The 139,575-nt window shown below is 41.1% G+C and overlaps 16 protein-coding genes and 2 pseudogenes across 23 annotated transcripts; 7 read left to right on the top strand and 11 right to left on the bottom strand.

Annotated features, from left to right (window-relative positions):
• Positions 1-4,505: 4,505 nt before the first annotated feature.
• Positions 4,506-10,033, bottom strand: LOC102711545 (pre-rRNA-processing protein ESF1). 2 transcript variants are annotated; one of them, XM_006657726.3, is made up of 8 exons: positions 9,360-10,033; positions 8,689-8,805; positions 7,654-7,925; positions 7,210-7,372; positions 6,793-6,921; positions 5,477-6,195; positions 5,138-5,358; positions 4,506-4,954 (listed from the first exon to the last, which is right to left on the bottom strand). In XM_006657726.3, the coding sequence occupies exons 1-7, from the start codon at positions 10,005-10,007 to the stop codon at positions 5,148-5,150; spliced, it is 2,259 nt and encodes a 752-aa protein (XP_006657789.2). In that variant the 5' UTR covers positions 10,008-10,033; the 3' UTR covers positions 4,506-4,954; positions 5,138-5,147. The 2 variants fall into 2 exon arrangements, with proteins under 2 accessions (XP_006657789.2, XP_006657788.2); XM_006657725.3 differs by having other exon boundaries at positions 4,516-5,358.
• Positions 10,034-10,235: 202 nt separating this feature from the next.
• On the top strand, positions 10,236-14,484 carry LOC102711991 (glycerol-3-phosphate acyltransferase 9). The gene is made up of 12 exons (XM_006657727.3): positions 10,236-10,460; positions 10,570-10,627; positions 11,381-11,499; positions 11,934-12,030; positions 12,162-12,257; positions 12,603-12,699; positions 12,793-12,880; positions 12,955-13,051; positions 13,571-13,656; positions 13,743-13,862; positions 13,939-14,037; positions 14,111-14,484. The coding sequence occupies exons 1-12, from the start codon at positions 10,354-10,356 to the stop codon at positions 14,157-14,159; spliced, it is 1,113 nt and encodes a 370-aa protein (XP_006657790.2). The 5' UTR covers positions 10,236-10,353; the 3' UTR covers positions 14,160-14,484.
• A 620-nt stretch (positions 14,485-15,104) lies between these two features.
• Positions 15,105-16,030, bottom strand: LOC102711275 (NDR1/HIN1-like protein 2). Its single transcript, XM_006657724.3, has one exon. It carries the CDS (start codon positions 15,955-15,957, stop codon positions 15,361-15,363), a length of 597 nt encoding a protein of 198 aa, XP_006657787.1. The 5' UTR covers positions 15,958-16,030; the 3' UTR covers positions 15,105-15,360.
• Positions 16,031-20,140: 4,110 nt separating this feature from the next.
• Positions 20,141-21,765, bottom strand: LOC102721182 (peroxidase 1-like). The gene is made up of 4 exons (XM_015839171.2): positions 21,535-21,765; positions 21,224-21,415; positions 20,941-21,121; positions 20,141-20,553 (listed from the first exon to the last, which is right to left on the bottom strand). Exons 1-4 carry the CDS (start codon positions 21,763-21,765, stop codon positions 20,141-20,143), a joined length of 1,017 nt encoding a protein of 338 aa, XP_015694657.2.
• Positions 21,766-34,029: 12,264 nt separating this feature from the next.
• On the top strand, positions 34,030-34,546 carry LOC102710998. The gene has a single exon (XM_006657723.2). It carries the CDS (start codon positions 34,030-34,032, stop codon positions 34,411-34,413), a length of 384 nt encoding a protein of 127 aa, XP_006657786.1. The 3' UTR covers positions 34,414-34,546.
• Positions 34,547-45,293: 10,747 nt separating this feature from the next.
• LOC102710713 lies at positions 45,294-49,278 on the top strand. The gene is made up of 5 exons (XM_006657722.3): positions 45,294-45,580; positions 45,719-45,919; positions 46,021-46,093; positions 46,334-46,517; positions 48,794-49,278. Exons 1-5 carry the CDS (start codon positions 45,554-45,556, stop codon positions 48,885-48,887), a joined length of 579 nt encoding a protein of 192 aa, XP_006657785.1. The 5' UTR covers positions 45,294-45,553; the 3' UTR covers positions 48,888-49,278.
• LOC102710420 (probable pyruvate, phosphate dikinase regulatory protein, chloroplastic) lies at positions 49,270-54,895 on the bottom strand. The gene is made up of 4 exons (XM_006657721.2): positions 54,171-54,895; positions 51,178-51,814; positions 50,992-51,088; positions 49,270-49,598 (listed from the first exon to the last, which is right to left on the bottom strand). The coding sequence occupies exons 1-4, from the start codon at positions 54,756-54,758 to the stop codon at positions 49,511-49,513; spliced, it is 1,410 nt and encodes a 469-aa protein (XP_006657784.2). The 5' UTR covers positions 54,759-54,895; the 3' UTR covers positions 49,270-49,510.
• A 4,582-nt stretch (positions 54,896-59,477) lies between these two features.
• LOC102720895 lies at positions 59,478-61,393 on the top strand. Its single transcript, XM_006658571.3, has 2 exons — positions 59,478-59,564; positions 60,005-61,393. Exons 1-2 carry the CDS (start codon positions 59,560-59,562, stop codon positions 61,242-61,244), a joined length of 1,245 nt encoding a protein of 414 aa, XP_006658634.2. The 5' UTR covers positions 59,478-59,559; the 3' UTR covers positions 61,245-61,393.
• A 512-nt stretch (positions 61,394-61,905) lies between these two features.
• LOC107304590 (protein LTO1 homolog) lies at positions 61,906-62,583 on the bottom strand. The gene has a single exon (XM_015839420.1). It carries the CDS (start codon positions 62,528-62,530, stop codon positions 62,096-62,098), a length of 435 nt encoding a protein of 144 aa, XP_015694906.1. The 5' UTR covers positions 62,531-62,583; the 3' UTR covers positions 61,906-62,095.
• Positions 62,584-64,686: 2,103 nt separating this feature from the next.
• LOC102720620 lies at positions 64,687-68,769 on the bottom strand. 2 transcript variants are annotated; one of them, XR_001550666.1, is made up of 5 exons: positions 68,572-68,759; positions 68,428-68,486; positions 65,504-67,076; positions 65,293-65,424; positions 64,687-65,226 (listed from the first exon to the last, which is right to left on the bottom strand). XR_001550666.1 is itself a non-coding variant. In XM_015839421.1 (3 exons), exons 1-3 carry the CDS (start codon positions 68,746-68,748, stop codon positions 67,374-67,376), a joined length of 1,176 nt encoding a protein of 391 aa, XP_015694907.1. In that variant the 5' UTR covers positions 68,749-68,769; the 3' UTR covers positions 67,201-67,373. The 2 variants fall into 2 exon arrangements, 1 of the variants encoding a protein (XP_015694907.1); XM_015839421.1 differs by lacking the exons at positions 64,687-65,226; positions 65,293-65,424; positions 65,504-67,076 and adding an exon at positions 67,201-68,313 and having other exon boundaries at positions 68,572-68,769.
• A 293-nt stretch (positions 68,770-69,062) lies between these two features.
• Positions 69,063-78,169, top strand: LOC102709945 (tyrosyl-DNA phosphodiesterase 1). Of its 5 annotated transcripts, none has more exons than XM_015839940.2 (17): positions 69,063-69,080; positions 69,185-69,274; positions 69,499-69,690; positions 69,778-70,050; positions 70,756-70,962; positions 71,397-71,457; positions 72,328-72,404; positions 72,472-72,729; positions 73,395-73,484; positions 74,677-74,811; positions 75,546-75,695; positions 75,979-76,082; positions 77,046-77,099; positions 77,176-77,266; positions 77,397-77,474; positions 77,569-77,701; positions 77,777-78,169. In XM_015839940.2, exons 2-17 carry the CDS (start codon positions 69,257-69,259, stop codon positions 77,848-77,850), a joined length of 1,995 nt encoding a protein of 664 aa, XP_015695426.1. In that variant the 5' UTR covers positions 69,063-69,080; positions 69,185-69,256; the 3' UTR covers positions 77,851-78,169. The 5 variants fall into 5 exon arrangements, with proteins under 5 accessions (XP_015695426.1, XP_040382313.1, XP_015695427.1 ...); XM_040526379.1 differs by having other exon boundaries at positions 69,066-69,080; positions 69,182-69,274; XM_006657720.3 differs by lacking the exon at positions 69,063-69,080 and having other exon boundaries at positions 69,119-69,274.
• Positions 78,170-81,368: 3,199 nt separating this feature from the next.
• Positions 81,369-83,659, top strand: LOC102709663 (protein translation factor SUI1 homolog). Its single transcript, XM_006657719.3, has 5 exons — positions 81,369-81,573; positions 82,773-82,850; positions 82,936-83,147; positions 83,246-83,299; positions 83,397-83,659. The coding sequence occupies exons 2-5, from the start codon at positions 82,814-82,816 to the stop codon at positions 83,439-83,441; spliced, it is 348 nt and encodes a 115-aa protein (XP_006657782.1). The 5' UTR covers positions 81,369-81,573; positions 82,773-82,813; the 3' UTR covers positions 83,442-83,659.
• Positions 83,660-88,193: 4,534 nt separating this feature from the next.
• Positions 88,194-90,390, bottom strand: LOC102720346 (probable xyloglucan endotransglucosylase/hydrolase protein 8). Its single transcript, XM_015839488.2, has 4 exons — positions 89,909-90,390; positions 89,660-89,760; positions 89,382-89,584; positions 88,194-89,029 (listed from the first exon to the last, which is right to left on the bottom strand). Exons 1-4 carry the CDS (start codon positions 90,093-90,095, stop codon positions 88,606-88,608), a joined length of 915 nt encoding a protein of 304 aa, XP_015694974.2. The 5' UTR covers positions 90,096-90,390; the 3' UTR covers positions 88,194-88,605.
• A 5,215-nt stretch (positions 90,391-95,605) lies between these two features.
• Positions 95,606-97,162, bottom strand: LOC102709384 (thiamine thiazole synthase 2, chloroplastic). Its single transcript, XM_006657718.3, has 2 exons — positions 96,205-97,162; positions 95,606-96,113 (listed from the first exon to the last, which is right to left on the bottom strand). The coding sequence occupies exons 1-2, from the start codon at positions 97,087-97,089 to the stop codon at positions 95,943-95,945; spliced, it is 1,056 nt and encodes a 351-aa protein (XP_006657781.1). The 5' UTR covers positions 97,090-97,162; the 3' UTR covers positions 95,606-95,942.
• A 7,531-nt stretch (positions 97,163-104,693) lies between these two features.
• LOC102720066 (probable pectinesterase/pectinesterase inhibitor 17) lies at positions 104,694-106,127 on the bottom strand. Its single transcript, XM_006658569.2, has 2 exons — positions 105,652-106,127; positions 104,694-105,516 (listed from the first exon to the last, which is right to left on the bottom strand). The coding sequence occupies exons 1-2, from the start codon at positions 106,079-106,081 to the stop codon at positions 104,804-104,806; spliced, it is 1,143 nt and encodes a 380-aa protein (XP_006658632.1). The 5' UTR covers positions 106,082-106,127; the 3' UTR covers positions 104,694-104,803.
• A 6,145-nt stretch (positions 106,128-112,272) lies between these two features.
• On the top strand, positions 112,273-121,095 carry LOC102719786 (annotated as a pseudogene).
• Positions 121,096-126,151: 5,056 nt separating this feature from the next.
• On the bottom strand, positions 126,152-131,075 carry LOC121053229. 2 transcript variants are annotated; one of them, XR_005812222.1, is made up of 6 exons: positions 129,985-131,075; positions 129,787-129,847; positions 129,248-129,473; positions 128,401-129,150; positions 126,606-126,640; positions 126,152-126,485 (listed from the first exon to the last, which is right to left on the bottom strand). XR_005812222.1 is itself a non-coding variant. In XM_040526126.1 (3 exons), the coding sequence occupies exons 1-3, from the start codon at positions 128,716-128,718 to the stop codon at positions 126,458-126,460; spliced, it is 381 nt and encodes a 126-aa protein (XP_040382060.1). In that variant the 5' UTR covers positions 128,719-128,990; the 3' UTR covers positions 126,153-126,457. The 2 variants fall into 2 exon arrangements, 1 of the variants encoding a protein (XP_040382060.1); XM_040526126.1 differs by lacking the exons at positions 129,248-129,473; positions 129,787-129,847; positions 129,985-131,075 and having other exon boundaries at positions 126,153-126,485; positions 128,401-128,990.
• LOC121053225 lies at positions 126,730-127,795 on the bottom strand (annotated as a pseudogene).
• Positions 131,076-139,575: the final 8,500 nt, after the last annotated feature.

Below are 139,575 nucleotides of genomic sequence, written 5' to 3'. Positions count from 1 at the left end.
CATTCTGGAAATAATATGGAATTCTTGCAAGATCCTTTAATAATTGGTAACAATATGCATGACGTGGCCTACTTGTATATGAGCGGGTAATAATTGTTATCATGCGATGTTTATATGTTGAGCTTTCTGTGTGGTTATGATTAATTGTGCTAGTTTCAAATTTAAAGATACCCTTGTGAGATTTTTTATTAGAATCAAAGTAAGCACGATTAGTTAATTGTAAATGACATGACTGTGGGTTCCAGCTAAGCACAAGGAATAAAGAAAAGCACGACAAAATTGTTGACTTGCTGAGAGATAAGACTGGATAAATAAATTTACCAGGAAATAGAACGACCGGCCGCGAGGCAATGCACGACGAGCAAGATCCGCAGCCGTTAGACCGTCCTTATTGATAATGTCTATTTTCACAGTCGCCGACTGCAACAATGAGCTGAGAAGCCCTGGGTGTGCGTATTTGACAGCCAAATGGAGCGGCGTATTTCCGTCGGAGTCCGTTGCATTCAGCAGCATCGCAAAGCGGATATCCTGGCAGATGTAACGAACCACGTTGTCCTGACCATGTTCGACAGCACAGTGAAGAAAATTTCTTCCTCTATTGTCAACCAGTTCGTGGAAGTCCGTGCATTTCCCCACGATTTCATCGATGATCACTCTCTCCCCCGCGATAGCAGCACGATGCAGAGGAAATAAACCTTCACCGTCACAAACGCGAGCTACAGAAGCTTCGGTTTTTAGGAAAAGCCGGATGACACCAAGTTTCCCGTGTTGGATCGCAAAATGAAGGGGAATCCTCCCAGCCGAATCAACTCTTGTTAGCAGACTTGGTTCCCAGGTCAGTATTTCTGCAGCGAGCTCTGGAGGGACATTTTTAGTTAGAAAACAAAAACAATTCTAAATGTGGAGCAAGCAACCAATTGGTAAAAGGTCTCAATAATATAGGTTTGAAAACAGCAATCCACGTATAAGAATGGAATATAAGACATGGACAAGGACTCAAAAAAGGGCTTAATTAATCTCCTCATGTGGACTGGGAATATGGTATCATAGAAATTATTGTGTCGTTACGTTAATGGTGTCAATCCTAGTGTTATATATCTACTTCCGGTCATTATTATTTAACGCTTAGGACAGGAAAAATGTACTATATGTAAGTCAATTTGGTTGTACTAAACGCCGCATATTAGTTCAAAACTTGAGGCAGTATATATGTCTGTCATCCAAACTGTGGCCAATGAGTGTGGTGGTTGGTGCATGGCTTAAGCCTCTAAGCTAAGATCATCTCCAAGAGAATATCAAATAACTCTCTATACCAAATTTAGCAATTATATTGTAAAAATAACCACCAAGAGATTACTAATATGACTTGTCATGCCATTTAAATGACTTAAACTTTTCTCTCAATAATCAAATCTAGCATGTCTCTATTCCCACAAGCTGGATAGCTATCTGTAGGTCCTACGTGGATGAACCACACTTTCTAAAGAAACGTAGAAAGTAAATATGGAGAGCTTGTTGATGATGTTAAAGTTTTTAAAATTTGGGTAGTGATAACTAGTCGTTAGAATGTAGAGAGTTAGAATGGAGAGTATGTTCTAGTGCACATCAATTTAGAGATAAAACCGTTTTATATGAATGACTAAATTGAGAATTGATGAGCTAAATTTTAGTCATCCTTTTTGGAGATGCTTTGACTTATATGTGTTTAGTGTGAGGGGGCTCTCCCTTGCTGTTTTTTCTCCTTAACTAAAATGATAAGCAAGAAAAAAAATATTGTATGACTTGTTCTGGTTTGACAATGCTAAATTGTATGGTACTCCTGATCTTTAATGTTTAATGGTTGACAGTATTAATTTTGACAAATTATTATTGAAATATATGTAAATATAAAAAACATAAAGTAATCCTTAAAGTATTTGCGATAATAAAACAATGCACAAAGATAAATAATATCACTATATAATTTTTTTAAATAAGATGAATAGTCAAACATATATTAAAGTCAATATCATGAAATATTAAAAATAAAGGGAATATTCTTCCATATTAATCTCTCTGTAAAAAAAACTTTATTTTTAACATACATACATATATATACATATATAGATACACAAAAAGCTAGTGGCACGTGTTCAAATCATTGGAGAGATGAAGATTAAACATATCATTAGGAACACACCTAAATAAGCGGCACACATCTCAAAAAGTCTACTTTTTAAATCTTAATATGCTTTATTTTTTTTACTTTACTAAATTTAAGCAATAATTGCTGAAAAAAATATTTTTTTAGACAAACAAGAGAAACTAAAAATAATCTTTTTTGACTGATGGAGTATTTACCTGCGCTTTTAGTTGCCGCAACATGCAAAGCCGTACGCCCCTCTCGTCCAGCGAACGACGCCGGTGATCGTGTCCCATCACCCGACGGACGTAGCAGTGCCTGTACCATAGGAACTGAGCCAGTCGTCGCCGCCAGGTACAACGGCGAGACGCCGTCGTCGGATGTTACCGAGGCTAGCTGAGCATCCCTTGTCATGAGGTGAGTAACCACCTCGGTATGGCCATGCCGGACGGCTTCGTGTAGGACGGTGGCGCCCAGGCAGTTCCTCACCCTCAGTGCCGCCTCCGCCGCCGCCGCCAACTCCGCCGCCGCGCTCTCGTCGGTGGGAACATTTAGGAGGCGGGTCACCACCTCCAGGTGCCCGGCCCTGGCCGCGCAGTGCAGCGGTGTGTCAAGGGACTCGTTGGGCGCGGCGACGAGCGACGGCGCCTGCTTGCAGATGATCTCCGCGAGGTCGGCGTGGCCGCGGCTGGCGACGAGATGCAGCGCCGTGTTGCCGTTGCTCGTCACGCCGAGAATGCAGCTCCTGCAGTACCGCGCCGGCGCGGCCACCGTGACCCGCACCGGCGCGGCCACCGTGACCCGCACCGGCGGCGGAACCACCTCCCGAGCTGGGCGGGGGGCTGCTCGTGCTCGGGCGTGACACCAGCGCGCCATGGAGCTCAAGCAGGCAGCAATGCACCGCCTCGGGTAGCCGGCAAGAGCTGCCTCCACGACGACCGGTGCCGCATCGCCATCGGCTAAGTTGATTGCAAGCTCCAGGCCCAGGCCGTCCGCTTGAGGAATCTTCCGATGGGGTGGGGATCCATTTCCATTGCCATCCCCAGGGTGGTCACCGCCGCCACCATGGCCTGCTTTGCCCAAAAGCTCCTCCAAGCGGACCATGTCGCCGGTGGTGAGCGCTCGCAACAGATCCCCATCGAGCCTCACCGTATCGTGAGCCCCGAATTCCATGGCTGCTGCAGGAGTTTCTTCTATGGTCGTAGTCGTGGGTTGATTAGGGAGTCCACTTTGCAATGCTACTTGTACAGATTTAACTTCTCCGTAGCCCGTAGGCCCTCTTTGTTTATGTCTAGGCTTGGTTAAGTTTTTAAGGGAGTTTTTTTTATAAACTAGTGGCTTAAAAGATTCAAATTTAATGTAGGGTATTACGTCTATTTCAAATAAGCCAAAAAGTTTAACAGTTCAAGCCTAACTTCTGACTTAAAAAAAATGCCCAATAAAAAATTACTTATTTGTTTATGTTTTTTGGCTTGTACCCCAAGACTGACTTCTGTCCTTAAAAAATGTCCAATAAACATTACTTAGATCATGTTTAGTTCCCAAAATTATTTTCCAAAAACATCACATCGAATCTTTGGACACCTAATTGGAGTGTTAAATATTTATAAAAATTAAATCGTGAGACGAATCTTTTAAGTCTAATTAGTGCGTGATTAGCTATAAGTGCTACATTATCCATCATATGCTAATGACGGATTAATTAGACTCAAAAGATTCGTCTCGCAGTATAGGAGAAATCTGAAATTTATTTTGTAATTAGACTACGTTTAATACTTCAAATGTATGATTGTACGCGTCGAATATGACCTCTCCCCTAAAAGATTTTGGGAACTAAACTTGTACCCCCAAGACTGACTTGTTTTTTGGCTTGTACCCCCAAGACTGACTTACAGTACTTGCTTGTTTATGTTTTTTGGCTTGTACCCAAGACTGACTTCTGTCTTTAAAATGCTTAATAAAAATTACTTATTTGTTTATATTTGTTGGCTTGTAACTGGCTTATAAAGCTAAACAAAAAGGGGTTGTTTAACCGCTTTTGTAGTATGGATCTTTGATATTATTAGCCTAATCAAGAGAAAGTCTTTCTATACCCAAAAATTAGGGGTGCAACTCTAATCTCCTGCACGACACTTTTCTACACCTCACATGTGAGGTGATGAACTTCATCACTTTTATATTGTCTCCCCCTAATCTTTCAACGTTGGACTATTCCCAACAAACATGTAGGCCCTAGACCGGCCAGGGCGTTTCTATTTATATTGCCTCTATGCATGCTAACCGCCATGGCCTGTGTTCGTTTGGTCGAGTTGCTGAGTTCAGATTGAAATACAAGAGTATTATGATCAGTCTTCCATTCTCTGAAGAAATTCCCGCAGGCTGCACATGCAACCGAATGATTATCAGTTTCTTATTTGTCGTAGAAAGTTATGTGGTCTCTTGCTTAATGGCCATCTAGAACCTCTTTACCCACTCAGGTGCTAGAACACCTTACGAATTTCTTAACTGCAATCCCATTCAGTGGCCAGAATTTTATCCCATTGTCATAAAAGAAGAGTTCAAAAAAGACACGATAGCAACCAATGCCAAGATCGCTATTCTCTTCATACTTCAGTTTCATATTTGACACCAGGCTTGCCTGTCACGTTCTTAACACGTAACTCAAAACTATAGACAGTAGTTTTTCTCGCTGGGTTGGCTTGAGAATCCGCTGAGCACACAGCATCAAGCCTTTCAACACATGCAATTGATCATAGGAACACACATTTCAACATTCCATAAGATGCAAAAACCGTGTGCCCTGATTCCTGCCTACTTGTTTGATGCTGAAACCTGAAAATGGTTTCGAAGATTAGTTTGCCACGGTCAACATGTAATAGAAAACCAAAAAAATCAAGCAAGAACTTCTCAACACATCGAGAATTCAAGGATACAAAATCGTCACTCGTGCTAGTGTTTTGCAATTACATGCTGTAATTCCAAAGGAAGCAACTCGTGCATCAGTGTAAAGCAAACCTCATCTCTATCAGTCACTCGTGCTAGTGTTTTTGAATGCAGTAAGCTTCCTTTTTAGTGACGTGACTGCAGATATCGTATCCAGCTTCTCCGTGGATGTGCCATCAGGTCTCTGGTCAGTATCGGTAGGCACATCATCAGGTGGCAATGCATCTCTACCTCTCGGAGATGGTTCCTGTGTTCCCTTCCTCCCAGCTTGCTTGCACATAAAGGCCGCACTCCTGTAAATAGCCATCAACAATGTTTAGCATGTGTTAATCTGAACCAAAAAGATGCAGGTCAGGTAGACTACACAGTAGTCTGAAGTAGTTTGATAGGGGAGATGCACATAATACATACCTTTTGTACTGGGGATCAGTTGGATCCAACGCGAACAAATGAGAAGTGAACATGGCTGAGAACCTCTCATCTTTGCTAAGATCTATTTCAGGGAGTTCATCCTCAACAGATTGCTCTTTACCCTTCTTGCCCTTTTTACCCTTCTTGCGTTTCAAATTATAGCCCTTTGCACTCTTGGCTGCATCCTTGTCAGTAGCGACCAAGAGCTCCAACTCTTCTCTGGTGGCTTCATCCTCCAAATGTTTCTCTGGGAGCTTGTCCTTTCCTTTCCGTTTTGCTTTATGTTTGGCCTTTGCCTTCTGTTTCTTCTCTGTCCTAATTTCATCATCAGACATTTCCTCATCAAAGAAATCATCATGTTCATCAGAGCCACCTTCACTGCTATAGCCATCATCATCCTTTGACATTTTCTTCCTAGCTTTCCTTTTCTCCTTCATTTTCTCTTGGTGCTTCTCCCAGACAGTCTTCTCATTGCTGATCTTTCTATCAAGTATACGCTTACCTAGGCCGTCAAGCTCTGTGTTGAATGTTATCTCCATATCCTCCCCCTCAGTTTGTTCCTCCTCAGACTTGTCTCCTCCTAGCAAAAGAGCTAGCCTCTCCTCCCTTGTTAACTTTCTTTTGCTTCCATTTTGTAGAGATTCATCACCATGATTGTCTGCACCTTCATCATCTGATGCACTGTAATCACTTGCTAAATACATATCAAGATCATCTAACTGCAATGAAAAAAATTGAATAAAGTTACCGATACTTCAGATCAAAAGAAAATAGAATGACAGGAACACAGTAACGAAGGTACTCCATTCAAATTATAAGGCATAAAAATTTCAAGATTCAAACTTCTTTAGTTTTGACCAACAATTAGACTATCTAAATATCTATTTAGTGATATATAGGTGGTACCTGCTACATTTGTTCTTATATATGTACATGATTTTTCTAAATAGCAACAATATATAGAATGAGAAATTTATGGTCATATTTCAGTTTAAAGGATTGTGGCAGTCAATTTGCACCTTATAAAATGAAATGGGTTGTGAAAATGCACAATTTTGTCACTACATTATGTTAGCTAATAAGGAAAATATTATAACATGAGAGATAGACATCAAGACAAGCCACTGTATAACTCATAGCTGTTCACATGGAGAAAACTTTCACATGTAAAAAGAGATGAATCACAAAATATTATTGACCCTAATGCCAGACGCGTAACTTGACATTTGATACCGTACTTCCTACGTTCTTGTTTATCATGTTACTATAAAAGTTAATGTTTTTAACACAAGCAAAATAATTTATAAATAAACAACCTGATCATCATTGAATTTTCGCCTCAAGACCTTCTTGCGTTCTGGTTCATCATCATCCCAAGTAAGCTTAACTCTGCTATGTTGCAAAGCACGAGTTTCAAAATTAGGCTCCTTGTAATTTGGAGGTGCCTGCATAATATCACACATATCACTGGCAAACTGAAAGTATTTCTTTTAGCACAACTGAAAAGCAAATTATACATAAGTTAAAAGATTATATAACTTGAACAACTTAAAAGATTATATAACTTGAACAGCAGAAAAAAAATGAAACAAGAAGTCACTTTTGAAGAAGGAAAAGGTGGGGGAGCGGATAAGTTAACATGATTTTTATTTCAACATTTTTTATGCTACAATGGTTAAGTCTTACTTTAGTACAGAAAATGGCTGAGGATACAGTGTAGGAAAGTAAGATACCTCTGTAGCAACATCACGGGCAGGATGTTTAAATTCCATAGAGTCAGGAATAAACTGCAAATCAAATACATTTGATGTTTTCAATAATTCTGTACCATCAAGATTCATGTACAGGTGATTTGCAGTTGCACTGGAATCACACACGACAACCGCATAGTAATACCTACACCAAGATAAGCATATGCATAAGAGACTTGGCAATTAACATTGCTGTATAAAAAAATTGAACATATAAAATGTCTCGACATACAGACAGTTATAAATATATCAAGCACAAGCAAAAACAGGTAGTTACACATAGGATTTGAACATGTTGATTTTTTTTTAATTAGCAACATGAAGAATAGCAAGTATGGTCAACAAATTCATGCCATACTCTTCTCAGTTAGTCCCAGGAAAACAGATAAAACAGGATAAAAGGTCCTTTTCTATTTTGTTACTAACCTCAGTCTGTTTAGCTCATAACTACGTAGCTTGTTATTTTCAGCCTCAGAATCATGTTCAGTATCACTACTATCTTCTTCTTCTTCTTCATTGTCGTCATTATCGTCGCTGTTTTCACCATCATTACCATTGGCATCAACAAGGGCAGCTGGGCCCTTGGTTGACTCAATTTTCATGCATTTAAGTCCAAATTCTGATGGATAGATTGACACTGATGAGACTCGCCCACCTTTTGGGAGGCAAGATGTCATCACCATATACAGGTCAACTGCCTATTGAGAGGGGGAAAACAAATGTAGTATCATTGCACATTGAAGGATGAACAAAAACAATCAATTACAGGTTGCTAGGAGAGACAAAAATACAATGTATTCATTTTGACAAATTAGTAATTTGATAGGTCGACTTTTCCCTCCAAAGGTCCAAAGTCCAAACGTTTTTGGAGTCTGGATTGTGTGCTCACCATAGCCTCAGTCAACACTGCTCTATTGACAACATATTTTTCCATTACAAATAATTGTCACCTCATTTGGCCAATGCCCTGAAAGCTGTAGTTCTACTGCTGCAATAGCTTAGAAGCAAGTATTCTTGTTTGCCAGAACTAGCTTCCTAAATAACTATCTTTGATAAAATAAGCGGTTATGGTGCACTATTAAGCTCTAACTAAAAGAAAAGAGAGTATTGCACATCTAACAGGTAATTTCACCTGGTGCAAAAGTAAACATAAAAAAATTAACATCTTCAGCCATAATATATTCCATATATATGCTTTCCCGCCCACATAACAGGTAATTTTTTTTCCAAACATCCCACCAATGGCACACAATAGTTTGTCTAGAAGCTCACAATGCACTCATAAAAGTAAAAGACATAAAACAAATGTAAACTCGAATTAATAAGTTATTTTCAGTAAAAAGGTGGAACAAGTTGACTTTTAAGCATCCAAGAACAAAACTTTTTTAAACATGGCTGCAAATTGTTTATGCCAAGAGGTTTACTTCACAAAGTAGTAATTATTTTTCAATCATCACACACCTTAATATGATCCCAGTCCATATTAACGACAGCAAGCCTATGGGTTTCCTTGTCAATCATAGGTGTATCATCATGCCTGCCCATCAAATAATGCGCCACATCACTGCCAACAGAGTACTGTGAGAAACAAAGACTACAAATTAGATATAATGCACGAATAATGTTGCATAACAACATTTTTTTTAAAGATGGGTACACTGCAAAAAATATTACAAGCATTAATCAATACTTACAAAATACAAAAAATACAAGCCTACAGTGCTAAGCTGAAAAATGGGAGATTGACAGGCAGGCTAGCAGATAGAAATACTAATGGCACCATGTGCATGCATCTTCAGCTGACTACACATGTAATTTGTTTGGAGAGGTGGGTTTTATGTCCAATCCCTTCGGTTGGCAAAAAAAAGAAAAAATGAAATAAGCTCCATACCAAGTCATATATTGATCAAAAAATGTGAGCTTAATGCCCTTAAAGCTAAATTTGACATAATGTAGTCCATAAAAAATCAAACTGCAAACAGATATGCGCAACGAATTGAGTTCTTGGATAAGCTAATCATGTCGTAGAACAGAAGTTGTATGGAAATAAAGTATTTCCCTAGCACAAGAGAGAGAACTGAAGCGGAATATAAGCTAAAGCATCGAAATAAAAATTGTAAGCAAAGCACCACCTCGTCGTCATCTTCTTCCTCGTCCTCCTCGTCATCGTCGCTACTAGAGCTCTCTTCTTTGTCTTGCAGCTCTTCTTCCGCCTCCTCTTCTTCATCTTCTTCAATCAGCTTCGCCTTCGCCTTCTCCTTTTCCACCTCCTCTTCCTCCTGGTTGAGATAGTACTGCACCATGGGGTTCTCGCCCTTCTTGCGCCGCCTGCCGTGCTTGTCCACCGGCGCCGCGGAGGATGAGAACCGCGGGTCCGTCAGCATGCTGGTGAACCTCGAGTCGAGCTCCACCTTCGCCTCCTTCCGCCGCATCGGCCGGAACCTCGGGTCGGTCCGCGCCGCCGCGAACCGCTCGTCCTCCATCGCCCGCCGCACCTTGTCGTCCCCTCGCCTCGTCTCCTCGCCGCCCGCCTCGACCACCACAGCCTCACCGTCGCCCTTCCTCTCCTTGGGCCTCCTCTTACCGTGCTCCCCCTCCTCCTCCTCCACCTTCCCGTCCTTCTCCTTCTCCTTCCGCTTCTTGCCCTTCCCCTCCCGCGCATCGCCGGTTGCGGCAGGACGCTCATGCTTACCCTTCTTGCGCTCCCTCTCCTCCCTGTACCTAGACTTCTCCGCCTTCCTAGAGCGCGCGAGCTCGTCGGAGTTCGCCGGCGGCGCCATGGTGGCGGCGGCGGCTGCGATGGTGAAGGACGCGCAAGGGTAGAGGGGGTCGAGTCCACCTCGGCTTTATGGACCTTAGATGGGCCGCAACACAGCCCATCACTAGTCCGCATGGGCCGGGCCCATGAAGGCGCCGCGAGATGGGCCCACCAGTCAGCAGGTGGGACCCGCAGGTTTATGTGAGCTGTCTGTTGGTCCACCGATCCAACTCCACGCACGCATCAATTCTCGCCGGACGTACGCCACATCCACCTCCCCACCGCTCTCTTTCTCGCTCGCCGATTCGACGAAGCTTTTGCTCGGCGGCGGCGGGAGGCTCGCCGGCGGGCCGTAGGGTGGGGGGGAGATGGCGTCCTCATCGGTGGCGGGGGACATCGAGCTGGACCGGCCGAACCTGGAGGATTACCTCCCGCCCGACTCGCTGCCGCAGGAATCCCCCGGGAATCTCCATCTGTGATTAACCTAGCCCCTGTTCCCCTCCTCGGTTCTCTTCGTCTGTGGGTCGAATTTTGCGGGGATTTTTTTTAATGTGATTTGTATACCCTTCTCTGCCCTTTTGCAGGCGCGATCTGCTTGACATCTCGCCGGTGCTCACTGAAGCGGCGGGCGCCATCGTCGATGTGAGTGGCTTGCCGGGACTTGAATCCCCCCCCCCCTCCTTTCGTGCGTTCTCTAGGGCTAATTGATGATGTTCTAGTGAGATGGCAAGAACAAACATGACGTTTATAGGCTTTGATCTGTGAGGTTTAGCGAAAGGAGTAGAGCAATTGTTTTTGGAAACAAAGTTTTCGCTTTACTTGGCTGAATTGTTCGAATTTCTGTGGCTATCTTCAAATAATTAGATCTGTTACTGCGTCCTGATTTCATCAATAAAATAGCCTCCTCCCTGAGGGAAAATTATGGATTGTTTGGTGCTTATTCAGGCTTACTTTTGATAGAACATTCTGTATGTGCTCAGTAATAAACTTTATATAAAAATCAAGTATAGTTAATGTTGTAGTGTTAATGAACCCTAAGTATTTTACAATGTTGTCATCTAAGCCCTGCATATAAATATTAGTTAAAGGTGGACCTTCAAGCTAAAGAGCATTTGATCTCCCTTATTTAAGGTATAAAACAAGAATATGACAACAATTTCTTTATAATGTTGTTCGTGTTAATATTTGTATGCATATACAGTATGCTCATAGCCCGTAAATGATATATTGTGGAAAGATAATGACTTGACATGTCATGTTTCTTTGTTCCATATCCTTTTACCACTGTTGCATATGTAACATCCGTTGCAATGAGGGATAAAGAATACTCGTTCTTTTCTTATTGTAATTGATGTTGTCTAGCTTTCTTATTGCTTGTTTTTTACATTGATACAGGATTCATTCACACGTTGCTTTAAGTCCAATTCTCCAGAGCCATGGAATTGGAACATTTATTTATTCCCACTATGGTGCTTGGGAGTAGTGATAAGATATGGAATACTCTTCCCACTAAGGTACTGGAGCCTTATAATCTATTTAAGTTAACACTGTGGTATTGCAATTTTTTTTGGTAAGTTTTTGTATTTATTTGACTCTGTTGACTGGATATTTTGTAGTGTAACGGTACCATACCTCATTTCATATGTAAAACCTTTGTCCACACTGAAAATGAAGTAGATATTTTCTCACCCTGTTGTGAGTTTTTTCGGTCAATTACAATCAATTTTCACATTATGGTAGCAAACAGAATATTTGAAGAACAACTTTTTACAGGAAACTCATTTGGATATTCTGTCAATTGTTGCAGAGAATATTTTCTTTCCATATTTGTGTGTATGCATTACCATTGGAAATTATTTTTTGGCACTGGATCTCCAGCTTCTATTCTTTTCTTTTGTCAAATATTGAGTCACTATCATCTGATAACTGTAGCTGTGTTATGTTTCAGGGGCTTAACTCTTCTAGTTGGATGGATAGCTTTCTTCGCTGCCTTTTTCTCTGTGCATTTCTTATTTAAAGGGCAAAAGATGAGAAGTAAAATAGAGGTGACTTATTTCACCTTCCATCTATGTCAATTTCTGGCTGTAGATGTGTGCATATTTGAATGCAACTACATGTCATAATACTTTGTAACTTAGGTTCTTTACTGATGTAAAAGTTTTGTAATTTTTGGCAGAGAAAACTGGTTGAAATGATGTGCAGTGTTTTTGTTGCTTCTTGGACTGGAGTGATCAAGTATCATGGACCTCGCCCAAGCACACGGCCTCATCAGGTTACATTTTCTTTCTATTGCTTACCATGTTTGAGTAGTTTGTGCCCTATTAGGAACATGTGGGTCTGGTGCAACACTGCTTTGAGTTGCCAAACATCAAATTTATTAACTTAGCCTGTTCCCCTGAAACTTCACCTGGGTAATTCAGGAAAAGTTATCCTTTGTTTCACAAATTTTCCTCATGTTTCACAAGGTCTATAATTCCGGTTTAAATACAAACATTTGCAGAAACCAATCTTTAGGTAGACATAGTGTCATTCCTTCATTATGTCTTGCTTATTTAAGAGTCCATCCATTTATGAAAGATGTCCTTTGAAACTTTCTTCTAAATTTTAATTACCACAGGTATTTGTTGCAAACCACACATCGATGATAGACTTCATTATTCTGGAGCAGATGACAGCATTTGCTGTCATTATGCAAAAGCATCCTGGATGGGTTGGTCAGTTCTCATTCTTCAGGACACCTCTCTTCTGTCTTTATCTTTTTTTCATTGCTAGATTGTTGATTAAAATTACTTTCCTACCTTTTACAGGATTTATTCAGAAGACTATATTGGAAAGTGTGGGTTGCATCTGGTTCAATCGTAACGATCTCAAGGATCGTGAAGTAGTAGCAAAAAAGTAAAGTTTTTTGTTCCATTGTTTTACTACTAACCATATATAGTTCATTTTATTAAAGAGTATTCTGTCATCAGGTTACGAGATCATGTTCAACATCCAGACAACAATCCTCTCCTAATTTTCCCTGAAGGAACTTGTGTTAACAACCAGTACACTGTCATGTTCAAGAAGGTAAAGTTATAAACTTGATATGTTCTTTTGAAGTGACTAAACGTATAACCAAATTCGTCCTTGTGTAATTTGACTTTCAAGAGGATTCAACTTTTGATCCATTTTTAACAAGCTTTAAGCAGAAAACCTGCCTTTACCATACATACTGCATTAATACGTCATCTTTTTAGACTGTAAATTAGATAATAACAGAGTATGTGTGTTTTGTGAATTAAGTTTGTGACTGGTTGTATACTGCAAGTTCAAAGTTTAAAATGGGTAGAATTAATTGTCCTTATAAATTTAAAAATTGCATGCAAAAGGAAAAGAGGTACAACAGATAGCAAAAATAATTTGGAAGATGGAGTAGTCGAGTATTTCCAGTAGTAGTAAGAACAAATATAAACATATCCATTGTCAATCATACCTAACATGGTTTAACAATTGCAAATGCTGGAAAGATGTCATTTTTAAATAGCATGTATTTATTTTCTGGTATCAACCATGATCAGTCTGATGACGTGTTATGTTTTTATCCAGGGTGCTTTTGAGCTTGGCTGTGCTGTATGCCCAATAGCTATCAAATACAATAAAATATTTGTTGATGCCTTCTGGAATAGTAAGAAGTGAGGAATCCAATCAACTACACAAATTTGCTTTTTCACTTTTATCTTCTGTATTTCACTTAATAACTTCACATAATATTTGCCAGGCAATCTTTTACAATGCACTTGGTTCGGCTTATGACATCATGGGCAGTTGTGTGTGATGTATGGTACTTGGAGCCGCAATATCTAAAGGAGGGAGAAACAGCAATTCAATTTGCTGAAAGGTAGCATAAAATTGGATTCTAGTTCTTTGTAAGAAAAATGCCATCTTTTTAGTACTTCATGGAGTGCTTTTCACAGAGTAAGAGACATGATAGCTGCTAGAGCTGGTCTTAAGAAGGTTCCATGGGACGGATATCTGAAACACAACCGCCCTAGCCCCAAACACACTGAAGAGAAGTGCGTGATTCCTCCCTGCCCCCTCTATCATACACTAAGTTTTGGAATTTCTAACGAGGTTTTCAATTTTCAGGCAGCGCATCTTTGCTGATTCTGTGTTGCAGAGACTGGAGGAAAGCTAAACAGATATCAATGAACTCCGGTGTGCATGGTGAGTACAGGTGATTAATGTCTTCAAGTGATTCTAGGCCTCTGGAGTATGTGGAAACTACCACCGCAGTTTTGTTGTAAATTGCTTGCAGCTTGACAGAATCAACATTTAATAGCATGTATTAGCCAAGATTTTATGATTGGTTAGGGTTAACACATAAACACCATACCATCTCAAATGAGGTTGTATTCATACTTGCCCTCTGTCTGATGCCCTGAATCCTCATCATCGCATGGGCATACATTGTGAATAATCTTTCCTGAATGCATGTTATTAATGAATAATGACTACTGAAATATGTGTTAGTCATCGGTAGAACAAGAAGACATCTCCCAACAAACGGTGGTACAAAAGGTGGGGTAAACATCCTCTATTTGTACAACTCACAGCATGTGTGCACAAATCCATTATACTGGACATTAAATTATTATTTGACGCCTTCTTTTAATTTTCTCCAATCCCAGCTAAACCTTGGTAAAAATCAATTGTCTTCCAATCAATAGTTTACCTGTTTCTATGCATACACTAGCATTACAACATTTAGGCCCCATTTGATTCAAAGGAATTTCATAGGATTTTATTCCTATAGGAATTTTTCTTACAAAGCTTTTTGAATCAAAAAAATGAACCTTATGAAATTCCTATAGAATGCATTTTCCTATACAAGTTTTAGAGGAAATTTAACAAAAGATTAAACCTCATGGAAAAAATTTTTGAGTCTATATCTCTCCTCAAATTCCTATGTTTTTCTTGTGGTCTAATCAAACGGTCGTTCCTGTTTTACACCTATATTTCTGTCAGAATTCTATGTTTTTCTTATTCATTCATTTTTTACATTCGTGTGATTAAAGGGGCCCTAGACAGTTCACAAAAATTAATATTTAGACAGTTTACTAAAAGTAATTTACACTTACAAACAAATACATACTTCAAAGAAATGGGGGAAGGAATAATCAACAGTTCAACACCACTCCCAAAATCCAAACAATGAAAATATACCACTACCAATTTTCCACCACAAAGAAAAAAATTGAAAATATACCACCACCACCAATCTTCATAAATTGAAAATATACCACCACCGCCAATCTTCATTCATCACAAAGAAAAATAATGAGAAAAGAAAAAAAAAAAGAAAAGAGAGGCGGCGTTTGGTGACGGCACGGTACGCTTTAGAAGTAGAGCGTACACTGCTTGTTCTTGCCCTCCTGCTGGAGCGTGCCGTCGCCGCGCAGCCTGAACTCGCAGTCCACCTTCATGTGGTGCTCCTTGGTGTCCCACACCTTCACCTGGAACCTCACCGTCGAGTTGAGCAGCAGCCGGAGCGCGACGCTCCCGGCCGCCGCGTCGGCGGCGAACCGCTGCCACGCCGGGTCGCCGGGCGTCGGCCCGGTCGCCGTGAGCTGCCCGCGCAGCGGCGTGTCGCCCTTGGGCGGCTCGTAGAACGGCCGGTAGACGGTGCCCGACGCGACGACGAGGTCGTTGTAGTACACCGTCCCGAAGATCTCGTCGTAGTGGATGCCGACCTTCTGGTTGGGGTTGTGCTCGCCGACGGTGAAGCTCACCGGCAGATTCACGGCGCCGGACTGCCGGTTGAGGTTCGGGATGGCGAAGTCGTCGAGGAAGAACTTGGGCCGGTGCGGCCGGAGGCTGAGCCACAGCACGAACATGATGATGCCGGCGACGAGCACCAGCGTGAGCAGCACGGCGCAGAGGAAGTTGATGCACCGCACCTCCGGCCTCTCCCGGCGGCTCAGGTACGACGGCATGGCCGGCGAGCGAACAGCTAGACGGAGATCAGCCTCAGTGTGCTGTACGTGTTCGAGCTAGCTATTCCGCTGCTGCTGCTCTTGGCTTTGGACATGGTCAGATTTCATGGCGTTACGAGTGTTTTATAGCTGCATTTGCATGGGGTCGTGCATGTAATTAAGGGTTTGGAAGGCAAGTAATATTCTTGCCTTGCTGCCCAAAGGCGAACGAGATGCCAACACGCAACATCCATAGCAGCACCAGCAAAAAACTGCCAGCCCCGTCCTTTCCGCATATGTTATATATCAAAATTTGAATTTTCAATCTTGTTTTAAGTAAATTTTAGATTTTTCACCGATTTTTTAATTTTCACTTTTAAATTGCTAAGAATATGTATATAGATTTTTTTATATAAATTATTTTTTTATTTTTTCTAGCCAAACAACCATTCACACGAAATTCTGGCTAGTTCAGCCGTTATCGATCAGAGCGTTGGACTGTGCTGGAAAGTGAAGCGGAAACTGAAAACGTGCAAAATTCTCTTCAGGCCGATGGCTCGGTGAACGTGTACGTATGTTGTATAAAGCATCAGGTGTAAAGGGAAGTGATATTCTCTAAGGATAGCTCTAGTATATATTTTTTTTCTTTTTGGTCATTTTTATTCTTGGGTTCTTTGCTTAAGGTTCTTGCTGGTATCGGGAGAACAATGGCGAAACTTCGCCCTTGGGTAAACGCAAAGGCGAATGCTGCAAAACCATCACTCGAGTTCGTTATAAACCATGGGACACCTTAAAGGGCGCTGGTTGCTAGACAATGATTGTGATTCTAGAGCTAGTTCTAGTGACACAGGACAAAGTAAATGTGAAAGATTATACTACTGCCCAAAGTACGTGGAATGAAGTGTCATTTTAGTGGTTGTGGAGTTAGGGCCCCTCTGAATCATAGGAATGAAAAAACGAAGGAAGAGGAAAAACACAGGATTCTGACAGGAATACAAGTGTAAAACAGAAGATTGCAAAACACAGAAAACATATAAGAATAACCATTTGATTGGACCACAGGAATAACACATGAATTTGAGAGGGGCTTAGAGTTATGGGAAGAAGGAACATGAGGTAGGACCTCATGTTTATTTTCCTTCAAAATCTCTATAGAATTGTCCAATCCATAGGAATTTCGAAGGAAAGTGTAGGACGCAATCCTTTGATTTAAAAGCTCTCATAGGAATTTTTTCCATAGGATTAAAATCCTCTAAACTTTCTATGTTTTTCCTATAAATTAAAGGGGGCCAAAAATGTGGTGTTTGGGACAAGGGACTTATTTTTGTCCCTTGTCCCATCGAATATTTAGACGCTTATTATAAATAATAAACGTAGACTATTAATAAAACTTATCTATAATATTAGACTAATTCGCGAGACGAATCTATTGAACCTAATTAATCCATGATTAGCCTATGTGATGCTACAGTAAACATTCTCTAATTATGAATTAATTAGGCTTAAAAAATTCGTCTCGTAGATTACCACTCATTTATAAAATTAGTTTTTTATTAGTCTACATTTAATACTTTAAATCCAAACATCCGATATGACATGAGGCTAAAAATTTAGTCCCATCTGAACAACCTCTAAATGCTCATAAAAGTCACCGGAGTTAAGAAGGTGTTTTCCAAAACAGTTTTTCCATTGTATGTTCAAGGACCAGAGCAACTCTAACAGCATATACATATGTGTTCATAAACTTGAGAAAAAAATCAGCCCTCCAACAAAAACTGGGCAATCAGAATGTCAAGCCATTAGGATGACCAAATCAGAATCGTGACTGGCCAATATTGGCCAGCCGGTATTGCTCACCAAGCATGTATCCTTGTATCCGGTAAGCGACACTTGAGTTACCAGAATGTCTGCCGCCATCTTGAGGTTGCCTCCCACACCGAACATCATTGTCAATCTCTCTGTTTATAGCCATTTCAAGCCTCACGAGAATTAGAAGATCGGTCAACGTCACCCTGATCATCGGTTCATCCCTTCGCCTCCCCTCGACATCTTCGAGTAGCCAGTTATCATTATGTGTCGTTACTCGTCCGAGCAGTGTGGCAACCATCTATCGTCATCGCCCTCCTGAAGTGGTGTGGCAGACCTCCCGCCTCATCACCCTTTCAAGGTTGCTGCCAGAGCGAAGAACATTTGGAGCAAGGTTGATGGGGTCGTTGTGTCGTGTCCTACCACTCAAACCCATTACTACCACCAAATCACGCCACCTTCTACATCAACCTTCCAATGAAGCAAGGGCTCAGTCGTCATCATTATCATCGAAAAGGGTAGCCTTAGCGCCTAATCTGATGGTCTTGATGGCAATGAGCCCGATCAATGGAGGTGAAGGTGGAGCAAAGTGACAGACTGTGCCGACTGAAGGTCGTGAGCGTTTCTTTTACACGCTATTGGCCAAAGATCACAAGTGTTGATGGAATCGTAGTGTTAGAGGCGGTGGGTTCCACGCACACGCTTCTCAAACTGCTAAACGGTGTATTCTTTGCAAAAAATTTCTATAGAAAAGTTGTTTTAAAAAATCAGATTAATCTATTTTATATTTTTTTAATAATTAATAACTAATTAATTATGTACTAATCTATTAGTACATTTTCTGCACCGGATAACTAACCAAACAAACGTGGCCTTAAGCATGCTAATAAGATTCAATCCAATCCAAATCCACTCTAATCCACCTCTTCACAAAGCAGTCTACCAAACCAGCTCACATCAATTATTTTTTTGTTAGGACCCAAGCTAGACCAATCCAATTTGACTTTAACCCAATCCGCACCAAACCATTTGGCTAAAACGGGTCCAATCCACTCTAGCAGAATGGATATACTCATGGGTTGTGTTAGCTTTGTGTAGTCCTGTTTAGACCTATCACTGATCATTCATTACCCACATTTATACCCATACCAATATGGTAAAGAATAATTAATTGAAATTTTAGGTATAGGAAGGTTATTTACCCATTTTAACCGCTTTATTCATACATATTTAGTACGTACAAACTCGGATCTAAATTTTTAAACAAGCATTCACACTATAAAAGATTATCAAATTTATCTAAAATTTAGTGGGATGATTTATTATATATAAAAGTAACTTTGTGTAAATTTTGAGCAATTTCTACATGTGGGTCACATATATGTCTCTTTTTTTATTCATTGGTTACTCAATTAAAAGAATTCATTTGCTCTCTACGGGTCAAATCCATTTAGAACCTGAAATCACCTAACCAAATGCAATCAGTAATTTTCACATTTTGGTCCTTTTAAAAAACTTGTTTTATAAATAGACCGTGAAAAATTATTGCACAAATAGACATTTTTGACTGCGCCAACGTCATTGGTACCGTCGTTATATAGGACGCCATCAATTACATTGGCGCCGTCCTCCTACCACACGAACTCAACAGAATCATTTGGAGGACGATGCCAATGTTATTGGCGCCGTCCTATACAACGACGGCGCCAATGATGTTGGCATGATCAAAAAGGTCTATTTATACAATAAATTTTTTTACAGGTCTATTTATAAAATAAGTTTTTCAAAAAATGCCAAAATGTCAAAATTCTACAATCTACCGATCCATGTCCCTATGACCCAAGCCAACCCAACCCATTCGAAGTAGAAACTCATCTGTACCTAACCTAAGACTTAGAAACTAGCATATTTAATTCATTCTCATCCAGTCCATGAGAAGGTCTGATGGACTGTTAGAGCACATAGTAAATATGGAGATGAATATTTCTTGCCAACTTGCCAAATGGACAAATGGATAGCAAGATTTGGAGATGCTCTTACGTGTCTGCATGTGTCCAAGCCTTGTGAGTATAAGGTCCAACTTGTCTATTTGTTGGGCTGAAAACTAAGGATTTCCTCATCCTGGGCTTGAATATAGACAGCCATGTTTAGACTGATCATCCAATAACTCACTAAATTCAACAAGCCCAACATTTCTTTTTCCAGGATCGATCTGCCTTTCCATACAATGTGCAAGAGTACATCAAGTTCATTACATAAGGAAATGAATAAAACAATACCGAAAAAGTTATTCCCAGATGAAATCTTAGCTTATAACATAATTAGACAATAACCAACTGGAGTGAAACACCACCATTGGTACTGACTTATATCAAGATGAAATATATATATCTAGCAACTAATTAACCATGGCACAGTTCTTCCTGATCTCGCCTGCGGTTCCAGTGAGCACTCCAACGTTGCCCATCCTCACCATGGACACCGCGAACCGGCGGAAGAAGTCCTGCTTGGTCGTGCTCGCCATGGCGGCCACGATCGCAGCTGCCTCCCCGTCCTGGAGCAGCGCCTGGTCAGAGTGGAACAGCCCCCTGTGGCTGGCCACCAGCTTGTAGTAGTCCGTGTCGAACGTCGTCGAGCTCCCCGGCACCATCTCGACGGTGGTGGCGCTGTCGAACTGCGGCGGGCAGGCGGCGCGGAGGAGCGCTGCGTAGCCGTGGACGTCGAGGGTCGGGTCGGCGTCGCCCTTGCCGGTGAAGTTGTAGAGCCGCTTGGCGAAGGAGACGCAGTGTGAATTGCCTATGGCGTGAGCACCTGAACACAGTGACAACAAGAATAATTACCCAGTTAATTGCCCCCTGGTCTTGCTGTCAGTGTGTATCTCACGTTTCGAGAAATTGCCCGGGAGAATGATATCTTAATCGAAGATGTGACTTGAAGCTTTGAACAGGGTTAAAAATGTGTAACATTTCTACGAGAAAAACGTTTTATAGGAAAGCAGAAAGCAACGTGACAGAGAAAGTTACAAAAGTCATTACTCAGGTTCAGTTCATTCTGCCATTTTGACCCGACCTGAGGAAAGTCTGAACTCTGAAGACCAGTTCACAGAACGGCCAGAAGAGTATAGCAATTTGCCAATTTGCACACACAGCTTTAGCACTTGGGTTTTAGAGTCGTCCATGGTGTAGAAGAGTGTAGTACCTGACAAGATCGCGAGGTCTTTCACATTTAGGCCCTTCTTAGCGAAGTTCAGCTTGAGCGCGGCGAAATCTGCGAAGGAGGACGGCAGGTTGGCCACGGCCTCCGCCGCCGACGACACGCGGCCGTCGAGCCGCCCCGTCGGGACTTGCCAGAGGCTAGGGCCACTGATGTTCCCGGCCGCCTGAAAACAAACCAAGCAAGGAAGAAAGATCATCAGCAGCTAGCCTGCATTGTGCTCTTCATCTCTACAGTAACAGAGATGATCTCGAGAGAGTAGCTTCACCATGGAGACGGCGTCCCTGGCTACCAAGGCCAAGATGTCGGCGCAGGACACGACGCCGGGGCACTCCTTCTCCAGCGCCGCCTTGGCGGCGTCGATGACGTAGAAGCCGTCGAGGCTCTGGTTCGGCATCGCGTCCTTCTCCGCCGGCCCGCTCGCCGCCGTCGCGTTGAGCAGCACCGACCCGTCACATCCCTGCCAAGACGCCACGCGCATTTCAGCCTAGTTACTGTGTGTTCTTCTTTAGCCCAGCCATGCATGCATATTGCACGCGTGCTGCTCCTGCGAAGAGAACTAGGTTTAGTTTAGTTTACCCTGACGAAGCAGTCGTGGAAGTGGAGCCTCAGCAATGGCGCCGTGACGGTCTGGTCGCGGGAGAAGTAGTACTTGACGGTGTCGCGCACGACGGACTCGGCGTTCCGGCACGACTGCCTGTAGTGGCCGACCTTGAGCTTGTCGCAGGTGGACACGGCCGTGCCGGCGGACAGCACGACGACCGCGACGGCGCTGAGCGCCAGGAGCTTCATGAGCTGCCGCTGCTGCATGGTCGTAGTTAGTCTCGCCGCCGGCGTCAGAGATAACGCCCGGCCAGTGACCGACCGAGAGGAGAAACGAGGATGGATGGATCGATATGCTGTCATGCGATCGAGACAGAGCTATTTATAAGTTTTGTCCAAAGGGCTTGCCGATGGTGAATGCAATTGGACGAGGCATTGACTTTCACCAAATAATGGAACTGCCAGATTCCCGTGACAAAGCTAAACGTTGCAGCAACCACAGGCACATGGAAAGGTTTGTGTAATCGCGTATTAGAAATGTATTTCAAATGTAATTAAATTGGTTATTTTTCGAATGAACAAAATATATTGGGGTTCTTTGATTCTAGAGCTCTTAGGATCTCTATAACAAAACGATTTTTCCGGATGTTGAGTTTCATTTCTACTAGCGGGCTATCACCCCATCTTTTCACCCCATTAAGCCAAAATTTAAATTTTTAACCTTAAATTTAAAGTTGTTTTTGAAAAAAAAAAATCGCTGAAGTTTATTCTCCCATCTTGCTTTTTAAATCGCTAAGAAACATATATAAAGGTTTTATTCATAATTTTTTTTTGTTTGTAAATATGATGTTCGGTTTTTTCATGAAAAAGCAAAACAATCACCCCTATAAGAAAACTTGTAGATAGTAATGCGGAGTGCTCTTGTAGTCTAACCACATGAAAATGATTTTCATAAATCTAATAGTAAGGGAGCTGCCTATAAAAAAGGATTTAATTTGATATGCGATCACATTGAAAGTTTGACGAAAAAAATCATGATTTTACAACTGTATCTAAAAAGAACTAAGTGTGAAAACCAAAAAGTATACTTAAAAGATGACAAACTGGCTGAACATAAGGGCTAAGTCCTCTCCTCTCTCACTTTTTCTCCCACTATCCCGTCAACACACATCTCCCTACAAGTGGATGCCACCATTGACCATACACATAGCCACATTACCACTATCTTCAACCACAACCATACTTCTAGGATTCCTTCATCCCAAGTCACACCACCATGTTGATCTAGCGGCGATGTCCACAACCTCTCGCAAGGTTGGGAGTGGCGGTTCCAACGCTAGTGACCTTAGTGGCCGGTCCATAGAAGCAGCAGATTTTACTCCGGGCCTATTTGGGAAGCTTTAGATTTTGAGAAGCAGTTGCTTGGTACCCAGCTTCTGAGAATCTGGAAAAGCTTCTAAACCCAGCTTCTCCAGCTTCTAGATTCTTAGTTCATTTTCCAGAATCTGTAACTACAGATTCTCAGAAGCTATGGACCGTTTGGGGCAGCTTCTGGCAGAAGCAGCTTTTTCCAAAAACTGCATCTAGAAGAAGCTCCCCCAAATAGGCCCTCCAATGGGGCTAAGAAGGCGGTGGTGACATCTATGGCCTCCTACAGGCCCTAGGACAGTGGATCGACGTCCGCAACCTTGCTAGGAACATGTTAATATCAAAATTTGGTAAAATTCCTTAGTGAATTTGGATAAGAAAAGACACAATCATCGATGGAAGTTTTATCCGGAAGAGTTTGAATTCAATAAGAAATCGTGAAGACCAGGGCATGGCGGCGTAATTTTAGAGTTAGTTCTTTTATCTCTAAGAGAGTTAGAGCCCGCTCGGGACTTATTATTTCTTTTTATATATTAGGAAACATGTGTTGTATTCAATAGGAATTAGAGATAGAGTTTGTTTTATTTTCTTTTATCTATTAGGAATCGTATGCTGTCCGGTATGGACTCGTATCTGCCAATGGGTGTAAATATGTACACCAGGGGTCATCGTAAAAACATCTACATCTAAATAGATAGATCAATTACTCTCGGCGCAATGTCACCCTCTTCCTCGAGGTTTCATCACCGGCGGAACTTGGCACCTGACGTGAGGGTACATCGTCTCGATCTTCGGCGGGGAGGTAAGTCCTACGTTCTGCCGACCACGGTGATCGTATCGGTTAGATCAAAACTGCCTCAGTTCGGTCTAATCTTCTGATCTACTTGTACGGTTTCTAGCTACCGTATCAGTTTCAACTTAGGTAACTTTTGTATCTTGAGTTGATCTGGTCGACCACTTTGAATAATTTATATCAATTTGATATTTGTTGTTTGACATATTTAATCTCGTACTGTCTCGGTTCAGTCCGATCTATTAGATTGTGTTTATTAAATAGTTTATATCATGTTGATATATATTGCTCATTGTTTTATCGGAGTACTAGTCGATAAGTTATCAGTCATTGGCTCATCGGCGTGATAGCGATATAGATTTATTTAGTATCTAGCGACATTGCTAGACGTAGTCTTGAACTGTTTCGGTTTAGTTCGATCTTTTAGGATTATTCCTAGTAAACCAGGCTAGATATTTTATAGATCTTATTCTACTATCAGTCATTTATAGTCAATGATCTTTGCCGATCTACATGTTCATTATATCTACATTAATAGAGTAGCCGATTGCTTTACTGCATTATATTTACACCACTCGGCTTGATTTAGTTAGATTGGTAGTTATTTATGTTGCATCGGTTTATGATGATTAATGCAAATTGATTTTAGCCTATCATAGCAAAATATTTACTATTTATTTAATTGTTATTCAAGTATATTCGTATCGGATTTCTAGCCGATCCAAGCTTTCAGCAACCCATTACTCAACCTATCGGCTAGACACTACTACATCAACATCTGATCGGCTGGATATTTTGGGTACCTATCGGCTCGATAGCCGATCAACTTGTTTTTTTATATCTTGTCAGTTGCAGAATCAAACTATAAAAGTTTATTTAGCTATTCTTTCTAGTTTTTGCTATATATCTAACCAACCTCTTGCTAGTTTTTTCATCCAGTTCACATGCCTTACCTAGATCGCACAGGGAAAACCAACATGCACATGTCTAACAATAAGTAATACAAAAACCACATAGTGTTGGACCTGCTTTAGCCGGCAATCAAGAAATCACGTTAACAGAAAGAAAGATCCGTCTTGCAAGTATATGATGGTTAGCAACCGATTGCATTCTATAATCCCAAGTGTTTATTATTTTAGATGCAAAACAGATTTATTCCATCAGTTTGTCACATTCAGTGACAATCAAACTATCAAAATTAACCTACGTACACATCCTATGGCCACATGAACCTTAATGTGACAGAAATTGTACTTTCAAAATAAACGAACATATCCTATGGCCACATGAACCTTAGTGTGATGGAACCGATATGTTTTTTTATATAAAAGATGAAAGCTTATCAGATTTTTTATAACCATTTAACGGTATAAATAATAAAATTAACTATTACAAAGTTAAAATTTACTCTAGCCAAAAACTTTTTTTGACATTCAATATATTGTTAATATATTGTTAGTTGTTTGGGAAGTATACGTATATAAATCGAGGAATAGCCTGGGGATAATCCGGGTAATTGAAAGCAGCCAACTACTCCATTCTCTTCGTTTTCAAAGATTTACAAAGATGTTGTATTTTGCAGTCTAACAGCGTGCAATGGTAACATGGACGTATATACTGTACTAAGGCCCTGCTCGGCAGTAACATTGCTAACCCAGATTTTTCCTCTTTTTTCACGTGCACGCTTCCTAAACTATTAAACGATGTGTTTTTTTGCGAAATTTTTTTATCGAAAAGTTGCTTTAAGTTACCATATTAATCTATTTTCTAAATTTTTTATAATTAATAATTAATTAATCATGTACTAATCTCTTACTATATTTTCCGTGTCGGATAACTTGCCTCAAAACTATCCAAAACAAAAGCAACCTAGGTTATCAAAAAATATCTGACGATACACGGAGTGATCTATTCTTATAAGTATACAGTGGTTAATTATCAAATCATAAACATTAGTTTCTTTCTTAATACATACTTGTTTCACATTGTAAAATTTTCTAGCTCTACATAAATTTGTATAAAGACTAATAAATCTAGACACATATACAACATAAGCACATGAATCCGTAGATTGAATATCTTACCATATGCAATGAAATAAGTAGTATCCAACTAACCACTGCACTACAAGATGATGTACGGTTTAAAAGTATAAAGGAAAATAAGGACTTGTAGTAGTGCAAAAACAACCAAAAAATTAAAATCCTACAATTAAAGTGACACTACCAATTATCTAGAGTACTTTTATATGCGAAAGGGATCATTCCTTACTCTTATACCGTCACAATCAAAATTTGGAATTCAGCCTCCTCATAAACACTCTATTGGCTGCATCTTCAAATTAATATATACTCTCTCCATCCTTTTCAGCCGGAGAAGTTAACTTTTAAATATATATTTACCATTCGTTATATTTACCATTCATCTTGTTAAAATAATTATATAACTACTATTTACTTTATTATACTTTGATTTATTATTAAAATAATTTTAAACATGACTAATCATTTTAAATATTTATAATTTTTTTAAATAAGACAATTCTATATTAGTTGTGAATAACGTCAGATAGAAAAACTGGTGGAGTAATTTATGAATCTGTGATCGATGCTGCGTTATTAACTTATATTTTGCACTCCTATTGGCCGCAACTAGCACTTTCTTTCTCTGTCCTGACTTTGTTGTCTTCATGGTTACCCTGTTGGACTGACCGCGCTGCGAACATGGAGGCCAGCTCGATCGATCGATCGCCAGTGCATGCACGGAATGCGGTCCGGGTCCGGATATTTCGTTGACCCGCGAGCGCGTGGCGGCCACGTGAACTCACGCTTGCACAGCAGTGTAGTACGTAGTACGTGCCTTCTATTTGACGCTATTTTATCTATTTCTCTCTGTTTTTGTTTTCCAGCTAGCCAAGCCGATCGAGAGATAATGACTTGTCACGGCATGCAGAGAGTAAAAAATGGCTGTGTGTAGACTCTTCTGGAATGCCTCGTACGGATCACTTTATAACTTTCGTTTAGTCATCGCTGATGACATCGAGTGTTGCCGATCTACCATGCAGTACTCCATGTATACTAATTACTCCTGCATATATTTTACCAATAAAATGCGTATATATGTGCATGTGCCGTGAGATTGGATCCTCGGAGTGTAGGTTTCATCCATGCTGCACTTCAACCAGCAGAACATATGCAAGCAGGCTCCGCTACTCCATGGGGTTATCGTCGTAGAGATTATTTGTTTCACATATCAAGAATATATTTTTTACGAATTGATTTTCTAATTTTTTTAAATATTTTCCTTCCTTCGAAAGTATGGTAGCATAGTACTCTCTCCTTTTTTTAAGTATTGTCTAGATTTATAGCAATGCTAGTTAATATAGGCCACATTCGTTTGAGCATGCCCGTTAAGCAGTTCAGGATGTGCGTGTGCAGAACGAAGGAATTTAGGTTAATAAGAGCATCCCCAGTAGATCAGCTATCACATCCTTCGTTCTAAAACTAGAGGATAAAAAATAAAAATTAAGCTCCAACAGAATATCCATCTAATCTTCTATTTTTGGATGTCATCCATATTAGAAAAGAGAAAATTTATATTGAGATGTTCTCTCTCTATCCCCAAAGAGATATAGAGGATGTCATATATATGGATGAACTGCTCGAGTACAAAGAGATATGAAGGATAAAACTATTTTAGATTATCATCCAAATGAAGATATGGATAACAAAATTTATATAGATAAGTTGTTGTGGATGCTCTAAGATGGGAGGAGAACAGGGTTATAAACATATATATAAACAATATACATCAATCAATAGATAAATTTACTAGTATAGAACAACACATCAGTAACAGCTCGTTTATCCTAAAAAAATATGGTCCATTACGGATAACTATCCATAACGGCTTAAAATGTATCCTATTTTAGATATGCCCTCTAGAAATGACCTGTTGTAGATGTAAGGTTATCTATAACAGGGGATAACTATGGGTCATTACGGATGATCTGTTACGGCACAGAACACGTTATGGATGAGTACGTAGGTATAAAAGTCAATTGTGTCAAATAAAAGACTGAAGGTAGTATCATATAACACCATGAATCTAGACAATCTCATTATCCCATGATGGATATGCGGGGAGCTAGAGCTAGAGATACAAGTGGTGGTGTCGTGGCCTCATGGGACATGTTATGTTGTCTTGATCGGCTAAGGCACTAGGACACCACACTACATCAGTGCTTTGTGACTCCATCCTAGTGGTAATATTGCGAACATAGGCAAGCGATGGTAAACGATAAGTGATAGGTGTCAATGCGTTGATGCACAAAGATTTGGCAGGCTACCTGATAGCGCAATGCGAAGGTACACTAACGAGGCAGTGGTAGGACAACATGATGTGTGGGTTAACTCCTGCCTTCCCTTCATTCGTAGCTAGATACGTGTCAATAGGCAATGAGGTAGCAACAAGGCGAAAGAATTCCATAACAATGGGTGACTACAATAGGAGTATGAAGAGATGGACTAGCTCCTCCCGTCTCTGCACCCACAATCGAATCAAGCGACGACATCAGGAAACAGAGGACCTTGTTATTTGGGTCATGCCAAGGGTTGGGTTGGGGTCATAGTTTTTGGAAACCGAACTTTGCAATCTCTTCACCATAGCGGTTGATGAGCAATGTAAAAGGTGTCAAATAGTTTCATATCGATTGTGGAAGTGCAAGGGACCTAATTTATAAGTTGAAGAGTCATTCACCTCAACGGCTAGTTTTTGGAGTGAGAAAGACATTTTACGATTCATCAATAAGTTATTGGTGTACAAGGACAAAGCAAGGACTTGGAAGAAGATAGAAGCTTAGTTTTCTTTATTTTTCTTAGTCTTATAACTTTTCGTGTATTTCTTTCATCAGTTTAGAGGCTTGGAGTGTAAGAACTCTTGTAACTTTTGATGTGTATGTCCACATAGATATAGAGGCTAAATTACTATCCATTATCTAAAAGAAGCTAAAGCATTCGCAAGGTCTTCGGTAGAAGATGCATAAAATGTTTGTCTCGAACGACCTTTCCATAATCTAGTCAGTGACACATCTAAAGTATTGGCATATTCGGTGTAATAACTTGTTGATTTACCATTTGTTAAAGAATGAAGATGGTGACTACTTGTATGATTGTAACCATGAAACTTGGTGATTTGTGGATAGGATCGTTTGTAAGTTGCATAGAAGACCACTTTTGCTAATAGAGTATCGCAGACTCCTTACTCAATAGCACTTGGGTGAATAAAGTATGTGCATATATAAATCCTAATCGAACCTCACAGCTCAATTGGTTGGAATGTGTTGAATGTATATAGGACTGTTTATGTAGGATTCGCTAGCTAGGGAGATAATTGATCATTCAAATTTCTAGCCACGAGGATCTAGATCAAGTAATCAAGATATATCCCTCTATTCTCTTTTCATCACTACTACAAAATCTCTAATAGGGGATGTCTCATAGTCATAAGTGTATTAAAACCAGCGCTTATGGATATTTTTACCTATTTTCGTGGGTCTAAAATTGAATAACAATACAAATAATATATTAGTATTAGTACTATGTTTCTAAAAAGACTGACATCAACATGCTTGGAGCCAAGCCAAGCCATTGATCAGCCTTATCAATCACCCTTAGCCTCTCACTCTCCTCAGAGCTTATCAACATCCCTTAGCCTCTCACCACACAATGGCGGTGAGGACAAGAGGCAACTCTACCAAGTGCACGTAAAACTTAGGGGAATTTTGTTCATTTATTCGTATGTTCATATGTTGATCTAGTTCACATGTTGATCTAATAATGTGAGTAGGGATGGCAATTCCACCCGCGGGTTCGGGTCCCCGACGAATACCCGCCCCTACGGGTATGGGGTCGGATATGAATTTTGACCCGCGGGAAACCGGGTCCGGTGCCCCGCATATGGGCGGGTGAGGGGCCGAGTATTGAGTCCTACCCGCGGGTCACCCACGGGAACCTGAGAAGGGTATATTAGACTATAATTTCTTAAATTATAGCCCATAAAATATGCAAAAGTCCAATCATAAACCAGCGAGGAGCAAGGTACAAAAACCAGCAAGTGATGGATCTTGATTATTGTGTATTCCAAATGATGGATTGATGGATTATGCATGAAATATTTAATTTTTGTTCAATCTGAATTCATCATTGTCTTTTATTTATTGTGTTGATTGAAGTGAGATATTACTCAATGCGGGTGAGCGGGTCATCCGGTCGGGTTGCGGGTACCCGGTCAGGTCGGGTGCGGGGATTAAATTCTACCCGTTTCTCCAATTGGGTCTGGGTTCGGGTATACAATTCGGGTAGCGGGTTTGGGCCCATTCCTATTCAACCCACCCCGTTGCCATCCCTAAATGTGAGGGGATCTGGATGTGTTGTTATCCTGTTGATATGAGAATCTAGTGATTGTATTGATTATTGCTCATGTCTTTAATATAGATGTATTATTTATGTGGGATTTGGATGTTTCTGGGTGGGTACAGACAGCTCTAAGAATCGTCTTAGCGAGTCAGTTTTCTTTTTTTAGCTCTTGGGAATTTTTAGGTGTCAGTTTTCATGGGCCATCAGTGTTGGTTGTTGCTACCAGTGCCACTAATGGGTGTCAATTGTGAATCTAGCACGGAAGGCTAATTCTCAACCAACACCCATTCAATGTCGTGTAGTAATGCATTCATGTTCTCACTCCCCATCATCTGCTTACCTAGCAATACCCCGCCCCACCTCTTGCATGCCTTTGTTACTAATGAGACTCAAAGTCCAATCCATGACTTCAATCCTACAATTAGGCCATTTTCAGTAGAATGCTCCATTACATAGATTTTAGGAATGCCACATTATCTAAAGAGGATTGGGTAATTGATGAATTAAACAAAAGCCTACAATGCAAAGTTTCATTTCATTTTCTAGCCATAGTATTTAATTATTGAATTGTATTGTGAAACAACTACACAACCGTAGTGCAGTTTTAGTTGTATACGTTTCCATGGCATAGGATGAAATGATTCAGCTACAACCTATTTCATTCTGTTTCCAAGTCATAGATAAGTGTGACTTTATCTCAATAGAATACATTCTTTCTTTCTTCATAAATTTCTTGATATCTAATCAGTCTAACCTATATGACATCTTATTTATAAGATGAAAATTCCTATAAAACTTACACTAAGAATGGTCTTATGTCCTACACGACTGCTCCTCATGCCACTTTTCTCCTTTGCTTTTAGACGGTTAAGATCACATATATAATTTTTTTTCTTTTACAACTATGGTGTTTGGCTTTTTATGATATAGCCAAACCATAAGAGCCCAAATTTCTAAGGTTCAACCCATGCTGGTCGGTGACAACTGAAACACCACATCTCAATGATTACTCTGATGTTCGTTGTGTCATCGTGTTGCTATATATCTCACATCTATTTGCATCTCGCTCATGGGTCTCCAATTCTTGGAGATGACCCTGGTTGCGTGTGAGGAGCATATTGTTGAATGGCTAAAAGCTTGTCAGATTCTAGCCAACTTTAATGATGGCGATGCCATTAGGAGTCTCCTCGGAGCATCATCACCGCACCCTATCCCAATCTCTACACTAGTTTCCAAGTGAAAAATTTGCTCAGGTCTCCTAGATGAGACGCATCTGTGTCTCACATTACCTCCTCCTTGGAGGCGTGTGGCTTTGGAGGATTCATGTGGGCAGTGAAATATGTTGGGAACTTACATCGGCACGGTGTCACCTAGGCTGTTCTTTGGCAGTCCTCACTAGATCGGCTTTGATAATTGTGGTGGTGGCAAGATATGGCCAACCATCTAATTTACGGCTTATTATTCTTCGATGTTATCCTCTGTTTTGATAACCCTAGTTATTCATGGTGACGTGAGTGAAATTGAATAGAACAATGGTCGGCTGTTGATTTCAGATATATTATTTTCTAGTATAAGAAAGATAATGACTACATATAACTTGCAAGCTATTGTGAAACAATGTTTATGCATACTCGCCAACCATAGATGGAAATTTAGCAATAATGTTTTTAATTGAACTATAGTTTTGTAAATTACAGTTGTCTATGTATATAACCTGCCTAAAGATTGGTTGCAGCATAGAGTCGGAATAAATTAATATTATTAAAAATTATAGACAAACCGTGTTGTCCTTTATTATAAGGGGCTAGCAGCCTAGCAGTGAGCCAGTGAGACGACGTACAAAAGACCACTTCGGATAGCTATTGTCGCACAGCAACCAAATACCGCCGTACAACTTTTTCCTTAGTTTAACGCTACACCTTGAATACCATCGGTCCCTTTCTTGAGCAACAGCAGCACACACGCCAGATGCCAGCTAGCTGCCGCCCCGGCCGATCGACGTAGAGAGCACCAAAGGCCGTGTTCGGCTATATCTCTTCCATACCAAGCTGCTTTTACTTCCAAAACTGCTGAACAATATATTTTCAATAAATTTTTTTATAGAAAAATTTCTTTAAATAACATATTAATCTATTTTTAAATTTTATATAATTAATTAATTATATACTAATTTATTACTACGTTTTTTATAACGAATAACTTACCGCAAAATAACATGAGACGAACGCGGCCCAAGTCGTCTTCTTCCCCCCGGCAACGAGTACAAGCAGTACGCATGACGACGACACTGCTGCGAAATTAATTAATTAGTGCCCTTAAAGAAGTCCAGCAAGAATCAGTTCGGTTGGTTAGATCCACCTGAGTGAGTACTGAGTACTCCCAGGCAAGTTTAGTCCTCGATCGAAAAAGCGAGAATTTATCGCATAAATTAGTCGAACGGCGCGTGGCGGACACGCACGGGACATCGCATCGATCGGCAAGGGGGGGATGAACTGAACTAACTGTGGGTGTGATCAAACTGTCGCATGCAAGTGAATAATTTAGGTGCAAGTGGAGGCGTGAGCCAGGCTGGTTTTCATCTGCCATTCTGCGCGCGGGCGAGACGGCAAATGCCGCTGCCGATGTCATCGCTCACATTAGCATCGGCGCTTTTTTTTTTCTTCTAAAGCTACCTATAGCTGCATGGTTCTCTGAATTTTCTGAGAGACCACACGGCATTCGATTATTCGATGGATGTATGGTCTTAATTACTATGGGCGATCGCGTGCATATACTGACTGCTACTCTACTTACTGCAGATAGCAGTAGTAGCTCTTTTGTAAAAGTTGGTGTGCTGCTTTCATTTGAATTTTTTTACAGCCGTCTGAAAGCAAATTTACCACTTGCAGAAGGCCTGACTAATAGAATGTCTGTCAATGGCTGGAAAAATTAACGAAGTTGGTATAAGTGGGATTAACCAGCTGTAACGACGACTTGGGAATGAACGTCGAGAAGGGTGGTAGTTTTTTCAAGGCGAGTGATGGCATATTGATACTACAAGTGTGCCTCAGAAACGTGTAGCTGCGTAGTCTTCTGCAACTGATCTATACATCATATGATTCGATCCAACAAGCTGTTCATTGCACGCAAGACGCACCCCCTAAACCTAATCGTATCCAACAACAGTGTCTCTCCCTGCAGCCATGTCTTGTTTCTAATATTTCCAGTTGCATGTTGATATCTGTTGATAATATGATTAGCATATTACATACGTACGTGAAATAACGCTATCCACATAGAGCTAGCTAGCTTAATTCGAAGTTGTAACAAGGGGTGCCCATTGACATTTGTGAGAACGACGTAGAAGAAACGGCGACACAACAACATTACGTACGCTAATCTTGCTGATGTGCCGCCACAATTCATTTCTATATCTATTAGCTAGCACACATATTATTTCTCATGCATATCTGCAGGCGTAATGAACGATCACATTTTAATTTAATCAGCCGACATGAAAGTATTTAATCATACAGTGCCGCATTAATTAATCTCCCGATAGGAAACATCTATCCTGGTCAATCCTCAGCATGTACGTACTCCATACACACTTAATTAAATCAAACACAACCCCTCTAAACCAATACCTTTTCATAGAAATTCGTGCAAAAGCATACACAGCATGGACTGTTCGTCCGTACGCTGCCGTCTCAAATCGCTTTCCTAGAACTTGCTCTAGGAAACAAAGCTGAATAATTCCACTATAAATACGTGCACCTCCTTACTCTTCGTCTCCACTGCAAGCTAGCTGGTAGAGGTTGATCCAAGCGAAAGATAGCTCACACGCACGCGTCAACGGCGCATCCTCTCCTTCGTCTTCTCCGATCCGATCCTTTCAGCTGCAGGTTGCAAGTTGCAACTACCTAGGTAGCTAGCTAGGAGTGGTGTGCTCCGAGAGCTTTTTTTGTCTTTGACATGGGTAACTGCAACTGCTTGGAGCGGGCGAGGGCGAAGGTGACGGCTTGGGCCGGGGAGGACGACGGCACCGGCGAAGATGACTACTGGGGAGCGGCGGCGGCGGAGTTCTCCGGCGGAGTGGCGCAAGGCGCGCTGTCGACGAGGAAGGAGAAGGACGGCGGCGGAGGCGGTGCGAGTTCGCCGACGAGGCGCGTGAGGATCCGGATGACCAAGGGCCAGCTCCGGCGGCTGCTGGACGGCGCCGGGAGGGGGTCGGCGGTCGAGGACGTCGTCGCGGAGATCATGAGCATGGGTGACGTGCACGTCGAGCCAGTGGAGGCGGACACCCACGGGCCGCCGCCGTCCAAGCTGGAGACGATACAGGAAGACATGGACGAGTAGCGCCGTACGGCCCGTACGTCCATGGACGGAGAGGAGAGAGCGTGAGATCGTCAGATCGATGGATCATCTGGAGATGGACTGTGTGTTATTTTGGATATACTCTAGTTAAGTTTTGTAGGACATATCATGCCATATAGAGGTAGAAATTAGGGGATGGTGTGTATATACTAATAGATGTACAGTATATTTTTGTACTGGTATGTGATATATTGCATATTCCTATCATCCTTTTCACATATATATTACGGATGTTCTATATCATAAGATATTTTGATTATCTCTAGTTTTATATGAAGGCTAATGAACTAAACACATAAAAAATTATATATTGATATATAGATGAATCTAGATAAGATTAAAAATCTTATCTCCAGTGGCGGAGGACATAAGAAAAATAATTATGACACGTTACAGATAAGGTCTGTTATTCGTGACGGTTTGTCTTACGACACCCATTACTGATATGTTCTCATCCATAACAGGTCGTGGTTCTATCTCAACAAATCATCCGTAATGATCCATAATTATGACCTATTACAAACAACCTTATATAATAATGGGTCATTCCTAGTGGCATATCGGAAACGGGATACATTTTAAGTTGTTACGGATGAGTTATCTATTAACGTCAGATTTTAGCAAATTGCCGCTATGAATTAATCTATGATTAAAGACCAAATCAGACAGGAAACAGGACAATCGGATAGAAGACCATGTGAAATACGACTCGGAATCAGCCGATGGAGTATGGATCGGATAAGAAATAGAGTCCGATTGGGCCTAGAATGTTACAGATAGATTCGTGAATAATCAGAGTCCGTGGGGGTTGGAAGAAGAAGAGTAAAAAATGTCAATTTTGTGAAAAAGATGAGACAATTGATCATCTGTTCTTTCAGTGTAATTTGGCTAGATTGGTCTGGAGTGTGATAAAGTGTACTTTTGCTGTTAATATGGTAAACAACAGTAAAGATTTGTTTGATAACTGGATGAGAGGCTTCAATAAAGCTACGAAAAATCTGGTAGCTGTAGGAGTTTCAGCAGTCTTGTGGTCCATTTGGAAAATCAGAAATAATGCTTGTTTTTGTGATAAGTTCCGAAATGATCCTGTAGAGATAATTTTTCATATCGCTAATTTCATTTCATTGTGGTCTCTTATACAGATCAAGAGGGACGGAGCAGGAAAACTTGAAGCAGGAGCTAGATTACTCAAGCAAGTGGCAGTTGAAATTTAGGATGTTAAACATGGCTGGGGTATGAAGACGAAACGACTAAAGGGATGAGCGGGTCTTTTTACAGTTTTCAGGTGGAGATATATTTGGGAAGAAAGTGTAGTATGCATTTTTGTTGAGAAAATTTTTAATGCTTCGATTTTATTTTCTCATATCTAAGGGACCTTCTTGACTTGTCTAACCACAAACGACAACCTCGATGAATGAGGGTAAAACGCAAGGGATTTACATTTCTAGAGCAACAGAGGTAACAAAAAAGCACTAGTTAACATGTGTCCTTTCATTTTATTTTCCCTTCTATGTTCTGAAACTAACACTTAGCATATATCCTTCCATTTTATTTTACCTTTTACTTTTAGAGATCATAACCACTAATATGAATAATTCAGATCTTCGAACACCATTCTGTAATAAGTTCTTTCATTTTTTTTCTTGGAGTGCCTTTCAGTAATTAGACACCAGTTTAGTTTTTTTATTGCTTCGAATTAAAGGAGGGAATTGCTAAAATACTGTTGGAGAAGGATGTATCTTTTGTTTTCTACTTGTTTAAAAACTCTGCCACCAAAGTTTGTGTCCTCTTGTGCTTAACTTTATTGCGTAATGCGTATTTGTTCTATATCTATTAATCCGATCCAAAATTAATACATAGTATCTTGCTTTTCTTTTCTCGTATGGTGATCTAATAGTTGGAACAAGTGACCCTTATATAATAACAAAATTAGTCGTTTGATCAAAGGTCCAAGTAACCCTTCAGGCACCAGCTTTTCTCAGGAAAGCTGAGGCGGCCAGCCTATGAGCCCTATATCTCTGGCTCATAGACGACTTCAATTTTCTTTCATTATATGTGAAGTGCTCATTCTTTTCTGACTGAGTAAACCATAGTGCAGTTGGAGCAAGGGCACTCTTATCATACCACATGGTTGATACATAGTGGTGTCACTGTCGATTTCCTCATGCCCCACCCAGTTCTGAGCCATGGGCGTAAAGAGCAGCTAGTAGTAGCATGATCAGCACGAGAATTAAGAAGTGTATAAATCCTGTTCGGTGCATGTTACTATTATTCAGAGTTGAAACGAGCACTTGAGATCAGGAGAGGCCCTTTTGGGCTTTTTTTTGCTCCATGATAAAGAAAGACAGCAGAAAGCCACTGCAAAAGTGCCATTCTTTCTGTGCACGTTGATCGGTCTAATTATCGTGTTGCACGAAAAGCGCCATGAAAGAAAGGCACCATGAGCAGCTTGATCACCAGGCGGTGGGTTTATCGGTCGGCCTGCAATTTCAGATTCTCTGAACCTTTCTGGCCGGTCGAATTCTCAGTTGTCTCCATACGCCACAGGCCATAGTGGAGCACTTGGATTCGCTGGAGTACACCGGCCGTTTTACTTGGCAAAACAATCGCTGCTCACTGCTACATGCCAGGTAACCCTTTCTGTGGCACACATGGAAGTAATGGAGTCTGATCTGTGTCACTGTGTGGCCTGTTTCAGGAATGATATTGGAAGCAATATGATATCGACGGAAATCCAGGAAATTCTTAGCTCCAAACTGGACTTGAAGTGTCAAGGGGTAATATTGTGCTTGAAACATTCAGACTGCTCACTCTACTCCCTCTGATTCTAAATATTAGTTGTTACATGTCCTCATCTCCTTTTTTTTAAAAAAAAATCAAATCTAGAATGAAGTTTCAAAATTCTAATTTTGGCTATGGCTGATAATCGGATAAGCGGACGATGAAACTCAAATTGAGATTATTTTTGTGAATGTACATACGTTGCAGATGTTTCTATGAGTTTCACGTAGTCACATGTTTATTTTTGCAATGAAAGCCATGATGTAAGCAATCATATTATTTTTTGGAAATGGCGATATGATTACACTAGATAATCAAGAATCATGAAATGGCAGAGCTCCTGCCACATTCCTCGAAAAAAAGATAATCAAGAATCCTAGACTAATATAGTGGTGAGGTAAACGGTGACGAGTCAGCTTTAGAGCAAGTATAATAGCAGGCTACAAGCTGACTAAATGCTTATGTGGAGGAGAGAGGGGATGAGAGAGAGTTTAAGCGGGCTATAAGCTCGTAGCCAGTTTGGGCAAAAGAACCAAAAAAACTCTGTGGGAGTGACATGTGGGTCCTGCATTAATAATAAAGAGATAACTACTATATGGATGGGCTAAGAGAAAACTATAAAAAATTTTATAGTTAGTTTGTTGGCTATATTATTAGCCTTCTCTTAAGTTGAAGATACTGGGATTGATTCAATATGGACTCTAGTCCAACATGGCTTGCTAGCTTAACTTTGCAGAGAATGTGAGCTCCAAAGAGGCACCTCATCGTTCAGATAAGAGGAAAAAGGTCTGAGAGTGACATGGGGAAACCGGTTAACTGTGGAGGATTACTCGCTTAATCTTCATGGTAGCTTAATCCACTGGCGTAATTGTCATGAACATCACCTCAAAAGAGTGCCCAAATTTATTCTTTCCTATATAGTAACCGTATGTTCTAACCTCATCTTTATCCAAATTCAATGGCTTGTCAAACTAGTGTCAAACTAGCGTGCATTTCAGTAACTGAATTTTCATGAAGTAGATGCCGGCGATCTTCCGTAGAAATTCAGAACATAGGGATAATTATGTTGGCTTTCAGCATAGTTTTGTACTCCCCTGTGCACTTTTGCTATTGATAAAACGTTTTTTTTTCTTCTGTCAAACACGTATGTAATGCATGGGGGCCTAGGGGAGCGGGAGTGTATAGGATTTTTGACTTACGTATATGCCTTTAAATTATCATTTGATTAATAGAATTAAAATTTTTAAATGTTTGATCAATAGGTGGACCCTGACTTACGGTATTTAAGATTTATCGCTGTTAACTTTTGGACACTATGATAATTGTCTTATTAAGTATAATTTCATTTCTACGTATTTACATATATTTTTTAATAAAATAATTAGTCAGACATATAAAAAATCAATGACGATAAACCTTAAGAATCGAGGAATACTTCTTTTGTTTGTCCACGCTCTGCCGTCCTGTGGGGACACACGCCCTGTGTTAGCTAGCTCTACGTTGTCATCTGTCAGATCTGTGAAGACGATCAAGGTATTCACAGTTAAATACTCCTATATGGATTAGCATCTCATCTTCAGAATCAATAATAATCTCCATCAATTCTGATCAGATCGAGGTCGCAATCTGGGCTCTGGGTGTGATTAACCCCGTACGCGACAGACATGACAGACAGACACTAGCTTCCATCGTCGCTTTCCTCTTCTCTTCCTCCCTGAACAGCCTTTGCAATTGCAAGTTCTACTTATAAACTAAATTTTAAATTTTAAAAATTAAATTTAAAGCTAATTTAAGGGGGTTTTTCCTAGTTTATTATTCAGTATTTGCTTTAATACCGCTAAGAATCCATATAAAAATTTTGCTCATAAATTATTTTTTAGTCGTTAGTAAATTATTTCACTTATGCTTGATTAACAACGCTTCAGAAAGTCAAAGGCCACGAGACACGGCGAAGTTTAGACGCCAAGATCACGCGCGGGCTGCGCATGTGCATCTCTTCCATTCCGCGACTTAGATTATGCAAGGCTACATGTGTATATATGCAGCTACGTCTACGTGATTTGAGCTGTGCTGTTGTTTTCTGGATCGTGCAGTTGGGAAGCACGCACAGATCATGTCGCTGTTATTGTTTGCTGTAACGCCATATGAGAAGGAGTCCCCGTGATGAGTGCCGCACGAGATGCTGAGATTAACTGCTGATGACCACTTTGAGCAGGTACAATAACAGACTATAAACCAACTATAAACATATTTTAAGGAGATAAAGAGAAAAGAGAGAAGAGAGGTGGACTATTAATTGCTAGCCAACTGTAGCACTTACACAATGTGTGTATGACATATGGGACATAGTGGTATATGTTTTATAGGTAGCTATTATATGAGTTGGCTATTAGATTGACTATAGATGAATTAGAGCTAGTAGTTGGCTATACTGTTGAACTTCTCTGACATAACATGCGTGGTGTTGGTTCGGGTAAATTAATAAAGTGCATGGTAATCATTAGCTTAAGGAAGTACTACCTCCCTGTTTCATGTTTCATAATATAAGATGTTTTATTTTTTTGGTTATAACATTTAACCATTCGTCTTATTTAAAATTTTAGTACAAATATAAAAAATTATAAGTTGCGCTTAAAGTTCTTTTGATAATAATAAAGTAAGTCACAAGCAAAATAACTGATATTCCCATAATTTTTTGAATAAGACAAATGATTAAGTATTATAATCAAAAAAGTTAAATATCTTATATTATTAGGAAACGAAAAGAGTAGGATGTATATAAGTACTTGCCACTGCCTCTGTAATTACATGCCACTGTCCATGTTTCACAATGTAAAACTATGTATGTAGTTTTATAGCAAAGATCTATTAAACTCATAATTCGTTATATCCTTTCTATCAATGTCAACTAGGTATCAATTAGTAAATGGATCCTAGTTGTTCAATTTTTAATAACCAAGATCATTCTTAACTAAAGAGAAATTATCACTATGAGTCAGACTCAATAGAATTGGATCCATTCCAAATAGCGATAATTAGAATTCTCGATCCCTATCCATCTCTCTTTCAATTTGAGATTTTGGATTCGAAATAGGTGCATTTGACTAAGTCGTACTTTGAATCCAATTTCAAGTTTGATTAGAAGGATAGAAAGGCCATGAGGATGGGAAAAGAACTCATTACAAACGGTCCCATTTTTTCGCTTCAGTTATACTTATAAACCAAAATTTAAATTTTTAACCTTGATTTTAGAGTTTTTCGTAGTAACTTATTTTCCTATCTTTGTTTTTAGAACGCTAAGAACACATATAAAAATTTAAAAGCGATACGATCACTCCCTAGATTCATATAGATAGTAATAATAAATTTAGATATATATACAAATACTTTACATTGTTATACAGATGATCTTACAATATAAAACAGAGGAAATAGAATCTAGTTTATTTTTGTTAGCTTTAAATTCAGCTGATCATATGTCAACATAGACCGGGGATATATATAACCTATTTCCATTATTACAAAAGCTTGAGGCAGTAGAGAAAACAATAAATGGCAGGTATTTTAGGATATTGTAATATAATCATCAAAATTCAGATCAAAGCGAACAACGGGGGATAAGATCGGCCTTTGGCGTCGATGGCTTCATCATTTCGAGCAGGCTAAGCTCGCCAGTCGCCACCGAGTTAGACCATGGTGGATCTATTGGGTGCCACTGATGGGTCCACCAAATCTTCAAGTGCAGCGCATGTAAACATTCCCCCCATTCTTCAGAGAACGCACGCTTTCGAATTCAACCAGGGATCAGGCGTGCCGAAAGCAAGGGCGAAGCCCATCCTGTAGCAATACGGATTTTTATTATATCTTTAAGAAAGTACCTCTATTTATCATAAATTTTGGTATTTCGAGATACAAAATATATTGAGGTACTAAATTTTATATAAAAGATATTGTACTTTCTGATGTTTAATTATAATAAAATTGCTCATAGCTATATCATAGGGCTGAGGTAATGCCATTTGGCTGGCAATCATATATTCTTAGAAATTTTATAATTATTTTTTATTATGCAGTAGACGTATAGGCACACATATCACTATACTCACAATATCACACTCACACACACGCAAATATGATGTCTAACACACGTGGTAAGATAAAAAAAAGTGTCATTTTCGTAATCTCAATAAATTTCTATTGAAAGCATATGCATGTACTTAATATGGATATCAGGATTTTGGATTTAAACAACTCCACAGCTATGCCATATGTGCTTCAATGGAATTAAGAAGCCTTAGTTGTCTTAGGCTGGAATGAAATATAGTATCATGCTATATTTTGGGACGGCCCAGATGTCAAGTTTGTGCCTTTGTGACTTTGCGGTATAAGTGGATCTAACAATTTTCAGTTATCATTTGAACTTTTCTACTGATTTGGTTATTGCCCATGACTTAATATGTTTGTCACTTTAATTCTATACGGAATCAGAATGTTTTAGTTAGCAATATGAAAATTTAGGCTCAGAGCCCTTGATAACATTCACGCAACCACCAACTATTTTGACATAAGGGGGAGATCTGCCTGCCTTGTTGAAACAATAATAAGTGCCGATCTTTGTGGCGACAAATGTCGTCAAAATTCAACATTTAACTGAAGGTTATTTATTATTAGTTAATTTGTTTCTGTTAAGTCCACGATATGCAACAGAGTTTCCTCCATCTCCGTAGCAAGTTGCATCCCATTCTCTTTGAGGCTAACATGGGGGCACTGAACACAATATATGCTAAATCCTTGGCATATTATGAGCATTTGATTTTCTTTTTTTGATACACAAGTCAGCCACATACAGCCTGTTTGGGGGAACTTTTTCTAGCTGCAGCTTTTTCCAAAAGTTGTTTCTGCCAGAAGTTGCCCTAAACAGTTCATAGCTTTTAAGAATCTATAGTTACGGATTTTCGAAAATGAACTAACAATCTAGAAGCTGGGTTTAGGAGCTTTTCATATTCTCATGTTAGAATCTAAAGCTCCCCAAACAGACCATATGTCTTTGATCCCGCCATTATTTTCACTCATATGGGTGAGCCAAGAGCAACTTTGGGCACTCATCGACACAATGAGCCTGTTTGGGGCAGCTTCTTCCGGCTGCAGCTTTTCCAAAAACTGCTTCTGCCAGAAGCTGTCCCAAAAGTTGTTCCAAACGGTCTACAGCTTCTAAGAATATGTAGTTACAGATTCTGGAAAATAAACTAAGAAGCCAGTAGCTAGAGAATCTGGGTTTAGGAGCTTTTCTAGATTCTCAGAAGCTGGCTACCAAGCAGTTGTTTCTCGGAATCTAAAACTCCCCAAACAGGTCCATTATTTGATCATGTGTCGGTTTGTAACGTTGACTCCGAACTAACCGGGATACTATGAATTGTGACGGGGTGATGCAGTGATTGCTAATGATTTTTAACTTAGAAATGCTATACTTGATGGTATTTTTGTGAATTCGTTTATAATATAATGTTGATTGTTATGTTGTTCTATTGATTTATCAAATAAGTGCCCTAAAATTGGGGAGATGCTCTCTAAAATTAATAAACAGTCGCTTTCTTCTTCTGTAACCTAAATCTACCATGATACATGATATGGTTATAACCGAAACCGATGTTATCAGTTTTTACTTCTCCCACGAACATTTCGGCTTTGAGTATTAGCTAACCGAATTTTGCAATAAACCAAAAAAAAAAAAGAATGCCTAGGTCTAAGTGATGGAGCGAATTATAGTAGATTTTGCCTCGGGTCTAGAAATTTTGCATATATCACTGCCTTTTAAGGAAGTAAAGCCATTACCTTATGTTACACAAGAGGTGAAACAAGAAGGTGCTATGTACTATTGTTTATTTAACCCCATTATAAATACATGTAGATAAATGACTAAAAATCAAATCTTTTTAGGAAAATAATTAAATGCTAAGAAAATTCTTTAAAGGAAAGGACTAAATAACACTCATTTTATTTTGTATTATAAGAGGTTCTAACCCTCTACATTCATTAAAGGATCAGTATGTATGTATGTATGTATTCAGATCATTATAATCTATATCTATATAGATATCCTATATAATTAAATCATCTTATAATATAAAATCGAAGATTATATAACCAAACTAGTTTAGCTAGTATATACATTAATACATACATTGATTTATTTTTCAGAACTGTTTTCTTGTTCATTTCAAAGCCTATCCTTGTCTCACACTGATACTTCTTGCTCTGTTTTTCAATATTCCTACGCTTTTTTTTTGTTAAGATCAAGTATTATTTTGCTTTTGCATCTGAGAAAGTGATAGAAAAAGGAGAATTGGTGGAGTTGGGGGAAATACAAATACTCGCACTCTTGCTGAAGGAAAAGTGATGGCAGGGCAAACTGGAAAAGTGGTAGCCATCGAGGATATTTGCCTGCCAAAAGTGCCAAATGTTTTCTCCCGAGAACGCCCTCGAAACAATAAAGAACTGCAATATTGTCTCTTTTAACTCTTTTAATAGATCAGTCCCCGAGAAACATTGAAATTTGCAGATCTGAAATTACTCAGAGCAAGTTCAATAACATAAATACATGGTCTCACATGTCATACGCACACTTTGTCTTAGAGTCCGTGTACAGTTGACTACAAGTTAGTAGCCCACCTCTCTTCTCTCTTCCCTCTTTATCTCTTTAAAATATGCTTATAGTTGGCTTATAGCCAGCTATTTACCTGCTCTCATCCAATGGTGTCTTGGAATCCATCTCACTCTGGAGTGCTTTATCCGTTTTGATATTTTTTGTTGATTTGGATAATGATATATAATTTTCTATATCTATCTTTGACTATATTTTTATTAAAATATATAATTATATATATAATGTTTGTTTTTATTAAATTACTCTTTATGTCTTAAATTACTCTTTATGTCTGATCTATATATACGTTGTCATAGTGTTTTTAAATTAAATACTTTAAAGTTATTAATAATTAAATCTTTAAAATGGTTGACCACACTCCTATTTAAAACGACAAAAAACATGGAACTGGAGGGAGTACTATGCTATGTTTCATACAAATAACATTATATGGGATTCAATAAAACATTTTCAGGTAAATGTTCATTTCTTGCCTAGTACTTTATTAGTAATGTATTAGTAGTTTCTAAAAAGGAATTTAGGGCCTACTTATTTGAGCTGGGTGTTATAAGTCACAACCAACTTTGAATCGTAGAACTTAATTTCAAAATTAATTTACATTTTTTTGGTTATCCTCATTTTCCTTGGTTACGGAAGCTGTAGAAAAAAAATTGCATACAGGCCTTCAAGCCTTTATGTTAAGGGCTCTTTTGAAATGCATAAATCTCAAAATACATTAAAAAAAGGAAATTCCATAATTGAAATGTGCCAACACCTCAAATTCTATGGATTGCAAAATGGAGGAAAACTACATGAATGGCATTTTGGATATATCACCGGAAAAAATTTAGAACCATAAAAGAGGTAGACACAAATAATTTGTTTCTTCAAGTGGTGGACCTTGTGTAAGGGTTCCTATGAGATACCGTTTGATTGACAAATATGTGAAACACCGAAATTTAGAGGTAGAAGAAGACGAAAACATGTAAATTTATTTTCTTCAAAATCTCTGTAGAATTGTCCGACCGATAATTAAAAGAAAAGATATGATTCGCATACTTTGTTTCAGAGGCTTTTGTAGGAACTTTTCCTATAAGATTGAAATCTTTAAACTTTCCATGTGTTTCCTACAAATCAAAGCAGGTCTAAAATTCCAAAAAATTCCCTGAATGTTCCGAGCCAATTCGAAGGAAACTTATAGGATTTTTGCATAGCTATTCCTTTGATCCAAATAACCAAACAGAAAAAAGATTCATAGAACTGAATTCCTCCCAATTTTCTCCAATAACCATTATCCTTTTGTAGTGAGCCGTAAGTCCATTTACTTCAAAACATTTTTTAAATTTTCAGATAACTACAAGGGGCCTATGTGAAAAAAATCCATCATCACGCATAAATATCCTGTCATCTCCCATTCCCCATCCTCTGCTCTGCTCTCCATTTGCTCGCGGCAGAGTGAGCGAACGAGCGAAGAGGAAGAATCTTTCGTCCTTGAAAAAGAGTAAAAGCGGCAGGTTTTTCCCTCCGGTTCCTCGTTTTGGTAGTATTCCATTGTTCCTACTCGAGCTACTACTCTACTTCCCAACGAAACAACCGAAGCAGCGGATAGAACAACAAAAGAGGAGAGCAAGGAGAAGGAATCAGAAGCAGCCGCCTACCCAGTGACGCAGAGCACCGCGGCCACCGCGGCGGGACGACATGGGCGACGCCGCCTCCAACCAAGCTGTAAGTCTCTTGGTTTTTTGTTTGCTTATTTGTCGTGGTTAATTTTGATCTTATGGTCTTTATTTTCTGGGGGAAGAAAGATGGGATTTTGCTTATGTGATTGCTGAGCAGCGGTTTCTGAATTTTTCTTGGGTGCAGGTTCTTGCGGTGAGTGATCTTGGGCAATCGAACTTGGACGCCAGCCCGGTCACCGGCGCCGGAGCAGGCGGCGGCGGCGGCGGCGGAGGGTTCATCGCCCTCGACGTCAGCGCCCTCTCCTCGCTCGCCAGCGAAGGCCAGGACACGGCAGCCGCGACGGCGACGGCGACGGCGGCGCCGCCGCGGACGCCGCGGACACCCGTAAGTGGCGCTGTACATACGCGGCTCCGTTTCTTCCGTTGTTTCTAAAGATCGATTCTTTCCTTGCTTGTGACTGACTGTGCCGCGGACCGACGCAACAGAAGGTGGTGAGGTCGCTGTCGAGGAAGGGTGAAAGGAAGCCGGCCGCCGACGGCGACGGCAATGGCGCCGCCGGTCAGTCCAGTTACAATCGCATTCAATTAGGATTCATCAGTTCATATATTTCTGAAATATTTTTTGGGAGGGGTTGCTTCTGTTGTTTTCAATTCCGTGGAGCTTTGGCAATTTGATCTTTGAAATTTAGCTAGCAATCCAATCTGACAAGTGACACATATGGTCAGGATTAATCTAATCCGGGGATGGTTTAATGCCTTTGATCGATGGAGGTGCGATGTGAGCTTCGTTTATGTGCAGGGACAGGCAAGAGGCCCCCGCTGTCCCCGCTCTTCGTTCACGTGGCGGCCGCCGACGACATGAGCGGTCTCCGGCCGGTCCACACGCCGGTGGCCGGCACGCCCGGAGGGAAGTCACGGCGGCTCGGGCGGCAGCCGGCGCCGTGGCTCGATCCCCGGAGGGTGGTCTTCTTCTTCGCCACACTGTAAGTCAACTTCAAGCATTTTCACTTGCACGTCACTACTGCTCTTCTCCTTTACGGAAAATATTTACCAAGATCTCATTACAAAATACCAAAATACGAATAGTCTCCGGGGTGATTGTTTGGAAAAAGATAAATTGTATATTTAAAAAAATAACTTATGAATAAAACTTTTATATTCATCTTCTTATAGCAATCTAAGAAACAAGTAAACAACGATGAAAAATAAACTACACTTTAAATTTAAAGGTTAAAAATTTATATTTTAACTTACAAATATTTAAAACCTTTTTGAGTATGTGTTAAGAATGCATTCGTCGGTCTTCGTACGCGTGGATGTGATCCTTAGAACTACTGGGTATTCAGTAACGTGAGGTTCCTAACCAAGTTGGAGTACGTTACTTAATTTCTTCCAATGATTAAGCGAAAAGCCGTGGTACTTAGAGCTAGCCATTCCCGAATTTCCTAAAGCGTCAGGCGGAAGAGATTAATTGGCATATCAATGTGCTGTCCTAAACAAGACAAAAACCTCGAACATGGCCGGTATTAGTAGCTGCATTAATCTGCAGCCTTTTCAGATGGTACCTAGGTTCGTTGCGACGGGTAGATAGACGAGTGATGATGCGTGCAGGAGTTGCAGCACAAGACCGGCCGGGTTTCTCGTTGGCGAGTCTGCGTTCCAGACTCGACTTTTGGTTGGTTGTCAGCTTCGGCTTGGCTACAGCGATATGGGAGAAAAGAAGGCGATTGATGAACAGCCCGTTCTTCATCTAGTTTGATGGCACAAAGAAAATCCTTGAGTTTTTCAGTGATTTTTGGACAGGGTTAACAAATCTGTTTAGGTCACGTTCGCCGGGGGCGGTAAGTTAAGTTAACACTCTCGTTTTCCATGCGCACGCTTTCCAAACTGCTAAACGGTTATAAAAATTCTATAGAAAAATTGTTTAAAAAATCATAGTAATATATTTTATATTTTATAATAATTAATAATTAGTTAATCATATACTAATCTATTAGGAATAAGTCTACATAACCCCAACGTTTTACCACCTGATCACTTAACCCCCTCACCTAACAAACCAGGTATTAACCCCCTAAACTATCTAATATCGTTTAGATTACCCCTCAAAGTGGTTTTGGTGCTTTTGCTTCTTGTTTTGCCATGCTGATAGATTTTTTTTGGACATGATATTTTGATGCCTTGTATGTTGCACTAATTTCGGTGAACATGATTGTATATGGACTAATTTGAATAGTTTGTATATTACACTATTTTTTTATGTCATGCGGAACATGATTACATATGGACTAGAAAACTGAAAGCTAACAGTTCCATTTGCACTAGAAAACTGAAAGTTTTTTGTTAGATCTTCAGAAACTGAAAATTAACAGTACCATTTAACCAAGTGTTTCCTTTATCAACGTTACCATTAAAGCTTGAATTGCATACTTGTGCAAGAAATAAGTCACATGTCCAGTACTTCAGTAGCACTAAGAAACATAAATTTGGAGAAAACCCATTAAACATGACACAAATAGGATGCTCCACAATTATTCATAAAATAGAGTAGCAAAAAAAAGCACCATATGCAACATTCATGTCTAACAAATCATAGAGTAGCTAGCAACTCTCACATTCAACTCTCAGTATGATATGTACAGACTATCCTAATTAGTCCATATACAATTATGTTCACTTAAATTAAAAAACCATATAAGACATTAAAAAACCATATTCAAAAAAAATCTGCTAGCATGGCAAAACAAGAAGCAAAACCACCAAAACCACCGTGAGGGAGTAATCTAAACAGTATTAGATAGTTTAGGGGTTAAATACCTGGTTTGTTAGGTGAGGAGGTTAAGTGATCAGGTGGTAAAACGTTAGGGGATTATGTAGACTTATCCAATCTATTACTGCGTTTTTCGTTTAAGTAGGTTAACTTATCCACCCTCTCCCTGAACGCAGCCTTTAGTCTCCTTCTGAGCAGTTTTGTCCATAGCACTGATTACCACTCGATTACCATGAAAACCCAGAAAAATTGGGCAATTTTGCTGAAATGTTGAATTTTGGCTAGTCTAACTTTTAAGTTAGAGGAGATCTATAACTTTTAAGTCAGTGATATCCTTGGTTGCGGTTGCGTTTGTCATCTCTTTTTTTGGTTGATCTTGTAGGAAGAACGCTGAATTTCCCAATGTTTCACTCATCAGCATTGCACTCCCCCAAAATTTATACTGAATTGGACATGCTGTATGCTCATGCCGTTTCCTGGTTTGTACAGGTCAAGCGTGGGAACGTTGATCCTGCTCTACTTCACACTCTCCATGAGCAAGATGGGCGGCGGCGGCGGCGGCGGCGGCAGCGATGCTCGGTGAAACGCCGTCCGTTGAAAGCGAAGAAAAAAAATTTTGTGTTCTCAACCCAATCTGTAAATGTCTTGAGGAGGCATGATGTTTTCTACAACGACTCAGGCATCAAAAAGAGTGATGCTCTCAAGGGTCACAAAGAAAGAAATATACAGAGTGAATGGCAGTGAAGAGATCAGGCTGGAACAGAGCCTGATGGCGAAGTCTGTGGTGGTAGCTGTATACTCTTCTCTGTTTCTGTCCTGATTTCTTCAGTTATTTTTTCTCTCCTTTCTTTTTGGCACAAACTAGTACATCATACATGTCGCTTTGGAGCGATGATACTAGATTTTTCATCCTTGATGTTGTTGCAAATACACAAGCAATCAAAGCATACAGATGGACACTGATGTATTTGAAAGAATTGTCTTTTACTCATATGTCATTTCTGTAAGAGTGGTACATGACTTAAACAAAAGAGTTAAACGAACGAACAAAGAATATGACACAGCTCACAAGGTGGTGATGATCTACAAAAAGAATAGATACCCTCTATATGCACAGGTAATGCTAACCTAATAAGAGACGTGAAAAATGCCGGATAGGGCTAGGTAGGTTTTTAGACTTTTGGATTCACTTCACAGCTGCAAGACTTAAAAGTCCCTAGCAAAAATCTTTTGATACTCAACGTGAGTGTTAACCATCTCTGACAGATAATCGTAGACTCTAATTGGAGCCACCCTGCAAGAACAGAAACAGATTTCTTAAGATATTCAGTTCAGTGCAGACAAATTCAGGACACCTACCTTAGCAACCTAAAAGGAACGTTTTTTTGGAAGATTTTTCAACACAACGAAAATAATGACTGACTATATCCGGCATTTTTCAGGGTGCGAAAAACATGCAGTTGATTGGCAGCCATTGCCACACTGCTCCCTCCATTTTAAAATATAAAACATATTTGTATCGTTAGGACAAGGCTTTAACCAACAATTGTTTTATTAGGATATCATTTATGCGAGTGCTAAAGCATAATCATTAAGTAATTACCTTTGAATGCAAATATAATAAATTCAATTTTTTAACAAAAAAATATATCTTAAAAGAGTAATTGTTGGTTAAAGCCTTTTCTAACGAGACAAAATAGGCCTAGTAGTTTGAAACGGAGGGAATACCTTTTTAGTCAGGAAATAGTGGATACACATATGCCAGTTTGTCATTTGAAAAGGCTGAGTTGTGAACTTATTCCCACTTTTTTATCAGACACATAGTATCAAGTGTGAAACAAGGATTATATCTCATAAGCATTTTTCCCTTGAGCTGCTGCTGCAATTTCCATCTAACCAGATTTCTGATAAGCTCAACCGAACTTCAGTGACTGGAGATGTGGTTCAGGATGGCCCTGGTCTAGCAGACAAACTACATTTTTGGTTGAAGCACATCTTACCAGAACTCCATTCTGGTACTTACAACCACACGTCCACAAGATAAGTTGCACACTTTGAAAAAGGCAACCATAAAATAGGAAATTTCACTCCAAACAATAACACCCACCGGATTGAATGCAACATGTGCCAGAAAAATGTTAGGAAATATACATCAGAAAGAAGAAAAGAAAAGATTGAAATTAGCACAGATTAGCTTCAACTTTCAAGTGTCCTAATTGGAAACTAGATCTACTTTCAATAACTTTTAAAAATCCCTCCCGTCTAATCCAAGAGAAATTCTTCAACAAATGATCCTAATGGTTAGAATTAGAAGATATCATGACGGAATTTGTCAGGCGTCCACATGTAAACATATTGTACTGACGGCTATCTTAGTTCTCTGCAAGTATCATGAGTCTAGTTTATCTGGTAAATTTTGGGCGATGCAACCTAGTGTTTTACCTAATTAATTAGCAAAGAATTAATTGACCAAAACAATTGCTGCTGTTGAAAACTCAGAGCATGAAATATACATTTATTACTGTGCACTATGCTGGACCTTATTTATTTAGATACAGAAGCCACCTAGAAGGTGGTAACACAAATTATGAGTTAATAAAAATAAGGGTGGGCTAAGGTACTCTTGACATTTATCAAAACACATGTACTTTACAAGGCGCAGAAGAGATAGAACATGATGCTAGTACCGTTTTGATATGCGTGGCATGGCGCATTTCTGTTTCCTGTCATGGAATATCCTCACAACGACGGCAGCTGTTTCCTCTATGGCTTTTCCAGTGACTTCTGCACAAAAACAAAACAAAACAAAACTACACTTTAATATATGAAAGTACAAGAGAATGTTTCCACAGAGACAATTAAACTCATCGTACCGATGACTGGCCATATAGGATGCTGGGAGAAAATTTGATTGGCATGATCCAATTCCCCCCTCACATGCTCCATTTCGGCATAATTGCTCTTTTGCCCATGAAATCCTAGAGTTTTGGCCCTAGCCTTCCTTATTGCTTGAAGAACCACAGGGTTTATTGTCAATCCAAAAATCTTGTCTTGATCAATCTCAAAAAGGGACTTTGGAAGATTCACTCCCATCACAATTGGAACATTTGCCACTTTATACCCTTTTTGAGCCAGATATATTGACAATGGTGTCTTTCCGGTACGTGAAACACCAACAAGTACAATGTGTGCACGGTTAAGGTTCTGTGGCTGAGCACCATCATCTTGTTTGATGGTGAAATCAATAGCTTCAATTCGTCGGAAGTAATCCTCAGTAAGTTGACCCTTCCGGCTAGGAGAACTTCGTGGAATTCCAGATGGAGCAACACCAATATGGGAAGCTATGGCTTCAATAGTAGGACGAAGAATATCATTGGATGGAACACCCCATAGCTCACAGGCCTTCTTAGTTGCCTCAGCCATTGAAGGATCAGCAAGAGTATATAAAAGCAGTGCTCCTTCTTTTGCTGCTTGCTTTACGATCTCAATAAGTCTATCCATATCATCAACCTAAAGCAAATTTATAGCAGAAGAAAAAATAATCAGCACTAAGAAAACTACACAGCTAACTTAATGTATTACCCAGTGCAACTGCAAATAAAGGTCGGTGACTAGTGTATAATGGGAGGTATCTAAACCAGGAAACCGAAATAACCCCTTCTATTCAATAGTGATTCAACCAGACAGAATGATCATGGCAAATTGGCAATAAGAACCTCAATGTCTGAATATCCAAAGTGCTATGGTATTTATTTGTTCTCTACCCCAAAATATATGCAAAGTGGTGAAAACTATTTTCACTGATGAAACATATACAAATGTATGGAGTAACCAGCCATATACACTTCCATGATCCATAAAAATGAGAATTATCTGGATATCTGTTTACTAAAAATATGTCGCAGTAATATAGATGGAAATAGTCTTTTCCTCCATAAGGACAAGCAACCAGTGATTCTTCTTTTTTTTTTCCAAAAACACAGAAGGACCCACTTCATTTCATTAAGAGAAATATTTGCAAGAGAGAGAGAGAGAGATGCCCAACGAAAACTCTCCGGTGCATTTTACTGGTAGTATTATACTACCAGTAGAAAAAAGGTATTTTCATACTTTGTTAATTACTTGATTAGCAATATTTTTGTAATTTTGTTTTCTTTTGCAATAAAGATCACAACAAAAATGACGATATTACCCTTTCAAATTTCTACTACACCCAATGTTGTCTGATCGGCTGATCGAACCTGATCGCCATGGCACCGATCAGGTCGATCAGACCGATTAATCGAGTCCGATCGGTACAGTACTACAATCTATGCAATGTACTAGTGTGCAATATAAAATACAATAATAGATGAATTATTTGACAGTTAGATGGTAATTACCTTTGAGCTTTGTTGTTTGAGGTGCCCATAACTCCAGATTCTAGTCCTATACTCCATATATTTCTAAGAGACTAAAATTCTAGTCCCATACTCCATACTAAAATTCGCCGAGACTAAAGATTGCCCAACCCAACTCAAAACTCCAAAGTCACATGCTGATAGATTGATCGCCACCCCTTCTAATTGCCCGATTAATCGGACCTAATCATCGGCTAACCAGACAATCAGGTTTCTGATCGGTCTGATCGTTTCGAATGGCCTAATCGAGGTCAGGGGACCGATCAGCCCGATTAATTGTGATTAATCGGACGATCAGATAACACTGACTACACCTAATATTATTAGTAGTATAATTTAATCATAGTCGTCCGATAAAAGTAGATCAACTGTATGGATTAAATTCTACTACCAGTAAAATGCACCGGAGTCGGCCAATATCCCCAAAAAGGAAAAACAGCGTCATAACATTATGCGCCACATCCCCTAAAAAAGGACTAGCCATCTATAAGTAGCGACCTACTAAGAAGTTTATGGAGCGCTTTGGCTCCAACGATACTCCAAAGAGTACTCCCTAGCCACGGCTTGAACACTCCAACGATACTCCAAAGAGTACTCCCTAGCCACGGCTTGAACAACAGCCGAGGTATTGGGCGTAGCAACCAGTGCTTCCAACAGTGAGCATATTTGAACAGACTATCATTTAACAGTGATAGCATGAAAATGAATTTTATTTCTTCCACTCCCAGACAATTCATAATGTGATGTTAGACCAAGTATTCACACACTACTGATTTTACAGTAAATCTGATATATCTAGTTACTAAAACAAAGGTGAAAAGAAGCCCAAGGGTTAGTGAATGGAAAGTACCACGTTAGTGAACGGAAAAGGAGACTTACTTACGCCGTTGATAACGGTGTAGATTAATCGGATATATGTGTAGAATATTGCTCTAATTATACTACTGTATTTTCAGAATAAACCCAAGAGTTGTAGAACAAATACAATTATGCTTTCGATTAAACTATAGTCTAGCTTGTGAAAGGAAATTCAGCTGGTTCTTTGAAATCTAGATAGTGATAATTAAAAGTGAAATCAAGTATCTCAAATCCCCAATTAGCCAATTCTGATATTGCACAGCAAGGCACGAAACAGGTATGCAGCAAAAGCAATCAATCTGAGAAAGAAAGTCGTACATGAACCATAAAGCAAAATTGAAGCACAAATTCACAGCTAAAATCCAAAATCTCTTGCTTCCCTAGTTGGCTTGAAGAGCAGAACATCTGCTATTAGCCTGTTACTATGCACTACGTTGGCATATTATGATTCTCCAGCAAGAACAAAAATTATTCTACGAAGCAGACATATCTGGTTGGATAGTGGCCTCAGAAAGGACCTTGCTGGACAGTGGAGATCATAGATCCCCAAAATTGAAAGAATCAAGTCAACAAAGGGCGGCGAAAAAGATTAAAAAAAGGATGTTTACCCCGTTGAACAGGTGAGTGTTGACGGCGCAGCCGCGGTCGACGAGGCAGTGCTCGAACTGCCCGAGCGCGGCGTTGACGGAGTGCTCCGCCGTCCACCCCGTCCCGTCGGACACCATGTAGATCGACTTCGCCTTCTCGTCCCTCCCGACCCCGACCACTCCGTCGTCCATGTACTCCTCCTCCACCGCCACCTTCGCCGCCGCGGCCGCAGCCTCGTCGGACGACGGCTGCTGCCTGGTCGGGGTCGTCGGCGCCGCGCGGTCCCGTATCGTCGGCCACTCCAGCCTCCGCCCGGACCGGTGCGCGCGCGCGCGCGACCACCGGTTCAGCTGCGAGCTCCCGAGCTGCGCGGGGGAGCGCGGGGTGGTGGTGTTGGTGGTGGCCGCCGCCGCATCCCTCTCCCCCGGCTCTTTGTCCGGCCCGGGGCTCGGCAGCGCGGTGTCGGCGGCCGGCAGGCACGAGGGCGTCATCAGGCGGCGGCCCTGGAGGCGAGGGGACGGCGGGAGGAGCAGCGACGGCGGCGGCGACGCCAGCTTGGCGCTTATCATCGACCCGAGCCGCGGCGACGTCGGCGACGACGACGACATCCTTGGTTCCCCTATGCTGCTGCTGGCTGGCTGCTCTGAGCTGCGTACCCGCGACCGTACGACAGATTTTTTTTTTCCTCCCCCTCTTTTTCGCTTCGTGTTGGACGACGCTTCGGTGGTGTTGCGAGGCGCAGCGTTCTTATCACGGGGTTGGGTTGGCTCCTCGGCGTCGGCGACGGTAAAAAAACGTGGGACGCCGACCGGGCGCCACCGGGGTTGGACTAGGCGACTAGCGGGACTGAAAATGATTGGTGTGGTGTTGGCAAGGCAAGGCTGGTTTTCGGCGTCTCTTCGCCGTTGGAATCTGGCAGCGTTTGCACGAGTCGTTTCTACAGCGGTGGTGGTTTCTTTCTTCGTTTTCGCATTCGGCGTCGCTGCGTCAGTGCGCCACGCCGTCAGCCCGGCACCTTGTTCATCGACACGGCGGTTTTATGGATTTTCAGTGCTGCCTCACTTATACTGTTATAAATATGCTCTTATGTATCTGTTCTCTCAAGTAAATAATTAAATATATATATATTTAATATGTTTAGTTTTGTTAACTAGCGGCTGCGGTTGTTTTAAATATCCATAGTCTCGTTTAATAGTTAAAGTAGTTAATTGCTAATCTATAAGCAACTGTATAGTCTTAAACACGAGAGATATGGTAGGTGATAACTCATCAAGTTATCATAGATATCAGGTATGATTTTGTTAATAGTCAATGATTGTTATTTAGAACTCTAATAGAAATGATCCTATTATATTTTCTTGATTAAATGGTAGTGAGAGATAGTAGGTGGGTTTAGATGAAAGACCCAGTGTGATAAACATGGATGGTTAGCGAGACAACGGTCATGCCATCAAACTATCGAGGCCACGGGGATGAAAAGTGTGTTGGTTAGGTTGGATTGTGTGTGGGTAATTAAGAGCAAGGACGACCATATATATTTGGCAATGGGAATATTGAATATAGGGAAGGAGAGGCATGGGGGTGGAAGATCTTGCCAAAATCCATGAAGTGAGATGATCATAATGCTTAAAGAAAGTTGAATTATGGAAGATGAGGGAAATGAGGATATTGTTGGAGAGAGGTGCTAGCGCTCAAAGAGAGGTGGTGTACAGGTGCGATGAACATATGTATCACAACATGTGGTGGCGAGGATAAGATCAAGAGAAACAGAGGAGGGATATAACAAGGTTACTATATTATAATTTCTACGTGAGTCTCAATGAGATCTAAACCGTTTAAAAAGTGATCATTACCAATAGATTTGATAAAAAGTAGACAATTGACAAATAGTCAATCCCACATAGAAATACTAAACACAGAAGTGGGATAAAATGCAAATTTTGAATGGTTTATATGTCTAAACATGGTACGGTGAAGACTATCCAAGACTTACAATATAATAAATAAAAAAATTATAAATGTCTCATATTGCCCACTAAGATAATAGAATTTCATACTCCAAATTATCACTACACTTTACTAGATATTTGCATTCCTAGCTTTGTGTAATTCCTATGTAAAAGAAAATCTACGCATAGGGTTGTGCCTCACAAACCAAATGGCATTTAACATTCATCAATGTTATTAGCCTCCTCATAGGCCCATCTCCAAGAATTTGGGAGCCCTAAGACAAAATACAAATTAAGATCTTAAATTGTCTATTGAGTATCTTCCTATATGATTGAAAAACATCAAGGAGACGAGATGCATCAGGCATGTCCTTTACGAGTCTAACAAGGTGAGGGGCAACCACTCATCCATTTATGAGTGACAATTTCTTATGTGATAGGTTATTATTGTTGTTATATTGTGGGAGGAAGAAGAAGAAAGGCATCATTATCATCGACCAAATGTTAGGTCTGTCGGTCACTGCTCGTTTCCTCATGCTAGCAGGGGAACAACAAATGCCTCAATGAGACGGCATCCAGCACGTGACAAACTACTTTGGCATGGGTACATGAAAGATGAACCGTCATCACCCAGAATGTAATCAAACATACACATGCACTCATTGCTTAAGAATGGGGACTGATGTTGTGATATGACTTACCCTCAACCTAATAGGATCTGGCCGTAACTAGATGTCACATGTCGCATGCCCACACTGTCGCACCAAGCTAGCTAGTTGGGCTATCTCTAATGGAGTTGTGGCCTTTGGATTTTTATATTTGCCTTACGTATGTTCTGTATCATCGCTCGGTTCATAAATCCTTATTTAAGGTCTACAGGAACAAAGAAATTATAGAAACATTATAGAGCATTAGAAATAATTCCTATAAATTATGTAAAAGAGTCATATGCTCTATACGATATGAATAGTATGTTCTAACTTTTTCAATAAAAATAGATTTAGTAAGAAAATATGATAACAGAAATTCTACGTGATGGCATCCCTTGCCAACAGGATAAATTAATAATCCACTCGTTTTCATAGTGCCTCCTTCCCGACGTCGGCGCCGCATGCTCCATCACCGTTGTTGCGGCCTCCCCCCATGCTCACGCCTCCGCATTGCCAGCGCGGCCTTCCCTGCGTGCCCGCGCTGCTCCCTTTGCACAGTTGTTTCCTCCTCCGGGGATTTCACCGCCAGTGCTGATCTCCACCCGTACTATAGGGGGACTTCGTCGCCGCCGCCAATCTCCGTCGGCGCTCTCCCCTTCGCTGGATTCGCCGCACTCCGCTGCACCTCCGTGTTGTCCGTCGTGTGTGTCGATGATATCAGATGTTACTAACTGATATGAGATGGTCCCAACAGGTATCATCTAGTTTATAATTTATTGCGTTTAAATGTGATTTCGTTGTGTAGTCAGGCTGATATAATAAACCGCTGAATTGAGTTATTGAACCGTGACTACGTAGGAACTGTAGTAATAAATTGACAGTGGCACAAAAAGATATTATCACCTTCGCCTGTTGCAATGGCATAAAGCAGCACTCTACTTTTCTTCTTCTCAATTTGACAACATAAGCAACGTTGTCTCGATTGTCCCAAATTTATATATAGCGGTTTGTAACACCAGCCTCCGGTCATTATCCAATTCCACCGTCTCGAGCACACCCACCAAAAGCCTCGACATCCTCTCGGCTCTCGCAAGTTGACCCAGACATTTTATAACACAAGTGATGTCATGGCTCATGAGATCAGGTGCAGCCTCGACCAGGATTGCATCATCCATGGCCCGGCCCAAGGCAAGAAGACTACTACACCCGCGGTGATGACGACACGGAAATCCGCCGCGGGTAGACGACGCGCGTGCAAGAAACCGCCCATCCGGATCCAGGCGCCCGCCCGCCCTGCCGCGCTCAGCGCGAGCCTGTGGATTTGGGGGGGCGGCACCACGATTTCGCCCGCTTTTTTTTCTTTTTTCTGCTTCCGTCCCCACGCACCGAACCACAACACCATCAGCGGCGACGTCCCTGGCTATCCGCGCACGCACGCAGCCCATCGTTTCGGTGAAATTCGGTCAACATGCCGTCGTCGCCTGATCGGTCGGGACTCGGGAGTGTCCATGCAGATTCGTTGCCTTGGCCCTTGGCTATGGGAGACGAAACCATCCGTGAACGACATCGATCGGTATTTCTTTATCTGGTAGACCAAAGAATGATGTCCAGGAAGAACAGAAGCACAGTACCGGAAGTCTGGCGCTGATAAGCATATATTCCGCTTGTATCTAAATTTCCCTATATATTAGTAAGTATATTTTATTTATTAATATCGATATGAATATAGGAAGTCCAAAATATTTTATAATATAATTATATAAATCAAGTTAATACTCTCTCCGGTTCATAAAACTTGTCATTTTGGACCAAGTTAAGATCAAACTTTTAATCCGCAAGTAGAAATAACTTTTCGAATATGCTCTTTACATACACAGAGACTATAAAATAGTCTTAAAACGTACTCCAATAAAATTGTATGTTTGTTAAGTAAATGCTTATCTCCTAAGAAAATCAACATCAAATCCAAATAGGATCCTGCACTACAAATAACTATCTCATTTTCCCCATAGAAAGTGGTATATGCCAACACATCAAGATCCCAGTCTTTTTGCTTTACTTCTACTTGTAAGATAAACTTTAAATTTCAATTTTAAATTTGGAGTTGATTTAAATTTTTTATTATTATTATAGTTTATTTGTAGCATTTACTTTTAGATCACCAAGAACATCTATATAAATATTTTATTAAAAATATTTTTTGTTTACGAACATATATACCATTTCAGTATTTTCATGAAAAAGAAGTGATGACCGTGCAATATTTGCACATAGATCTAGCATTGTTACAGTATCTAATTATATTAATATAATAAAATGGATCAAATAAAGAGAAATATTATTTTGCCCTTACATTTATAACAAAGAATATTTATGCTGATTGCTATGGAAAGGGACCTTGCTGCTTCATGTCTAAAACCATTGAAAATAAAAGAAATAAATCGTATACATGTCATTTCACATAAGAGCCCAATAGAGATGGTCCAATCAGCCCAACCATATTTATTTCATTCCATTTTATTTTTGGCCCATTTAAGTTTTAGATTAAGATCCAAAAGATAAGTGGGCCTTTGTATTCAATGACCATCACGCGTTCCATCCTCTGTACCCTATCTCTTCCACCTACCCGTTCCTCTCGATACCATAAATAGTCTCTCTCCTCCCCTAAGTCATTCCTCATAGACGCCTTCGTCGCCGCCACTACTGTCGCGGGCCTAGGTTGTATCGAGGGCTTTGTTCTCTTCCAGGCTCCGCTATCACTTTTGTAGTTGTCAAATTTGCCTTAGAGTTGAAGATCTACAATAGATCCGATGGGGTGAGCTCTATTCGCTTTTTCGACGTTTCATTTTATATGTGTTTTACTTAAGAGATTTCTTTTCTAGATGAGTTTTACGGTTATTTCTTTGTTCGATGCACTGTTAAACTGTTCATTTTAGTGATCTCTCGTCAATGAATTTCAGTCATGCCATTTTTAGACCGAGGTAATTCTTTGTTAGATGGATTTGTTAATTTCACAGTATGCCGCTCCAATCTGGATGCGCTCGTAAAGGTACGATTTGTGTGCCTGTTTTTGTAGCGGTGAGTATGCGCATGTTACGAGCGTGTATGTTTGTAAAATATTCAAAAAAAAACTTTGCGAGATGGATTTAGACAATTCCCTTCATAAGATGGGATTTTAAGACAATCCATAAATACAATAATTGTATTTATCACAATTTTTTCCCCTCAAGATGTATTTTTTTTTTCAAATTTTAGGAGCGACTGGACGACCCTCACAGGGTGCCTGGTGCTGCTAATCGCCGAACGCCTACTGGCGAATGACGTCACCGACTATATTCGCTTCCGCGCCGTGTGCAACTCCTGGAGGCAACACACCGAGGACCCGCGCGTCGGCGACGGTCTGGAGCCCAGGTACCTCCCGAGGTCATGGATCATGCTGGAGGAGGCCCCCGTTGCACCGTTCCGCCACCGGTTCCTCAACACCAACTCCGGCGGCGTCATCACCGTCGACATCCCGGAGCTCGAGGACTGCGACGTCCTGGGCCCGTCCCTGGGAGGGCTCCTCACGCTGCGCGAGAAGCGCACCCATGCGCTGGGCCTCTTCCACCCGCTGACGAGCTACATCACCCAGCTGCCCCCGCTCGTCTCGCTGCTCCACCCGGTGGCGAACGACCCGACGCTGGTGGAGCCCGAGTACCACCAGCCGACGGCCATCGGCTTCTCCGACGGGTGGAGGACGGTGGCCATCTTCTGCAAGATGGTCGACAAGGTCGCCGTCGCCAAGCCGGGCGACTGGAACTGGAGGTGGATCTCCGTGCGGCCCTATCTCATGAAGTCGGCCGCCTCGGTCGCGGGCTACTTCTTCCTCGTCTCCAAGACCACCCTCTTCGAGCTGAGCAGCGACGGCGCCCACGGCCACGGGCTCCCGAGGGTGACGCCGGTCGCCGACGTGCCCGTGCCCGGCGGCGTCGTCCCGTCGTCGTGCCGCCACACCCTGGTGGAGGACGACGGCGACAGGCTGACGCTGGTGAAGGAGGTCTTCTACTGGCCCCAGGGGCGGGAGCCGCCGCCGGAGGGCCCCAACATGCTGACGATGCCCAGGCGGTGCAGCGTGTACACGGTGGACCTGGGGCCCATGACGGTGGTGCCGTCGCGGCTCAACGGGCGCGCGCTCTTCGTCGGCGACGACCGCGCGGTCTGGGCGTGGCCCGGGGCGTTCCCCGGCTCCCACCTCGCCGCCGACACCATCTACACCGCCCGCCCCAACAGGCTCTTCACCGTGCACGCCTGCCGCGTCGCGCCCTCCGGCCCGCTCAACGTCGTGCTCCACGCGCACAGGCTCGCCGACGGCTCCGCCGTGCGGTCTCAGTTCGGGAACGACGAGACCGAGGCGGTGAACCCCAAGGGGATCGTCGAGGCCGTCTCCAGCTACGTCGGCAGCGACCGCGGCGGCCGCGCGCGCCCGCAGCTGTACATGGCCGGCCCTGCCGTGTAGTCCAAAACTGATGACTTTGGTAGTGGTGAGGAATTCGTGCTGGAATTTCTTCATCACGCACTTTGGTCTTGTTCTGCTGCAATAATAATGGAAAAAAAAACATGTCGTCTTCCTGGTTTCTGTGAATGTTTTGTGTTTCTGAAAAGGCTGCCCCATCCATCGATTTTTCCATGGCATGCATTTCGGCTCATTTTCGTATGAGATTGCACAGCAAGAGTAATCAGGTTCACTTTTAGAAGATGACGACGACGACTAATAGCAACAGAAACGTCCCCTGAGATCAGGTTGCTGTTTGTGCAGAAAAACAGGACCAGTGAAGAGAGTGATAGACTGGACAAGTTCTTTTCAGAAGTTAATATTACCCTAATCGTCTCACGCAAAGCATGATTAGCTTATGATTAATCGATAATTAAGGATTAAAAAAATTAAAAAATGGATTTGTTCGATTTTTAAAGAAACTTTTATATAGAAATTTTTTACATAAAACAAAACATTTAACAGTTGAAAAAGCGTTGGAATAGATATCGCGAGGAGGGAGCAGCTAATCATATAGAGAGTATATTAGGTAAGAGTAGTAAATAACAGGGGCTCAGCAAAATTATAAAAGGAGGATAAACCAGGTATCAAAAACAAGATTACTTCAGAATCACCTCAAGTTGAGTGTACGTACTCAGATTCAGGCTTCTAGGTTTCCTCTCTGATCCTGGTAGCCTTCATGAGATTTTTACAAACACTATTCCATATAAGCATACGCCAGAACAAGGATTTGTTAACTAAAACCAACATAAACATGTATGGTTGTCACATATCAATTTCAACATGGTGGTTTGACATTCAGAAAGCTAAACTAGTTAAAGATCCTCCACATCCTGCTTGGATGATGTCGGATGACCTTGATACTCCAATTTTGCACCTAAGCTTGCTGTGATAACCCTGAATTTCAACCTTATCTTCTCCATTATGTCTTGAACTTGCTCATCTTCTGGATTGGACAACGGATAGCTTCTCATCAGTGCAGCTAGTTGCTCGATGTTCTTCCTGACCCGAGCTGAGAAAGCATTTTGATCAATTGAAACTAATGACATCCAAACATCCACGCATCCCTGGTAGAAACCTAGTTCTTCACCTACTTGGAAACCATTCTTTAAACCAACCTGCCTTCCCTCTTCTTTTCCGGACACCAAGCCGTCACTATAACCATTCTTGAAACCCGCTTGATAGTGTGTCTCATCTAAGAGTACTGATGGTTCAAGAAAATCAATATCATCCTTAGGTTTCTGATCCATGGTACGAATAAAAGGTTCTAAAGAGTTCTCTAAAAAGAAGGATTCCAGGAGACCTGCTTGACAAGTCCAAAAAAAAGGTGCACGGTAAGAGAATGCATGCATATCTAAAGGCCACGAGACAAAAATATTAATTAAAAAAAGAGATGGAAAACTGCAACTAGAATTTCTGCAGTGCAATGAACTAAAATGCATTGCACGTCAAACAAAGAAAAAAATACAAATGATTATTCATTAAATTACTCACTCTAGATGTTTGAAAGCTTTATGCACATTTTATTTAACGAGCAGTGTCTTACAACCTCAGTTCCTCACACAAAATCAGTCCCTACAGAGACCATTCAAATCATCATAAATCCCTTGAATCAGATTTTAGCCCCAAGGTTGAACAGAAGATATACAACTTACAGAACCTATGTTTTCTAAACACTATGATTTCTTTTTTTTTTTTTGCTGTAAAAAAAACTCTCCTAATAATCCTATTAGATTTCTATAGGAGAAAGGAACATCCCTTATAGAAAGGTGATTGGAATGACAGTCTAATCACAAAACCCGAGCATTAATCTCTAGTGTGACTGAAATTGACAAAGGCAGCGATTTTAGGGGATTGAACATACGTTTATCATCTTTACAGTCTTTACATAAGTCTGAAGAGTAAGTTTCCCATATCTCGCTTCTATCTTAAAGATACTCTTGGCTGCTACTGGACTACTCTCACTACCAAAGAATATGAACAAATCATGATGTAGGATAGCCATAATTATGCTAGAAATCACAGCTCACTGAAAAACTGAATCCAGTCAAGTTAAAGCAGTAGGAGTTAATACTTCAGTTGTGCGTTGCTCCCAAGAACAGGGCGTCAGTTTCCGCAATACCTCTGGAACCGCCATGCTGTCAGTGGCGGAGGATGGAAAAAAAAAGAGGTATGGCGGAGAGCTAAGTGTAATGCTAAGTGCATAATAAAATTTCTCCTTTACATGATAATATAAGAGGCTGCAGTTACACCAAGTCTAACATTTAAATTAAAAACGTATAAGCGAGCTTTAAAGTTGAATTGTACCTTAAGAAAATATAGATTCGACGCAAGAGGAGAGCATAGTGCATAGATGATAGAGATATGAATAATTTGCTATTACTCTCTGCAAAAAAAATCAATAAAATAATAGTAAATTGATAATGGATATATATATATATTGATGTAAAGAAATAGAAAGAGAATGTATAGCCGGCAGTCGGTAGATATATATAATTCGCTGTTATCTTTCCTTTTCCTTTCCCATCCATCTTCTATTCTTCTAAATTATTGAACTAATATCAATCACAGATTCACAATTCACAAATTCACAATTGTGATTCGGTACATCAAAAAGTAAAACCAGAAATTCACAATACCACCATTCAATATTAGTTCAACAATTTAAATCTCTGGTCTTCTATTCCCTCACCGAGAAGTGTCAGATTACGCCGGCAGCCGGCTGCTGCAGCCCGCAGGTCCACAGCCCCTCGCGGCCTCGCGGCCTCGCCGGCTCGCCGTCGCCGCCCCGGACGCCCCCTCCGCCGCCGGGCGCCGACCCGCCGCTCAGCCGCTGCCACCTGGCAGTGCCGGCCGCAGGTCCACAGCTGACAGCCCCCCTCGCGCCCTCGCCGGCCCGCTGCCCCCTTCGGCCTCCGCCGCCGGGCGCCAGTCCGCCGCTCAGCCGCTGGCCGGTGGGATTGGGGAGTGGGCGGGTGGGGGTGGGGAGAACGGGAGTCGGGAGGGGAGAGACAGAGAGAGGTTGATGCGACGACGCCGCCTGGACCACCTCCGCTCCGGCCGCCTCCGGCAAGGCGGAACGACGACGGCGGGCGGCGGCGGCTTCGGCTCGGTCTCGGCCTGCGGCTGCGTCCGGGCGTGCGACGGTGCGAGGACGCGAGGTGCGCGAGTGCGGGTCTTTCAACTATTTGCCCCTTTATTCGTTGCCACGTTCCCAAATGACATTCTCCTTGTTAACCTCTATTTTTTGCCATTGAAATGTAACAATTGTTGATTTGTGTCATTCTCACCATATTATGTCTCCACCTCAATGTCATATCATCTGGACAAGTTGTTAAAAGACAATGCTACCCCTAACCTTTTTTAGAGTAAATTTGACGACACAGATAGATACTTTGCATCGAAAATATACACATCCATTCACAAGCTTAACTCCCAAATTTATACATCAATATAACATAGGAAATAAACACATATTTCCCTAACAAGCACAGTACATACCAATCTCTTCATGCAACAAAAGCAACATGTCATAGGTTTAAACCTAGTTTTCCTAACATTTTCTAGATGAAACATGCCTGGCATAACATGGTCCTTGCCACCAACATATATGTCCAGATATACCATATTCTCAGTGCATACAACAAAAGTAAAATAGGTTCCCACAATCACATGATAATAATGTTTAACATGTTTTTGGACCTCAAAAGACAACTAAGATCACTGTTTGCATTAGTGATTCTTCCTCTTTTTAGGAGTGAGCTTCTTGATGGGTTTCTTGTTCGCATGTGCTGGTGACTATGCTGCTGTTGGTGGTGCTTGGAACATAGCCAATTGCTTCCTTGTCACTGGCCCAGGTGAAGGCTGTGAGCCTACTTGTACAGCTGCACTTGGTGGTGTTCCAGCAGCCCCTTGTGTTACCCCAACAGACAAAAGAGCAGTTTGACTAGGAAGAATATCATGTTAGAAGTGAAATGGTAATGAAACGGTAAAATGGTCACAAAATACTCACCTCCTAGTGACTCTACCAGGGCTATCTGCTACTTGAGCTCTTGCAATTTTTGATCTTGGTAGAGTTTGGAGTTCATCCATTGCAGTCTTATTTTTCCTAGCCTTTGGAGTAGTCTTTTTTGTCTTTCTCTTCCTGTCAACAGGTAAAATAATTTAAATATAATGATATGAATGGAAGTTGACAGCAATAGTAAGAATATCAAAATTATTACCTCATTTTGGTGCCATTCAAAGCACATTTTTTGCTACTTTGTCTATGGCCTAGTTCTCCACATCTAGGGCATTTCACCTGTCGTCTAATCTTTCCTTTTCCTTTCTCACGAAATGAAGGAATTCTATTCTTCCTTTGCCTAGGAACAGTTCTAGGCCTGGGCACTAGTGGGAGCAACCTGAACCCTTTATCCACTGTTGGCCATTAAGACTTATCGGTTATGCAGGGGATAACACCTTCATATGCAACCCTAAAGCAATTAACAGAGAAAATAGGGTCTACATAGTCATCCATGATAGGATTTCTCTGTGTAGAAATGGCTGCAAGAGCATGAGGGCATGGCTTTCCAGTTAACTGCCACTCTCTACATGTACACTTCTGCTGGTCAAGATAGACCACATGCCTAAAGACATCAACACCATTGTGGAGCTCAGTAACTTCTGTTGTATCATCTGCACCCTTCATGACCCTCATGTTTCCTAAGCCTCTAGTGGATGCCTTTAGTTGTGTGACAATTGCAGGTAGTATGTTTCTACCTTTCAACCTTTCACCGATCTTCCTTCTTCTTGCCCACAAAACTACTGTCTTCTCCCTGATTGCATCTGCTAGAGCATCAACTTGCAGCTCCTTGAATTCTTTGATCCACGCATTCCATGACTCAGCAACATTGTTAGTGATGAAGTCACACTTTATCTTGGTCGAAAATTTGGATCTTGCCCATAGGAGACTATGATGTGTTTGCAACCACCTTTCAACTTCAGAATCAGCTTCTAAGACCTTGTTCAGGTGGTATTCATATACTCAGACCTATATGCTCTAGCTGCTGGCCATAGGTTTCCATACACTGTCCCGGTTTTTCTCTTTGCTAGGTTCCCCATCAAGTGTCTAAAGCATTCCCTCTTCTCACAGTTAGGGAACACTCGCTCAACTGCATTCTCTAGACCCTTGCAAGCATCTGTACATATAGCTAGGTCTTCCACATTGCCTATACATATTGCTAGTTGTTCCATGAACCAAGTCCAATTATCAGTAGTTTCCGCATCAAAAAATCCAAAGACCACAGGGTACATCCAATTGTGACCATCTAAAGCATTTGCAGCTGCCATGTGACCATTCCACTTCCCATTGAGGGCAGTAGAATCAATGCTAAGATATTTTCTACATCCTAATAAGAATCCCCTTACACAAGGCTGAAAGCAACAAAAAAATCGATCAAAGTGAACTTTACCATCTATTTTCTTGGTCCCAATCTCAACTAAACCGCCGGGACACATCAACTCTATCTCAGCCTTAAAATTATACAACGAATCAAAGCCATCATCCCATGAACCCCATATATTCTTGATTGCCCTCTCTTTACCCTTCCAAACAGTGGCATAAGGAATTTGTACCTTGTATTTTTCTTCTAACATGTTCTTAAGTTCCTTAGCACCTATGCTCGGCTTCTTCCTCAATGTTGTAGCAACCCTGTCAGCCACCCATGCTTGAGTTGCCATTCTTCCAAGAACTCTATTGGTAGAGGTACATTCATGCTTATCAGACTTTATTTGCACCTGCATATCAAAGCAAGCAAGCTAGAAACAAGTAACTTAGGGGTTGTTTGGATCCAGGGACTTTTTTTTAGTCCTTGTCACATTGGATGTTTGGATGTTAATTAGGAGTATTAAATATAGACTGATAACAAAACTAATTGCATAAATAAAGGCTTTTTCATTAGACAATTTTTTAAGCCTAATTAATCTCACAAAATAGCCCAAAGTATGGGTGTCCAAACATTCGATGTGACAGGGACTAAAAAAAGTTGGAGAGAAACAAACACCCCCTTAGCAACAAAGTAAGAAAAAAAACTAACAAGTGGTTATCATCAGGGATTATACCCTGACAGTCTTATCATGTTGTGTCTTGGCTACAATTCCCCATGGACATCCATTTGCACAACAGAATCCCCTAAACCTGGTTGGATCAGACTTCTCTATGCCAAGCTCAAATTCCTCATTGATTGCATATTGCCTGATAGCCATTCTGAATTCTGGCATGTTTGGATAAATGGTATCAACAGACATATCAGGATCATCTCTGTCCCAATCCCTGTTTGGTTCAACTTCCACATCATCAGAAACTGGAATGGCTGCATCATTCATTTCTTTCTCTAGATCAACTAGATGTTGGTTGGATGTTGCTTCTGTCGCTGTTGCTTCTACACCACCATCACAAGCTCCTAGTCCAAGCAACTCAAACATCTCATCCTCATTAAAAGCCACATGACAGGTACCACCCTCAATTGTCAATGGTTGGATGCTTAGTTCATCCCAGTTAATATCACCAATAGGAATACCCTTAGGGATAGCAGCTATAGAAGGATCAGCACCACAAGGGCCAGCACCAGGACTTGTAGCAACAAATTCAGCACAATCAGGAGTATCTTGAACTATAGAACCACCATCAACATGGATAATAGCAGTATTGACAGGAGCATCATCTAAAGAGGAGGATGCTTTGTCCACTATCTTAACAGATAAAGAAAGCACTTTGCTATCAAATCTCTCTGAAAACTGAGACATTAATACCAAATTGCTTGAAATAGCAATTGTGCAGCTAGTTCGATGGTCAGTTCCATAGAAAATAGGCTTTTGCTGGCTACCCCAAATGGTTTGACTCTTTAAATCCTCCACCAAACGGTCCATGCTAACTACACCATTCACCCACCAGTTATCCTCTTGCCCATCCATTGCCAAATTAGAACCATCGTCCAATTTAGCGGTGTACGGGGAGATTCTAACATTTATTCTAAATGCAGTATGAGGATCAAGCCTACCGCAAAAAAAAACATGGGGGATTTGGAGTTAGGGTTTACATCTAACTCCTTAATTGCTTGAATGCCACACTGAAAAATGCAAAGAAAAATACATGGGATTCGCATCTTACCATGGCGGGCATTCGGGTGGTGCCATGAATCCCTCAATCCAAACCCTATACCATTCGTTCTACAGAAAAACAACCAAATGTGAGCACATAAATGATGCCAAACTGAGAAGAAAAAGGGGAAGAACAACACATTAGCTCTCATACCTCACATCGGTGACATCGTTCCACTACTGCTGATGAAATCAAAGCTACAGGGAGATGGAGAGACGAACTAGAGAGGCAAGCCAGGAGTGAAATGAAAATCCTGTGCGGGCTGAATCTCCCTTTTACAATCGTGCAAGGATAGAGATGGAATTTCGCATTGGGCTGCCATGCAACCATCTAACGTGGTGGCAAAAGAATAGTCACAATGGCATTGAATCAATTATTGGTGGGCCCTCATGATAAAAAATACAAGTTCATGAACAGAGTAGCATTTGAGAACGAGCCATCGAGTAAAGTGGCAATTAGTTGAAAACCCCCGCGAGTGCCGACACTGCCTCCTGGGATTTTTTCCCCTAGGGTTTCTCTCATTTGGGCCGTTTTGGGCCGGCCCGTCCGCTCCCCCGTCGGCCTGCCTGCCTGCCGACCGCCTGATCGCGCGGTCGCGCCCAGCCGCGCCATAGCTGTGCTGCTTCTGCTCTCGCCGCCGGGGGGTAGGGCTCCCGGCCAAGGTATGGCAGCCGCCGTCTTCTCTTTCCTCAGTTCTCGAATGGCTCTGCTTGAGCCTCCGTCTTCTCGTTCCTCAGTTCTCCTTCTCCGTCTCTCCATGTAGTAGGGTTGGATTCCAATTTGGGTGGAGAGGGAGGGCTAGGGTTTAGGGTTTGGAGTCAAGCCAACGACCTCGCCCATGTCGTCCTCGTCTCAAGTACGTTTCCTTCCATACTATATCTTCCTCTCTCTGCGCGTGTTTGTTCTATTGAGTGCCGAGCGGGTTCGTTGATGATGATATGCGTGCTATTTGGAACCGGATGGAATCGCTGCAGCGTCCCATCTTGTTTTGATGATCAGTATTTTTCCTTTGGAGATTTAACATTAGTGTAGTGAGGATGTATGTGCTGCTGCTGAGCTGATACGTGTATTGCTTTGTAGGTACGGGTTGGCACTCTAGTCCCCATTGCTGAAGGAAATGCTGGGTCGTCAAATGGAACGGTGTTAAGCATTCCGATCTATCTGGGTGCCAATGTCATTGGGAGGAATCATCTGGTGGTCGTTGACAAGAGAATCAGCCGCAAGCATCTGAGCCTACACGCCACGGCCGATGGTTCCACTGAAGTTGTAGTGGTGCGTGTCCAATGAACTGTGTGGTTTTGTTTTGATGTCTTTTGTTTCAGAAAAATAACCTGTAGTTCATTGGCAATGGATTTCCAGGAAGGACCAAATCCTGTCGTTGTCCGGTCAGAGGGCCAGAGGAGGAAGGTTTGTGCTCAAGAGAGAGTGAAGATTGTACATGATGATGTCCTGGAACTGATCCCTGGTGAATATTTTGTTAAGTATGTGAATGTGGGGGATGACCGTAGAAGTTCCGCATTGATGGGTTCCAGTGAGTTAAAAAAGGGGAAGAGGCACAGTGAGGAAGATAGTGTAGTTGTCAAAAGGAATCGTCAGATCATGGAAGACGAGGCTTTGGCAAGAAGTTTACAGGTTACTTAACTTTGTAGTTTTGCTGCCTATGATGTGCAGTTTGTTTAATTCACAAGAAGGCAATGCATGATCTGTGGATGTTATTTCCTTAGATAATGCCTTAATTATGGTTTAATATGAACAATGCTGTAGTTTTAATACAACAAAAAATGATCTAGTGCTGGACATAGAATATTTGAAAAAGAAAGAATTTTAAAAAAGAAGGGATTTGCCCATGGACATTATGTTAACTTCTATTGTGGATAAACTAATTTAATTTATGTCAGACAATTAGTTTATGAAATTTGGATCAGCTGCTATCTCACATATACTTATAGTAGGAAAATAAAGTCTTATGTCTTTAACACATTAACTCCAGGCTGTGACATTGAAAGATCCTGATTTTCGTATTACCATCCAAAGGTGCAAATGTTTACAAATGCACTTATACCTGGCAAAAATTTATTCAACACTGAAATAGTAAATTAGGTATTGGATGTGTGGATTTGCTTTCTGACACAATGGTGGCAATGCTGTCCATGTATGCTTCTGTTCTTCAGTATGCCATTTCTTATATTTTGCACTGTGAGAATTGGTTTGAACCCCTTAGTTTGCTGAATGTTACTTTATCTATTTGTTTTCTTTCCTTGTGTAAATACCAGTATACTATTAAACATTACACTACCATCTTAGTGTCATTACTAATGTCCTGTCCTATATAACCAGGAAGGCTTTGCAGAAGAGAGTGCAACTATTTCTGGCCTGGGTTGTGATCAAATATCAAGACCACTTGATAGTACTGGTTCTTCTGAGAGAATACAATCTGTTGGTCCTCTGAAAGATGTACTTTCATTAACTCTTCGGCTCATGCGTGTCCAAGGTCTTCCTTCATGGACTAATACTTCATCAGTTACCATTCAAGATGTCATACAGGTAGCACTCATTGAACAGGAGCCTTTAAGTGGAAGTTACATGGTTTGTTTCGTTTAACATGACATGACACAATATTTATTAGATATGTCCTCTTCAGGACACAAAGTTGCATAAGAACCAATTTCTTACTTTCTTAGCCTGCTCACCATCACCAACATATTTGTTCAAAACAAAAATCATTACCAACATAAACTCTTGCTCATATACCATTTGTGATTTAGTGCTATGACCTAAACTCATGTGGTCTGCTGTTTGAAGTATGAAATAGTTCTTTTTGATCTGCTGATCTGCTCAATATTCAGTGAAATTGTCTTTCATATCATTTCACAACCATTTCTCTAGAACAAATGTTTTGTTATGTTTACACTCTACTCATGCATTACCAGATTCAACAAAGAAGTATACTAGCTCTGACACGATGAATGAATTATTAGGGTGAAGTGCTTCTTGCTGTACTCTCAAATTATATGGTGGACATTGAATGGTTGCTTACAGGTGAGTTATTTATGGTGGAAACTTAGAAGTAATATTGCTTATCTCTTTGACCAAAAATAGAGTTTTTTTCCAGACAAAATAAAGAAAATTTGGTGCCAGTGCCATTTGACTGTTTCAGTATTCAGAACACTGATTTGTGAACCCAACTACGATCCTGTGCTATTTTTATTTGTTTGCTCTATCTATCTTTTGCACTGCACAACCAGTGCTAGAATACGTACTGGACTACTTGGTAAGAGAAAGAGCAGACCTTTCTTTGTTGCTGTATTTAGTTTCTGCCTTTCTGGTAGCTTGATTTCCCTCGATGTTTTACTATTCATTGGTATGATTTTTGGAAGTGGAAGTGGGTACGGGTAACAACCTAACTCATCTGATGTTTTTCTGTTACTGCTAAATTGATATAACTAGATTTGTTGTTCTCTATTGGTTTTTGGAGTCATACTCATTTATGTTATTAACTTACCTAAATTGTTTCCTGTGCATGAATATTGGAATCTCATCTCCTCTGTGGCTAGCATTAAAATACATATGATTACTAGTTAATAATTGTAAAAGCATGAAGCATCGTATATTTGTGCAATACACCAAGAATGCTGGACTACACAAGATAAGCAAAACATGCGCTTTTGGCCTTTTATTTTGCTATATTTGATTGTGATTCTCATTTGTCTTCTATTTTCCCCTGCTTCATGTATCTTTTGGTGAGATGCACTTAGTTATGGAATACACGTATTTACTTAATTAGTTTGCCTATGTGTGCCCAGCTCTCTTCCCTATGCTACACGGTCAAATATCACCATGCCCCCTTTTCCAGTAATTGCCATTATCTACATTCTTCATCTTTAATGTAAATAATATTGCGCTGTGTAGCATGTCCAAGTTTAAGGAAAGTTCGACATGTCCTAGTTATACATGGAGAAGATGGTGCTTCAGTGGAACTTTTGAAGGTGACAACATTAATAAAGTCATTCATAGTATTTTTTACTTCATCTCATATTCATGGTTGGGTGACAGAAAGTGAAGCCAGCAAATTGGATCCTTCACAAGCCTCCACTTCCAATTTCATTTGGAACACATCATTCAAAGGCTATGCTGCTTGTATATCCTCAAGGGATTCGTGTTGTTGTGCACACAGCAAATTTGATATATGTTGACTGGAATAACAAAACTCAGGGGTTGTGGATGCAAGATTTTCCCTGGAAGGATACAAAAGATGTGAACAAAAATGTTTCCTTCGAGAATGATTTGATTGATTATCTGAGTGCAATTAAGGTACCACGACACTTTTCTTTGCTTCTCGATTAATATAATTCCAATTTCGTTTCAGTTCACTTTTTTAGAAAATAAGTTAAATATCACCTTCTTTCTGATATATACAAAATCGTCATCCCTATTTTAAAAATCATAATATGTTTTGCCTGAGGTTACCAGAAGAAAAGTCAACAAATAACTGTGCACACTTTTTGGACAATCACGGCTGACACTAGCAACTTGTGTCTCTACTCTTCTGCTACTCAATAAGAAATACATGTTAGATACTACTGAATTTGTTCACAATGGATGTCTCTGTTCTCATGTTGCTAAATACAGTTGAATTGGTAAAATATGCATATCATGATTTTATTAGAGAGAGATCCTGGAAATGCTGGCAGCATGTCTTATACTTATAGTAAGACACAGTAGATGTCTCATTGCTAAAAGCAATGAGAGTTTCACAAAACATGGTTTTCTCTTCTGTGGAACATTGTATAGTTCTTTTGAAGCACTTCGAAACTGGAGTGAATGAAAATAGGATGTCTTGGTCTGTCTAGTTTCGTAAAGTCCCAGTTCAGTCCGACTAGTACATTGTTATGTTTATCTCCCCTAAAGTTGCAGACTTGCAGTTGTACTAAATATATCTTGTGTTGTAATGTATTATCTTCTTCATGACAATGCAGTGGCCTGAGTTCAGGGTAAATCTACGTGTGGTTGGTGATGTCAACATCAATGCAGCATTCTTTAGGAAGTTTGATTATAAGAGCTCATCGGTTAGTATAATCCATCAACCTTAGATTTTTACACCTAATGTGCAGTGCTCAGCTGCAAAATATCTTGTCCCCCCCCCCCCCCCCCCCAATGCGGAAGGCTGGCATGGAAATATTTTAAGTCTGCTTTGTGCGATAAACGCTTGGTAATTACTTAATCGTGTGTGCACTGATTTATGTTAGCACATCCACTGCAAATAGACTGCTTTTACGAAAGTTTCCTTTGTGCAATAATTGCAAACAGATTCGATCGTCTTTTTGCAGTTTTTTCTTGATTGTCCTACAAAGTATTTACTGTTTGGAAGAATTTCAGTTCACAAGAAACCATTCCAATTGCTCCTTCTGTTTTCCATTTTGAGATCTTATCATTGAACCTTACCAATTTGGTTGCCTTTGAAATTAATCTATGCATTGTTTTCGGCACCTTCTGTATTACAAACTCAAAACTTTCCTAATCCTATTGATTACCATTCATTGTTGCAGTACTGACATGTGAATCAGCCCTTTTGTCACAGTCAGTAAGACACCACAGAAAATAACAGATGAGATGAAATTTTAAGTGGAAAATGAGAAATCTCCTCTGAAGTGCTTAGTATTATCTCCGTTTCAGGTTATAAGATATTTTGGCTTTCCCTAGATTCATATGGATAACTGGCTGAATGCCTGCGCTTTGCAAAGGATAAAAACATATTATGTTATTCCTAGAATAAATAGAAAAATATTTTTCATGCAATATGTGACCATCTTTTTTTATATAGGAAATATCCATATCAATTTATTTTTATGTGGATATCCATCTAGATTTGATTGATTTTTAATATTACGAAGGGGGGTAAATTATAAAAATGCAATGAGAGTAGGTGGTGGTGGCAGATTCACTACCACCACCACTAGAGGCTTTTATAGTAGTAAAAATAATGAATCTAAATGTATATATAAAACATATACATTGGTTGATAGATGAACATAGGGAAAACCAAAATATCATATAACTTGAAACATAGGGAGTATCCCATCATTCTTTTGCTCCCTGTTGAATGCATAAACAATAAATTGTACACAAAAGCTCACCAGCACTCACAATGGTCCATGGATTTACATACAAGCATGACACTTAAACCACACTAGCACACACCAGCTTATCCTCTCTCGTTTATTCATAATTTAATCTCAGCTGATTTTGCATATTTTATAGGTCAGGTTGATTGGATCAGTTCCTGGTTATCATGTTGGCCCCAATATTAAAAAGTGGGGCCATATGAAGCTTAGGAGTGTTCTTGAAGGGTGCACATTTGAACAACAGTTTTGCAAGTCTCCGCTGATTTATCAGGTACCTTTATATGCTTAATTTATTTATCCATTCATCTTAGCACAGGCAACCTTGCGAAGTGATGTAGTAAATGCCTTGGTAACCTGTCAAGGTTGAACCATAAAAGCTTAAGATTAAGAACAAATTCATATAGTGCCAAAGTCTATGCCTTTGAAGCAGTGTTCTTTCGTAGTTTACCTTAGGAAAGACCTTCGAGCTATTCGCAAGGGCCAACTTGATCCTCTTCCAAGGATCCCAGATGAGGGAAGCCTAGGAGAGCCCATGTATAATCACTATACCCTCCGCGCCGAATGAAAAAACAATTCCTAAGTATGAATCTGGACATAGGCTATGTCCTAGCGCAGCTGGCGCCACTGTCAAATCCCAGGGCTCAACCCTGGACAGGAAGTGGAACCTACCAAGCTGGAGTACAGTTGGGGCAGAGGGAATTTCCCCTGTACCCTCCACTTTGTATCATACTAATGCCATTAATAGGAGCTGTAAAACAATGTTGCATCAATAGTCAAAGGAATATGTACCTAGTTAATAGCTGTTTCTTGTTTTGTATGGCATGACTGTATGGAGTGCTGTGTATGTCATGCATCACCTACAGCATGATGGATTGATTGGTCTTAAAATCTGGCAGTCATCTTCCCTTCTGTTTCACTGAAAGTTTATATTGTTACTTGTCTGTTACTTCCGAGGCTCATACTCCGTAAAGAGGACGTTTAGCATTCTAATCTTCTTGTATGCAGTTCTCTTCCTTGGGTTCACTTGATGAGAAATGGATGAGTGAGTTTGCATGCTCATTATCAGCTGGTAAATCAGATAATGGTTCACCGTTGGGTATTGGTAAACCTCTGATTGTCTGGCCTACAGTGGAGGATGTTAGGACATCAATAGAGGTATAAACCTAACTTCTGTAAAATTTCTCTAATTACTTCCTGCATATTGCATCATAAAACACACGAGCATGAAGGTTCCTTGTGCTTTCTTGATCTGCTGAGAACCTTCTTCAGATATGATATCCTTGGATATCAGTACTGGCCCCAAAAGAACAAACATATATCACTGTGTTCACACCCCCAAACTAGCATGCTCCATTACTTGAATTTTACCAGTCATTTTTACTTGAGTGTTAGTATTACCATTATCTGGTTTCTTTTGTGTCAAATGTTTCTTATGTAGGGTTATGCAGCTGGTAGTTGCATTCCAAGCCCTCAAAAGAATGTTGAAAAAGATTTCTTGAGGAAGTATTGGGCCAGGTGGAAAGCAGACCATGTAGGCCGTTGGTATGCTCCCTGTTTCATTTGATTATCTGACAAGCTATCATCTTATATACTCTTATTCAAATGGAATTTCCTAATGGTTTCCCCACCTGTAGGGGGCTATGTCAATTTACTTTATATCAAATCATCCACAAATTATGTACTACGGAGTACTGTACAACTATAGAGATTTTTCTAGCTTTAGAAGAAGCATCACACACAATTTGTTTCACCCATTTTATGCTGTTTACTGCGTCAGGTATCACAAGAAATTGTTTGATACTGTTTTTTACCACGATAACCATGTTTGGAAGAACGGTCATCTGTGACCAACCATTAAATTGATAGTTTAGTGCTGTTCAATCCTTAATCATGTGTCCTTCGCCATTAAAACACTTGCAGAAACATGAGTTTTCAAGGGAGATTGCCTGCCTACCTGAGTTAGTACGGTTAGTATCAGAGGTCTGGAGGTGTAAGGGTGCTTCTTCTCTCCTTTTCACAGCCATGATATAGCCAAAACAAACTAGATTGGTCCCTGGAGGTTTACTGGTTTCATACGATCTGTAGTGCTTTACAACATGAGTTATACATTCTATACCCGCAGGTTAGGCAAATTAGACATATTTTTAGATAATGGAAGCTTTGTTGATCTCATCCAATTCCGTCAAGGTGATACAACCGTACCGAGAACATTTCCAGCCTAAAAGAGACTTATATTTAATTGAAAAGATAACGAATAATCTCATTGTAGTCTAAAAGCAAAGTTCCTTGTAGTAGTTATGTACTAATAAAAAGAAAAGTAGTAACAGTTATGATTGGAGCATTCCTGAGAATCTTTAGTTGATCAATAGATATTTATTATTGCTTGCAAAAGATTGGCATCCCTGCCATCACTAGATCTGTAATATTTTGATCATTTCATTTTAAGAGTGCTTATCACTTTATCATTAACATCGACTGACATTCTGATTTGGGTTTTCTTACCAGTCGTGCTATGCCTCACATAAAATCTTTTACTCGATACAATGGTCAAAACATTGCGTAAGCGTCCATACATACTGTTAATCTAGAATTATATTTCCATTGGATCATATTATCTGAAATTTATCATCATCAGATGGTTTCTACTGACCTCATCAAATTTAAGCAAAGCTGCTTGGGGTGCGTTGCAGAAGAATAATACACAACTGATGATACGCTCATATGAGGTGCATGATTCTGTTCAATTGATGAATTTGAGGATATTTTTGGTCACCCAAGAGTATATAACTTTTAACGGGAAAACTGCTTGGTCGATGATAATGGAATCGATGATAACTGGAGGTTTACTCTTTTCAGTTAGGTGTACTGTTCTTGCCCCAAACCCTCCAATCTGTATCACAATTTTCATGTACTGGAAAGAATAACTTAAACCTGGTACAATCTTATTTCTCCTTCCCTTTGTATTGTGATAATGTAATCACTTTGCTAATGTTTTCATCGTAATGAGTTTCCTTACACATATACCCAGGCCCCCGGGAAAGAGATCAAGACCAAGCTGGTCACACTCTGCTGGAAAAGCGCCGACGAAAAAGAACCATCCACCGAAATCATCAGATTGCCAGTGCCATATCAACTTCCTCCAAAGCTTTACGAAACTGAAGGTTAGCTGAAACGTTTTAACGATTGATATATAACCCTTGAGTAGTAAAGCACTGAGAAAATTTTCTCACTTTCAGATGTCCCTTGGTCTTGGGATAGGAGGTACACGAAGAAGGACGTGTATGGCTCAGTATGGCCGCGCCATGGTTAGGTAAGCCGAGCAAGAAAGCCGGGATAGGTTACCCTGTCAGTGCTCCTGCTCAAATCATCGGCATGGTTAGGAATTGTAGTGCAGTTTGCTAACCTGGAGGATGCATGCATTGGAATATGAAAAAGTATATATATAATAAATATATTGGAATTTGAAACAGTTAAGGATATTTTAGTCTAGCTATCTTGTTTTGTATTGTTATGTGTGATTTAAGTTAAAAATAAAGTTTTCTTTGCACGGATGAAGTAGAAACTTGTATGAGCACAGGATATTTTGTTTCTTGTTGGTACGAATCGTGTGCCATGTCTGCCTCCGATTGCGATGTTTATGCCCCCCATCCTTGTCTGCTGCGTCTTCGTCGTCCCCCAAGGACAGCGATCTGAAGTCCTAACGTGCAAAGGACGCTACCTAAACCAGCCTAGCCTTTCCAGAAAGCCTCGTGTTTGCTCTTGCGGCTGTCGTCGTTTGCGCCGTTCCATGAAATCAGCGAATTAGAGCAGGTATAATAGCAGGCTTTAAGCATATTTTAAAAAGATAGGGAGAGAGAAGGGAGGTGTGCTACTAATTTATAGTCAGTTACACATGGACTTTTAAGACAAAATATGTTTATGACACGTGAGACCATGTATTGATGTTTTGTAGGTAACTATTTGTATGAATTGGTAGATTGCCTATAGATGAATTGAAGTTAATAGTTAGCTATTCTATAAATGAAAAAGAAGAAAGTTGGAGCAATTGACTAGACGCCGTCATGGCTGTTGCGATGACGGAGTTGTTGTCGAGAAGTAGCGCGTAGCATGCGTCGTTGGACGATCGATCGATCAGTTGATCCTCCGAGGCATTCGTTCCCCCCAACCCAAACCTCGGTGACTCGAAAAGCCACCAGCCCCCTACCCGACCGCCATGTCAACAACCAACGGGTTCGGTGCGCGCTTCCCCTCCGCTCTGCCGCACCCGCCACCATCACCTCGCACGCGACGCAACACGGTACGCGCACCGCGTGAATCGCGTGGTGGGTACGCCCCCCCCCCCCCCCCCCCCCCCCCCACACACACACACGGGCCATGGGCGCTTCACGGGGTCGGGCAACGGGAGTGTAATCCACAGACAAACCGGCCAGCCACCGCGCGATCGATCACGAGATGGGGGCGGGTTCTCGCCCGGCCGCGCAGACCGGTGGGTTTTGGTGCTCGGTTTGGCTGGCCTCCCGCGCGGAACGGGCGCCACGCGTGAGGCCGGAACGAACACGAGTGTGCAGTTGTGATGCACCACGACTCGCGCGCACGTCGGCCGCCGCCTCGACGTCTCGCTCGCTCGGCCCCACGTGTGTCCCACGCAACGCAACGCGCGGGTGGGGACGGGAAGGAACGCGATGCCGGCCACGGCCACGTGAACGCCCCCGCCCCGCACCCCTATCCGCCCGCGGTGGGATCCACGCGCGCTGGGGTGAGCGAATCCCACCTAAATGTCATTCTCCCCCCCCCCCCCCCCCTCTCTCTCTCTCACTATGCTACCTTAGTTTTTAGTCTTAAAATGATATATCCGGGTGTAGATTAATTAAGTCATATCATTTTAATTTTTTTTAAAATGATACATCAATGATGTAAATTAAGCCACGTCATCTTAATTATTTTTAGCCGTAGAATGATATATTGAGGGTGTAAATTACACCTCTTTACATCATCTCAATTATTTTTAGCTTTTGGATGATTCATCAAGAGTGTAAATTGTAAGATACACCATACAACCCAACCATTTATACCTATAGATAATGGATAAAGCCACAAAATATATAAACACAAAAAAAATCGTATAGTAGGCAAGAATTTTATTTAGAATTTATACCTACTATATTATCACATAATTCTCCTACAGGCCATCTAGTTCCTAAATTATTACGGTGCGCAAGGGTAAAACCCAGGGTACGATCCTAAGGGTCCACCTCTAGCCACGGATGAAAACACCTCAGAAAATCACCTACATGGTTTTCATTTTCGTATCATTTTCATAATCAAATCAAAATCAAAACCTTAGATATGAATACTGAATTATTATTATTGAATGCGAAAATGAGCCGAATATAGTAACGAAAATATTTGCATTATAAAAACCTCAAACCGAGCTTCTAATTATTTCTAAAATAGTAGATTAAAATTTCAAACAAGAAACTAAATATACCACTTTTATAATTAGAACCAAGTTCATAAATCACTTTATATATGATTGTTGCAATACCCAAATAGATGTTATAGTTTACAAATTATTATAAATTAAAGTGCATATCTTATAGATTATTACAAATTTCATATATTATATCAGAAAGCAAAGTGCACACTATACAAGCCATTATAAAGAAAAGTGTCCGTGTATTTGTCTTGACTATATATAAAGGACTTAAGGCTAACTTGCTAAATTAGGCTGATAAATTAGGCTGGACATGGAGAAATTCTAAGAAAATTCTAGAATGTTTCCAACTTGTTCTGATTTTTGGACTAATAGTGTTCTTACCGTACCCTTTTTGCTTTTGAGAAAAAAAATTCGAATCCGCTTTCATAATTTTTGAAAAAATCCGACCGACAATTTTCATTTCCAAAAATTAGTTTGGAAACCAAGTTTCCGAATCATTTTCATACCTACTTCGGACTACGCATCTTCTGGAACGGGAAAATGAATAGGCTGAGGTGATTTGGAAAAATGAATTAGAGACACTTACTCAGTATCACTTAAGACTCGGGGCCTACAGAGGTAGTTACAGTCATGCCAAATAGATCCAAAATTTTACCTGAATTTACTTTTTACTCTATACCTTTTGCTCATACCATCTGAAGAGTGGCAGATGCAGCAAAACCACTACCAAGCTAGGAGAGATAAACTTCAGTAAAAAAAAACTTCAAAATTAACTTTAAATTTAAAGTTAAAAATTTAAATTTAGCTTATAAGTATAAACAGAAACGAAAACGACAATTAATCTAACACCATATTTTTAAACCCTCAGGTGCAGCCATTAGGACTATTTAACTCCTTCCATACTCACTCATCAGGCTGCATTTGAGAGGAATATGAACGTGGGTGAGTTATACAACACAAAAAATATAGCAATAAATTAGTAAATGATTAATTAATTATTAATTATAAAAATATAAAATAAATTAATATGATTTTTAAAATAACTTTTCTATAGAAAATTTTCAAAAAAATATATCGTTTAGCAGTTCGAAAAACGTACACGTGAAAAAAAATGAAAATCCGGGTAAGATAACCATGATAAAAATACAGCAAATAACTTCATCACAACACATGGTACGAATTGTAATCGTGCACCATTTCCAATCCCTCGGCACCAGGGAGAGCAACACAGTGGCTTGCCCACAGAGCAACCCCGGGAGAGGCGGCAGGATGACCAGACGGAAACGGAAGACAGCAAGCTCGCAACAACCATTTTAACAGCAGGCTTTTGCGGCCAGGAGAAGGGAGGAAAAAAGGAACCCAAGAAGCATCCTGCATCCTCCTCCTCCCGTCTATAAATTCCTCACCTTTTTCTCCTCCCTATATAGGAGGCACCCAAGCGCAAGAAGAGGAGGGAGACAGAGAGAGAGAGAACGCACCAACCAAGGACGACGGAGGACGGACTAGCTGTGCGGCGTCTGCTCGATCGATCCGTGTCTTCCGGTCGAGTTCTTGGTTGATCGATCTCTTCTTCCCTCTCCTCCACCGCCTCCCAGGGTATGCGCCTGCCTCCGTTTTCCTCCTCTCCGGTTTCTTGATTCGCGTGGCTGGTAGGTAGGAGTTTTCTTTTTTTCTTGTAGCGTAGAAGGGGATCTATGTTTGTGATGACCCCTGTTCTGTTCTTTGAGTTATTCAAGATAGAGGTGTCGCTGGTGTTACATGTTACCAGTTCAGTTTGGTTAGTACGGTTGCCGATCCTCTCGAGGACTCAGGAATGGTTGGTGATCGAAATTTTGTGTCTTTCTGGGCACCTTTTGTTTGGGGGTAAATCAGAGCACTGATGATTGCTTGGTGGAATAATTTAGTACGGTTGTTCGGCCCTCGGGTCTGGTAGAGGTAGTAGCTTCTCGATTTGACGAAGCTATCCTTGTTTGTTCTCATCTGAACAAAAATAATTGAACTTTCAAACAAAAATAATCGGCCTTTCATGAGATGGATTCCTTACGCCCGTCTTTTTTTCCCCCGTAGATTATTTCTATAAAAAAGGAGAATTATTTATATAGACCCCATCCGGTAATTCGTGAAAATAGTTATAATCCTCAGAAACACGAGATTCCCTGTTCTTCAGATTTGCTTTACTCCTAGAAGTATGTTCTGTTTATCTGTCTTGAAAGTTAGATGGCTCAATAATAAAATTGATTGCTACAATTAAAGCATCATCATCTGGCTTTTTAAAAGAAAAAAACCCACACGGCATATTTTCAAACGAAAAATAATTTGTGAAAAAAATATATACGTGTTTTTAGCGATATGAAAGCATTGATTGAAAAATATACTAAGATAAAAAAGCCCTAAATTAACTCCAAATTTATGGTTGAAAATTTAAATTTTGGCTTATAGCATAATTAAAAAGATGAGGCTGATAGTTTTTACTGGTTTTTCCATAGTTATCCTGGCATAGTTTAATTAGAGCTCGTCCCATTTCTGATCTCCAATTTTAACTCCTGGCATATGGAGTGAACTGTAATATAAGTATTTTTCATTTGGATCATGTTATTTTATTCTGATCTGAAAGACTGGCGTAAGCTGTCCTCAATTTTGTTCTCTACTCGCATTCATTGACCTCTTTGTATTTAACTATTTACCTGTAGAGTTTCCATTTGGTTCTTCTGACTGCTTGATTACTGAAAGAAATTTATGAATCTTTAATCAGAATATTTATACTGCATGTTCTTATGATTCATTCCTCTGTGCAGCTCTTGGTGTAGCTTGATTTCACTTTCACCAGCAAAGTTTCATGTCTGATCTCGACATTCAGATCCCAACAGCTTTCGGTATGCATGTTGTCTTTTGTTTGCTGCTTCAAATGGATTGTGCCTGGAATATTTGTACCCATTATATTTTCCTGAACATGTACAGATCCCTTTGCTGAGGCCAATGCTGGAGACTCTGGTGCTGCTGCAGGATCAAAGGACTACGTTCATGTACGCATCCAGCAACGTAATGGCCGTAAGAGCCTGACCACTGTCCAGGGATTGAAGAAGGAATTCAGCTACAGCAAGATCCTCAAAGATCTCAAGAAAGAGTTTTGCTGCAATGGTACTGTTGTCCAGGACCCAGAGCTTGGCCAGGTGTGTGTAATAACCAAAAATTGTGGTGCCCAATCGGCTGATTAACGTTATACTATTGTTTGGAGCTAGTTTTCTGATCGATGCTTCACACTGTACAGGTCATTCAACTTCAAGGTGACCAGAGGAAGAACGTATCAAATTTTCTTGTTCAGGTAGTGATAATTTTTCTTATGCTTGTTCGGTAAAATTAGATACACATGCTGTGAGATCTGAATGAATATGTCTTGACTTGTATGCTATGCCCCATAGGCCGGCATTGTGAAGAAGGAGCACATCAAGATTCATGGTTTCTGAGCAACTACCAGATCCATTGCAAAGACGATAGTTTGGGGTGGAGTATACTTGGTTGTGTACATGCCTGCGTGTTCCATTGTACACAAAAAACCTAGCCACCTCTTGAGTGTATGCTTGTTATCCCGTGTGTTGAAGTTTGTAAGAGGCACCATCAATATAGATGGCTTGTGTCCCTCTCTTATCAAGGTTGAATAATAGATGCTACTTTGAGAGCGTTATCCTGGCTTGTTATCTAGTACCTTATTCTGCATTCGGTATGTTCATATTTTTTCCTGAACGTCATATTGCTGCTGCAGCTGTGTTGCTGTACTGACAATGCTTCATAGTGAGTTCCATACAGGTGGATCTCGAAGTCTTGATCAACCTGTTGGATTATGGTGACTGATTTGAGGGGAATGAGTTTGCTGCTTACAGTTCTGCCTCAGCTAGTTTCTGGAGTTGTGGTTTTAGATTGCTCGTTTTTCCATGTTCTCCATGGGCAATAGCTAAAAGCGTGCATTATGCTAGAACCTCATTAAGTTCGCAGTCACTTGGCACTGTTTATGTACGCCCTTATTCATGGTTATTGATACCTCTGTCTAGTTGTTACTGCAAACTGAGAACTGTTTGGTTTCTGATTATTACTGGGTAGTAGTACTGTATAGCTTCATTTTGTGCATGGACAGCGTGGTCCCTGAGATCACTGACTGCGCTGTCTGATTCCATGTCGGCAGGACATCCCATGATATTTCTAGCACTTCAACAGTGAGATCTTAATAGTACTACAATTACAATCACTCAAATCTGAGACCTTGTTTAGTTTATAAATTTTTTTCCAAAAACATCGCATCAAATTTTTAAATAGATATTTGAAGTACTAAATGCAGTCTAATTACAAAACAAATATCAGATTCCGTCTGTAAACCACGAGAAGAATCTTTTGAGTCTAATTAACATGTCATTAGCACATGTTGGTTACAGTAGCACTTATGACTAATCATGTCCTAATTAGGCTCAAAAGATTCGTCTCACGATTTCTCCCATAATCATGTAATTAGTTTTAATGTTCATGTATATTTAATACTTTATTTAGGTATCTAAAGATTTGATGTGATGTTTTTGAAAAAGTTTTTGGAACTAAACAGCGCCTCAGTTCCTAGCTGACTGTTAGGCCTTGTTTAGTTCTAAATTTTTTTCAAAAATATCACATTGAATTTTTGGACACCTAAATAAAGCATTAAATATAGATGAACCAAAAAACTAATTGCACAGTTATGGAAGAAATCTTGAGATGAATCTTTTGAGCCTAATTAGCCATGATTAGCCATAAGTGCTACAGTAACCAATATGTGCTAATGATGGATTAATTAGGCTCAAAAGATTCGTCTCGCAGTTTCTAGTTTAGCCATGAAATTCGTTTTTTCATTCGTATCCAAAAATCTCTTCCAATATCCGGTCAAACATTTGACATGACACTACTCTCAAAAATTTTCTCAATCTAAACACCACCTTATTTTTCTGGTTATGTACAGTGTTACAGTATGTGCTAACAGTACATGTACGATGGTAAGAAACGAGCATGGGTACTAATACAATTTTTGTCGTTATCACAGGACGTAGATAGAACAGAATGATATTGTAGCAAAAGGATGGATGTGGAGCATCATTTAGATGAATGAATAAAAGTGTGTGCAGTCCTTAGGGTGCAGACTAATTAGGGGGTGTTTGTTTCCCTTAACTTTTTTTTAAGTCCCTATCACATCGAATATTTGGATACTAATTAGAATTATTAAATATAGACTATTAATAGAACCCACCCCATATTCTGGACTATTTCGCGAGACGAATCTATTGAGCCTAATTAGCCCATGATTAGCGAATGTGGTGCTACAGTAAATATTTACTAATCATGGCTTAATTAGGCTTAAAAAATTGTCTAATAAAATAGTTTTTATTTATACAATTAGTTTTATTATTAGTCTATATTTAATACTTCTAATTACCGTCCAAACATCTAATAGGATAAAAGACTAAAAAATGTCAACAGCCACGGTATCTCAATTTGATAAACATGGGTAGATAGATAACAAAAGGTTTAGACTTCAGAAAGTTCGTATGCCTGCCGTGGAAACCTCAAAGTTTATATGTTGTCTTGGGCAACCTCAACCTGAGGTCTCAACTAATAGTCTCATGGACCAAAGAAAGAAGTTGATATGTTTATTATATCTCATATCTCAAGTAAACTATAGTTCTTTATCTAAAAGGTTTATGATAACTTGTGACAGTAGAACTTCGCAGAGCTCGATGAAGCCTCACGAGACCACAGTTCCTATAGCAACGTGAGTGCTGATAAGAGCAAGTTCAAGTTCAATAGTATCGCCAACTCAACTACTAGCTCCAATTTATCTATAGTTAATTTAATAACTAATTCATATAATAGTTACCTATAGAACATTAATACATGGTCTCATATGTCATACACATACTGTATCTTGAAGTCCGTGTGCAGCTGGCTACAAATTAGTAATTTACTTCTCTTTTCTCTCCCCTTTTATCTCTTTAAAATATGTTTATATCTGGTTTATAACCTGCTATTACCTGCTCTAATCTTTGGTCACTGGCCACATCATTATGTTGGGTATGGCATCAGTCAAAGTTTCAACAAACGAACGATGTTACAGCGACAACGTCACCGTTGGGAAATCAGATGCAATCTTGTTCCCTGTTCAGCCAGACGTGCACACATGTATCCACATTATTTTCAGTCCTGAATTCGCTCATCCTGCTGGATATGGATGCTGCAGGTAGTCAACAGTAGAATTCAACGTCAGGCTTGTGGTGTTGCTTCTTCTGCTGTGGCTGCTCTGTCAAATGCGTACAACCAATTGCGCATGCTGTCCAGATAGGTGTTGTTTATTTTGCAAAAAAAATTTACAAAAACATCACATTAAAACTTTAAACACATATTTGAAGTATTAAACTTAGTTTAATTATAAAATAAATTTTAGATTTCGCCTGGAAACCACGAGACGAATCTCTTGAGTCTAATTAATCCATCATTAACATATGTTGGTTACTGTAGCACTTATGAGTAATCATGTCCTAATTAGACTCAAAAGATTCGTCTCACTGTTTCCTCCATAACTATGTAATTAGTTTTAATGTTTATATATATTTAATGCTTCATTTAGATTCGAAAGATTCGATGTGATGTTTTTAGAAAAAAATTTTGGGAACTAAACAGCCCCTAAGATTATAATGCAATATGTGGCCGTGGAATCCATGGATGCAGGTGCGTGCAGTGGCTTTGAACATGGCTGCATGTGTTCCTGCCCAGCAAATACGGTGAGATCGATTTGGTTAAGATAATAGGCAGATTAGTTTTCCTAATCACGTCTAGCCGTTAACGTTGTCAGCCAATAATTATCATATCCATAGGAACATCTCTCTGTCTGACCTGGTTACCGCCAGTGACCCGCTTGGTTTGTAAATATTCTCTCCCTTCCGACTTTTTGATTTTAAATAGATTCATTTATATGTTAATAAATCTATGCATATATATAAAAATATATGCATTGATATATAAATAAATTTAGATAAATATAAAAAAATATAATATAACAGAGAGAGTATCTAATAACTCTTGAGCATAATGCGAAAAAAACCTAACATCTCTTTTTTATTCAGTAAACAATGCCCATCGCCGTAACCCTCCAATCGTGCAACAACAATCACGCACAATCTTTTTGGATGCTTCTTTCCTTTTTGCCTGACCCTCACTCACACATGCAGCGATGCAGATGCCCTCGCTCTATCACTCCATCAACCTTTCCTTTTTCTCTCCCCCTTTTCTCCCGATTCGTGCCTGCCAAACGAAAGGAACCTATCTATCTCGTCACGTCATGATGCATTTTTCTCCGGGCCATGGCCATCGCAGCCCATCCTCTCAGCCGGATCTGTGGCAGGCAGGGCAGAACCCATTATCTTTCTCTGACACCCATGCCTCCTAAACGAGATGAGATCTGGACGCATGTTTTGCTTTGCCCATGCCACTGTGTATTACTATGCAGGAGCACACAGCATCTTCCCCCTTCGCTGTCATCTCCCCATTGGAGCGCCAGTAAAACTTTACCCTACGGTAACACATGCTTTACAGCGTCATTTGTCAGGCTACGGTGTACGATGCGTGCTGCGTTCGTTTGCGCTCAAGTTCTTACTACTGAGCTCGTAAACTGTAGTACATTTTATAGTACTACCTTTTGGCTCGCCATGCACTATGACTTTAAATTCCCTCTATTTTTTTTATAATTACGTTTCCTAAATTACTAAATAATATATTTTTTGCTAAAAAAAATTATATAAAAATTATTTTAAAAAATCATACTAATTTATTTTTTTAAATTTATAATAATTAATAATTAATTAATTATATACTAATGATTATTCTTGTTTTGTGTGCGCTGATTAGACCGTTTTGAACCCCATCTTAGGAACGAGCCCTTGTCGTTAGGCAGGACCAACTCCGTTATAAAATACAACTGTTCTACTTTGTTTAGCATTAACTAAAGGAGGTTAAAAGATTAATTTTTAGTTATTTTACTGGTTAATTTTTAAATTTTATATTAATTATATTCCTTTTTAAGCATCTTAATGTCTCCAAAATCATCGAAGTGATTAAAATTAAAGGAATTAGAACAGAAATATTTATATTATGATATAAAATTTTAATTCTAAAAATAATTATATTTCAAAAAAGGTGTAGTATATAACAGCAGTCCCATATATTACAAAACAATGCAGTAAAAGTTTTCAATATAAAGTTTTCTTTTCTAAGCTCCGAATTTTGAAATAACTTTATACTCTATCTCAAATCGTTGTCTAATAGCTATTACAATAATGAAATAATCCTTTAACCAGAGCTACCTCAAATACCGAAGCGGCAAATTTTTTTTATGTATTTCATGATTCACGATCCAAAAAGAATATGGTTCCCAACGTGACAGCCACTCTACTTGGCCAATCCAATCCATCCAAAAATAGTACTGTAGTTACAGTGTAACACGGTGCCCGATCCGATCCAGAAGGAATCTGAGCCGCACGATCGGAGGACCGATCCGATCCTGGCCGCACATCATACTACGGCGGTGAACGGCGGCGGCGGCATGTCGGCGGTGGGCCGGTGGCCTCACGAGCTGGTTGTCCGGAGCGCGCACTCCTCCGACGGCGAGGGGTATCGCTCGCGGTCGTTGCAGTAGTCGTAGATGACGAGGTTCCGCGCCACCCAGGCGGAGTCCTCGCGCTGGCCGGCGTCGAGCGCCCACGCCGGCGGCTGGTCCCACCAGCTGTTGCCGGTGGCCGCCGCGCAGCTGGGCGGGCTGCCCCCCGCCGCGCTAGCGGCCCCCCAGGAGCAGGCGTCGGCGGTGAAGTCGCGGTACGAGGAGATGAACGGCGCCTTGGTCCAGTCCGTCTTCTCCAGCCCGCCGCGGGTCGCCCAGTCGTCGGCGTTCCAGATGCTGGAGAAGACGTACATCGGCTTCATGATCGGGAAGAACGTGTTGGGCTTGTCGGAGTTCCGGTACTCGCGGATCGGCACCTTGTCCACAAAGAACCTAATCAAACAACACTCAATCAATCAATCAAACCATCCATGGCAAGAACATCCAGCTTCATTTAATCGCCATCGGAGAGTGAAATGGATTGGGTGGGCACGGGGAAGACGAAGGTGGCAGCCATTGCTAATTGGTCCCAGGCAGGGTGTGGCCAAGCTGCAACCTGGAACAGCACAAGCGCGGCAGGGTTTGGCACATCTGCAGGCTCATTTAATCGCCATCGGAGCGACCCATTTCAGGTGGGGTGGGTAGGTGGCCGGCATTCAGCTCCTCGACGGCGGCTGATACTAACTCCGGCGAGGACGGCCGCGGCGGCGCACGGTGACAAGTACAGAGAGGAGCTGGCACTTACACGATCTGCTTGGGGTTCCAGAGAATTGAGTAGGAGTGGAAGTCGGCGGTGGGGTCGAACCACAGCGAGTGGCGCATCTCCCGGCCGCCGACGCCGCTCCGGTACACGTTGGTCTGGATGATGTAGGGCTCCCCGGTCCGGTTGCCCAGGAACTCGAAGTCCAGCTCGTCCCGCTCCGGCGCCGCGTCCACGTCGGAGCACATCTGCCATTAGACGGATCAGTTCAGAGCTCAGACGTGTAAGCAAGCTGAGGGAGAGGTAGCTGGAGTAGTTCGTACGTAGTAGGCGGTGACGACGCCGGCGGAGTCGTTGCCGGCGAGCTTGAGGTTCATGCTGAACCACCCGAACAGATACCTCTGCTTCGTCTGAAACCCGACGCCTAAAAACGAACCAAGAAACAAGGGAATGCCACCGTATCAGTAATCAGTATCAGCATTTTACCATTATCAACCGATGCGGCAGAGCAAGCTGCCATTGCCGGAGCTACAGCTACGCAGCGGAGACGGTCGACCCGATCGATGACTCACCGGTCTTGTTGTCCAGGTAGAGGTACCACGTCTGGCCGTCGGCGGAGGTCTTGACGTGATCCTCCGCGCCGGTGATCTCAAAGTTGTCGCCGAACGACGGGTCCGCCGCCGCCGCCTCCCTACTAAACACCAAGCAGCACCACCAGCACACCGCAGCAACGATCATCCCCGTCCGCGACCCCATCATCAGCGAAGCAGCGCACAGTACGTGGGCAGAGCGAGACAAGCGAGACAAGCGCAGGAGAGCGCAGCACGGGGACAGATCGATGCGCGTACGTTACGTATTATAGGCGGCGGGCGCGGCTTGGGTGGCGAGAAAGCCATAGAGAAAGACACAAGTTGGCCGGGCGCCCCGGGCTTCACGAAGCGTGTAGTTTTCGCCGGCTGTTTCCGTCCCGATCCGAATCGCACCGTTGCGTTTGCCGCAACCAGGCCATTTTTTTCCCTCGAGAAGCCCACAGCTCGCTCCCTTTCGCTTTTGTTTATCGCGACCCGTTTTGAGGCAGAGCCATACTACATACCAGTGGATTATATTATGGCGAGCAACTAGCTGTCAGTCACCTCATCTCACGCCTGGTGTTCCGTTCAGATCTTGGGGGTGGTCATGGGCATGGCCCGACTCGGGTGTATCATGGCATTCCTCGTCGTCGTGGCGGTCACATGGAGTTTCGTCGCGTCGTGTTGACGAGGCACGTTACATTACATGGTTGGTTCGGGGTGTAGTGGATCTGTGGATGGATCATGTGACTGCTGATGCGAGTGAGATTTGTGAGGGCAGAGCGGGATCTGACGAGAGCGGGAGGAGTATTAAAGGCGGTGCACCGGCCAACGAATCAACCAACCTGCTTGCTGCCTCTCTGTGCCACTGTCGCGAGAGACCTGGTGACGGAGGAAGTGAGCAGGAACAGGAAACCCCTGCAGAGTTTGCAGCGAAATATCACCATGCAGGCCTATTTATTTCACGCATTGATGACTTGATATCATCCTCATCCACGCCTGAAACTACACCTACCCGATAATCTCCTGTTTAATCGTAAATTAAATTTGTAAATTAAAAGATTAACAGGCTCGTCTTTTTGTTTTTTTAATGTTTATATGCCAAAAAGTTAATCTTTAACCTTATATTTAGTGTTTTTACTGAAATTTATTTTTCAGCATTGACTATTAGATCTCTCAAATAATATATAATATAATGTTTATTTATAAATTATTTTCCGTTACAAATATGACATTAGGCTTTTTTTATTAAAACACAAACAATCACCCTATGTATCTAAATAAAGTCTAGAAATGGGCTTTAGTGTGACGTGGAAGCACACGTTCTGTTCAACAAACACAGCTTTTGTAATGTTACTTATTTTTAACTTGGTCCATAGGTTAGAAGTTATGTCAGAATCTCAAATACCTGTTCATCGAACGGCCGATGTGAATCAGTGGGTCATCACGTGCTCTCATCCGGTCCGTTGATTCTTGCTCGTGTCGTGTAACGTTTACTCGTGCTGTACTTCGTACACAGTTGCATGCTATTTACAGTAAATTTTTTCTTACCGTCCGTCCTTTATCACTTCCTTTTTTTAAGTCTATTCTTTTAATACCTTTCTTGAAAGACAAGGCGTGATTATTTGATTTTTCATGAAAAAATCCAACGATATATTTGCAAACGAAAAATAATTTATAAATAAAAATTTATATAGTATTCTTTGTAATCTAAAAGCCAAGGCGAAAAAATAAACTTCGGTAAAAGAATTTCAAAATCAACTTCAAATCTAATTTTAATTTATAAATATAAACATAAGCAAAAGATTAGCATGCTTGCTTTTTTTATTTTTTGCAAATTTTCATGGCCTCCTGTTATGTAGGGCCGCAGCCGACACTCCTGGCTAGGGCGCAACGAATAAAGGAGCATCCGTTGTTTTTTTTGCTTGTGGTCCACACCTCTCTTATCTTCTCCTACCTCCGTGTAGGGCTGAGCGCCGGTCAGCGTGGTTTATTCGGTTCGATCTATTCAGTTTTTTAATATTAAAAGCCAAAATTTATGTTAAAAAATTATTAACTGAACCTAAATAACTGGATTATTTCGGTTATCGGTTAAAAACTAAACTAAAATTATTAATAGATATTTATAAGATTAATCGTTATAGTTTCACCGATAAAATAATAACAATAAGTTCAATATACCATACATAATAGACTGATAATTATATATTCACGGAAGGAGACCAAGGAGTGAAGGTTGCATCTCATATTTACACTTGCCTATTGGGTTGGACTGGACCTCAAATTATAGAATAGAGACTAGTGAGGTGTTAGTTTGGTTAATTTGGTGATTTCGGTTTTTTAAAAATAAAAACCGATTAAAAAACTAAAAACCAAAATAACCTTATAAATCGGTTGTTTCTGTTATCATGTTCGGTTTGCAGTGAATTTGCCCAGCCCTACCTCCGTTTCATAGGATAAGATTTTCTAGTCTTATCTAAATTTATCAATTGATGATGTTTTAATTTATATATATGTTTAGATTTATTAGCATCCATACGAATCTAGACAATGCTAGAAAGTCTTACATTGTGAGACGAATGAAGTAACTTATACTTATATAACATTGAAAATTAAAAATTAAATTTAAGGTTGATTTTAAGAGTTTTTATTGTAATTTATTTTTTAGCCAATGCTCTTAGTTCACTAAGAACACGTATTTATAAATTATTTTTATTTGTAAAATTGCAAATTTGGTTTTTTCATATAAATACCAAACAATGACCGCCTTCAGTGTTGTACAAGCGATATCTCAGACCCTAAGAGACAGCAGGAGGGAAAAATATCTTGGCAGAATTTACTAGAGGATATCCAAAATTGATGTAATTGGCTAGGCGCACTAAATAGTGTAATTAGCTTATGGACACTGATCATATTATTTTAAATTCATGCAAAAAAGTGGAGTGAGAAATTTTCAAAAGACAAGTTTGCCCCTGCCCGTGAGCAAACAGGCACATTAGCAAAGATGCCGTGATGGCTTTGCGGTGGACCTCGGCTGGTCACGGTCCTAGGGCTAAGATCGGTTCTCGGAGTAGATAACGCAGGGCATAAGAGTAAACTTAACATTTTTATTTTGTCTCCATTTTTTGTTTGAAAAATATAAATTATTACCTTCGGTGTCCTAAAGACAATTACATTATTTTTGTTCTACCCTTAGCAATGAAAAAAAAATCTTGTGGTTTCCCCGGCCAATTGTATAAAATTTTGGATGTCATGTATCAATTTTTGCCAAATATCTTCCAACACAAGAAACATGAACCTACATTTCATGCACCTTCTAGCATTTTTTAACCCAAAACATGGCTACTTTTACACCTGCATCTCTGTTAACAATCACAAGTTTTTAACGTTAAAGTATTCTACATCTATGATCTCTTCTCAAATCTCAATAAACCACAATATTTCGTTAAACCTTTTCATATTTTGAAAGAGATAAAGTAATTTCCTTTTTTTTAGGGTAAAAGTACTTTCCTTTGAGTGGGTTGCAGTGCAGCACTCGCCCCTTTAGATAACAGATTTGCTACTGCTACGAACAAAGTGAGAAGTTGCCAATCCAAGGGCCATTCACACGGTATAGGTCGATAGTTGGGTGGACCTGGGCCATCGTTAGGCTGGTCTTCACTGGCCCACCTAGCCTATTTGGGCCATACTCCCTCCGTCCGAAATAAAACATAACGTTGACTCTTCGTTTTATTTAATTTTTTACGATTAATATTTTTGTTTTTATTAGATAATAAATCATAAATAGTGTTTTACGTGTGAGTAATTTTTTTAGTTTCTTGAATTTTTTTAAATAAGATAGATGATCAAACGCTGGATACATATGATCAGAAGTTTAATTTATTTTGGGATCGAGTAAGACATAATCCAAAGTGATACGAATAGAGGAGAGAGACAAGGGACGGCATAGAAAGGGACGCAGTCACCGAGATAGAGAACCGAGACGACACAGAAGGGGATGCAGTCACCGGGTGGAGGATTATCCATCAGAGATGCAATTGATGATGGAGAAACAAAGAAGTGGAAGTAACACCACTGATGTCAACATCAACATGTGAACAACATGACACCGCTTCGTCCACAACGATGGACATTCATCTCGCGTCCTCTTACAGGAATCTCTGCAAGACGCTTCATGGACGCTGGCATCGACCGCATCATCTACGACGGGCAAAGACTGCATTCACTATGGTGGTGACCTCTTACACAGCGTATAGAGTTCAACCAAAAACTGGTGACCTGACGTTAACAGTGTTCTCTGGCATCTGCAAGATGACTTGACATATGCAAGACACTTCCAATGACATCCTCTAACATCTGCAAGGTGCCTCATCTATGATCGCAGCTCCGTCTCTAATTTTTTTCGCCTTTGGCTATATGCGGCTATATCAACTACCATGTCTACGACGACCACGACTACCACATGAGCGACTATCTCGATAGACATTACAATAAATCATCCTCGACAACTCCAGTTAAAAGCGTCAATGTCATTGCTTTCGTCCATGCGACTCCCGCTATGACCGCGGGAGGGAATAAAGGAGAGAGACAAGGGACGACACAGAAAATGACGTAGTTACCAAGGTGGAGGACCGAGACGACACAGAAGGGGACGCAGTCACCGGGTGGAGAATTATCCATCAGAGATGCAATTGATGATGGAGAAACAAAGTGAACCACAAGATTTTAAATTCAATCGCAATCGCTCGCTTTGCTCCCGTTACCACTGAGGGGGAATGTTAGAGATATAGATACATACGGTTAGAGATAACGGAGTCTAATAGAAACTCTAGAGATAAAGATAAAATCCTAGAGAGATACGGTAGAATATTTATCTTGTACTCCAAGTTTCTATCTCCTATGTACCCTATAAATATACCAATTATATCCATGAGGGTTAGTGTAATATACAACAGAACACAAATTTCTCTCCCATCCAATATTTTTCACAATATGTGGATGAAACTGTGAATCGTTTCTAACCATCATCGTAGTTTAAGAATGGTAGAATTTCAAGGGAAGATATTTCTAGAAATACACAGACAGGGTTGCTGCTTGGCTGTTGGTAAGTTTCTATCTCCTATATACCCTATAAATATACCTATGAGGGTTAGTGTAATATACAACAGAACTCATAGATTTCTCTTCCATCTAATATTTTTCACAATATATGGATGAAACTGTGAATTGTTTCTAACCATCGTCGTAGTTTAAGAATGGTAGAATTTCAAGGGAAGATATTTCTAGAAATACAGGACACAGACAGGGTTGCTGCTTGGCTGTTGGTGACGTACCATGATGGAGAGATGCTTTTGGCACTATCTCAAAATTCGAATAGCCTGGAATATCCACTAGCTAGCTCCAGACATGCTGAGGTTGCTGTGGCTAACGTTGTTGTCAAACCGAAAATTACAAGGGTTTAGTGCCTTCTTCTAAACCTGCTTAGTGACTGATTACCCTGGATAGTTTGTTAAACCTACCGTCGTGCTCCAGAAATTCTGGGTAGGGATGCTGAATGCCTCCAGATATTCTGGGTTCTTGCTAGATTTTCTTTCAGCTATTGCACTTTCTTGGTCATGTGGCCATGCTGTTACAAACAAAAAAACAGAGTTTCTTAATCTGTACAAATATCAAAACTGAATCATCATAACAGCATCAATCTAACCAACAAAAATAGTGGCAAGAAGCATTCTTATTTCCTCCATCCTTTATTCATTTGTCCCAGAGAGATGGATCCATGGAGTTGTTGCCCTCATGGGCAATCAAAGCAGAGCAGAGCGCGCACACGCACATACGGTGGCAGTGCTATGAACAAACACATTAACATCCAAAGCTAAGATAAACAAGGGTGTCTAAGCAAATCTCCCAAAAACCGCAGGGAAAAGCCCACATCTTGTCGTCGTCCCCAACGCCGCCGTGCCACCACCACCACCACATCTTACTCCGCACTCCCACACACTGAGGCGTTGCTTGTTTCCGATCTTTTCCCCTTGTTCGCTCAGGCGTCCACGGTCTCGCCGTCGTCCTTCGACGCCAGGATCAGCTCCGGGTGCGTGGCTGACGGGGCCTTCTTGATCGTCCCGTCGATGGCGTTGGGCCGGCCGAGCGCCTTCAGGGCCAGGTGCGCCGCCTTCTGGCCGGAGATCATCATGGCGCCGAACGTCGGACCCTGCAACAACGGCGTGGGAATGAGTTGGTTCAATCCCAAGAACAGGCAGAGATTGTGAGGGGGTGTGAGAAAATTTGATCTTTGTTCGTACCATTCTCGGGGCGCCGTCGATCTCGGCGACTTCCATGCCGGTTACGATCATGCCGGGGACGACCTCGCGGGTGAGGCGGACGATCTCGTCCTCGGCGGTGTTCATGTCAAGCGCGCGCATGCCGGGCACGGCGTCGATCATGCCGATGTCCTGGAGCCGCTTCACGCCGGTGGCGCCGAACGGCCCGTCGTGGCCGCAGGAGCTCACCACCACCTTGGATTCCATCACGTTGGGGTCCATGCACGACTGGGTGTCGTGGTTCATCGACACCAGCGCCCAGTTGGTAACCACGCCGCCGACGCGTCCCTCCTTGACGATGAGGTCCTCGACGGCGACGGCGTTGAACAGCTTGACGTTGGGCCGCGCCAGGAGACGGCTCATGACAGTGGAGGTGAAGAGCGCGGCGTGCTTGATGACGACGTAGTCCTCCTGCTCGTCGTAGGCCACGCCGAGCTCGTCGAGGAACAGGTGCGCTGGCTTGCGCACCACCATGGCCGAGAAGAGCTGCCCGCCGAGCCAGGCCCCGCCGCCGGGGGAGACGGACTGCTCGATGATGGCGATGCTGATGGAGGGGTCCTTGGACAGCTCGTACGCGCACGACAGCCCCGCGGAGCCGGCGCCGACGACGACGACGTCGGTGTCGGCGTACGTGATCATGTCGGTCATGTACCGGCGGGTCATCTCGCGGGAGACGATGGACTCCTTGATCGGGCTGAACCTGATGGCGTTGAGGTCGTAGGGGGGATTGGACGACGAGATGGAGTTGCAGATGGAGGCGCGCGGCGCGACGGAGACGGAGGAGGTGCTGCGGGCGGCGGCCGGGAGGCGCGCGCCGGCGAAGGAGGTCTTGAGGAGGCTGGACGCGGTGGTGGCCATGGCTGCCATGCGCGCGTGAGGATGAGCTGAGCTGAGCTTCGCTGGAGATGAGGGAGGTGTGTGAGTGTGGATACAGCGCGGGGTGGCGAGGGGTATAAGAAGGGGAGATTGGGTGCAAATATCTGGGAGTGGCGTCCACGTTTCAGCAGTATGGGCCTCATGGTTTCGGATTGATAGGAGGAGATATTTTGCGAGGGTTTAGTGAGGGCTTTTTGGACTCTCTTCAAACGGCTTCGATAGAATGGATGGGACAAGACCATCAATGTGCTGCCCAGGAGCCCCAAGTCCAGCTTGTCCGCACGAGATTTTGCTTCAGTCCAATAAAAAATATCTTGAGATATTAATATCTACTAAATCGTTTTTTATCATTGGATCTAGCCGAGCACCTCCAATGCTAAATGCTTAGATATGTGCTTAAATAGTTGATTAAGGTAAATACTTTAATTAAGAGTCCATTTGTCCAATGCAAAATGTGAAGCAAATGCTTAAAATATTGATCTTTGTTTGTAGCACCTCTACAAGCATTACTACAGTCCAACGCAAGAGCCTGCTCCTTTGACCTTTGCGTCTACCATAAAAGCTTAACTGATGTTATAATTGAGACGTTCGATGCCAACGTAAAAACCTCGCTCTGAGGTTGTGTTCAACTAGAGACATGTTTAGATTTGCTTAGGGTTGGCAATTTCTCCTGTGGTGACAGGGGCCAGGGACATGTTGGCCATGGGGATTTGGGGCTAGGGCCTCGATTTTGGTGTGGGTGGGGGGCATGGGAGGGTTTATACATGTGGGTTCGTTGCGAGGACTCGAGAAAATATTAGACTTTTAAATACAATAAAATTAAGACCCAAAAGACAAAAGCTCAATAAAATTCTAACAAAACCCTAGCTACTCTCTCTCCCCCTCACTCTCTCTCACGAGGGTACAATGACAGGGCTGGGCCACGATCGAGCGTGACGGTGCGGCGGAGGGGCTGCGAGGCTACGCGGTGGCCTGACATGACGGCAGGGCGGCTACAGTGCGACGGGGCGGCAATAGTGCAACGGTTGGGTAGGGCAGCGGTGGGGCTGCATAGCTACTAGGCGTGAAGGCACGATAGGGCAGCGTGGCAGCTGGACGGCCGCCATCTTCACCCCCTCTATGACAGCGAGTCTCTCTCTTTCTCTCTCTGCACTGTTCCTTGAGGGCGCCAGGACCTTGTTTGGGTTGACGGAGCCGCCAGGGTCGAGGCCAGGGAAGAATTTCGCCTAGTTTTTGATTTCAAGGCCGAGGCCGGGGATGAAGTTCGAGGTCTAGGCCGAGGCCGTTCTTGCCCAACCCATCCCTGATCCACCCCGTTGCCAACCCTAGATCTACTGTTTAGCGCATGGAAAACAGAATGACTCATTAGGACATGTGTAATTAAGTATTAGTTAAAAAACTTGAAAATGCTTTAGTATGATTTCTAAAAGCAAATTTCCTATATATTTTTTCTTTTTACAAAAAATACACTATTTAGCAGTTTAGGATGTGCGAAAAAATTGAGAGAGTATAAGATGTAGAAGTGTAGATAATACACCCTAATTATACTGATTTACTACAGTGACCATGAATTCGATAAGCTGCTAGTAGATGGTAGCTTCTCTTGCACTGGAAAATCTGTGGTAAATATCCGCAACTCCTCCAGCTTTGTCCACATATTAGACAAGTGTTGTATCACCGTTCTTTGAATGATTTTTCTACATCTTTTTCAAGAAAGATCTTTGCATGTTAGCAATCTTCAAAAGTACGCAGAATGAATTGAGGCCGTTGAAGTCCCTATCATATCTCATCAGCAAAGCTCACAACTTGCTGAAAGGGACCATACGACGAATGAAGAAATTCCAAATGCTATCCTGCTTGCAATTACATTTTCTTTTTTGGATGATTGCAATTATTACTATTACCACCACTACTCTCTTGGTAACACCATAATTATTTGGCTTTCGGCAATTCGGCCAGAACAGATCGAGGCCCAATTCTAATCTAGCGAGACTGTGCATGCCATCGCCATTCAGATTTGTGCCACACAATTTTGTCCATTGAATTCTTGAAAACGACACTTGATCAGACAGGCTCTTTTCCGGAGAAAGATCACGTTATATGGCCAGTTCTATTTCCCTGGCTGCGATCATGTGACTCTTTGAAGGTGACCCCTGCATTATTTGCTGGCAAATGGCAATTAATATATCTAGTGATATATATCTTCTGAACCACATACATGGCAGGTTTCCCTATGTGATCGGTATTCTACAAACTCTCGAGAACAGAGTACTGTAGCAAATATGACAAAGCCAAGAAACGCAAGGTGTTTGTGCAATCCGGCCTGGGCTCATGGAGAGTTGGGCCACGTCACCGCGATTAGTTCGGCCGTCGGATCCGACATGGATGGATGAGGTTGCCGCGCTGCTTGATCAGTGGGATTCTATTGTTTACCGATAGATCACCGTGGGGCCCACCTGGTTGGTTGCGATTTCGCCTCCTCCGCACGACGTCCTCTACTTACTGTGGGGCCCGCTTCCTCCGCACGGTGTTTTCTGTTGCACACTCCCTTCTCCCCCTTGCCTCAAAGAAAAAGAGCGGCATCAGTTTTGCCTCTTCCACACGGGAGGTTGTGATGACTCCTTGTAATCATTATCTTATAATCATTATTGTCGATCGATGCTCAGGGTTTTTTCTAGGGGTTTTCATATTAAGTTCGTGTCTTTGATCTGGTCAATTTTTCTAATATCGAGTAAATACTCTAAGGATCACTAATATGTTTCACAAAATTTCTAAGGGACCAAGTTATAATTCATTTAGCTTAATGAGAATGTGCACCTTAGGGTTTAATGTGATTATTACGATTTGTTTATAACGGTAGCTACAATGATAAAGAAAAATCAAATGAAATCCAACATGATGCAAAAGTTTTAAGAAGATAGAAATTTTAGCGATTTTTATTATTCGAAGTTTTCAGGTTGTTAAAAAAAATCAAAGTTTTGTATTATCATAAATCAGGGCTCTTCAGTTTGGAAGTTTTTCAAAGAAAAATATAAGGAATTGAACTATTTTCTACAAAAATCATGTAAATTTTATGCATTCCCACAATGTGCAAGTCTCAAATAACGAAGGATGGGGCAAATTAACATGCATAATAAATGGTTTGGTGTCCGATAGCCGGAGTATATCCTAAGAGCATATTTAATGGTAGAGCCCATTATAAGCTCAATCTCAAGCTACGTCAGCAGAAAAAACTCCTTAACAATGGACAGTCTTGTCAAGCTGACTCTTCATAATTACGGGCTAATTAATTTTCTGTTCGCATTCCATCTGATCAGCGTATCTGATTAGAGTCAGGACACGTACAAAACAGATTTTCTAGTTGTTTCCTCGTTTTATGCGCTAAGAGTTGATGTTTTGCTGACTCAATGCAAAATAACCACTTTTCTCTCTCCTATTATCTCTCTTCCACGTCAGTGAGCATGTATCGATAGAGACGACAATGAAAACCATTTGTACGTGCCCTAATAAATAGGTTGGCAGCAATGGTTGCATGATGCCATGAACCACTCTGTTCTGTTGGAAATAAACACGTCATATGGGTGTGTACCCGGCGTGGTAGAGTCAGTGTGTTGTGTGCGTGGCTGCTTGTTGCATGGAGTACCTGTTAGCTGCATGCATGGCCGCTGCTAGCTGCTGGTTGCATCTTGCATGCATGCACGCATTAGTTTAGTTTGATCGTGTTAGTTAGTGCAGGGGTGGCCGTGGGAGCTGCAGGCGTCAAAAGCGGAAGGCATCACGGCGACGCGTGCGAGTGAAGGTGAAGACCGGTTCGTGCGGGAGTTCGTGGCTCAACGCAGAGAGGCTGGGTCTGCCGGGGTGGTGCGTGCGTGCGCGCGCGCCAAGCTCGCCGTAGTGGACCGTGTGGACGCTGCGACGTCACTGGGCTATAAATGGCCATGTAAACCTTGTGTATTAAGTGCCGAGTTAATCTTTAGTGAGTAATAAAGCCAAGATACAGGAGCAATCGGCTCCGCGGCGTTCGTCGTTGCAACTTCACTGTTCATCTTCAACCTTTAGCCGTTCTTGTGTGTGAGAAAGAGAGTTTCGTTCTTGTATTCCTGAGCTGGTTCTAACATGTTCTAGATGTATCTTCCCCATCTACTAGGCAACGCAAGAGTGGAGTATTAAAAGAGCAGTCCGTCCGTCCGTCCGTTCACCCCCTCCCTTCTACCCTCCATACTCCACGCAGTGCGACGTGTTCCATAAAAACGGAAAAATCAACTAACAGCGCACACGACCAAATAAAAAAAAAAGAACAAAACTGCATCGCACAGTCTCGGCACATCTAGCCAGCGTCGCCTCCACCACGTCGATCCGACGCACGCCTTCGCCGCCGCTCAATCCGCGCCTCCACCAGCCGCCGCATCATTCTGGCGCACGCCTCCGCGGCCGCCCGATCCGCACAGTAAATGCCGCCGCCGCCGGGCCGCTTCCTTCATGCCTTCTGCTTGCGTCTTTGTCCGTAGCCGGCGGGGGGAGGGGGGCGGTTGGGATAACTGCGTGCGAGGGAGGGCGCCTGCACATCGAGGGCTGCTGTCGAAGAAGGGAGTGCTGGGGCCGATGTGGGTGGCAGCGCTCAGCCGGGACCAAGTCGTCCGCACCCAAAATCTTCGCGTGCATTGGTAAGCAATACGATGCCACTCCGCCTCCTCGTCCTCGGTTCTATGCAACGCCGGCGAGTTCGCAGGCAAAAATGCAAACTATGGAGTGTGCAGGACGCTGGGTCACTCGAGGGAAGTGGCTCATGCTAGCAACGTTGACTAGCTTGGTGGCGAAAAGGCGGACCGGACCGAGTGCGCCCAGACAGCCAGTCGGTGACAACTGACAACATGGGCGATGCGGACGAGTGTGTGAGCAAGCCACTGGAGCCTCGAGAAATGACGCGGTGGACTAACGAGCTTCATACCTTGGCCTGGCCCTGAATCGAGAATCAAAGTGCAACACAATGTATCAGTTTATTCCTCATGTGTGCATGCCTTCATTGTCTTGAGTCAATTCATGGGGGCTATATGCACATATGGTGTCCCCAGTAGTGCTCATGCACGCCCATAACATCAAGGCCATGGCAATAGATTAGGCCAAGTCAATTAGCTTGTGGGTCACACGTACCGACGAACTCGATAACGATGACACAACTCGATAAATGGAGAGCGATAACCTCGGGGCAACAACCTGGCAAGATGGACTAGCAATGTCCGGATTTGGGGATTTTGACAGCAACTAGACACCCTGCCTGCAGAATCGTCAGATCAAACGTCAGCAGCCAAAGTAATGGTTGTTCTATAAAACAAAGTGGAAAATTTCAGTGGCATTTCATGATTTTGAGCTCCAAGCTGTGGTACATAACATATTTGCATGATTATCTCGAATTTGTGGTTTAGGTGGGAGCAATGGAACACTGTAGGAGGCAAGGTAATTATAATATATATGGAAGTGAAATATTCTATATGTTATTATTTGTTATATGTTATGTCGTTTTGTGTTTATTACACATGTAATTGTATAGGGATGTGTAATTTATTCTTTGAGCTAACTATTTTTTTATTAAATATAGTTTCGTAGCAATGCACGGCCAATGTAACTAGTACGGTAGAAAACTATGCTAGTCACATGCAGTGACCGAGAAAACGAGTGGGTTTTCAGAAGCAGGCGAAGAAACCCAAAACAAGAGATGTGCTTCAAACCAGAAAATCAAAAAAGATTCCCCAATATTCTACCAAATCGCGTGACAATACGTGAACTGAAAATTTCTAAACATTTGTACACAGAAAATATACACATTTTCGATAATCCGTTGTGATGTTACCTGTGGGAAAGGTTGCAGCGGGAATGCGTATGAGTGCTCAGCTTTGGATATTTGCAGCTGCATACTACAGTATTACTCTTGTGTACTTCTATAGTTCTATTGCTGGCTCGGCTTCGCAACGGAACTGAACTCCAGAAATTAACCCGCTACTGTCCTTGTCGAAGAACTGGAATGCGGTGTGGAGGTGCTCCTCCCTGCTTATTCTGTTCATGTGCATTGTCAGTGATAACTCAGAATCGATAGTTCCGTTGCGGTGTGCATTAGTCTATTTTTCCAAAGCCACAAACATTTTCAGTCTGAAGATTCTGAATGTGAGGTATGCAGTAGAGCAAATCAGTTCCAATTACCAAATGATTATAGAAGTGTAGCTATTACAGCTTCATTTGGCTGCCGAACTTCAGCTTATAGGTGATCTTATAGTTCTCTCCTCTGCTCAACTCGTCGACAGTTATCATGTCCTTTATCGCCTATTTTCAGACTGACTGAACAGTGAATACTACTCACACTCCTTGTTGAGTAGGTTCATAGCTCTGAATTGCTTCAGCCTGCAAACAAGAAATTTTCCAGCGGCGTATCGATCCCCTCGATCTGCATATCCTTTTGATCCATGGATGATCAAACAGATTTACATCAAAAATCTATCCTTTGACACACTGGTGATGCTTTCATGTTGGCTGTTTTGGAAGGAACGTAATGCAAGAATTTTCAACAATGTCAGTCGTTCAGCGGTGGAGTGGCTGAGAGATTTCAACGAAGAAGCTATGATTTGGAAGGATGCAGATTTTTTCAGAATCCCGCAGGGAATCGGTTAACTGCCCTGGTTTTTTTCCCTCCTTGTGTTGCTTTTCGTTTTTCTTGCCTAGCCGGTTTCTAACGGCTGCTTGGCTTTGTTTTTCTGGCTGTGGTCTTGTATACCTGTTTATTCTGATTTTAATGAAATCTGGATGGTCTGTGTTGAGTCATCCCAACTTAAAAAAAAAAAAACTATCCTTCTTCTGCAAAAATAGAAAGTGATAAAATTTTGATCCATGCGTTCATAGCAGAAATGCCCTGCCTAGGGTTATTGAGAATACATGTACAGCACCACCCTCTGGCCTCTGCCAAGGCAAGGCTGCCGCCGACTGGCTGTCCCGCACGCACCGGCGAATCGTGCCGGCTTCGAGATGAACACGGGTGGAAGAGAGATCGAGAGACCGGCTGGACAACGGCAACCCTTTTAACTTTAGTGTGCGTGTCGACAAAAGAAATGCAGCATGAATCACGACGTTATAATCTAAGTAATTGTTGCCAACAAAAATATCTACCATGATTAGCCACCCACGAACTGAACTGAATTTAATTAAATACAAGACAAAAATATGCAGTTAGACTTTGTTCAAATCAAATAACCAAATTAAAATCATCGTATATCAATTTAATATTCATCTAGGTTTTGTCTACATCAAAACCAAATTAAAATCATTGGCTGTAAAATTTTTATATAAACACTAATGACCAGAAGAATCGACTGAAAGTTTTAGGGAAGAGCAAAGTGACAAAGGCAGGCGTCGCCGTCAAATTGGCACGTCGAAAGGTGATTAACAGATACAATTGCATCGACACATGTTTATTTATTTATACAGATGATGACGCGAGGATAATAGGTTTATATGGATCACAAGCAGTTCGATCAGGTGCATATTTATATGTACGTACAATATACAATATACGACGTACGTACATATGCAACCACTAAAGTACAGTACAGTGCACTACTAGGGGTATTGATACAATACAATACAATACAATACACATGCGTATATACAATATACAATACGCATGGGAAGGAAAGCAGTAGCAGCCTAGCAGATCGACGCATCAAACTGTGCGTGTGTAGTTGATCTGCTGGCCGTTGACGAAGCTGGGCACCCACCGGTTGCCGTTGATGAAATTGTCAACGGTAAAGCGGCTAGCCTCCGCTGCGGTGAGTACCCTGAACCCCGTCCAGTTGACGCGGTGGTTCGTCTTCGCCCCAGGGCCGGTGTTCCCGTACTCGAGGTACTCCACGGTCTTGGTTGTCTCTGGCACAGGGTGGCCCCTATCCCACTCGACCCACCCAGTCAGGTTGACTATGCTACTGAGGTAGCTCTCCATGAAAACCACGCGCGAGTGGTTCTTCCATGGCCGACCCAAGTACGTGTCCACGCCGGTGAGGTTGTCGCCGTCCATCGCTGTGACATTGCAGCGGTGGAAGACGAACCCGGAGGCGTGGCCAGGACTGTCGCGGCCTTGCCCGGTGATTACGTTGTGCGTCGCGCCGGGTGGACGGCGCACCAGCAGGCGACACTCCTGGAAAACGGCCATCGCGTTCCCGAAGACGAAGTCGACGGTGCCGGCGATGTCACACCGCAGGTAGAACTGGAGGTTGTTCTGGGCCCAGAGCGTGTCCTGGTGCCCTTCCAGGCGGCAGCGGTGGATCAGCGACTTGTTGGAGTCGGAGCGGAGAGCGAGAGCTGGACTAGCCGGTACGAGGGGACCTGCCGTGTTTTGGATGGTGAGATCCTGTGCGATGAAGCCATGTCCTGTCACAGCTGCAACGTACGCATATGCATGCATGATTATACATATTGCACGCGAGAAATGATACATAAAAGTTAATTAACGAATTGAAGGAATTAATAGCTAGTATATGTGTACGCCGCGGTGCATATATACAGTATACTTACTGACAGTGGCCGTCCAGGGCATGTCGGTGTGTTTCTGTCGGACGGAGTAGCGTCTTCCAGTAATAATGGTCTTGCCGATCCCTTCACCCCAAAGGACCACACTATGCCTGCTAATGTTCACCGTTTCTTCGTAAACACCTGCTTTGATGAAGACACCGTACCATCCTCTCCCCGGTGGCGCTGCCTCTAAAGCTTGCCCGATCGTTGTGAAATTGCCTGTACCGTCTTTGGCAACCACAGCCGTGTTGATGCCTTTGCCATCCACAGACCCTGTGCCCGTGGTGGTGGCGCCGCCGAGGAGCGCTAACTTGTGCCTCACCCACCCAGCTGCAGTACCGATCTCGGCTGCCGCCTCAATCCGCAGAAAATTAGCGTGTGCTGACACAACCAAAATGAGTAGAACCGTGGTCTTGCTACAGCTTCCAGCCATACTATACTTAATTAGCTACTTGCTCGATCCAAAATATGTCACTTGGTGGCAGAGGCTGGGTGTTGCTTGCTTGAATCACATCGTCGCTATATATAATCGACTATCCAGTTAAATTTATGCAATTACCCAACCTAGCAGACCTATTAGATTTTGATTCCGTTGCCCATATTATATGCTGCGATGTGCATGGGACAAGGAGGAGGCTGGACAGGGGTAACTGTACCTACCGTGCATGGTGGTACCACTATCTATTCTGGTTGATCTTCTCTTCCCATCTATCATGCATGTATATATCGATATATATAGGTCGTGATCATTCATGCATGGAGATTTTCCGATTGTCCTCACCCTAGCTAGCTTAATTGTCAACAGAAATGGCTTTGCATTGTTTCATGAGCAATTTTTTTATCCTTATAACGTACCAAGAGGTACCACTATTTTTATGTAAAATTTGGTATCTCATATTACCTAAGATACTATGTAAGGTATTATAAGGTACCAAATTTTATATAAAAAATAGTGGTACCTCTTTGATACCTCCTCAAGGATATAAAGACTGTCAAAAAGAAGGCTCCATGTTCACTTTGAGGCCTAGAAATTATCATGTTAGTCGGAGAAAAAGAAAAAAAATATAAACCGTTAGATCATGGTGGGTCCAGATTATAATGGTGTAGATTAATCGGAGACTACAAATTACCACGTTAATCAGATAAAAAGAAAAAAATATGTACCATTAGATCATGGTGGGTTTAGATTATAACGGTATAGATTAATCGGAGAAAAACATATTTCAACTATCGGATCAGATTGTGTTTGAATTTTAACGGCTGATATTTAATTAGGATCCGTTAGATTATCGAAGTTATATTTTAGTTGTAAAGATTGATTCTGCTGCTGTACGGATCTGAACTCAATATTCGTGTGCTTTAGAGTCCGTATGGTATAATTCTTTTCTGATTCCATAAGTTGCTTTGATCAGGATGAGACTCGGAACTCATCTTCAACACCAGTCTGGTAGGCTTTATGAGTCGTAATTAATGCCTCCATCTAAAAGCAAATTGATCACTTCCTAAGAGTGTTTAGATTAAGAAAATTTTTGGGTGACATGTCACGTCAAATGTTTGATCGAATGTCGGATGGGGTTTTCGGACACGAATGAAAAAGCAAATTTCACGGCTAGCCTGGAAATCGCGAGACGAATTTTTTGAGCTTAATTAATCCGTCATTAGCACATGATGGTTACTGTAGTACTTATGGCTAATCATAGACTAATTAGACTCAAAAGATTCATCTCAACATTTCTTCTGTAATTATACAATTAATTTTTTGGTTCCTCTATGTTTAACACTTTATTTAGGTGTTTAAAAATTCGATATAATGTTTTTGAAAAAAAATAGAAACTAAACAAGGCCTAAGGCCTAAGTTGTAGAAAGAGCCAGATAGGACGACTGTGGTTGCAACAAATCGAAGCCACTAAATAGATAAATTCTCACAAAAAATAATAAAAAATATAGAATAAAATATATATTTAATCATAGAAAAAGAAATTACAACGTTAACAAAAGAAGATTATAACTGTTAGATCATACCGGATCTAAAGTATAGGGGTGTATAGATTAATCGAGCAATATATATATATATATATATATATTACAAATTATGTGTATAAAAATAGAAATTAAATAACAGATACAAAGATTTATTAATTAAAATATCCGAGTAGGGACTGGACAGTTCGCACCAAAGTAAATAAAATCCTACCATAAGCACGGATTAGAGAGCGGACCTGAGCACGAGTCATGATTTTCGGGAAATAAAAATAAATTAAAAATAACATAAATATAGATGGAGTACTAATGGAGGTAATTTCATTTACTATTGAAGTGGGAAAAAAACTTTCAAGATTAATTGATTCCATAAAACAAATTTCACCAAAAGATCTTTATTTTATAAAGCAAACCAAAAGGCAGTGACATATTTGCAAACACAAAATAATTTGTGAATAAAATTTTTATTTAGATATTTTTAGTGATCTAAAAGTTAATGCTGGAAATAAACTTCGGTGAAAATACTTCAAAATGAACTCGATTAAAAAAATCAAATTTTGACTATAAACAAAAGCGAAAAAGATGGGGTACCATATAATAGAATAAAATTAAAATGGCCAATAGTTAAGAAACAACTAATTATTACGTAATGTTAAGTTCAAACAATAAAATAAATAGAAGAAATATATAAAATAAATTAAATCTAGCTGACAGTTGAAATGAGCGGACTATCTTACTGGATTATACATCAAAATACCGAGGTATGCAGTACAATATGATTGATGACAGATTGATAGGCGTAGTCACTTAGTTGAATTTTCTAACTCTTTAGAAAAATAACCATATAGAAAAAAATGAACATAGTTCTGCATTATAATATAAGTTTATTTTAACGTTTGTCGCGCTATTGCGCGGGCCATATAGCTAGATGATGGTGGGTCCAGATTATAACAATTTATATTAATCGGAGACTATAAATTACCATGTTAATTGAAGAAAAATATAATTATTTTAACCATTGGATTATAATATATTCAAAAATTAACGGTTCAGATTTAATGAAAGTTTATGGAAACTTTGATTTTGTAATCGTAAACTTTTCTCCGTCGGACATGTCAGGAGAAAAGATACCGGAAAATCAGGAGATTGGCCTATATATCCGTACTCTATTGATTGAGTCCCAAGCCGTACTCTATTATACTACTTGATAGCTAACTACTACCTCCGTCTCTAAATATTTAAATATTTAAAGCCGTTAATTTTTTTAGACGCGTTTGACCATTCGTCTTATTCAAAAACTTTTATCAAATATGTAAAGCTATATATGCATAAAAATATATTTAGCAATACACAAAATGATATAAAAATAATTAATAATTAAGTAAATTTTTTGAATAAAACGAACAGTCATCAAAAAGTTAACGGTGTCAAACATTTAGGGATGGATGGAGGACAAGTTAAACTACAAGTGAATTAGGAAACGAAAGCAAGCTAATAGAAAAATCTTAAATTCATGTGTTAACCAACGACAAAGAAAGTACCTTCATCCTCCAATCCACTTTAAGAAAATATACAATTAACAAATTAGATTGCATGATCAAACATATACCAATGTGACAATGGAATTCCCAGGTATAGTTAAAAATGTGAGCAATAACAACAAAATAAAATATAACCAATTAGAATTAGATTAGATCAATTCAGCTAGAGAACATAATCATATATGTTATAATTAAACCGTAAATGACTAGGATTGGGTAAGAAGGAAAGAAAGTATGATTATAGATTTCTGCCTAGGCCTGGCGAGGTCTATGCTCGTGGTAGCTATAGCTGCCTGTTCCATGGGGAAAAGGAAATAAAATAGAAGGCTACAATTTGTGGTGGTAGGCTTGGCCTGTTTGTTTCCATAAGTTTTAGAATTTAAACATAAGGTCCTTTTAGGAATATCTTATTTGTTTGGAGGGACTAAAAAGATTAAAACTTCATTAAATGACATATTCAATATTACACATCACACACACATAGTCATAGACCAGAGTAGTAGAGTAGGTGTACTATAGGCGTTTAGTCCCTTTTATCATCTCCCCTAGAGACTTATGGACCTAGATAGTTTTAGTCTCTTTTAATCCCTTCTATTTAGTATTTTAGGGGCTAAAAGAGACTAAAGTGGAGTGACTTCTGGATTAGTTACTCCAAACATACAGCCCCTAAACAATGTTCCTCTCACTGCCGGACTCATGCGTACAAAATCAAAATACAAATTTAAGACGGTTTATCTCAAAGCTTAATACAAGTGATTAATAGATAATGAGGTAGCACATATACAATTGATTAAGATGTAATTTCAGAAATAAAAAAATAGATGTACAACAAAATATCACACATTTAACAACAAAAAGTCCTACTAGAACTCTGCAATTATGGAATATATAGATTGTACCGATAATAATAGTTTACCAAGTTATTTCTTTTCACTTTATACTTTTAGACAGACAAAATTAACCTATAGTAAATATGTCATGATTTTTAAAATATAGCAGCAATTTTAGTTCACTTTTGCCATCTTACTATAAAAAATTATTTGGTTCTTTACCATTCTAATATTAAAAAAGCCACGCATTATCTTTTCAAGCTTACATCTTTTGCCACCCTTCTTCCTCACCACTTTCTTACGAGCATATATGTTAGCAGAAAAACTACTCAAGGAATATAACAAAAATATCAAGCGAGGTCGATGTAATTGTGGTTGTGGAGGATCTCGAGGGCACTGCAGTAGTGATTGTTTCAGGTGAGATCGAAGATGCAACGATCATGAACAGGCTCAGATGTTTGGCCCTTGCTGACGAGTTTTAGTAGCAAGTTCAAGACCGCAACAACCGCATTGAGCTCAAGAGGGCAGTATTAATTGTGCATGAGGTGAGATCAAATAAGGTGACAACCACAAGTGAGCACAAAACGTGCAATAACCATAAAACAAGATTGATGGTATGACAATAGAAAGCAAATTTGATGATAGTATTGTCTAAAGTGGAGAGCAAGCTCAAGGAGATGGCAAAAAGATAGCTCAACCACTGTAGTGGATAGGCAAGAGAGCATCAACCGATAATAGTGTTGAGTAAGTTTAAGAGGTGGTAGTTCACAAGCTCTCACATGTAGTTATGGTTTTAAGCTTGCGTCCCACTATGTCACAATTAATATATGCTTAATTTATCAAAACAAATAGATAAATGTTGTATTAAATAGAATTATATTGAAATAAACAACAATCAAGATAAATAAACAAACATATATTTTAGAGTTTAAAGAATAAAAGAAATAGGAGTAAAACATAAAATGACTTAACTGTAGGCGTGCAAATGCATGGCCAACCTGCTAGTTAATTGGTAAAGTCACTGACAAAAAAATCACTAACCAACTATTGTATGCTTGACAAGCCACGTATGGTTGTGTTAATAGGGAATCAAAATCTAGCTAGTACTAGCTCACCAGCTAGGTTAGGTTCTCTAGGTGCATGACACCTAGCATGTGCATGCGTCCGTGGATTAATTATACTAATGTGCCACAAGGTTAATTATACCGCTGCATTAGGATTTAGGAGACGGAGCTAAATGCAACGTGCATATGCATGTGCATGTCCTTAGCTTCTATCTTACTCTTGGAGGTGAATAATTTGTACTTGTGATCATGCCTACATGGATATGCATTCTTGATGGAGCGAGATCCAGCAGTGAAAACTTAGAACATCGCAAGTTCGACTGCTCGTGCCCGAATTACTCCCTCAACTACTGTAACATCCTAGAAAATTTAGGATAAACTTTTTGCAAAAATGTTTTGAGTTATCGTTCTTTGTTTACGTTAAGTTAGAGCTCTTAAGTCCATTTCATCCCATCCTTTCCTTTTTATCTTTTCATATCCATTGCAATCTATGTAAATTTCCGTCGTCCATTCAAATTCATCCGTAATTAACAATCACTCGATGCCCACTATTGATCCAAGAGTCCGGCGCGTATCCAATTTCTTTTGCAATTAGCTAGCTGTTATCAAGTTCTCCACAAAATTCTGGTGTTCACAAAAATTTCTATTCAAAATTATACTGATATACGGAAATTTCTGACTCATTTATTTAATTTTGTTTCATTCAAATCCTATCCAAAGTTTCCATATTGAATCTCTACTTAAACTTCTCCCATTCAAATTCCAAACCTTTTCGTTCACGGACAAATCTGCTCCATCGTCAGGTTTCGACCCATCTATTTTCCTCGCCGCCAACCCGCTTTTGTAGGTTCGGCTAAAACCGACATATCTTTCATTCTTACTTCTTTTTCTTTTTCTTGTCTTGTTTTATTCTTTCTGGCCCAGACCAGTCCAGACCGAGTCGGCCGAGCGAGCCTAGGCCGGCCCATAATTCCACCGCCTCAAATCCTGGTCTAGAGCACGGCTTAAGTCGGCGTCACAACCGACACCGTTGTCGTCTTCATCTCTTTGCCACGCACCTACTTCGCCCTATGTCCACGAGAATTGAAGTCGAGTTCATTTAGTCGTCAAACTTTCCTTTGTGGCCTTTGTCATCTCCACGTCTAGGCCCTAGCTAACGCTAGCATCTCCTTCAAGTTGGTGACGAGGACGAGGAACCCAGCCGCGAAGATGGCCATCATGAAGAGCAAGTTCACTTTCATTGTCCCGTCCAACATCGTAATGTGTAACCGTGATGTCAACCGTCTGCTATTGCTTTGCTTCTCAAATATGGCCCGTAAAACAAATATTGAATGTACAAAATCAAGTTCTTGATGTTTTTTTTTCTTTCAAGACATTGATTGGAACAATGCAAGGTTCTGGATGTTATGTGCAGTAACATTCGGACAGATTACAATCCATGGGAAAAAAAGATGGTTATATTTAGTAACATTGGACAAAGAAACAAGAAGCGGAGATAAATGATTTATCTATAGCGCTGATGCATGGAGGGGATTGGATTGGATACTTGATTTTCTGCTGATGCTAGCAGTCCAGCAGATTGGGAGGAGAAGCTGGAGGAAGAAAATGAACCCATGGCAGAATAGACTTTTCACATACTAGCTAGCTGAATGCCCATGCGTTGCAATAGGATTTCAATAAAAGAATACATCGGTGTTTTACTTTTCTTTGGCCGAGAGGACTTAAAATAGAATTCTTTTTCTAGGGTCGGCCCACGGCGCGTGGGGAGCTATTGTAGACGGTAATAAACCACTGAAATGTAATGCCCAAATAGATCCCAAAAGCCCACCGTCCAAACAAAACCACAAAACCCTATCTATTCTGCCTCCTCCCTCATCTCTCTTTCTCTGTACAGCAGCAGCGGCTTTAGCCCCGATGCGGTGAGCTGGAGGTGACGACAGCAGTGCTGCGACGTAGATCGGTGGATCTGACGCAGTGGTGCGGCTAGGTGGATCCGACGCAGCGGCGCGGCTACTATAGTGGCGGATCTGCGACCCGCAGACTCGGCGTAGAAGAAGTGACCTCGCCTTCTTGCACTTGTTGGCGTCGACGTCCGCGCCAGCCGCCGGCTCGACCGCCTCCAACACTCCTTGATCTTCCATCATAGCTTGCACGCGTATCACCCAACTGGTATAGTTCGTAGTCGTGAGTTGCGGGTACAGGAACGCACTCCTGGTGCTTCCCTGCGTAGCATCCATCGCTGGAACAATCGACATGGCACCTGCTCTGATACCACTTGTTGGTTTGAACCACGTCGATCTCTTGGCGATAGCCAGGGGCAGAGCTAGAAAATTAGTTCATCGGGGTCACCGGGATCAGAATACACTAATCTTATTTAATTTTTAGTATCATCTTAGCTGCCTAAACAATATAACAATAGATTTCGTCAGAGGTCATCGGGGTCGGCTGACCCCGGCCATTGTACTGTAGCTCTACCCCTGGCAATAGCACTGTTCCTCGTCTGGGACAGAAGACTGAAAACTACAGCAGAGATGTGGTAGAACAAAGCAAAGAACAGAGTGGATTTTTTGGGGGCAATTTTCTTGGCTCTATTTCTCCCAAAACTAGAGTAAAAGAACTGCATACAAAAAGAGATTTGCTCCGGTCCAACAAAAAGTACCTCGAGGTAGGTACCAAATTGTTCCCTTGGATCTAGCTGAGTAGGATGTGCAATGTTAGATCCAACGATTAGAAACAATTTGGTACCGTAAGATACTAGTACCTTAAAATATTTTTTGTTGGACTGAAATAAACCTCATACAATATTCATGCAAGATAAACCGAATCCAAGGCAGAAACGCGCCATCCCACGATACTGTAAATTCGGACTCAACACACACTCCGCTAACAACCCAGACACACACGACGCACACACTCGTCGGACTCGCCAACAAACCTTGGCTGAATTATTCTTGCTTTGGATCCTGTCTTCCTGACCGTTCCAAGCTGACATGGTCACGCTGAAGATTAGTTGAACAAGGTGCCCACCGCCAACCGCTACTTTGCTGCGCTCGAAGGCCCCGAGCTCAACACCCTCCGAGTACGCAGTATGCACACAACCATGTCACGTCTCGTCAAAACATTAGCTTTAATTTCTTTGTTTGCATGTGTAATAAGGAAGAAGCAATGACGTCGGCGTTCATGGCGTGCAGGCGACGGAGGTGGCGGTGCTGCCCAAGGACGAGAAGTGGTCGTTCCTGCTGTGGTTCCTGATCGGTGTGTTCGGGATGTGCCTGGGCGTGAGCACCCAGGCGCGCAATGCTGTGGAAGACGCTGGCGACGGAGCCCTGCACGGCGTTCCTCGGCGCCAGCCCCGACGTCAACCACGCCCTATGGTGGCTGTCCGTCGTGTTCATGGTCCTCGATCGTCTCGGCCATCTACCTCCTCAAGGTCGTCTTCTACTTCGAGGCCGTCCGCTGCGATTTCCACCGCCCCATCCGCATCAACTTCTTCGCGCCATGGGCATGGATTGCCTGCCTCTTCCTGGTGAAAGGCCTGCCCAGGCCGGTGTGGACGATCCACCACGTTGTCTGGTTCCTACTCATGGCGCGCGTCCATCTTCCTCCTCGACCTCAAGGTCTACGGCCAGTGGATGTCCGGCGGCGAGCCGCAGCTAGCTGTCCAAGGTGGTGTTACGTCGGCGGATTACGACGACGTTGAGTTGAAGGGGACTGAGGAGGAGGCGGGAAGACGGGCGTCAAGTCTGAGAGTGCGTAGGCCGAATTCTCGAGTTATTGGGCCGTGTAAGCCTGCGTGCGTGTGGAGTGGCTGGCCCATGAGGCAAGTGCCGTGTCTGTTAAATACTGGAGGTGTACGACAAAACGGACTTGGCTAGTGAATTGATTGCGGTGGCGATGGCGGCGCGGATGATTCGGTTGAATCTCTAGCGATCTATCCATTGTTGTGTTTGTGTTCCTCTTAGTGATTAGACCCTAACAAACTTGGTATCAGAGCCCACACCCATTTTTTCTGTCCGATTGACTGGTAAAATTCCTAGAACAAGGTGGGAATCGGTTGCTTGCAGCTGAATTCCGCAAAAGCTCAGGCTCCCTTGTTCTGGTTGGTCGATTTGGAGAGAGAGGTGTGAGCATCGCCATCCTGGAGAAGCCACGTTAGTTCACCAAGCAAGCTAAATCCATCATGGAGCAAGGGGATAAGTTGGATTTGTTGTTGAAGAAGATGGATGAGTCGGAGAAGGAGCGTGAAGAGATAGAGCAGCGGACCCACGCGGATTTCCAGGCGTTGCAGCAGGCGGTGGAGTCACGGATTCCGGTGGTGGAGAAGAAGGTGGAGGAGTTGGGGGCGTCGGTGGGCGATTTGGCAACGAAGGTGGCGGCGATGCAAGTGAATCTAGATCATCTCGGAGCCATGCATGATTCCGAGCATCAGGGTATGTATACTACTCCACCATATTCCTCTGCTCAGGGTGGTTTCGCTAGTTCTGCTTGTTTCCATCATGGGCAGCTGTTCTCTTCTCCAATGAATTCTGCCTTGCCACCTATGTCATGCCCGCAATTTGATGGAGACAATCCACAGATGTGGTGTAGCAACTGTGAATCCTATTTTGATGTGTATGGAGTACATCCTATGAATTGGGTTCGGGTGGCTGCGTTGAATTTTATGGGGTTGGCTGTATTTTGGTTGCAATCGGTGCGTCAGCAATTGCAGGGAGTTACTTGGGAGGAATTGTGTGATCGGGTTTGCCAGAAATTTACTCGTGATGGGCAGGATAATTTGATCAGACAATGGATTCATTTGGAACAAACTGGTACTGTGTCGGAATATGTGGAAGTTTATGACAATGTTATGCATCAGATGCTTGCGTATGATGATGCAGCTGGCCATAGTTATTTTGTGACGCGATTTGTGGAAGGGCTTAGACAAGACATTCACGTGGTGGCCATGGTTCAGAAACCGCGTGATCTGGACACAACTTTTTCCTTGGCATTGTTGCAAGAAGAAGCTTTGGAAGGAACAAAACCTTCTGTGTTTCGCAAGGCTGATACGCATGTGCAGCCGAAGCTTGGATTTAAACCTACAGTTCAGTCATCTGGGGGGCATTGAACATTAGCTCGTTCATCTGGAGAGGATAAAAGGAATTCTGAAATCAGTAGATCATACAATAGAGAAGATAAGTTGGCTGCCTTGAAGGCTTATCGAAGAGCTAAGGGGTTGTGTTTTACTTGTGATGAGCGTTGGAGTAGGGATCATAAGTGTGCTTCGACTATACAGTTGCATGTTGTTGAAGAATTGATGCAGATTATGCAGGATGAGGACTCTAATTCGTGAGAAATAGTATCTGAACCTGAAGGTGATTGTCTCATGCAGTTATCCCTTAATGCATGTAATGGTACTACTTCAGCTTAGTCAATTAGAGTGAAGGGGTGGTTTCAAGGGTTGGAAGCTATCATGCTGGTTGATTCAGGAAGCACCCATTCTTTTCTGGATTCTCAATTAGCTCATCAAATGCAGGAAGTTCAGTACTTGAATGCTGGTATTAAAGTTAAGGTGGCTAATGGAGGAGAAATGCTTTGTACTCAGTATTTGCCTAACTGTTCTTGGTTTTTACAAGAATATCAGTTTCAGACTGACTTTAAGATTTTGTCTCTTTCTGGGTATGATGCAATTTTGGGTATGGATTGGTTACAAGGGCTGGGCCAAATGATTGTTAATTGGATTCAGCAGTGGATACAGTTCATATGGAATGGTAAATTATTTGTTATCAAGGGAATACAAGCTAGGTTGGATAAGTGTGATTCTATCACTTGTCAGAAATTAATGGGTTTGGAAAAGAAGGGGGCCTTGTTGCATTTGGTTCAATTGTCAGTTTTAACAACTGAGAATCAAGTTGAAGTTCCTGAAACTGTGTCACAGGTCTTACAGGAATTTGCTTCTGTATTTGAAGAACCTAAGGAATTACCTCCCCGAAGAGCTTATGATCACCAGATTCCTTTGGTTCCTAGGTATAAGCCTGTGAGTCCTTATAGATACAATCCTGCCCAGAAGGATGAAATTGAAAAACAAGTGACAGAAATGCTAGCTTCTGGAATTATTCAGCCTAGTACCAGTCCTTTTTCTTCTCCCATTTTACTGGTTAAGAAAAAAGATGGTACTTGGAGGATGTGCATTGATTACAGACAATTGAATGATTTAACAATTAAAAGAAAATATCCATTGCCTGTAATAGATGAATTGCTGAATGAGTTGTCTGGGGCACAATATTTTTCTAAACTGGATTTGAGGGCCGGCTATCATCAAATTCGATTGGTTGCTGGTGAAGAACCTAAAAAGGGCATTTCAGACTCATTTTGGTCATTTTGAGTATAAGGTGATGTCCTTTGGATTGACTAGTGCACTGGCTACATTCCATGAAGCAATGAATGATACTTTAGCTCCTTTCTTGCGAAAAAGTGTTCTTGTATTTTTTGATGACATTTTGATTTACAGCGCTGATTTGGTCAGTCATGTTAAGCATCTGACAGAAGTGTTGACATTATTGTCTCAACATCACTGGAAGGTTAAACTTTCTAAGTGTTCATTTGCTCAGCAGCAGATTTCTTATTTGGGATATGTCATTGGAGTGAATCCACAGATCCTGATAAGGTTAAGGCTATGGTGGAATGGCCAATTCCATCTAACTTGAAAAGGTTGAGGGGTTTCCTTGGTTTGGCTGGGTATTACCGCAAATTTGTGTGTAATTTTGGTGTTCTTAGTAAACCTTTGACTAATATGTTGAAGAAGGGAGTAGAGTTTAAGTGGACTCCACTCTTAAGCAAGCTCTAGTTTCTGCTCCTGTTTTGGCTTTACCAGATTTTTCTAAACCTTTTTGCATTGAAACAGATGCTAGTGAGTATGGAATTGGTGCTGTATTATTGCAGGAGAAGCATCCACTTGCTTTTGTGAGTAGAGCTTTGGGTCCTAGGACCAAGGGTCTCTCAACCTATGAAAAAGAATGCCTGGCCATTTTGTTGGCAGTGGATCATTGGAGGTCTTATTTGCAACATGCTGAATTTTTAATTCTGACAGATCACCGAAGTTTAATGCATTTTACCTCTCAGCGTTTCCATACTCCTTGGCAATTAAAGGCTTATACTAAATTGTTGGGGTTGCAGTTTAAGATTTGCTATCGAAAGGGCAATACTAATTTGGCTGCTGATTCTTTGTCTCGCTGTGATCATGGTGCCCAAGTGGAATCGTATGCTGTGTCAGTTTGCACTCCTAGTTGGTTGACTGAAGTCATTCAAGGATATCAGGGGGATTCCCAAGCTAGTAAGTTGATTTTAGCTCTTTCATTGAGTGCAGCTTCAGTACAACATTTTTCGTTGCAAAATGGTGTGCTCAGATACAAGGGCCGGATTTGGTTTGGCCATAATATTGCATTACAATCTAAGGTGGTTTTAGCTCTCCATGATAGTCCAGTGGGTGGACATTCTGGCCTTCCTGTTACTTATAGAAGGGTTAAGGCTTTATTTGCTTGGCCAAGTATAAAGAAGTCCATCAAACAACAGTTGTTGAATTGTTCTATATGTCAGCAAGCTAAACCTGATAGGGCTAAGTATCCTGGGTTGTTGCAGCCTATTTCAGTCCCTGTTGGTGCTTGGCAGACTATTTCTCTTGATTTTATTGAAGGCTTACCCAGCTCCAAAAGATTCAATTGTATTTTGGTAGTGGTGGATAAATTTTCCAAGTATGCCCATTTTGTGCCTTTATCTCATCCTTTTACAGCTGCTGATGTCGCTCAGGCTTACATGGAGTAGATTTTCCGGTTGCATGGTCTGCCTTTGGTGATTATATCTGATCGTGACAAGATTTTCACCAGCAAATTTTGGCAGCAGTTATTCTTGAAGGCTGGTACTTCTCTTAACCTGAGCACTGCTTATCACCCTCAGTCGGATGGTCAAACTGAGAGGGTTAATCAGTGTGTTGAAGCTTATTTGCGTTGCTTTATTCATGCTTGTCCCTCGAAGTGGGCTTCCTGGCTTCATCTGGCTGAGTACTGGTATAATACTTGTTATCATTCAGCCTTGGATAAATCTCCTTTTGAGGTGCTTTATGGTCATTCACCTAATCAGTTGGGTCTTTCCACGGATTCTTGTGAGTTGCCGAAATTGCAACAGTGGCTCTCTGACCGTAAGCTGATGTTTCAGTTGTTACAGCAGCATTTGCACAGGGCTCAACAATTGATGAAATCTCAAGCTGATAAGAAACGTTCTTTTCGGGAGTTTCAGGACGGTGACAGTGTTTATCTGAAACTTCAACCATATGTTCAGTCGTCTGTGGCTCCCAGGGCGAATCACAAGCTCTCCTTCAAGTATTTTGGTCCATTTCCTATTGTACAGCAGGTTGGTTCGGTTGCTTACAGATTACAATTGCCGGCGCACTGCTCTATTCATCCAGTTTTTCATGTGTCCCAGTTAAAGCCTGCCCAAGGTTTTTCTCAGGACGTTTCTTCGGATGTTCCGGTGTCCCTGGAATCGTCTCGTGTGCCAGTGGCTATTTTGGATACTCGTGTGCGCAAATCCAGTTCTTCAGCTATTTCGTAGGTGTTGATTCAGTGGTCTCAAGAATCTGCCGAACACGCTATGTGGGAGGATTTTGAAGAACTTCGTGCTCGGTTTCCACGAGCATTGGCTTGGGGGCAAGCCAAATTTGGAGGGGCAATTGTTACGTCGGCGGATTACGACGACGTTGAGTTGAAGGGGACTGAGGAGGAGGCGGGAAGACGGGCGTCAAGTCTGAGAGTTCGTAGGCCGAATTCTTGAGTTATTGGGCCGGTTTGGGCCGTGTAAGCCTGCGTACGTGTGGAGTGGCTGGCCCATGAGGCAAGTGCCGTGTCTGTTAAATACTGGAGGTGTACGATAAAACGGACTTGGCTAGTGAATTGATTGCGGTGGCGACGGCGGCGGCGCGGATGATTCGGTTGAATCTCCGGCGATCTATCCATTGTTGTGTTTGTGTTCCTTAGTGATTAGACCCTAACAAACTGGCGCGGATGATTCGGTTGAATCTCCAGCGATCTATCCATTATTGTGTTTGTGTTCCTCTTAGTGATTAGACCCTAACAGGTGGCCAACCCGTCCAACCACCTGGCCATGCATCGTCGGCAACTTCGTCGGCGCGCTGCTCGGGGCCTGGATGGGGCTCCGGGAGGGCCCCATCTTCTTCGCCGTCGGCCTGGTCCACTACATCGTGCTGCTCGTGATGCTGTACCAGCGGGCGCCGACCAACGTGCAGCTCCCCAAGGAGGAGCTACAACCCGTGTTTTTCCTGTTCACCGCGGTGCCGACCGTGGCATCCATACTGTGGCCCGTGGGTGAGGCTCACCGGCGAGTTCAGCTTTGGCGCGAGGATCGCCTACATCGTGGCGCGGTTCCTCTACATGTCGCTGGCGGTGCGCGTCAACATGTTCAGGTGGATTCGGTTCTCGCTAGCACGGTGGGCGTACACGTTCCCGATGATGAGCGCGGCGATCGCGACGGTGTTGTACGCGTCGGAGGTGACCAGCGTGGTCGCCGTGGTGTCGAGGTCGCTGGCGGTGGGGCTGTCCGGGATTGCTACCGTTACGGTGACCGGCGTGCGAAAGGATCTCTTCCCCAACGACGTGCCTATCGCCATCACGCTGAGGAACCCAGGTTCAGCAAGACCTCGCGCACCTGCGGTCCTCCGGCGCCGATGCGAAGGAGCTCGTCTTCTCCATCTCCAAGAACGGCGCCTCCAACTCGGACGACTCTGCTTCGGCCGTCTCCAACGACAGCAACAGCTCCGGCGATGGCACACGGCGGAGCAGGAGGTTAACTAATTACTTTCTTTCTAATGAGCAGCGACCGACATCCTTCGAGCTAATTTCAATGATAGGGATATATGTATCCGCACTACTGGACAATCATCGGCTCAAATTTTGTGGTGCTATATTATTTGCCGGTTATTCAATTGTCACCTTGGTGCATCAGGCGTCATGTGTTTTTTTTTTAACTAGCATGATTGGGCGGTAGCATCGTTATAAAATTTTCTATCGTAATTACATATATGCTTTCATTTTTTTATTTTAGAATATTAAAATTGGTAATATAATTTTTAAACTCTGTCTTGACTGGACGAAATTTATATGTTTGACATTTTAATTGACATAGTAATTCATATATATATATATATATATATATAAATCATGGGTCTTTTACTATTATCATATTTATAAATTAAATTAATGATATGTAATCTTTATGGTATATTTGTTTATCTCTAGTTTTTCATCTTTATCTTCAGGATATCTTCATAGTATCAGAATATTATTTATTACCGCCGTTCTTATATTTTAGCTTCGAGGATTAAATCTAATTTGTTGGTTGTATTTTTTTTATATGGACACAATGGTTAAGCTATTTTCGTTTTCTTCGATTAACATGTGTAATAATTTTCAACCAACATCAAACAATCATATGGCTCCTTAGAATAAGGAATTTTTTACTGTACCCTCCAATCAATATGTATCGTTCATTTGGTTTAATCTGATGGTAGAGATAAAAGTTATACTACCACCTAAGTTTTAGCAAGTAGGAAGTTCGTAGGGTAGAATGGTAAACGATGTAAATGTATAAACATAATCATATATTTCAAATATGGAAATCAGGCAATTAGTTTCCAAATCTTTCTATCCAAAATACGGCAGCCTCCGGTGCGGCCAAACAACAGCACGCTCTCACACGTATGTACCTTGCTTCCGTGCAAGTTTTTACGATGAAGAGGAACATAGCACATACACTATAATCTACTGGACAATTGCTAGAAGAAACTTTGACATCATCTATTACAATTTTAAAGCTATGCAAAATTAGTCTTGACAAGAATAATTACCAATTTAACATATTGTCCAACTGTTGCAAGTTTAATTAATCCACTAGGAGCCTAGCTAGCATGAATCACGTACTAATATGGATTAATTAAAGAAAATGCACAAACAAAGATCCGAAGCCTGCTGTTGAGTTCCTGGCCGGTATGATCAGCATCGATATTGTCGGGTGATGTCTCTGCCGGCCTACGCCGCATAGATCAAGGGTGATGTTTTCCTCGTTATTTCTTAGAAAAGGTCTAAAATACCCATACTAATCAACGGTGAGATTTACGTTATACTACACTACTACCTTTATTAGTAAAAGGTACAGTAAAAGTCTCCTAGAATAAAATATTGTATGTCCCCTTCTCTCATAAGGCTAAAACCCTCTTCTACCCCTTCCAAAGACCAGGGCCGGCCCTGAGGCAGGTTCGTCGGGGCGACCGTCCTGATCCCCCATGGAGATAGGGCCCCCAGCCCGTATATGTATATATGTAGATATATAAATATAATCAATTAAACATAATCATATTTGGTCCAATTAACAAAATACTGGCCTAGTATGATCCATCATCCATGTACTCCACCAACTTGTCTGCAGAACATGAATCGTCGTCGCCTCGGCCTCGTCGGTCATTCTGACGCGTGATGTTCCCCAGGCGATTCTATTCGTTCTCTGTTCGTTTCTTCCCAAGACAAGCGCCGATGACACCGTCCCTGCTGCCTCTTCGCTTGAAGTGCCATGCCGGCAAGATTAATGGAGGGAAATCATCCAATTTTATCGATCTCCACCAACTTGTCTGCAGTTTGCGGATCTACTCCAAATCAGCTCCTGTTGCCCGTTGCATCCATGGTATGCAGACGTGCAGATGCAGTATACTCTCCTCTGTCCTCTCTGATATCTTTCTTTAATTTCCTGTTGAATCCTTAAATACCAATCCATGCCTGGGCTCAGCGCCTCAGCCCCAGCCCCTAACTTGCAGTGCTAGTTCCTTCAAATTCGTTTTCCCTCTGCTAAAGTTTTCATTCAGTTTCAGTCATTCAGATTAGCCGATCTGTGATCCAGTCTTCGGTGATTCGGTCTGCTGCTCCACTGGTACAATTTCTTGGCTACAAGCCTATAATATATTGCATACGTAGAACTATATGATTTTTCGACAATCATTATTTATAAAAAATATCATTGGGCATTTGGATTGTCAATTATGACTTATAAATTTTTTCTATAATATAATAGATATTGTCAAATTGGGATCAAAGGTATAATGGAAAGATTTTTGTTTGTTTTTAGGGCCTCCATCTTTGTTTTGCCCCTAGGCCCCCGTAAATGTGAGGACCGGTCCTGCCAAAGGCCTAAAACCCCTCTTTTATCTTGGTCAACGCTCTATCCTGCCGATCAAATCCATCCGTTGACCTTCCTCCATACCCCCACTTTTATCAACTCCCGTCTATCTAAAAAGTGTAGTAACACGGAGACAAAAATACAGTAACATGTCTTATAAAATGCAGTAACAACGTTAAAATATAATCATGACAGATTTAGTTTTTTAAATCACATTTGTTTAACCATTGTGGTGAAAACGGTTTTGAAAAATAATATAAAACACATAAGATATTGCTCTCTAAAGATTGGGAATAAAATCTTTTAGCTCTCTCACATACATTAGTTGTAATGTAGCAGCCGTATGCATTTATGATGTTACTGTACTTCTATCGTGATGTTGCTATACTTCTATCACGATGTTAGAGCAATTGTGCAACACACATATTACTGCACGTATATCGCGATCTTACTGCAACTATATCACGACGTTAGTGCAATTGTGCAGTAACCATTCATATATTTTATAGCAACGTAATATTATTACTATATAAAGTTGCATCGTTACTGCAACTTATAGATATTTCTTAAGATTTTAAACTTTAAATAACTTTATCTCTCACCTCATATATTATTTTTTTAATAACGTTTGTACCACATTGTTAGAAAAAAGTGCTTTAAAAAAGTAGATCTCTCATGGGTATGTTTTGACGTTATTATTGCAAATTAGTTGTCGTGTTACTTTATTTTTGCCTTTGTGTTATTCTATAATTTCTGTGAGATGAGAGGTAGGCTTAGGTAGATATGAGGGGAAGCATATAAGGGGTTAACCCATGGGGAAACTCTTTAACCAACCTTTAATTAAGATGGAGGTGATTTTTAGGCCTTGAAAAGAGGGGTGGGATGTGGGATGGTTCTTAGAAGGCTTGAAAAGTGAGGGGGTGTAGAATAGATTATACTAAGTGGTGCACATATTAATCTTGTTATATATATATAGCAAAACTAATATGTGCACCCCATAGAATAAGCTATTCTATGCCCCCTCCCCTTATAAGGCCCAAACCCTCTCTCACCCCCTTCCAAAGGCCTATCGGTCAAACCCGTCATTTGACTTTCCTCCACAACACACCTTTTCCAACTCCCGTCTGCAGTAACACGAAAGCAAAAATACAATAATATGTCTTATAAAGTTCAGTAATAACGCCAAAAATACAGTCATGACGGATCTAGTTTTTTAAATCACATTTTTTTAACCAATGTGGTGAAAACAGTTTTGAAAAATAATATAAAACACATGAGATATTGCTCTCTAAAGATTGAGAATACAAATTTTTAGCTCTCTTACATGCATTAGCAGTAGTGTAGCAACAATATACAGTCATGATGTTACTGTACTTCTGTCGTGATATTACTGTATTTCTATCACGACGTTACTGCAATTGTGTAACATACATTACAAGTATATCACGATGTTACTCCATTTTTAGCACGATGTTACTGTAATTGTGCAGTAACAATACACATATTTTGTAGCAACGTAGCGTTATTACTGCATAGGAGACGTATCATTACTGCACTTATAGATATTTCTTAAGATTTTGAACTTTAAACAATTTTATGTCTCACCTCATATATTATTTTTTAAGAACTTTTGTACCATATTGTTTGAAAAAAATGTTCTAAAAAAGTACATCTCCCGTGGGTATGTTTTGACGTTGTTATTGTAAATTAGTGGTCGTGTTACTGCATTTTTGTTATCGTGTTACTGTAGAATTCCTATGAGATAAGAGTTGAGGTTAAATAGACATGGGAGAAGCCTATAAAAGGGTTGACCCATGTGGTTAACCCTTTAACCAGCCTTTAAATAAGACGGGGTGGTTTTTAGGCCTTAGGAGGAAGGTGGGAGGTGGGATGGGCCTTAAGAGGCCTTGGAAGGGTGGGGATATAGAATAGCTTATACTAAAGGGTACACGTATTAGTATATATATATATATATATATATATTTATATATATATGAAATCACTCTGTAAGGTAAGGCAAATAGGCAAGAATCTTCATAGAGATTACCGCGGATAGCCCTTGAGAAAACATAGTCAACCAGAAGATAGCAATCTGTACTCGGTTATGCATCCCATTACATGGCCGATAGAACGGCTCAGTTATGCCGACAAGGTTGTTAAACACGAGGATGCTTACTCACGCTGCTTCCTGGGCTTCGGTTCATGCTGGCCTATAGGAACTCCATCTCAAAATAAACGAATTTACGTGTTTTGAATAGAATTTTTGACTCTTCGTCTTATTTGAAAATTTTTTATAATTAATATTTTTATTATTACTACATGATAAAACATAAATAATACTTTAGATACAACTAATTTTTTTTTATTTTTTAATAAATTTTTAAATAAGACGGATGATCAAACGGTCGATATAGAAAACCTACAAATTAAATTATTGAGAAGTAGTATTTCATAGGACAGCAAATACGCTCTGCGCCTGCATTCACTTCACGTGGTCGAGCGACCGCGAGCGCCATGGCGCATCCAAACTGTACCTGCTCATTTCGCTTTTGGTCAGCCCCAATAACATATATAGGCCTCGTTTCCCCGTTTAGGCCCCAAACTATACATGCTTATAGGCCTCCTCCAACAGTAATCGCCACTTGTAGCTATAAGATAGCTAGGAGACATCACTAAAACCATTTTCTCTAATGGACCGTCGATTAGGTTGTCTGTTACTGGTATTATGGTAACATACATAAAGAAGATGTGGGGGATAATTTATACACTATCTCTGTGACTCTTTGTGTGTTGCTACTCAAAAGATCAAAGTACATAGACAGAAAATAAACATGTGAAGGTTAATACATACCATTATCTCATGACAGTATTACGATAAAGTGCAATTCTGTCAGATGCTGAAGAATATTGTACTACTTGCACAACAACTAGGTAACACAATAGGGTATTATATGGTCACAAAAGAGAGTTGATAGGCATATTCTGGAAAGCATCAGACAGATACAAACGATAATTTCATTCCTTAAACAAAAGCAGCTACAAGCTAGACGGATGATATCCAGATACAACTGCTAATTTCATTCATTAAGCAAAAGTAGCTACAAGCTAGACGGCAAGCACAAGTGCTTAATCATTCATTGAAGAAGACCACCAAACGCTGGGCAACCTTAGACACAAGTGAAAATCACCAAAAGATAGACAATGTTGACCTCCTGTTAAATACAGAGGAAAAATACTTAATAAGTTTTGACAGCACCACACAAACAAAATAATATGTTTGACCATAACAATGACCAAATCAAACACAGACATTTAGGGTCAAAGGTTCATACCTGAGCAGAAGAACATGATCCCTAATATTCGCCTCCTTTAGAAAAGAAAAGGAACAAACTGTAAGTGAAGATGAGTTTAACATGAAAGAATTAAATGAAATGGATATTACTGCTTACATGTAAAATGAAATAATGACAGTTAATTATTTTGCCTGCTTTGGTATCGTTGCCAAATATGCTCAATTAAGTCATTTTTTAATTGAGAATGGATAGGTTTGGCTCGGATAGCAGCATTTCTTCTGCGCACACCGCTGAAACATGGGTGATCGTTACTTCCTGCTTGCACTTCTGGTGGAAGAGCAGTTGATGCCCCTAGGATAGTATTTAAGTCAATAGGATGTTCGGCCATCTCTCCCTCATCTTCCACTATCATGTTATGGAGAATAACACAAGCTTGCATGAGTTTTTGAATAACTTTTTGGCTCCATGATCGTGCTGGACGATACACGATATTGAAGCGAGCTTGCAGCACCCCAAAAGCACGCTCGATATCTTTCCGTTTCCCTTCTTGTTCCCTTGCAAATAGCTTGTGTTTCTCAAGTTGAGGGGACCTTATAGACTTTAGAAAGGCTGCCCATTCGGGATAAATCCCATCAGCAAGATAATACCCTGTGTTGTACTCTGTCCCATTGATAGTAAATTGAACTCGGGGATCTTCACCTTTTATTGCTTCAATAAAGAGAGGGGACTGGTTGAGCACGTTTATATCATTGTTGGACCCAGGAATACCAAAGAATGCATGCCAGATATGAAGGTCATATGATGCTACAGCTTCAAGGATAATGGTTGGGTGTTTTTGGTCATCTCGGGTATATTGTCCCTTCCATGCCACTGGACAATTTTCCCATTGCCAATGCATACAGTCAATACTTCCTAACATCCCAGGAAACCCACGAGACTCTCCTATTTGGAGCAAACGCTCCGTATCCTCAATTGTGGGGCGACGCATGTACTTACTACTAAATACATCAATCACACCTTGCACAAAGTGCTCTAAGCACTCCAATGCAGTGCTTTCAGGAACCTTCAAGTGCATCAGCAGCAGTTCCATATGCAAGCATACGGATTGCTGCTGTGCACTTTTGCAATGGTGAGTGCCCAAGGCGTCCAGTGCAGTCTTCTCTTTGAGTAAAATAAGGAGACCACCTGCCTAGTTCTTGCACAATGTGTAAGAACAAATGCCTTCTCATTCGAAACCTTCTACGAAACATTGCATCAGAGTAGAGAGGATCTTCAGCAAAATAATCAGCCACAAGTTGCTCATGAGCTCCTTCATGGTTCCTATTGATGTACTTTCTTTGACCACTTATACGCCTAGATGGACCTTCATCAAATTTGGCAATAATCTTAGCATCGATTCGGCCGGCAAAAGAGTTAAGGACACTCTGCTCAGCCATGAACATATCTGGAGTGTAAATCTCAGCTGGGTCTATGGAATCATCGGACTCATCTGACATGTTTGCAAGTATGTTTTGCTAGACTAGACAGAAGGAATATGGGGGATATTATTTTGCTAGACCGGATAGAAGGAACACAAGGGAAAGAACTGAAGGGATACAGGAGAAAGAATGCTGGAATGGACAACACATATAGTGTCCATGGTCAACAATTTACAATGCATGGCAGATTACAATGCATGGCAGATTGCAATGCGTATTTAATTTTATGTTGACTAGCAGATTACAATGCATTATTAATTACATATTGACTGCCAGATTACAATGCATTTAATTTCATGTTGACCAGCAAATATTGCAAAAACAACAAATAGATGCCAGAAAAAAATTGCAGGTACCTTAGTGTTGCCTAGTAGCTTGTCCTTCAAAATCTTCAAGCCTATCACGTGCTCAGCTTTCATATCATCAGTCATTTGACTGGTGTCCATGGTCAATAATTTTTGATATGATTTCAGCAAAACAAACTCCCTCCTAAGCCTTGCTGCCTCAACTTTTGCATCAGAAATACGTTGTTGGGTCTCTATAAATTCTTCATGTCTTTTGCTAGCTACAACTTGAATATCCATGTACTTCTTCATTTCTTCATGTAAACTAGGGTCATCATCTTTGAATTTTCCTTTGTTGTTTCGTTGTTTTTTAGCTTCATTCCTCCCCATTGGACGTTCCTTTTCTCCAATATCTTCTAATCTTACTGTGTCTCCATCATCCCAACTCCTTTTGTTTGACTTATCAGGCTCCTCCAAGATTGCATGCCATTTGGGTTCATCACGAAGAATCTTCCAACAATGCAGAAGTGTGAATGGGCCTTTTTTAGGATAGTCATCCAAATAAAATTTAAGTGCTATATCTTTCAGCTGGTCTTCTGAATATCCACTAGTATAAATTGAGGTGGCCTTTGTCCAAGAGGCACAGAAATATCTAACTATTCTTTTAATTCTTTGCTATCGATCTTTGAGATGCTTTACTTCTCTTTTATGATTGACATGTGTTGTGCTATTGTATAGTTCAACCACATCTGCCCAGTAACTCTCATTTCTCTTGCAATTCCCATTGATCGGGTCATTTGAGTGGTACAACCATGCACTCACCTACAGATTAAATAAAAGAATAGAATTAACATCATGTATTAGTAATGTTATAAAATAAAATTATTTAGTCCCTACCAATAGTTAGAATTTTACTTACCAGTCGTGAGTCCTCATCTATTTCATAGGGGAGACGCTTTGCAGTTCTAACATCATCACCATCGTCTACGTTAATGACAGTTTTGGAATTTGACTTCGATGTGCCTGAATTGGTCGTTGGTGCTGTAGGTGGCCATGGTGGTGGGAATGAAACATTTGGATGTGGTCGAATGAATGGTTGCTGACCAATTTGAAAATAACCCAAGAATTGGCGCAAGTCCATACCACTGTAAGCAAAGATTAAAGAAACATTGGTCTTCTCGACAAAGAATAAAATTGAGCTTCTTATTACAATAGAGGTTTATTGATCTCATTGTAATTTTCAAAATAAATATAGACGGTTATCATGGTGATCACTACCAAGTAAACTGTATCCAACTGTAGTATGCAACAAAAAGTTGTACAGAATAATTCACTATTTTTTTCCATGAACAATTTAGAAACTATTTCCCAATTTTAATATATCTTTCTGGACTTATATCGGGATATGATTAACACGCTAGAAAGATTGAGTACTTGTCAAATGAGTTAGTTTCCTACCAATCTGGTGCTGATGCATAACCAAACGAATTGGTTTTTGGCATGGGTCCGTTCGTCCATGCTACAGAACAGAGAAGACATCATTAGTTTACTCTAAACACATCATGCAGATAGCCATGGCACCACAGGAAAACATCAGTACATCATATTGATTAGTGAAATTTCATTTGACTGCAATCCAATCCACACCATATTTACCTGGTTGGGCTTTCGGAGGCACATCCATGGCACCATCGATCTGAACGGAGGCAGCAATGCTACTGTCAAAACACCCAGCAACATCTGCAGCCGCTGTTGCCGTCGCTGCCGGCGGTGGCGGCGCTACTTCTCGCCTAGACCTGCGGCTCATCTTGCAGCGTGCATCGCCCATGCATGGAAGGGCTAGGTTGCTGCAGCCTTCGTCGATAGCCCCAGCAATCAGCGAGGAACGAGATCCGTCGAGCAGGGGGGAAAACGAAGGAGAAAAAATAGAAGAGAGAGCGCAGTCACCCGAGGGATGGCAGGAGAGAAATTGGCGCGTAGGCAAGGCAAGAGAGAGGATTTGGCGAGGGAATTGGCGCGCGCATCCGGGGTGGGAGGGAGACGATGCGTCAAGGATTTGGGAAGGAAGGCGCATCGGATCTGTTATCGATAGAGCAAAAGATATTGTTGACGATAATACCGACTCTTGGCGTCCTCGTTTTTTGTTCGAGACTAGCGAAGAAATCGTCGCCAGCTAGAGGATTTATTCCCTTTTCTCAGCTCCACGTCATCAAAAATCTGATGTAATCGGTCGATATCGTCGACCGCTGGAGGAGGCCTAATATGTATACTATAAACTATACTGTTGTTAGCTTGTTCCCAGGCGGCACGTTTCAGCACGCCCCAATCTGTAGTTTCTAATCATCCATGGAAGAATCACTCTAATCAGGTCCTATGGCAAGGACCGATCGATTTGGTGACTGGGTCTGGGTCTCTGAAAGCGTCAGGTAGGGCAGGAAGGTGCGAGCAGCGGAGGCCGGTGATTATATGGGGTGGCAGGCCGGCCGGCTGGCCGGCGACGTTGACGCTTTGGTGTGTGCGCTGTTGCGCCTTGGTGGCAACATGGGGGTGTGGCAGATCAGATCAGATCGCAGAGATGAGCGACCAACAGAGACATAATCGCAGATGTATCACAGGAATCACAATTTCACAATCATCAGGCGCTAGCCAAGGCCGAAAGATACGTGGGTAAGGACATTCATAACCCATAACACTAGATATAGTTTTTATAAACTTCTCATCATAAAAAAACTTGTACTAGATACTACTCTTCTAATACAAACACCACTATTCCACACTTAAATTTAATGCTACTTATCTCATATGATATCTTGGATGTTGTGTAGAAACCATGTCTCATGCAAGATATGATTTCATTTTCTTTCCTTATTTATTCACTTGCCACATCATTTTTCATCCTATGTGACAACTTATTTAATGCTATAGACACCATCGTAGTCATTTGATTGAGAATACCCTAACAGGTTGATCTGCGGCGGGGGTGGGCCTCCTATAGCATGGGCCCTAGGCCATCTCCCCCACCGCCTAAGCCTAGAGCTCGGCCTGGCCGCCTCATGTGAAGAGAGAAACCAAGAGAAAATTGCTAAAACACCACCCGTAAAGTCAACACCCTCTAAAACACCATTAGTAAACTAGAACCCTTCAAAACATTAATAGTAAACAGGGTAGTCATATTAAAACACCAAAATTTAAACATTAGACTGTTTTAAATGAAAACGGACATTAAAAATGACCGTTCTACCCTAAGCCTTATATTAGCCATATATTATTATAGAAATTAATAAAAATATAAAAAATATTTATTTTTAATAAATAATCGTACAAAATATGAATAATTGTTTTTTCGTGCAAAAAAAATACCATGACGTCTTAAAAAGCCATATATTATTCCAGAAATTAATAAAAAATATAAAAAAAGTATTTTCGAATAAATAATCGTAAAAATATGAATAATTGTTTTTTGCGCAAAAAAATATCACGACGTGTTAAAAAAATTCCAGAATTTATCAGACCGAAAAAAAATAGTTTGTGATACGTTGACAATCCAACAACACATACAATAGATAACTAGTTCACAATTTTTCATGCATTAGGTTCAAACCATACAGCTGCACATACAGCATCCAAGTTTCATACATCATGTCCAACCAAACAACCAGTCAGAGCAAATCAGCAACGAGTACTAACAATTCCAACTTGGAGCAACAAACTGCAAGAACCCTCACCCTTCAGTCAGAGCAAATCAGAAAAAAAACGGGGAATCAAAACGGCGGTTGGCGAACGGCGAGGCGCAGTCGCCAGCAGCAGCGGGCAGCCGCCGCCCCCGCACCTGTGCTTTGCTGTGGACGGGGAGCCGCCGTCTGGAGCCCGCGCCGGGCCGCCTGGAGCCGGTCGGGCCTGCCGACCGCGCCTGGAGCCGCCGCGCCGCCCACGCCTGCCGGTCGCGCCGCCCGTGCCCGCCCCGGGAGCCGTCGCGCCGCCCGCGCCTGGTCGCCTCCTCTCCGCCGCACTGCCCGCGCCCCGGGAGCCGCCGGATAGGGTTCCACCGCCAGCTAGGCAAGGAAGAGGGAAGAGAACAAGGAAAAAATGGTGAGGGTAAAAGAGTCACTGTGTCTCACTAAAGACAAAGAAAATAGAAGAAAAAAAGAAAATGGTATTTTGGAGGATCCTTATTTATTACTGGTATCCTAGAGAGCGCTGTTTTTACGGATGGTGTTTTGATATTTTTCCTGAGAAACAAAGAAAGAAAGAAGAAGGAGAGAGAAAGAGAGGAGAAAAAAGGAGTAAAAAAGAAAACGATAGAAGGGAAAGAATAAAAAAAGAGAAAGAAGAGAAAAAATATAAAAGGAGAGGGAAAGAAAATAAAATAAATAGAGGCCATCCTAATTTCATTTTCCCTATCAATATAAATTCGAAAATTACATTTTCCCTTTATTTAATAATTCTTTCACCATTTGCCCTCGGATTTAAAATCTGAGACCTATTCCAAACTCATGAAATTATTTCAAATCCAATGATACCACTTCCATCACCACGAAGCATCGGTTGGTGTAACCCTATTTTTATTCCTTAGGTTTACTATTCATCGAGTATTTTGAATCTGTTCAAATTTATTTCATCCCTTGATCCGATAAACTTCTTTTTAGCTAACTGTTTTTATCTATATAAATCATATTTACTACCTAGATCCAGAGCTCATCTTAAAATAATAGATGCCATTCAAAGCGTTGAGTTCATATCATCCATTTCAACCCGACCTCGCTTGATTCCTAAATCTTTTAATTTCTATGCACTAAACCAGGTTCGACCTAAATAATTATAATTGATATATTTGATGGCTAAGTGAATTTCTATCACTGATTAGTCACTCACTTGATTCAAACCGAAGATATTTGATCCGTAGACTTCCTCACTTGATTCAAACCGAAGATATTTGATCCGTAGACTTCCTCGTTTGATATGCGTAGCCTCATCTCATATGCATATACATTTCAAACTAATGCTTCGATTCCGTGACTTAGTCATCTGTAACCATTTACTAACTATGAATCCATTTGTATTTCTTTATCTATATCAATTTCCATATCCATAACAATATCTTGGGTTAAATCCCAAGTCTGTTCGTTGTTTAACACATAGAATCACCCACTCATCTTATAAAACCACATATGATCATACCATAACCATTCCACTATTATTATCTGCTACTATAAGCCCTAAATAATATCTATCGGGACTTCCAACCCTAATCTTGTTCTTCAAAACAACTAAAGCTTATTCAAATTCATCCTTCTTTCAATATTGTTATGATATCTGTCATACGACCATGCCATCGCAACTCCTACATTAATCCAGTTATCGACATCCTCTTGAATCCAAGTTTACGTTGTTTATCACAAAATAACGTCATTTGACTTCTCGCCCACTCTTTCGATGCACTAAATCATAGCATCTCTCATATATAGTTTAAACTATTATTCCTATCCAATGGCTTCGTAAATTCGAGCTTTCAACTAGCCAATGTCTGTCAATATTTTCTTTTATTTGAATCAACCTTTGTCTCAAGTTATACTCGATCTTCATTTATGTGGTACATAAATCATTCTCGCATTATGCGAAGCCACATAAAATCGTATCACGGTCTCGTAATATCTCTTACTTCCGGTCTCTAGTATATACCACTTTGATTCTAGAACAAAACCGCCTAGTTGTATAATCATGATCTTAACCCTAGATCAGTCTCAAAGTTTTCCAATCCCTCTAATTACTTATTCATCTATCATTTCTCTCTAGCTCCAACTTTTGTTGTTATTTTATCATTTATTTATAGATTTTAGTTTTGTGGTTTTGTTTATTGTTTGTTCCTATGTGTGCGCGCTAGATCGTATGCAAGAAAAATTTGTCAAGCCGCCGTAGGAGTTGATATGGACCCACAAGGCTATGTTGAAGCTCCCAGGAAACTGCATATCGCAAGGCAAGCCATTAATCCATCATTGATCAATTTGAGACCCTAAGTAGAGAACCACTTAGTTATTTTACGTATTATTTACTTGCAAAACTATTTTGGCGTATTATTACTCTCAAATAATTTTGTTACATTAGTTATTGCCCTATACTTAATTTACTATTATTGCCAATACTATCCTATACTTAATTTACTATTATTGCCAATACTATATACTATAATCTCCTATTCCCTAATAACCTAGGTATAGTTTACATACTTCAGATTAATATTGTAGTAGGTAATACCACCAAATCCGAATACACATATAACTGTTTTGCCCATTGTCACTGGATGATCCTATCGGACCATGTATAATGTTGTTTTGATAGGAATCACTTCTTTGGAGTGATATGGAAGTTAACTCCGAGTAAAGCTGATGTTTTGGATAACTTTCTTATGCCATGTCACTACAATAAAATGGACATCTAGAGATATTTTCAAAGAAACGGCTTGAGATACCATATGTACCGAAGCTACTTCCCACCCCCACCTCATTAAGTAGATACGGATGGAAAAGACGGATTAATGAACCGTCTCTGTAGATAAATTAATCGATTTTATAAAAATAAAATAGGATAGGGATAAAATTTTGTAGACATGTCAGCCGAGGGAAAAAAAAAGTTTTGGCGCTAGTTTCCAGAGAAAACCAAAATCTATGCGCGTTCCTAAATAGTTCGCGGGGTTTTTTCTGATCTCTCGGAGAGGTGGTTACGATCAACAGAGCCACAGGTAATTAAGTACAAAACAAATCTGCTATCTCCTTCCATCAATCTTCCGATACCTCCCAGAACGCCGCCCGGCCGCCGCCCCCGGCAAGGCTCCAGGTCACCGTGCGCCCGTAACCTTGCCGTGCCCCTGCGTAGGTTCACGTGCGTCCTCGCTGCACCTCCGGCGCGCACGTCGCTGCAGCCGTCATCCGGCCCGTGCTTGCAGCTGTCCAGATCGCATCCTGTTACACCTCCAGGGTCGACGTCCTGGAGCGGTTGTCCAGATCGTATTTGTTGAAGCTATCCAAGGTAATTACCGCTTTGCAGCTGAAGCCGCCGGCATCATCACTTGTTTGATTTGTTTTCTAGCAAGCAAGCAAGGCTGCACAGTGTGCACGCCAATTGCTTGATGATTGTTCTACACAAGCAATTCAAGAAAGAAGTTTTGCATACCCTTTTTAAATTTTTTGTACAGCAAGTATTTGATCAATTTAGCTATGAATGGCATGGATTTGAATATTGCATTGGTGTGATACATCCAAAATTTTTGGAACAAAAGTCAAGTATAAATCTGGCCGGGTTGACAAACAGTCTAGGTAACCTTGGCACTAATCATCTAGATCTAAATTAATTAGTAATAGAGGTCATTGTCTGAAAGAAGCCAAGAATCTTCCGAGATGGAGAGGGATAGCAGAGACATACAGTCCTGTTTCCCTGTCTTTGTTTTGTTTGGTTGTGTTTTAGCTTGGTCGATCCCAGCCACCAGGGTCCTGTCCAGGATGGTTATAGACAACATCCTGTCGACTGCTTGCTAGCAGACCTCACTCTGTTTTTTTTCTCTCTATAATCTTAAATTAATTGGTTGGCCGAAAAAAAATTAATTAGTAAGGTAATATTGATGTTATTCTCATTCTACGTACATGATCATTTCATTTTACAGAGATGACTGTGTATTTCAAGAACTATCATTTCATTTGTGTATAGGTCACTGTTTTGGGGGATTTTGCAATCCGATCTGATCAACTACTCATCAAGGTGATTTACCACTTCTCCTGTGACTATGATATGGAAGTTATTGTATACTATATATGCTTTTGTGATCAATGTTCTGTTATAGTAGTGAATACTTGGCAAAACTATCTAGATATTTTGGTTAGCAAACAAAATCTTTATTCATAGACAGACCTGCAGAATGTGAGTTCACATGTTCATATTTAGAGTAGAAGTTTGACTAAACAATAGAAAGGATAATAATTTAACAAATTAAAAATAAAAAGATGAGAATTTGTTATGAAGCGTACAATGGTTCTGTATTAGCTATCCTCTAGTTTGTCATTATGGGTACAGTGGTTGAGTGTATTTTTTCTATAGGGTGCAATGGTCCATTAAATGGATAGCATCGTGTTGGCTTATAGTAATTCATTTTCCAATCAAAACAACATTAATATGGGTTGTCCTGCAATTCTGATTCTTCTGTTTCACTTTTTTATTTTTCAGTCATTGATTATTGGATAAATGAATAGGGATTGGATTTATAAGCCTAGAACAAGTGCAGAATATAAATCTGGATTATCTCAATTCCTAGAATTTGCATTCTCTAATGTACCTCAAAATGGAAAAGTTCTTTGTCCTTGTGTTAATTGTGGGAATTGTCTTATGCAAAGCTATGGAGAAGTTAAGGAACATCTTAGGTGTGATGGATTCTTAAAAGGTTATACCATATGGACATGCGATGGTAAGAGTACTAGTAATTCCTGTAGTACAAATTCCCAGATTTTTGAGGACAACAATCTTCCAGATTGTTATTCTCCTACAGTTGATGACATGCATGGACTACTGCATGCAGCTTTAGGTGTAGTTGATGAGCCTAACACAACAAGCTTAGGAGGTGATGAAATAAGTGATCCAGATGTACAAACTCATCCTGCTCCTGAAGTGACAACTCAAACTGAAGTAGAAGATAATACATTCCTAAACCTAATGAAAGATGCGAACACAGAGTTGTACCTAGGCTGTCAAACTCACTCCAAACTATCTTTCCTTCTTAAGCTATATAAAGATAAATGCACATATGGAACAAGTAAAGAGTCATTCACAGCACAACTTAGATTGTTTTCAGAGACCTTACCAGCCTCATCAAATATTCCAACAAGCTACTACCAAGCAAAGAAAATCATCAAGAGTTTAGATCTAGATTATGTGAAGATCCATGCATGTTCAAATGATTGCATGCTTTACTATGGTGATAGAGAAAACCAGGAATCCTGTCATATATGTAAATCATCTCGTTGGGCGACATCCAAAAAGAAAGGTGTATTAGGACAACATGGTGATGGGAATAAAAAGGCAGCAAAGGTTTTTCGTTATTTCCCTCTAATTCCTAGGCTTCAAAGAATGTATGCAACAGAGAAAACATCAAAAGATATGAGATGGCATGGAGAAGAGCGAACAATGGACGGGAAGCTAAGACATCCAGCCGATGCTCAATCGTGGAAAGATTTTGATCAAGAGTTTTCAGGTTTTGCTTCTGATCCACGTAATATACGCCTTGGCCTTTCTAGTGATGGGTTTAATCCTTTTGGAATGGCAAGCAGTAGGCATAGCACATGGCCGGTAATTTTAGTACCTTACAATCTGCCACCTTGGTTGTGCATGAAACAGTCCAACTTTATCTTGTCAATGATAATACCAGGGCCTAAAGGTCCTGGGAAGGACATAGATGTGTATTTAGAGCCACTAGTTGATGAGCTAATGCAGTTGTGGTCAGGGGTTGAGACATATGATGCTCTTATTAAACAGAAGTTTAGTTTACATGCTGCACTATTGTGGACAATCCATGATTTTCCTAAATATGCTTATTTATCTGGGTATACCACTAGTGGAAAATATGGATGCCCATATTGCACTGAACACACATCATCGAGGTGGCTAAAAAAGGGGCGCAAATACTGTTTTATGGGCCATCGTCGTTGGTTACCAAATAATCATGTGTTCCGTAATCAAACTCAACCATTCAATGGTAAAGTGGAACATAGGACTGCCCCTCAAGCGCCCAGCAGTAGCTCAATCCTTACTAAGTTGCAAGCAGAAGATTCACAATGGGAAAATCAAATGATCAACCAAGCAAAGGTAGTAACAAAAAGAAGAAAACTAAAAGAAAGAGGGGAAATGATGGTGAGAGTTCACAAACCAGTAGTCCTATAGGAAATAGTCCCAAGGATCCTATGGACTGGTGGAAGAAGAAAAGCATTTTCTTCAAATTGCAATATTGGAAGCACTTGTCTTCGCGCCATAATCTTGATGTAATGCATATAGAAAAAAATGTGTGTGATAACCTTGTTTGTACTCTGTTAAATGATGCCAAGTCAAAGGATAATCTTGAAGCACGTCTTGACTTGGTAGACCTAGGCATACATCAAGAACTTCAACCAAAATTGGAAGAAGATGGTCGTTATGTAATACCACCTGCTTGCTTCACAATGTCTAGAGAGAGTAAGGAAACTCTATGTTCAGTTATTCAGAGCATCAAGTTGCCTTATGGCTATGCATCAAACATAGCAAGGTCTGTTGATATGAAAAGCTGCAAATTTGTTGGTCTCAAAAGTCATGATTGCCATATTTTAATTGAGCACCTTCTACCGATTGCATTGCGAAATTGCTATATTAACAAAGCTATCATGTCAATTGTTGTGGAGCTATCCATTTTTTTCAAATCATTGTGCTCTAAGGTGCTAGACATATCTGAACTTGACAGCCTTAAAGAACAAGTTGTGATGACACTGTGTAAAATGGAGAAGTTATTTATTCCTTCCTTTTTCACTATCATGGTTCATTTAATTGTGCACCTGGTTGATGAAGCTAAATTAGGAGGTCCTGTACACTATAGATGGATGTACCCTTTTGAGAGGTAATTAAATATGCTCATTCTATTTGTTCCATTAAAATTTACATATTCTATAGTAATTGATTTGATCATGATATCAAACTTCAGATATTTTGTTCGGTTGAAGAGCTATGTCCGTAATCATGCACATCCTGAAGGGTCTATAGTAGAAGGGTATATAGCGGAAGAATGTTTAACATTCTGTGCAAGATTTCTTAAAGGGGCCAATAAATCTAGTCTTTCCAAACCCACAAATTTTGAAGAAGAAAAGTATTTGTTTGATAGTTTTGGGGAAACGATAGGCTCTGCTCAAGATGTGAAGTTTGAGGCAAAAACACTTATTCAGGCCCATCGTTATGTCTTACGACATCTCGATGAATTAGATGATTTTTGTAGGTATAATACCTAAGTGAATATTACCTTTTAAAAATTAAAATTTATAAAATAATCTTAATATGTAATTGTAGAGAATTCCTAGAGGAGGAGAAGAGAAAGCAAAAGAAGTCATTTTTCACTTCCTTTGATTCTGACAAGTTGATTAATGAGCGATTCCATGATTGGCTATACCACAAGGTTAGTACAACTTAGGCAAAACAAGTCAGATCATGCATGTACTTATGTTTTGTAAAATTAATATGCCTAATGTTTAA

This window comes from Oryza brachyantha, chromosome 7, assembly GCF_000231095.2.
Source record: "Oryza brachyantha chromosome 7, ObraRS2, whole genome shotgun sequence".
NCBI classification, from domain to species: Eukaryota; Viridiplantae; Streptophyta; class Magnoliopsida; order Poales; family Poaceae; genus Oryza; species Oryza brachyantha.
The sequence above is the reverse complement of the archived record's forward strand: the minus strand, read 5'-3'. Positions and strand labels throughout refer to the sequence as shown.

What these genes read in the sequence shown, in the direction of transcription:
- LOC102709384 (XM_006657718.3), bottom strand. Translation starts at nt 97,089, where the DNA reads ATGGCAGCCATGGCCACCACCGCGTCCAGCCTCCTCAAGACCTCCTTC. An exon ending in TCGACGGCGCCCCGAGAATG is followed by an intron (nt 96,114 to 96,204) that starts GTACGAACAAAG and finishes CCGTTGTTGCAG; the next exon opens with GGTCCGACGTTCGGCGCCAT.
- LOC102711275 (XM_006657724.3), bottom strand. Translation starts at nt 15,957, where the DNA reads ATGCCGTCGTACCTGAGCCGCCGGGAGAGGCCGGAGGTGCGGTGCATC.
- LOC102709945 (XM_015839940.2), top strand. An exon ending in TTGATTATAAGAGCTCATCG is followed by an intron (nt 73,485 to 74,676) that starts GTTAGTATAATC and finishes CATATTTTATAG; the next exon opens with GTCAGGTTGATTGGATCAGT. An exon ending in TACAATGGTCAAAACATTGC is followed by an intron (nt 77,100 to 77,175) that starts GTAAGCGTCCAT and finishes TATCATCATCAG; the next exon opens with ATGGTTTCTACTGACCTCAT.
- LOC102711545 (XM_006657726.3), bottom strand. Translation starts at nt 10,007, where the DNA reads ATGGCGCCGCCGGCGAACTCCGACGAGCTCGCGCGCTCTAGGAAGGCG. An exon ending in TGGACTGGGATCATATTAAG is followed by an intron (nt 7,926 to 8,688) that starts GTGTGTGATGAT and finishes CCCTCTCAATAG; the next exon opens with GCAGTTGACCTGTATATGGT. An exon ending in CCCGTGATGTTGCTACAGAG is followed by an intron (nt 6,922 to 7,209) that starts GTATCTTACTTT and finishes GATATTATGCAG; the next exon opens with GCACCTCCAAATTACAAGGA.
- LOC102710713 (XM_006657722.3), top strand. Translation starts at nt 45,554, where the DNA reads ATGGGCGACGCCGCCTCCAACCAAGCT. An exon ending in CGCGGACGCCGCGGACACCC is followed by an intron (nt 45,920 to 46,020) that starts GTAAGTGGCGCT and finishes CCGACGCAACAG; the next exon opens with AAGGTGGTGAGGTCGCTGTC. An exon ending in CGACGGCAATGGCGCCGCCG is followed by an intron (nt 46,094 to 46,333) that starts GTCAGTCCAGTT and finishes GTTTATGTGCAG; the next exon opens with GGACAGGCAAGAGGCCCCCG.
- LOC102721182 (XM_015839171.2), bottom strand. Translation starts at nt 21,765, where the DNA reads ATGCAGCAGCGGCAGCTCATGAAGCTCCTGGCGCTCAGCGCCGTCGCG. An exon ending in CCAGGGACGCCGTCTCCATG is followed by an intron (nt 21,122 to 21,223) that starts GTGAAGCTACTC and finishes GTTTGTTTTCAG; the next exon opens with GCGGCCGGGAACATCAGTGG. An exon ending in AGACCTCGCGATCTTGTCAG is followed by an intron (nt 20,554 to 20,940) that starts GTACTACACTCT and finishes CACTGTGTTCAG; the next exon opens with GTGCTCACGCCATAGGCAAT.
- LOC107304590 (XM_015839420.1), bottom strand. Translation starts at nt 62,530, where the DNA reads ATGGATCAGAAACCTAAGGATGATATTGATTTTCTTGAACCATCAGTA.
- LOC102709663 (XM_006657719.3), top strand. Translation starts at nt 82,814, where the DNA reads ATGTCTGATCTCGACATTCAGATCCCAACAGCTTTCG. An exon ending in TCAGATCCCAACAGCTTTCG is followed by an intron (nt 82,851 to 82,935) that starts GTATGCATGTTG and finishes GAACATGTACAG; the next exon opens with ATCCCTTTGCTGAGGCCAAT. An exon ending in AGGACCCAGAGCTTGGCCAG is followed by an intron (nt 83,148 to 83,245) that starts GTGTGTGTAATA and finishes CACACTGTACAG; the next exon opens with GTCATTCAACTTCAAGGTGA.
- LOC102710420 (XM_006657721.2), bottom strand. Translation starts at nt 54,758, where the DNA reads ATGTCGTCGTCGTCGCCGACGTCGCCGCGGCTCGGGTCGATGATAAGC. An exon ending in ACACTCACCTGTTCAACGGG is followed by an intron (nt 51,815 to 54,170) that starts GTAAACATCCTT and finishes AATTTGCTTTAG; the next exon opens with GTTGATGATATGGATAGACT. An exon ending in ATGCCACGCATATCAAAACG is followed by an intron (nt 49,599 to 50,991) that starts GTACTAGCATCA and finishes CTGTTCTTGCAG; the next exon opens with GGTGGCTCCAATTAGAGTCT.
- LOC102720620 (XM_015839421.1), bottom strand. Translation starts at nt 68,748, where the DNA reads ATGGTTGCATGGCAGCCCAATGCGAAATTCCATCTCTATCCTTGCACG. An exon ending in AACGATGTCACCGATGTGAG is followed by an intron (nt 68,487 to 68,571) that starts GTATGAGAGCTA and finishes GTTTTTCTGTAG; the next exon opens with AACGAATGGTATAGGGTTTG. An exon ending in CCACCCGAATGCCCGCCATG is followed by an intron (nt 68,314 to 68,427) that starts GTAAGATGCGAA and finishes TTTTTGCGGTAG; the next exon opens with GCTTGATCCTCATACTGCAT.
- LOC121053229 (XM_040526126.1), bottom strand. Translation starts at nt 128,718, where the DNA reads ATGGGGAGGAATGAAGCTAAAAAACAACGAAACAACAAAGGAAAATTC. An exon ending in AGCTACTAGGCAACACTAAG is followed by an intron (nt 126,641 to 128,400) that starts GTACCTGCAATT and finishes TCTTTTCTAAAG; the next exon opens with GAGGCGAATATTAGGGATCA. An exon ending in GATCATGTTCTTCTGCTCAG is followed by an intron (nt 126,486 to 126,605) that starts GTATGAACCTTT and finishes TGTATTTAACAG; the next exon opens with GAGGTCAACATTGTCTATCT.
- LOC102720066 (XM_006658569.2), bottom strand. Translation starts at nt 106,081, where the DNA reads ATGGCTGGAAGCTGTAGCAAGACCACGGTTCTACTCATTTTGGTTGTG. An exon ending in GCCCTGGACGGCCACTGTCA is followed by an intron (nt 105,517 to 105,651) that starts GTAAGTATACTG and finishes CGTACGTTGCAG; the next exon opens with CTGTGACAGGACATGGCTTC.
- LOC102710998 (XM_006657723.2), top strand. Translation starts at nt 34,030, where the DNA reads ATGGGTAACTGCAACTGCTTGGAGCGGGCGAGGGCGAAGGTGACGGCT.
- LOC102711991 (XM_006657727.3), top strand. Translation starts at nt 10,354, where the DNA reads ATGGCGTCCTCATCGGTGGCGGGGGACATCGAGCTGGACCGGCCGAAC. An exon ending in GGAATACTCTTCCCACTAAG is followed by an intron (nt 11,500 to 11,933) that starts GTACTGGAGCCT and finishes GTTATGTTTCAG; the next exon opens with GGGCTTAACTCTTCTAGTTG. An exon ending in AAAGCATCCTGGATGGGTTG is followed by an intron (nt 12,700 to 12,792) that starts GTCAGTTCTCAT and finishes TACCTTTTACAG; the next exon opens with GATTTATTCAGAAGACTATA.
- LOC102720346 (XM_015839488.2), bottom strand. Translation starts at nt 90,095, where the DNA reads ATGATGGGGTCGCGGACGGGGATGATCGTTGCTGCGGTGTGCTGGTGG. An exon ending in CTACCTGGACAACAAGACCG is followed by an intron (nt 89,761 to 89,908) that starts GTGAGTCATCGA and finishes GTTCGTTTTTAG; the next exon opens with GCGTCGGGTTTCAGACGAAG. An exon ending in TGGAACCCCAAGCAGATCGT is followed by an intron (nt 89,030 to 89,381) that starts GTAAGTGCCAGC and finishes TTGTTTGATTAG; the next exon opens with GTTCTTTGTGGACAAGGTGC.